General features: G+C 43.5%; 3 protein-coding genes and 1 long non-coding RNA gene across 5 annotated transcripts; 2 read left to right on the forward strand and 2 right to left on the reverse strand.

Moving 5' to 3' along the window:
* Positions 1 to 10,316: 10,316 nt before the first annotated feature.
* LOC117044579 lies at positions 10,317 to 10,720 on the reverse strand. Its single transcript, XR_004426299.1, has 2 exons — positions 10,621 to 10,720; positions 10,317 to 10,467 (listed from the first exon to the last, which is right to left on the reverse strand). It is a non-coding gene; the product is annotated as an uncharacterized LOC117044579 (long non-coding RNA).
* A 1,766-nt stretch (positions 10,721 to 12,486) lies between these two features.
* On the reverse strand, positions 12,487 to 99,952 carry COMMD1 (copper metabolism domain containing 1). The gene is made up of 3 exons (XM_033145630.1): positions 99,732 to 99,952; positions 69,112 to 69,393; positions 12,487 to 12,746 (listed from the first exon to the last, which is right to left on the reverse strand). Exons 1-3 carry the CDS (start codon positions 99,921 to 99,923, stop codon positions 12,639 to 12,641), a joined length of 582 nt encoding a protein of 193 aa, XP_033001521.1. The 5' UTR covers positions 99,924 to 99,952; the 3' UTR covers positions 12,487 to 12,638.
* Positions 99,953 to 103,063: 3,111 nt separating this feature from the next.
* Positions 103,064 to 120,107, forward strand: CCT4 (chaperonin containing TCP1 subunit 4). The gene is made up of 14 exons (XM_033145632.1): positions 103,064 to 103,307; positions 105,612 to 105,664; positions 106,721 to 106,810; positions 108,126 to 108,234; positions 109,301 to 109,443; positions 111,196 to 111,317; positions 111,406 to 111,538; positions 113,035 to 113,174; positions 113,685 to 113,781; positions 114,883 to 114,993; positions 116,818 to 116,948; positions 117,042 to 117,276; positions 119,547 to 119,660; positions 119,948 to 120,107. Exons 1-14 carry the CDS (start codon positions 103,184 to 103,186, stop codon positions 119,960 to 119,962), a joined length of 1,617 nt encoding a protein of 538 aa, XP_033001523.1. The 5' UTR covers positions 103,064 to 103,183; the 3' UTR covers positions 119,963 to 120,107.
* A 7,300-nt stretch (positions 120,108 to 127,407) lies between these two features.
* Positions 127,408 to 141,995, forward strand: LOC117044813 (protein FAM161A-like). Of its 2 annotated transcripts, XM_033145633.1 has the most exons (7): positions 127,408 to 127,551; positions 130,222 to 130,457; positions 132,665 to 133,849; positions 138,646 to 138,813; positions 138,994 to 139,093; positions 139,863 to 140,023; positions 141,727 to 141,995. In XM_033145633.1, exons 1-7 carry the CDS (start codon positions 127,417 to 127,419, stop codon positions 141,962 to 141,964), a joined length of 2,223 nt encoding a protein of 740 aa, XP_033001524.1. In that variant the 5' UTR covers positions 127,408 to 127,416; the 3' UTR covers positions 141,965 to 141,995. The 2 variants fall into 2 exon arrangements, with proteins under 2 accessions (XP_033001524.1, XP_033001525.1); XM_033145634.1 differs by lacking the exon at positions 138,646 to 138,813.
* The last annotated feature ends 2,184 nt before the right edge of the window (positions 141,996 to 144,179 follow it).

The following is a 144,179-nucleotide window of genomic DNA, read 5'->3' on the forward strand; positions in this document are numbered from 1 at the left end:
CAAAAACTTGGGGATACATAACCTCTCAACTACGTAACAAGGGGGATGGGATACACACACACACACACACACACACACACACACATATAATATATATATATATATATATATATATATATATATATATATATATCTGTATATGGCAGTTGACTTTAAAAGGTTATGTCACACTGTGTCAAAACGATATTTCTTTTAAAAACACCAGACTATTCTTGCACGCTGGCTTGGATGTTTAGAGAGCGCAATAGATCAGACACAGGCCATCAACCTGTTAAAGGAGAAACCTTATACGTCCAGTGCTGTGCAATCTCAATACATGCCACTCCTAATAGCATCACCACCATTTCCCAGTTCAGGGAGCAAGGCTGACCAGTAATATCCATATCAGTATTATCTGTAGCAAAGATCTGCTTCTAGAACTGTTTTAACAAAAATACAGCCCTGCATCCAGGGAACCTCTGTCCCCACAACATCATTTGGGGCTGATACAGTTAATTGGGCAGCCATTCCCAAAGCTTTGCTGGATTTTCCTTTAAATGTGTTAGGCATTTTTTTTTGGGGGGGGGGAGTGTGTTCCTGTCACTCAGACATTAGATTCCCTTGTGCCACCTCCAATAGCCGTTATTTTCTCCCACAGCCTTGGGGCCTATTCCTGCTCCCTGCTATCCTTCCAATACACTAATGTTGTTGTTGTTCAGTCGTTCAGTCATGTCCGACTCTTCGTGACCCCATGGACCAGAACACGCCAGGCACGCCTATCCTTCACTGCCTCTCGCAGTTTGGCCAAACTCATATTAGTAGCTTCGAGAACACTGTCCAAGCATCTCATCCTCTGTCTTCCCCTTCTCCTTGTGCCCTCCATCTTTCCCAACATCAGGGTCTTTTCTAGGGAGTCTTCTCTTCTCTTGAGGTGGCCAAAGTACTGGAGCCTCAACTTCAGGATCTGTCCTTCTACTAGTGAGCACTCAGGGCTGATTTCTTTGAGAATGGATAGGTTTGATCTTGCAGTCCATGGGAGTCTCAAGAGTCTCCTCCAGCACCATAATTCAAAAGCATCAATTCTTCGGCGAACAGCCTTCTTTATGGTCCAGCTCTCACTTCCGTACATTACTACTGGGAAAACCATAGCGTTAACTATTTGGACCTTTGTCGGCAAGGTGATGTCTTTGCTTTTTAAGATGCTGTCTAGGTTTGTCATTGCTTTCTCCCAAGAAGCAGGTGTCTTTTAATTTCATGACTGTTGTCACCATCTGCAGTGATCATGGAGCCCAAGAAAGTAAAATCTCTCACTAATACTACTCCCCTTTGCACCCATCTTAATGTAAAAAAAATTTCTCTTCTGCCTTTGACTATTCCCCAACCCAGTCATTCCCTCCTCATTCCCTTCTTTCTGCTATATTCCACTTCTTGTTCTCTTGCACATTTGAATCTTCCATCAATAAGTGTCCCTTCCTGGCAGGCAAATAAATTTCCAAAGGGAAATTCATGGGATAAGACAATGTCATTTAAATACCCAGAGATCTTCCTTTGAGCGTACTTCTTGCTACACCTTTGCTTGCAACAGCACATTTTAAAAGCTGGAGATCCATATATATTTGTTTTAATTGACAGGGCTTCAAAATCTAATACCCAGAAGAGACTGTTATGTGCAAATTACAATTGTATTCAGAGTCTTGAGGACCACTTCAGAGAAGAGATGGTAACTTGATCAACCTTGGCTGATGGAGAAGAGGGTGGGCAAGGCATTGCAAAGAGAATGATCTTCTACTGGAATGAGATTATAACCATTTCCTTTTTAGTGTGTTTTACCTCCATTGTGAAATTTTACCCTTTTCAGCAAACAAAAGCTTTTTCAGCAGTGCAGTATTATGTAACTTGTAAAGGAGCAGCACAATTAGTGATGAGAGATGTTAGACATATGAGAAAGCAGATCTTGAAAAAAGCAGAGCCTCCAGCCAGCACGAGCTAGAAGTGTCATTCTTTATGAATCCCCTTAGAGTCAATCTAGTGTGAAAGCTGCTTGGCAGATTTCTCCATTGCCAGCCAAGCCCTGTTCCCAAAGATGGGAGGATATGGTATTATATATAATGTGTGTGTGTGTGTTGTTATAGAGAGAGAGAGATATGCTAATACATTCAGAATAATGACCAACACTTTTTATTGTTTATTAACTGATGATACCCAGCTCTACCTCTCTTTTAAATCGGAACCAGTGAAGGCAGTGAAGGTCCTGTGTGAGTGCCTGGAGGCGGTTGGAGGATGGATGGCGGCTAACAGATTGAGGTTGAATCCTGACAAGACAGAAGTACTGTTTTGGGGGGACAGGGAGTGGGTGGGTGTGGGGGATTCCCTGGTCCTGAATGGGGTAACTGTGCCCCTGGAGGACCAGGTGCGCAGCCTGGGAGTCATTTTGGACTCACAGCTGTCCATGGAGGCGCAGGTCAATTCTGTATCCAGCGCAGCTGTCTACCAGCTCCATCTGGTACGCAGACTGAGTCCCTACCTGCCTGCGGACTGTCTCGCCAGAGTGGTGCATGCTCTAGTTATCTCCCGCTTGGACTACTGCAATGCGCTCTATGTGGGGGTACCTTTGAAGGTGACCCAGAAACTACAACTAATCCAGAATGTGGCAGCCTACTGGTGACTGGGAGTGGCCGCCGAGACCATATAACACTGGTCCTGAAAGACCTACATTGGCTCCCAGTAGGCTACATTTCCGAGCACATTTCAAAGTGTTGGTGCTGACCTTTTAAGCCCTAAACGGCCTCGGCCCAGTATACCTGAAGGAGCGTCTCCACTCCCATTGTTCTGCCCGGACACTGAGGTCCAGCGCCGAGGGCCTTCTCGTGGTTCCCTCACTGCGAGAAGCAAAGCTACAGGGAACCAGGCAGAGGGCCTTCTCGGTAGTGGCGCCTGCCCTGTGGAACGCCCTCCCATCAGATGTCAAAGAGATAAACAACTACCTGACATTTAGAAGACACCTGAAGGCAGCCCTGTTTAGGGAAGTTTTTAATGTGTGACATTTTAATGTATTTTTAATCTTTGTTGGAAGCCACTCAGAGTGGATGGGGAGACGCAGCCAGATGGGTGGGGTACAAATATATTATTATTATTATTATTAATCATATTTATATCAGTCCGCTATTGGTCTTGTCCACTCAATCCACTGCAGCCTGTCCTTGCATGCAGGGGAAGTCCCTAACTCAACAAGGGTTTGAGACCTATCAGCTACTCTGACCAAGTTTAGACAGCTACTTGAAGCTGTTCCTTGGGGTGTTGCTGCTGTTGCATTCTGACAGTTTCTAGGAGCCATAGGTGAGCACTGAGGGCAGGGTGGGGACCAAGGTGGACAAACTACCACAGAAGGAGCACAACGTGTCCCTAACCAGAGGTTCTGCCCTTCCCCTAACGGCCCATACATATTGCTCTGCTTTCCTTTGGACCACATCAGTGAGGCCGAGGGGGGGGGGGTCTTGTCGTCTGGGCAGCCCAGGACCTACAGACATACTGGCCAGGCATGCACCCTGGGGAGGTCACTTTGGTTCTGCTAATGCAGCGGTTTGACTTCACTTCCAGAGGCACATGCCATTGTCTCTTGAGACAGATGAATGCCAATTATATCGGTCCTCCAAAGAGCTCGAGGTAGAGCCAGTGGGTTTCCCCCACTTTTAATCCAAATAACCCTGTGAAATAAGGTAGAGATAGTAACTGGCTGTGATGGAGCCGGTTTGTCAGCCTCTATGGTGGGTGGCTAAGCTATACCCTCCAGATATTGGACCATCTCTCATCAGCCCCAACCAATATAGTCAGAGGTGAGCCATGCTATTTTTCTAGAAAAATAGGTGCCGGAACTCACCACGAATGCCTTGCTTTGGCAATGGCACCCACCTGAGAGGTGCCAGAACTGTGTTCCAGCTAAAAAAGCCCTGGTGGTCAGACATTAGTCAAGTTGTAGTCCAGGGGTCAGCAAACTTTTTCAGCAGGGGGCCGGTCCACTGTCCCTCAGACCTTCTGAGGGGCCGGACTATATTTTTTTGGGGGAAATGAACAAATTCCTACGCCCCACAAATAACCCAGAGATGCATTTTAAATAAAAGCACACATTCTACTCATGTAAAAACATGCTGATTTCCAGACCGTTCGCCGGCCGCATTTAGAAGGTGATTGGGCCGCATCCAGCCCCCGGGCCTTAGTTTGGGGACCCCTGTTGTAGTCTAACAAAATAAAATAAAATAAGCAACACCTGCTTTATGAAGTGTTCTAAGAATTCAAATAATGATTGTAGAACAGAATAAGATGTTTTTTTAGCAAGCTTATAAGTGAGCTCCACTCCCACAGTCTCTTACCAACCCCAACGGTGGGGAGAATGGATAGAAAACTGCTTTTCTCTCTCTGCCCCCACCCTGACCATGCCACTAGAATTTAGGGTTCCCAAATGAAATTGGTTGGCAGTAAATGCAAGACAGACAAAATGAAGTGCTCTGTTCTAATTAGAGAAATTTAAGGAGAAGTCTACCCATGACTCCTTTTCATGACAGCCAATTGGAACCACCATGTCCAGGAAACAGGTCACAGAACACCAGTTAGTGGAGAGCCGGTCTTGCTTGTGGGCTACCCAGTAGCATCCAAATGGTTAGAGGGGGAAAAAGGATACTGGACCAGACGGACCTAGGCTCTTATGCAACAGGGTTCTTGTGGGAATACGCTTTGGCGTCTCCCGCGCGTGCAGCCGCGCGCAGGAGGAGAAAGAAGATCCAGCCAGGGACATAGAACTGAAGTCGGGATCCCTCCGCTCCAGCAAAAGTGTGCCAGCAAGCCTCCAAGTTAACGGTTATTGAGGCTGTTTCCCGCCCGGAAGGGCTTGTTATACTGAGTTGTTATTGGTTGGTGTTATGCTGATGACGTTGTTGTTGTTCAGTCGTTCAGTCGTGTCCGACTCTTCGTGACCCCATGGACCAGAGCACGCCAGACACCCCTATCCTCCACTGCCTCGCGCAGTTTGGCCAAACTCATGCCAGTCGCTTCGAGAACACTGTCCAACCATCTCATCCTCTGTCGTCCCCTTCTCCTTGTGCCCTCCATCTTTCCCAGCATCAGGGTCTTTTCTAGGGAGTCTATAAATAGCCCCTGCCTCTGTTTGAGGTATCGGAGAGCTCGCTCGCTATCAGTGAGTGCACTACAAGCTTTGACTGCAGTCTCATTTATTTTCGGCCACCTTCTGCTGCTTCGGCTGCCTTTGCTTCTTTCGCTTCTTCAGCCCTGAACCTGCAACTATTCCTCCAAATCCTCATGACCTTCACGACCTGTTGGAGCAGGTTACTCCAACAGGTTCTTATCATAGGTGCCAACTCCCTGGGGCCCTGGGTACCCGAGCACCCACCAAATTCCCCATGAAGGGGCTGGGCACCCACAACCCCAGGCACCCATGGTCATGGGGTCAAACTGGCACTCCTGGTTCTTATGTTCTTACTCCTATGCAAATAAAATGGATAAAAGGACCATTTAGGCATACGGATTTTGAATATGGCAGAGGGATAAAAAGATAGCTCATCTCTGTCACTTGAAGTGATTCTATGCAGCCTGAGCAGGGAGCGGTAATGGCAATGAAGAATGTTTTCCACAAAACTGGCCAGCTTTCCCCCTCTCAATATTGTTTCAGCTTGAACTACTCCCTGTTCGTTGTTTTTACATCCATCTTTGCGAAACAGAGAGCTTGTTGAAACACCCAGGTCTACAGTTTCAAAAGGTAACAATCACAGGAGAAACTTTGTGAAGAATGCTTTAGGGAAGTCTCAGTCAGAAGCCACCACACATAATCAGGTATTACCCTGTCAGATCCTCTAGTTCAGCAACGCTTCCAACTGTGGCCACCCAAATGCCTCCAAGAGCTCACACGTAGAGCACAAAGATGATAGATATTCCCGGTTTGCCCTGACATCTTTTATTTAGAAGTTTATGGCCTCTGATTCATGGCTTCTGCAGGAAAACATCAGTGATATACACACCCTGTTGAAGTCTGTTGAAGTCAGTTGTTTAGAGTTACTGTCATGTTTTCTCTCCTCTGGCATTGCAGAACCATCTCAGAACCATCCACACGACTTCTTAATTATAAACTAAAGCTTGTGAAAGTGAATTAGTTCCCTCAACTGCTGGGAAGGATCACTGAGCCACCCCAGAATCTTCCTGTTTCTCCCATGAAACTATATCCTTAAAAGGCTCTCATTAGAAATGACTGTAACTCCCCTCAGCTAAATTAAGCTACTCTTTCTAAATATTTAAAACACACTAACACAAAAATGCCTGGAAGTGGTTGGGGCAGGCAGGCGGGGAAGCGGAGGAAAGTTCAAGAAATAAACAAGTGTGAACTAGGGGAAATGCATTAGATCCATCAGTCAAAATGATATGCTTTAATGTTTCCTGTTAGAAATCCAAGAGGCATTTAGGATTTATTTTTTATTCAAGTAATAAAAAACCCCTCACAGTCTAAACTGCTTATTAAAGGGAAGCAGTGATAATTGTGTACCAGTGCTTTTAATATATGCATTCAAAAATCCAGAGTTTTAAAGCAACTACATTCCACTAAGAAATAAAACTTTATGCTTCAAAAAACAGTAAATAAAATGCATTAGGCAAACGGGAAGAAAACAGAAAGTCATATTGCGGGCAGAACAGAACATCCTAGAAGACTAAAAGAGTAGGCAGTGAGTTGTATCCAACTCAATTCTACTCAGAGTAGACACAGTGAAAAGAATGGACTTCTCACAGCTGGAAAATTATTCTTGTAACTGTGTTATGCCTGTGAAATCCATTGATAACAAAAGATGGTGCGTATGTCCCCATGACCAAAATCAGCCACAGAACAGCTCAAGATGAAGATGTTCCAGGACCATTTCCATGCCTAATATTGAGGACAAGAAGAGGCATAGTAGCAGTCAACAAAGTGCCATACACTTCTATTTCAGTGTATCTGAAGAAGTGTGCATGCACATGATAGCTCATACAAATAACAAACTTAGTTGGTCTCTAAGGTGCTACTGGAAAGAATTGTTTTAATTTTTGTATGTTGGGTGAATAAACTATGGGATGATTTTAGCTGCGGAAAAGTTTATATATTCAATGAAGAACAAAGTTGAAGATTACAAAGGTTTTGGCTGAAATTTCTAAGCTTCAGACAAACAAATGGGGGGGGGGGGGGGGGAGAGAGAGAGAGAGAGAGAGAGAGAGAGAGAGAAGAATAGAGCCCATAATATTTTAACACACCTTTGCAGTAAAATAAGAGGGTTTCACCCCAACCCCTTGCATTCAACTTTATCTGCATAAATCAGAAGTAAATGATACTGTTCAATACAGCTGTCAACGGAAACAGATTAAAAACAAAGCAGATTATTTTGAACCGCCACAAAAAGCTGGTAGGAGAGAGAAACAAAGGTTACAATCCTGAACACAGTTAAGCTGTTTACAGGATGAAAGCAGCCTAACTGCATGAACTGTTCAGAAAAACAGTTTAAACTGTGAAGATATTCTGTGTTAGTGCTTGGCAAAAACTAGATGCTTATACATATTACATGACATTTAACAGTGTCCAGAAACCCATCTAATTAATATATGCATGTCAAATCACTGTCGTGCATAGTTTCTTTTGCAGGAACTGTAATTTTCTGTAAAGCTAAATTACAGTGTTTATAGCTTTGATTACAGCCTTCATTGAACCCTAGAGCACCACCAGAAGGGAACATATATCAACTGCAGCAAACAAGCAATTTTGGAGGTGGCGTACCTGGCATATTGTATTTTCTTGTGTTATCACAATTGCTAACTTTCTGGAAAGAGGTGCTGAACCCACTATTCAGCTATGAACAATGACAACCAGTGAGTCCTCTCCAGAAGGAAACTGGTTTGAATGCTTAACTGACAGTGTGATGGTGCAGGAGCTAGTTACTGGGCCTGCCTGGTACAAAGGTTGCAGACATCATGTGCCCTGTAGATAGGCTGGTGTGCAACGCAAGGAAAAAGTACAAATAATGTAGCAGTGAGGTATTGGAAGAAAAATGTAGGTTGCTCAAGATGCTGAAGTCCAGTACCTACTTCCGAGGCAGCATTTCAGAAATCTAGACTGGCAGAGCTGAGGGAATTATTACAACAAGTCATACCAATGCAGGAAAGAGGCCTTCACTTGAACTGTAAGGAACCAGACTGTTGGCACTTAATATAAAATCTATTTTGCATTTCCCTTCCTGCTTTGCAGGTGGGGATTTTGGTGATAAGCTGGTATTCAGGCTTGAAACTTAAAATTGTGCGCTGAACAGACATAAGAAATGTCATTCGTATATCTCAATATTTAATTGAGTTTTCACATTAAAAACAAAGGAAACTTACAAACAGAATGCCAAAATGGTTACTCAGGTTGCTAAGTCAGTTACTCCCCTCGCACCCTGCACGGGTATGATGCCTTGGTCAGACCAAACCTGCAGTCCTCTGTCCAGTTCTGGGCATCACAATTTAAGAAGGGTGTTGACAAGCTGGAAACATGTGCAGAAGAGGGCAACCAAGATGATCAAGGGTCTGGAAACCAAATCTTATGAGGAATAATTGAGGGAGTCAAGTATGTTTCGCCTGGAAAGGAGGAGACTGAGAGGATATGATGAAGGTGATGATTTATTTTATTATTTATTAAATTTGTATACTGACCTACACCTGCAGGTCTCAGGGCAGTTCACAGGATGAAATCAAAAAAGAAAACCACAAAATAATAATAATAATAATAATAATAATAATAATAATAATAATAAACCTAATCATCCCCCACAACACCTTTTAAAAGGGCATAGGATGTCAATCGACCAAAGGACTGGTTGAATACTAGTACTCACCCCACCCATCTGACTGGGTTGCCCCAGCCACCATCTTCAAATATAGCCATGTTCAAATTTCTCAAGGGATGTCACTCGGAAGTTGGAGCAAGCTTGCTTTCTCCTGCTCTGGAGGCTAGGACCCAAACCAAGGGCTTCAAGCTACAAGAAAGGAAATTCCAACTAAACTTCAGGGAGAACTTTCTGACAGTAAGAGCTGTTCAACCAGTGGAATGGTCTCCCTCGGAAGGTGGCGGACTCTCCTTCCTTGTAGCTTTTTAAGCAGAGGTTGGATGACCAATTGTCAAGGATGTTTTAGTTGAGATTCCTGCATTGCAGGGGGTTGGACTAGATGACCCTCAGGGTTCCCTCCAACTCTGTGATTCTATGACTTATAGAAATATTTTTCAGTTACTTCAGGATATCATCCATTTCTCCCCCTAAAATGATTCTGGCTTTCCTGCCTCAGCAAACCTCTGGTAAGCTATTTAATATTTAATATAGTTTTGTAGTGTGTAAAATACTACTTCCTGATATCTGCCTTGAGTTTCTTTGCAACTTTCATTTACACCACACTGTTCCATCCGCTGGTTTCACTGAAGAATTTGACATGGTGTAGCTTATTTAAACTGTGTCCTTCAGTTCAAAAAAACAATTCTTGTCCAAATTATATTTGAGCATCCAATATCCTTTACATCCCGGTCATCATCTGATTGATTTACTTCCATCTGGACGTCGCTACAGGACTTCATATACAAAATCGGCCAGGCACAAGAATAGTTTTTTCCCTTGTGCCATTAAATTGTTAAATTCGTAGTTGTATAGCTTAAGGGGAGGTAAAATATGGGTGGGGTTTCTTTACTTCTTTGTATTGTGAGAGGAACAGTGTCTGTATGTTTACATTGCAATGTAGCCGAAACAAATTCCAAGTATGTTGGAAAATGTACTTGGCCAATAATAAATTATTCCTATTCCTATTCCTATTCCTATAATCCACTACAATTCCACGATTCTGTGATGAAAGGTCACAAGTGGCTCAGCAGTTAGATAATGGTTTTAGTGTTCTTGACTTGTTAGGCAAGATCACATATCATTAACCATTAATATTACAAAAAAGTGGCAACAGAAACAAAACATCATTGCATGATAGGAGGCCAGACGTCGTTGTGGTGCTGAAGGGAGAAGTATAATGAGGTGGGGAAGGTGCCTTCAGATACTTGGCCCAGTTGAGGGCTTGGCTTGCAAGGACATCTGCTCACATGGCACCCATGTGGGAACTCTTGGCATATCCCACTGTACTTGTACTATGACGAAGCAGCATGTGCTTTCTAGGGATGCGATTAACAGGTGGGATGTGTGCTGCTTGGTTCCTTATATTCTGTCCGATGTGTATGCTGTGCTATAAGAGGGAGGGAGGACCTTAAATCTTGCCTAATTTGTGCAAATTAAGGAAACCCACGCCATCTATTATGTTGCATTGTTATTTTGCTGGTTATGAGGAAGACCAAGGAGCTATGCCTGAAAACTCAAGTTGCTAGAAATTCTGCTCATCAAGTCATTTAGTTCCTGGGATTCCACAAGGCATTGCTCCACTTCTTGGCCCAATTCAGTTCATCACCTAAATGAAAGAATCTGAAGAAGTGTGCATGCACACGAAAGCTCATACCAAGAACAAACTTAGTTGGTCTCTAAGGTGCTACTGGAAAGAATTTTTTTATTTATTTTGTTTTGACTATGGCAGACCAACACGGCTACCCACCTGTAACTGGACCTAAATGAAAGGTGTAGGATCTCATACCTGGGGGGTTAATCTAAGCTCATCTACCTGGTCTATAATGCCTCTTGCTTGCCTGGAGGTGTGTGTGTGTGTGTGTGTGGTTAGAAACTGCTGACTTTTGCATGGCTGGACTGAAGTCTATCATAAAAGATAAGTCACATCTTTTGACCCACCTTACTTTTAGCTTCTGGACCCACCTACTATTGCCATGCGGCTCCAGTAAGGTTGCTCCCGGTGGATTCCAACCCTCAGGTTTGATAAAGATTCCTCACCCATGATATAAACCAGGGATTAAACTAAGTTGGGTTAGCATGAACTACAGTTCCTGAGCTTGTACATAATGTGGAACTGCAGATTGTTTTCACTCTCTTCCTCTCTTGCGGGCAAAGGAGGACAGTAGACAGTTCCCAATAGTCATCACATCGTGTTCATGACAATGAAACCAGGATCAAACTGTAGTCTGGTATCCAGTAGGAGTCCTTCAGAAAACCAGGTCTTCTGGGAAGAGATGTATTTCCTGCTGCCGCATAAGCAATGTTTTGTTTTTTGTTTAAAATATTATTAAAAATATGGAGGGAAGGGGCAAGAGAACTAGGACCTATCATCAAATTATTTCTCGCACTACTGTCAGAAAAAGCAGGAATGGGGCCACACATGGGGGGTCCTGGGCAAGAACCAGTTCTCCTCTTGAGGCAGATAGCCCCACAGAAAAATGGGAGTAGGCTAATTTGAACCTTGTAAGGAAGCCAATGCCAAGGTGAAACTGAACACTTGACATGCTGAATAAATTAGTTAAAATATTGAAGGATGTTCTCAAAGGGGGGGGGAAATCCCAATCGCAATCCAGTCAAAGGAACCCCCCAACCCCCCCCCCCCACAATCAAATCCATCTGCAGAAAGCAAGCAACAAATATTGTAACCCCTGAGAGGTTTTGGAGTTCATATATGCATGTCACTTTAATATTTTGCCCCACGCTTTACATTTTCAATATGCACTGTAATATACCACAAGGCATTGCTCTAGAGATGTAACAGTTCATGCTGAAAAGTCTTTCTGATGTTAATTTGCTCTCCATCTGAAATTACACCTATTTAGGCTTTTCAAATGACTGGATAATAATTTCCAGCATGGGGTTTTGAACTTTCATACATTGTGCTTGAAGTAGCCAAAATACACTTATGCTTAATTTCCCTGATAGGGTCTGACAGTCTGACAATGGTTTCCAATTATGAACTCTTTGTGTACACAAACAAACTGCTGCTGAATATGAAGGGAAATAAAGGTGCGTATAGGAATTTACTACAGGGATTTTTCTCCTGGGCCTATTGTCACATAGCAGCCACTGCCACAACGCACTGGAGGGAGGACTAGGCCTAGGCTAGACTAGACCCCCCCCCCCCATGGAGGACCATCTGTACAATGGTCTAAGCCGCACAGCTCTTCCCCCTAAAGAAGGGGGAGCTTGAGGGTTTATAGAAATCGAGCCAGAATGCAGACACGAAGGCCTGTTTAGAATACCTGTGCCACATATTACGTGGAGCGACGGGGCATGCACCTGCCCTTTCGCCATGCAAGCTGTGATGCCAACGTAAGATAAATGTCTGAACTGGCCTTCACGTCTGAACCAGGATTTTCTTGTCTTCGTTCCCCAATACCATCTGTTTGTATAACTTTCCATTCTTTTCACATTCGTTCTCATTTGAAGCAAGGGAGCTCTCTTCTGGTCTCAACTGCTGGAGAAAAAAAGTGAATAATAGCAATACCTCCTGTTGTTCTGCAGGGCTCTGCTATTGGCTCTATTTTAATCCAATTACATTATTTTGTTTTAATGGGCGGAATGATCTTTGCAAGCGTCTATGCATGTTTTTCCTGAGTTACTTTTTTGTCATCTTTATTTCAATTCTCACATGACACAAGAATGAACTAAAATATTTCACAACAAGCATGATGACCAAAGGAATTAACAGGAATTAAAACATATTTTGTGCCATACACAGTTTTAACTCAAAAGCTAGTTTGATTGAGTCAGAGAAGTAATGCTGTCTTCAATCTCCGAAAGCTTCCTCATCATTTGATTCAATTTGATCTCATCAAATTCCAAAGTCAAAAATTCAGATTCCTGGAACAAAGAAGGAAGGAAGATGTTAATGTTAGGAAAAAGTGCTGGAAACTTAACAAAGAAAAAAATCCAGGAGCAAGAAAGATTATTTGGATGAGAACATCTGTGGACTGGTTCCAAACTAGACTTTTTCCTTCACAGAAATGCTTTGGAATAATGGAACAGTAAGAACAGAAAACAGTATGATGAAAGGAAATATCCATATTGATTTTTCTTCCAAAAGGAAAGTTATGAGAGTATGTAACAGCAACACAACCCCCACCCCCGAAAGGCGCAGCAGTGGGGGGGGGGAGAAGTCCTTTGGGGCCTCAAAGACAAACCAATTTCTTGCAGAATAAGATTTAATGGTCCCATTGTCTATCACATGCAGGAAGTGGTATAGATTACTGATGCACACAGAGAGTCGCCAAGGATAGAGCTTGTCACATGGTCTATATGATCAATCATACAGTGTGAGCAAGCGACCGTCCTATTTTAAAAGGCAATGTTTTTACATAAAGGTTAGCTTTCAAACTTCCTACATTCAGAAACAGTTTCTGCATCAAATTGTCTGCTGAAGAATGCCTACACATTTGACATAAATCCCTTGGGTGCAGCAGCGGTTTCTGAGAAGTGGTTTCTAGCATACACACACAGCCAGCCTCTTGGGCTTCATTTTTGCTCCAGAAACTGCTGTTAAACCCCAGCAGATACCCCCAGTATGTGGTTGCACTTTGTGTATTTTGCCCACCATTCCCCATCTTTTCATTTAAGAGCCCCTGATAAGCTTCCGAGGAACTCTTCAGAGTTGTGTTGTTTGAAAATCGAAATACCAGGACAGCTGAAACCCAAACCAGACGCCTTGCAAACTGGTTACAGGATATATATTTTATCCGTCCCTGAATGCCAGCTCAAGTCAAGCAACAATACTGCTAATCAGATAATTATTATTTTGGCAGAGGAGCATGTTGGGCATTCCTCAGCACTGAGAGCAAGAAGAGCAAAGAAACTATTTTACATGTCAGAACTACTGATACTTACAAATATGCTGCACTGTAAAATAAAAGGATAAATATGGACTTACATGCATTAACGTTACAGAACCTGCTTTAATGAAAACTGAAAGACGCAGACTGAATGCTATACATATTAATGAGAAATAATATGTTTTAAACTGAGCTGTTTGTGTCTTTGAAGGAAGAGTCTCTTAGTCAAAGTTATAGTGAAGAATTTGCAGCCTTTTCAACAAGTCAAACCAAAATTACTGGTACAGGGATTTAAAACACACACACACACACACCCTTGCTGAGCAATTCTGGCTATGAAGAATGTATAGGCAACAGCACCCCCCTCCTCAAAAAACCAGTCAGGTTTTGCTTAACATACTTTATATAAATAGTCTCTGAACTGATTCATGCTAGCAGTCTTTTTTTTCTAACAGAAAAAATCGAAACCAAAATTGTAAACAACCTTTCTGCCATAAAATTTCACATTAAAAACAGAGAAGAAAAACGAGGTTGAGCACACTGAGAATAGAGGACCAGATACATAACCTAAGATGAGTTTTGTTCCATATCTCTTATGAGGCTGGTTCAGGTGCAGCCATGCTTATTTAGCTGAGAAACTGTCCCAATGTCATGCTCCACATGAGAGGAAAAAGCACAGAGTCATAATAGTCTTAGGGGAGATTTGTTTCAGGATCAGGCTTCAGCAAAACTGATTGGTTGGCAATTGTGGCGACAGGTCCTCCCTGCTCTGGCAAGTGGGTGAGGAAAGAGACTAAAAGTTTTTCTATTGTTTGTGATATATTAGAACAAATTGAAAAGGTTGGAGACGGAAGAAGATGGACCAATCTTCTAGGGCATGGCTTCTTCAAACTCAGCCCTCCAGATGTTTTTGGCCTGCAACTCCCATGATCCCTAGCTAGCAGGAACAGTGGTCAGTGTGGTGTAGTGGTTAAGAGCGGTGGACACATAATCTGGTGAGCCGGGTTCAATTCCCCGCTCCTCCACATGCAGCTGCTGGGTGACCTTGGGCTAGTCACACTTCTTTGGAGTCTCTCAGCCCCACTCACCTCACAGAGTGTTTGTTGTGGGGGAGGAAGGGAAAGGAGAATGTGAGCCGCTTTGAGACTCCTTCAGGTAGTGATAAAGAGGGATATCAAATCCAAACTCAGAGATGATGGGAATTGTAGTCTCAAAACATCTGGAGGGCCGAGTTTGAAGAAGCCTGTTAGGGAAATGCTTACTTGGGTGAAACTCAACTTAAAAGGGGGGGGGGGAGTTGGGGAGTGGATTTGATTCTCTCCTTTGGCCTGAAACCCTCACAGTAAAGAGAGAAACGTTAGAACTGAAAGCAATTTTCCTCAACCTTTCCTCTTGTGGAAGCAAATTCCATAGTTAAGTATTTGGCCGGTCCTGACTCTTCCAACATTCAGATACACAGGATGTCCATGAGTTCTAGAATTCTGGAATTTCTAGAAAACAAAAACTTTTCTCTATCCACTTCCTCTATGCCAGGCATACAGTGGATGCTAGGGTTGCGAACGCAATCCGTGCGGGAGGCACGTTCGCAACCCGCACCACTGCGTGTGCACACGCGCGTGACACAATTTGGCGCTTCTGCGCATGCGCAAAGCACAATTTGGCGCGTCTGCACATGCGTGAGCGCCGAAACACGGAAGTAACCTGTTCCATTACTTCCAGGTTTGGCACGGTGCGCAACCTGAAATCGTGCAACCTGAAGCGGCTGTAACCAGAGGTATGACTGTAATCTATATATATATAAATGTTCCCATTGCGTGCGCGTGCGACACCACCTTGCTCCGTAACCACTGGACCAAATCACATCAAATTTAGGACAAAGCGTAACATGACCATGGGGGAAGGATCTAGCATAATAAAAATTCAAAAAACCACACCTGTCATGCCTAAAATATAGAATAAAGGCAAAAAAAAATTGGCGCACGCATTACGTGTCACCAGCAACAGAACTGAAGACTTTGAACAACAACCAATAGAAAGTGCGCCAACCAAACAGACTGTGCGCCAACCAAAAAACCTCCTTCACCTCAGTCAGCCATTTTCAGACAGCAGGGAAACCCCCCATTAATATCCCTAGACTCAACCTCTGCCAAGGGCCTTACCGCCAAAAAAAACAGTTAAGAGGAAGGCCTAAACTCTTCTTAGTAGTTTCAGCTCCAGGCAGGAAAAGGTTTTTAGGCCCGGGCCATACCATTCCTTATGGCGGGGGGATGTAGGATGAGAAAGCTCAGCAACTATGCTTCGCTCCCTATCCTGTCTCCACACACAATCCTTCCTGCACTGCTGTATCGCTTTACAAACGAAACTCCAGTTATCAGAAGAGGAAAAAGCGCCGCACACAAATGTATAACGACCCTACCAGTTCCCCACCACCCCTCCTTGCATCGTTATGGTCCCTTCTGACCCCAGGCTCAATGCCAGAGCGGACTGTACCATGTATCCGGTTTCCGGGGGAGGGGAGGAAATAGTAAAAGTTCAACGGGAGAAGCTGTGGGGAGGAAGGCAAAAACGGGGGAAAGACAAACAGGAGGCAGGCGGAAGTTCAACGGGAGAAGCTGTGGGGAGGAAGGTGAAAGTGGGGGGGGGACAGAGAGGTGCCAGGCAAGAGTTCAACGGGAGAAGCTGTGGGGAGGAAGGCAAAAACAGGAAATACGGAGAGGAGGCAGGCGGAAGTTCAACGGGAGACGCTGTGGGGTGGAAGGCAAAAACAGGCGAAATATGGAGAGGAGGCAGGCAAGAGTTCAACGGGAGATGCTGTGGGGAGGAAGGCGAAAGTGGGGGGGGGAGGGAAACAGAGAGGTGCCAGGCAAGAGTTCAAGGAGAGAAGCTGTGGGGAGGAAGGCAAAAACGGGGGAAAGACCAACAGGAGGCAGGCAGAAGTTCAACGGGATAAGCTGTGGGGAGGAAGGCGAAAGTGGGGGAAAGACAAGCAGGAGGCAGGCGGAAGTTCAATGGGAGAAGCTGTGGGGAGGCAGGCAAAAACAGGGGAAAGACAAATAGGAGGCAGGCGGAAGTTCAACAGGATAAGCTTTCTCTTTTACATCTTCCTTTTCCATTTCACAAAATGAGTGACAGCAACGCGTGGCCGGGTCAGCTAGTTGTATATACTTCTGTCATGGCACCTCTTATTTCTCTAAAGTATAAAGCCCCAAATGCTGTAACCTTTTTTCACAGGGGAATTTCTCCATCCTCTTGATCATTTTATCTGAACCATTTCCAACTACAATGTCTTTTTTGAGATGAGGCAACCAGAACTGTACACAGTACAGCAAGCCCACAACATATGCAGGGGTTATTTTCCTGGGATCACACCTAAAGCCAAAATTGTGTATAGTCAAAACACACAAGGTTCAATGGTGGGTGGGATTGCAAAAGTCATTTTCTACTTTTTTGCCATGCACCTAAAGCTGAATGCACACAAGTTAAATGTGCATAAATTACGGGCTTACTGTATTCCAAATGCAGTCATACCAGAGATTTGTATAATGATAGCAGCAGTTTCATTTACAGTTACTTTCTGAATGATAGTTAGCATGGAATCTGCCTTTTTCACAGCTCCTGCATGCTGAGTCGACATCTTCATCGACCCCAAGGTCTCACTCTGGTCAGTCACCACCAGTTTAGACTCTATAAGCATGTATGTGAAATTAGGATTTTTTTGCACCAATGTGCATCACTTTACACTTGTTAACACTGAGTAGCATTTGCCATTTTATTGCCCGTTCACTCAGTTTTGAGGGTCCTTTTGGTTCTTGAAGAATTTTAATGCCTGAACAATTTAGGATCATCAACATACTTGGTGTCCTCACTGCCCACCCCTAACTCAGTCGAGATCATTTATGAACAAGTTCCATAATGGACAGGTCCCAAACTGATCCTTGGGGGACTCTACTTTTTATATCCCTCCACTGTCCATTTATTCCTACGCATAGAATCATAGAGTTGGAAGGGACCACGAGGGTCATCTGGTCCCAACTCCTGCAATGCAGGAATCTTCTACCCAATGTGCTCGAACCCACAGCCCTGAGACTAAGAGTCTCATGCTCTACCCACTGAGCTATCCCATATTCCCCACACTCTGCTTCCTGTTACTTAACTAGGTCCTGATCCCCAAGAGAACTTTGCCTCTTATGCAATGACTGATAAGATTCCACAGAAGCCTTTAGTGAGGCACTTTGCCCTAAGGTTTTTTGAAAGTGCAGATGCAACCATAAGCAGGGGATTTTTGGGGGGAAATGTATGCAGCCAATGAAATTCATGATTCACAGTCTAGCCTGTTTCCTAGACAAGGAAATGTGAAAGGCTATTTTTGTCGAGCCTGTCAGTTCTGCTTACCCAGATTGATAAGTGCTATCTGCTTTGCTGCAGTCAAATATGCTTCTTATCAAAGCCTTCAGAATGCATTTTCATTCCCCCTGACATGTTGCCTGGCCTCCCAACATTCTTCCCAGTGACATTTAACAGTACTCTGAAGGGACACAAACATCCTTTGCTAAATCATATTTTAGGGACCCCTGAGTCTGTCCCCATAACTTGAAAGTTCAGTAGGTAATCCATTTTGGACAGGCACTATAATATATTTAGCATATCAGTTAACAAATATAACATGAACAATTTTCAGCTTTGCTTTTCTCGTAGAGTCTTTTCTTTCAACGTGATTGTCTTTCTAAGCCGGCTGGAGGCTGTAGGACGCATGGAAAAGTGGCGGCTGCTTCTGCGCTACTTGTGCATGTCAGCTGCTAGGCAGGGAGGCTGAACAGCCTAAAAAAAGCCCCACTGTGCCTGCAGTCTCTTTGGGGCTTCCTCTGCCCCCCCACTGGCTCTGTGAAGGGTTGTCCTCACAAGCCACAAGGACTTGCCAGCTCTCTCCCACAATTTCCTGGTTTGAATCTATTTACTTCCCAGCACTGTGCGGATACATGGTCAATTGTGAGTTGATCATGCGTAAGTGGGGGGGGGGATGCCTGTATAAACTCATTGGGCTGTATCCAATGCTAGCCCTACTCAGAGTAGACATATTGAGGTTAATGGTCATGACTTCATAGTTAAGATTCCTGCATTGCAGGGGGTGGACTAGATGACCCTAGGGTGTCCCTTCCAACTCTACAATTCTAATTTCAATGAGCCGGCTCTAAGTAGGACTAGCATTGGATACAGCCCATCATTGCAGCAGAGCGGTTTATCTAAGACAGGCATAGGCAAACTTGGCCCTCCAGATGTTTTGGGACTACAATTCTGATCATCCCTGACCATTGGTCCTGTTAGCTAGGGATCATAGGAGTTTTTGTCCCAAAACATCTGGAGGGCTGAGTCTGCCTATGCCTGATCTAAGAGGATTTGTACACATGGTATTGCAGGAAGATGGCTGTTCATATAGATCAGGCATGTCCAACAGGTAGATCGTGATCTACCGGTAGATCACTGGACGTCTGTGGTAGATCACTGGTAGATCAGTGGTGCTCCCCAAAGAAGCTAAAAAACCTTGGCTCCCCTAAAAAAAACTCAACATCTTTGCCCTGCACCCCTAAAATGACCCGAACCACCAAAAACAGGGCTTTCCCTAAAAAAAAGCTCAATGTCGCTTTCCTACTCCCTAAAGAAGCTCAATAACTTTTACGTGAACCCCCAAAAGGGGGTAGATCACTGCCAGTTTTTAACTCTGTGAGTAGATGTCAGTCTCTTGGAAGTTGGCCACCCCTGATATAGATGCTTGCAAGTGAGGGGAAACAGAAGGTAAGAGTATTTCTGTAAAGGCCAAAATGTTCAGGAACTAGTGGTACAGACTATCTATGCCCTCTCTGTACAGGTGTACCACGTGCAGTGGTCTTGCTTTCTTTGGAGAATATAGGCTGCAGTAAGCATCACCTGAAAAAGGTGCTTTTAAATCAATTTGACTATGCCTTTGGAAAATGTGTTCTCTTACCTTGAGAGTGAAAAATTGCTCACCTGAATATGTATGTCTCAAGAGACCTTGTTAGTTGCTGTTCAGTTAAGATTCCTCCCTCAATGGGACTTGCCTAGATGTAGCTACAAAGCCAACGCTGCTAATATAAATGAAAGTAAAAAACCAATATGAAATGTGTGTAGACCCCGAAAAAGACTGTGTGTCTTGCTTTTTGTAGCTGAGTATGACAGCTAAGCACACACAGATCATATATAATGAGTAGCATCAAACAAAGGCAAACAGACATTGCTGATTTTATATGAAAAGAGCAACTTTGGCAATCTCAGAAGAGACAAACTAGTCCATTGTGCAGTCACTGTAGGTAAGGATGTTGTATAAAAATATTTAACATCCTATTGTATCCACTACGACGTGGTGAGCTCCCGTTGCTCAGTCCCTGCTCCTGCCAAACTAGCAGTTCAAAAGCATCAAAGTGCAAGTAGATACATAGGTACTGCTCTGGTGGGAAGGTAAACGGTGTTTCCATGCACTGCTCTGGTTCGCCAGAAGTGGCTTAGTCATGCTGGCCACATGACCCGGAAGCTGTACACCAGCTCCCTCGGCCAATAAGAAGAAAAATAGTTTGGATTTGATATCCCGCTTTATCACTACCCGAAGGAGTCTCAAAGCGGCTCACATTCTCCTTTCCCTTCCTCCTTCCCCCACAACAAACACTCTGTGAGGTGAGTGGGGCTGAGAGACTTCAGAGAAGTGTGACTAGCCCAAGGTCACCCAGCAACTGCATGCGGAGGAGCGGGGAAGCGAACCCGGTTCACCAGATTACGAGTCCACTGCTCTTAACTACTACACCACACTGGAGAGATGAGTGCCGCAACCCCAGAGTCGTCTGCGACTGGACCTAATGGTCAGGGGTCCCTTTACCTTTACCTGCATCCACTACAACTGAATCCAATTGCAGGACTCAAAAAGTTATTTGAACAACCATTCCTATCCTGTTAGGTTCAAACAATGTATGATCACCAAATAAAAGCTGGATAATTTCAAAGTTAATGAGATGCAGTACAATCTTATTGGCCCAGTTGTTTTCATATGCACTACAATCTTGGCAGCAAAAGAAAAGAACAAATCACTATCTATATACTGTATATAAAAATGTTCCCATTGCGTGCGCGGGTGTTACCAACTTGCTCCGTAACCGCTGGACCAAACAGCATCAAATTAGGACACAGCTTTCCATGACCATCAGGAAATAACATGGGATAATTAAATTTCAAAAAAACGACACCTGACAGACCTAAATTAAAGAATAAACGCAAAAAAATTGGTGCGCCTATTAGATGTCACCAGCAACAGCACTGACATCACAACCAGCAACCAATAGAAAGGCGCCACCCAACTCCCGAGGCGACAACTTACAGCCACCGCCTCAAACGGCTGTCCGCCATTTGCGGCCTAACTTTCAGCCGCCGCCTGAAGGGGCCCGACAACGCATAACAAGCAGGCAGCTGTTCACAGAGAGGCGGGGGGAGGTCGGTCGGGGGCGATACAGCTGCCACTACACGACCAAACCTCGAGAGACTAGAGAGAAGCCGGGCTTTGAGGCCAGGTGGCATTGCGAGGCCAGGTTGCTATGGTAATGCGTGGCAAAAAATGGAGGCCACAAAAAATGGAGGTGCGTGTGCGCCTTCCCAGGCCACAGCAATCGACAGCCACTTTCCAGAACGCGAGCTTCATTTGCAATTATACAACAGTTTCATTTGCAATTATACAACTGTAAGAAACAGTTTCGGGCTGACCAGGGAAAGTGCAGGGGAGGGGAAGGTAGCAGTCAGAAACGGGGGAAAGATGGAGAGGAGGCAGGAGGAAATTCAACAGGAGAAGCTGTGTGGAGGCAATCAGAAACGGAGGGAAAGATGGAGAGGAGGCAGGCGGAAATTCAACGGGAAAAGCTGTGTGGAGGCAGTCAGAAACGGAGGGAAATACGGAGAGGAGGCAGGCGGAAATTCAACGGGAAAAGCTGTGTGGAGGCAGTCAGAAACGGGGGAAAGATGGAGAGGAGGCAGGCGGAAATTCAACAGGAGCTGTGTGGAGGCAATCAGAAACGGAGGGAAAGACGGAGAGGAAGCAGGTAGAAATTCAACAGGAGAAGCTGTGTGGAGGGAGGAAGAAACGGGAAGAGACGGAGAGGAGGCAGGCGGAAATTCAACGGGAGAAGCTGTGGACATTGACAGTTTACATTTCTATATATACAGTATAGATCTTCCTTTTCCATTTCACAAAAAAAGCCACCGCAACGCGTGGCCCGGCCAGCTAGTTCATTATAATTTCTCAATACAGTGGTACCTCAGACTACGAACAGCCCTGTTAGTGAACTATTCGGTGAACGAACTCCGCAAAACCGGAAGTAGGTGTTTGGGTTAGCGAACTTTGACCCAGAAGACGAACAGAAGCCGAATGGTGGAAGGGCACCGGCGGTGGGAAGCCTCAGTAGGGAAAGCGTGCCTCGGTTTAAGAATGCTCTGGTTTAAGAACGGACTTCCGGAACGAATTAAGTTCATAAACCAAGGTACCACTGTACAGTGCAAATAAATGCATGTCTACCTCGAGGTCAATTAGATTACTCCCAAGTAAGTGGATACAGAATGGCAGCAACAAAATCTTGAAAGTGAGGCTTGTATCTACGATTCCTTTCCATGGGAGAAGCATTTGATGTGCAGAATTTTGTTTGCTTTCCCATAATTAGTTGGGTATTACTGTACATGATTTAAGAGGCTATGTTATAGGAGGAGGGGGGAAGTTATCTGTCTTTCAAGAGGAATTGTTCTTTAATTCTTCTAATGTAGAATCAATCATATCCTACTGGAGATTAAATTGAAAGGATTGAAGGGACTGGAGCAAGTCCAAGAACAGAAGGAAAGCCTTCCGTTTGCTACAGTGCAGTAAATTTAATTTCACTGCTTTTATGATATTAGGTTTTTTTTTCAATCCATCATTTCTAACCCTTAAATCAAAGGAGGATTATTTACCAGCACTCAAGTTAACCTTTCCAGGCTCAGCTCCAGTCGGTATGTGTGAAGTATTGCATACAAAGAATTTGAAAGATACGTTCTAACCCACCATAAGCAGAATCCACTGGCAATTCTCCCTATACAAGTCCTGCTGGAATGAATGTCGAAGTTAACAAAAGCACATACAATGCCCCTTTGTTTTCATGTGTTTCATAGTAATATAAGCCATGTTGGGTTCTAAGACTGAGAAATACAAATAATAGTATTGGTGTTGCTAGTCGTTAAAAAGAATTGTACACAAGCTTGTGAACTGTCCCCTTCTTCAGGTTTCAATATTCAGAACAAACAAAGTCTTAAGTAGGGTGGTTCCTTATGTGTTACCCAAAAATAAAATACTGTATGTATCGCTGAAGGCGAGAACAAAGGAGGACACAAAAAACCCATTAGTGCAGTATTAGCCTAACATTGTAGACTCTGCTGTTGAATTTCTGCCAGTTGTGCAGCTGTTAAAAATACAAAAGCATTGCTTGCCAAGGGGGACCTTCAAACACTCAGTGAGAGGAATCCATGTGTTCCAAGAGCAAAGGAAGAACGAGATAAGGGCAGCGGAGCGGGAAGAAAGGTCTCCACATTCCTGGGAGGGAAGAATGGAAGCTGCAGTGGGTGAACGGTCAGAAGAGCTGTCACCCTGTCACCTGGCTGCAATTCCTTTTGCAGACAAGGAAAGCAAATCCTCTCAATTTATGGTACAGGGGTACCCACATCACTCTTTCTCATTACAGTGGTGCCTCGCTAGACGAAAATAATTCGTTCTGCGAGTATTTTCGTCTAGCGATTTTTTCGTCTAGCGAAGCACCAATGCAAATCGCGGTTTTCGCTAGACGAAAAAAAAAATCGTCTTGCGAGGCAGCCCCATAGACTTTTTCGTCTTGCGGGGCAGCCTTCCGCTAGACAAATGCCTTCGTCTAGCGAGTTTTTCGTCTAGCGGGGCACCACTGTACTCCCCCTGCCTTGGGAGGGGGTACAGTACAGAAATGATGCTTCAGCCCTTTGGATCAAAGCAGTAAAAGGGTGAAAGAGCCGATTGAAACAATAGAGTCTTGGACAGTGAGAATTGCGAATGGGGATGTTCCTAGGCAAAAGTTGGAGGGGAAGCCTGAAAACTGGGAAAAGATGATTGATATGAAGAAAGTCCAAAAGAACAGGGTAGATTTGGAAGTTTTGAGGTTTAGGCAGAAAACGAGGAGGCCTTGGTGGAGAAAATGAAGCAGAAAGTACAACCTCTGAGACAGAGAAAAGTTTGGAGGGAAGGCAAGTTGGATCTGGAACTTGCCTCAACTGACAGATGTCTTCTGATGAAATTTAAGTATGCCAAAGTTAGGAAAAAGAATGAGAACTAGTCTGGGAAATGGTTATTGTTTATGTGCTAAATTCTGTAGATATTGGTACATTAGCAGGCTTTGATTAAACGCTTGCAATTAGTAGAGATGGGGATAAAATTTGAAGAAAAAATAATAGTTAAGCACAGATGAGGAATGCAGAAAGTTGTTTTAAAGGATACGCTAAATGCTTAAATGACATCTGTGTTAAATAATGGTAAATGATCTGAAACGTTAGTAAGAATGGGTAATTATTAGAAAATTGGGTAAATGGATATAGAAATGTAAGAGAATTTTGTTTATATATAGAACCAGAAGAGGCGATGGAGGGATCTCCGGAGATTCCTGGAATCTCAAAGAAAAGGTTTGGAAAAGATATTGCTATACATGGGGATTGGGGGGGTAAAAAAGTTATTTTTTACTGATGTTAATGTGGAATTAAATTGTGAAAAACAAAACAAAATTTAACGTAGAACTGCTGTCACCTGGCTTGCCTCCCTAATTTCAGTGGGACTGGCTGCAATTCCTTTGCAGACAAGGAAAGCCAATCCTCTCAATTTACGGTACAGGGGTACCCACATCACTCTTTCTCATTACTCCCCCTGCCTTGGGACGGGGGGGGGGGGCTGTGCTGAAATGATGCTTCAGCCCTTTGCAGAAGAGATTACATCCAGGGAGCAGATGCAATCAGGAGAGGAGGGGGAGACTTTGGCTGTGTGCACACTCCAGTTTACTTTGCATGCAGTGCGGTCCCACTACCAGTTTATGAAGTCATGTAAGCATGTTGTTAGCCACATTCCAGACTTTGCTTGTAGTTTCTTGAGAAATGCTGCATTTTGATCTTGTTTCCACTTGTCATGGAAAGTTACCTTTGGCCTGCATGTTTCAAATTTCAAATATGTATTAATTTTTAAGAAGTACACTACAATAGTCATTCAGGAAGGTAACATGAAATGCTGTTTGTTAACATGGCTTTAAGGTTTATACTTTATAGGGAGTAATTCCCTGAGTAGAGATGTGTAGGATTGTGTTATAAGGCAGCTACAAAAAGTCCAGCGCCAGTGAACACCCTCACATTTGTGATTCTCCATCTCATGTTTCTCTACATTATTGAAAAAGGGAGTTTTGTCATAATCCATTGGAATAGCTCCCCTCTCTGCGTTGCTAGGACACAGTTCATCCATAATTGATTTGGATTAGCTAGTTTTTAGAGCTGGATGTTTCAATATAAATAAAACCTGTTAAAATATCCTCTTCAAAAGTTTGCAGCATTAGCAGTGATGATAGGGAAAGACCATGAAGCAGAATCTAAACAGGAGAAAAACGACCACATTCCAGAGCACCATGCCACTTGGTATGTGCACCGAGACTTGAGACCATTATTTCTTAAACATTGGGCACCAAAGGTTTTTTAAACGTAAAGGAGTCAGGGTCATAGGGTGACTATATTTCATGAAATATAGAAGTAAACAAGAAGTAGCCCAGGAAGTACATATGGGTTTGGATTGCATCCAAACACAAAAAAACATAAAGTATCACTGTGGTGATGATATGAACCATAAACAACAAAACCACCACACAATGGCTGAAAATGTAATGAAAGATTTACTGGAACACTCTTCTAAAACGCCAATGTTCCTTCAACTAAGCCACATGATAAACAGAGCCATGTACAGGTCATATAACTGAATACATAATATAAGATAAAATGTTCACGCAACTGAACCATTCAGCAGTAGGTTGGGTATAGCAACAAAATCTTAATGCCACCAAAAAGTTCACAAAGAGTTCACAAAGGCAAACTACAGTACTTAAATACATCAGTGGGCGAATGAAATCAATTAGTGTAGAATTGCTTTCTTAAAGGTACAACGACTCTTCTCTGGAACCATGAAACCTAAACATAACATCCTAAATCAAACTCTGTGTTGAGGCCCTTGGGATGGAGAGTATCAAGTTCAAATATAAATTTGTCCTCTTTCTGTAATGTTGTTGTTGTTCAGTCGTTCAGTCGTGTCCGACTCTTCGTGACCCCATGGACCAGAGCACACCAGGCACGCCTATCCTTCACTGCCTCTCGCAGTTTGGCCAAACTCATGTTAGTAGCTTCGAGAACGCTGTCCAACCATCTCATCCTCTGTCGTCCCCTTCTCCTTCTGCCCTCCATCTTTCCCAACATCAGGGTCTTTTCTAGGGAGTAATAGAAAAATAGCACACTGCATATATCAGTAGTTCTAAAAGGAAGTTTTTTGGGGAGTCCATAAGATGAAAAAACTTAAATCATCCTCAGTATGAGCTGCTAACTGAAAGTGTTGGGACTAAGGGAGCGTCCAAACACGTGCAGTTAGAACCAGGATATCAGAACATAGGTCCAAAATACGGAATAAATGTTTGGTTCCAGAGAAGAGTCGTTGTACCTTTAAGCAAGCAATTCTACACTAATTGATTTTCATTCACCCACTGATGTATTTAAGTACTGTAGTTTGCCTTTTCACTAAGCTGTGCCTGTGGAGTATTTTGCATGTTGTGCTGATCACAATGTTTAACCTGGTAAGGTGTTATATGGTATTACAGTATGTAAACATTTTTGTACTATTTATGTAATATGTTATATTGTACTTTGGGTATTGTTTATATTGTACAGAACTGATGAAGCTATACAGCGAAACCTGTGAGTAATCCGGAGGACAGGTCTTCTTTCTTCCCTTGCCACTTTTGTTGATTTCGTCTGGATGGTGATTTTGCGTGAACATTTTATCTTATATTATGTATTCAGTTATATGACCTATACATGGCTCTGTTTATCATGTGGCTTAGTTGAAGGAACATTGGCGTTTTAGAAGAGTGTTCCAGTAAATCTTTCATTACATTTTCAGCCATTGTGGGGTAGTTTTGTTGTTTTTGGATTGCATCCAAGTCAGAAATGTATGGTGGCAACCCAATCAGAAATTTCTCAATGTGGCATGGAGATATTGCAGTAAAGTTTTTCATCTGTCAGGTTGATCTTGTTTACCCCAAAGCTGTTCAGTACCGGTACTTAGTGTGTGTGCTTTGCATATATTTCAAGTGAGCAAGCAAAAGAACATTTGCAGGGCTCTCACCTCGCATTCCGCATCTCAAGGGGCACACCAAGATTACCTAGGGCAGGAAAAGAGGGACGTGATGGCAAAGGGTCTCCACTTCCTCAGTGGAGAACCCTTTTCTACCAAGGAAAGGACTGGAATGAGTAGTCCCAAGGGGAGTGTGACGCTATTTGCATCAGTTCTTCCACCTCTGTATGAGGTGGCATGAATTGAAGCAGGAAGCACTTTTTGACACCTTGGCAATCTGGCATCAAAAAAAGTTGCAAAAGTAATGTTTCAGAGCTTGCCATAGTTAGGGTCAGGTGACGGGGGCAGGGGAGGGCAAACACTAAAGTGGGCAGTGGGAGGACTTCATTGTGATTGATGCGTTAAACTTGTAATCAGAGGGAATTACTATACCAAGAAGGTAAATCTTTTTTTCCCCTACCCCCAAAATCAACTTTTGAAAGTGTCTAGCACTAAAGTCTGTCCCTATTTATCTGTATTTTGTCAGATTTCTTACTCAGTGTCACCCCTCTCAGGTCTGCACTTTTCAGACCAATTTTCCACAGTGCTAACTTTTTCATTCGAATATAAAACTGTAACATTTGCTCTTGTGGGTTAATTTTCTTGCAGGTAATTTTCTGCAATATGGCAAGATTCATGCCTTCAGAAGGGGTCCCCTGCCTGCTTTGTTTGTTTAGTTGTTTAGTCGTGTCCGACTCTTCATTACCCCATGGACCAGAGCACGCCAGGCACCCCTATCCTCCACAGCCTCCCGCAGTTTGGTCAGACTCATGTTGGTAGCTTCGAGAACACTGTCCAACCATCTCATCCTCTGTCGTCCCCTTCTCCTTGTGCCCTCAATCCTTCCCAACACCAGGGTCTTTTCCAGGGAGTCTTCTCTTCTCATGAAGTGGCCAAAGTCTTGGAGCCTCATCTTCAGGATCTGTCCTTCCAGTGAGCACTCAGGGCTGATTTCCTTCAGAATGGATAGGTTTGATCTTTTTGAAGTCCATGAGACTCTCAAGAGTCTCCTCCAGCACCAGAATTCAAAAGCATCAATTCTTCGGCGATCAGCCTTCTTTATGGTCCAGCTCTCACTTCCGTATATTACTACTGGGAAAATCATAGCTTTAACTATACGGACCTTTGTCGGCAAGGTAATGTCTTTGCTTTTTAAGATGCTGTCTAGGTTTGTCATTGCTTTTCTCCCAAGAAGCAGGCGTCTTTGGGGTTCAAACAAAATCTGGTGGTTGGTGCACACCCCTACTAATTATTTGTATAAAGAAGTCAAAGTAATTAATTGTACCCTTGATGATTGAAAGATTAATAATATAAAGAATGCTGCAGAAGTCCCGAGAAGGAACTTAGCTATGCAATAGTTGAGTGAATATTTGCACAGTGTTCTTTGAAGTAAATGAGGACTAATAAGGCAATTATGCACAATTCAGCTCTGATGACATCCTCTGGCATAGAATCCTAAAACTCAATTATAGTTTGCGTGTTTAGACCTTTTACCTTTCCCCAAAATAAATTCACACAGGAGTCAGATATTTGGTTTGGTTTTTGGTACAAATTTAGGCCACAATTTTGTTGATTACAATCAAGTGAGTGGTTGCATAGGTTCTGGTTTGACTATCTCCCTGCACCCATGCAGGCAGCGCTGTCCCAGAGTTACGTGCATAGGACAGCCATGGATGAACACCAGGGACAGCTGATGGAGGGAACACCAAACAGCCTCCCTGATGTCCCCTGGACTCGGGCGCGGGCCGAACCCCTTCCGGGGAACGCCAAACCAGTGAGTCCCTGGATTCCTTTACCGGAATATCCTATTGCATAGGCGTGGCCACATCACATGCCATGCCTATCACCTGAACCAGAGCCTATCTGCAACCTTGCAAGTTGTGACGATTTGCTACACGGCAGGCGAAACCCAAATGGCACCAGCCAATCAGCCAAGTGGGGGAAATTCCTGCCGTGCCCCTGCCCCAAAAGCAGACGACACACAACGGCACAGCTAGGTCAAGCGCAAGCCTTAAATATAGGGAAAGGTGGGCTGGGCTGGATGAATCCCAAACCGGAATTAAGATTGCTGGAAAAAATATCAACAACCTCAGATATGCTGATGATACAATCTTGATGGCAGAAAGTGAGGAGGAATTAAAGAACCTTTTAATGAGGGTGAAAGAGGAGAGCGCAAAATATGGTCTGAAGCTCAACATCAAAAAAAACTAAGATCATGGCCACTGGTCCCATCACCTCCCGGCAAATAGAAGGGGAAGAAATGGAGGCAGTGAGAGATTTCACTTTCTTGGGTTCCATGATCACTGCAAATGGTGACAGCAGTCACGAAATTAGAATACGCCTGCTTCTTGGGAGAAAAGCAATGACAAACCTAGATAGCATCTTAAAAAGCACCTTGCCGACAAAGGTCCGTATAGTTAAAGCTATGGTTTTCCCAGTAGTGATGTACGGAAGTGAGAGCTGGATCATAAAGAAGGCTGATCGCCGAAGAATTGATGCTTTTGAATTATGGTGCTGGAGGAGACTCTTGAGAGTCCCATGGACTGCAAGAAGATCAAACCTATCCATTCTCAAAGAAATCAGCCCTGAGTACTCACTAGAAGGACAGATCCTGAAGTTGAGGCTCCAGTACTTTGGCCACCTCATGAGAAGAGAAGACTCCCTGGAGAAGACCCTGATGTTGGGAAAGATGGAGGGCACAAGGAGAAGGGGACGACAGAGGATGAGATGGTTGGACAGTGTTCTCGAAGCTACTAACATGAGTTTGGCCAAACTGCGAGAGGCAGTGAAGGATAGGCGTGCCTGGCGTGCTCTGGTCCATGGGGTCACAAAGAGTCGGACACGACTGAACAACAACAGGGCGGGTGTTCCGATGCGAAAGCCCCAAAGAGGAAGCTTGTAAGCCTTGCATGGGTTTATATAGGTCCTGCGCTGCTGCTTCTTGAAGGCACCCCATTGGCCAGATTGCGGGACCCACCTATCAGGGGTTGTGGCTGTTCCAAGATTACCCGCCCACAACACTGGGTCAGGTGGCCAGGTCGCACCGCAACACGTGGCCTCTTTAATGGAGGACCCGATTTATATATAATTACACACTGCTTCCTTTTACCATTCTAAATTAATTACATACCAATGTCACTGATTTTCATTCTTCTCTCTTATATTTGAACCAAGAACGCCTATTATTTCTTGTCTACATATGCCATTGAGCGGTTTCTACACAATGGTGAAGGTAACCTTCTAGGATAGTTTCACTATTTGCACCAAGGAGAGAAAACTCCATTTGCTGCTTCTAGGGTAAAGCTTGCTCTTCTTTTTTCTCTGAAAGGTTCTGCAAGCTCATTGTGTTCTTTAAACAATTAAAAATGTCATTTGTATAGGAAAGGAAAGGGTAAAATGTGGAATCCTTATCAGATTCTAGAAGTGGAAGGAATACCACCAAGCCCATTTATTTAGCTAGATAAAGGCTGTAAAGTGCTTTGCAGTCTGAAAGTATGTGCACCCAAGAACACTTAGATTGAATTACTTGGGCCTTAACCCTCCCCCCCCCACCCCTGTTGTGGATTTTAATGGATGGGACATGGTTTTGAAACTATTAGTAACTGTGAGCACAAAACACAAAGGCTATTAGCTAAGTATTCCAAATGGGCAGCAACAAAATGCAAACTTGTGGGAATATTGGTACTGCATTTATGGAAGATGACGGTAGTAGTTTTTATTTTTGATGTTGTATCTGCCTGAAAAAAGAACTGTCAATTATGGAAAGAATAGCTGATCTTTTATAGCTACATGCCTCAGATAATTTTTGATGAAAAATGAGTTTTGCTGCTAATAATAAGTGCTGCAGAACTTGCAAAGCATTTAATATACTATTATAGTATCACTAGACTAGAGAAAAGGGGTTGGCCCCCGATTTTCTAACAGCCCTTTTCTGACCACATGCCAGCAGTCACTTTTTTTTTTCAAAACTTCATCAAAAATAAAGTTCTCACCTCTTCCAGAAAGAAAAACTTACTGTTTGTGATTTTATCATATGAACATTTAAGTTCTTTTTGCATTGCAGACGTAAGGGGAAAAGCAAATATTACTGATATACTGGTAAAACCAGCAGAATACCCTTCCATATTCTTCACAAGGGAGAAGATTCAGAGAGTTCTGTCAGGTTGCCCACTGAAATGTGTTCAACACAGATAATTTCCCTTGACTGGAGTGGTTGTCAGTAACCTTCCTTATCTTTAAAGCCAAACAGCATGATGGAACATTTTGTGTAGGAATGAATGGAAAGGCAAAAAACTAAAACAAATTCAAAAGAGACCAATTGCAGTCGTTAACAGTCGTCAACAGGTTTTCCACACCTATCAGCCAATCACCCATTCCCACCACCCCTCCCCACTCTCTCACTATATATAAGGGTCTGGTGACTTCTGTTTCAGTGTATCTGAAGAAGTGTGCATGCACACGAAAGCTCATACCAAGAACAAACTTAGTTGGTCTCTAAGGTGCTACTGAAAAGAATTTTTTTTATTTTGTTTCGAATACGGCAGACCAACATGTATGATCTAGTTGAGATTCCTGCACTGCAGGAGGTTGGACATTGCAGGGGGAGGGTCCTCAGGGGTCCTTCCAACTCCCCAATTCTATGATTCGATAATGGACTGCCCTAGCTAAGAAATGCAACACCTGGAAGCTTTCCAATGACAAGAGCCAGAGAAATCAGCAACCACCGCTCCTGAAAAGCCCTTAAGACAGCCTTCTCTTCCTTTTTCATCTCTTTTGAGGTTATTGTTTACATTGTATTACCACTTTTATATTTTCAAACCCTGCTCCAAATTTAATTCCACATATACAAGTTTCTTACTGAGGCAATTTTAAACCATTTTGTATCAGTCACATTGACAGTAGCATCTTATTCTTTTAAAATTGGCTGTCATGTGTAGTTGTTTTAACATTCGTTTGGGAGCCGCGCAGAGTGACTGGGGAAGCTGGGCAGGGTACAAATAATAAATTATTATTATTATTATTATTATTATTATTATTATTATTATTACTACTACTACTATTACTATTACTATTACTATTACTATTACTATTATTATTATAATATTCTATCCCAGTGTGGTGCATATTGTTTAAGGCTTTTGTACCTTAAACGTTGCATTACATACAGCAGATCTATTTGTATTTATTTATTTAAAAGCAGCTGTACAGGAGGCAGTGAGATGTTCCTGAGCCAACAGTTAAATTAGGCACTGTAAGCAAGTAACCCTGCTGGCAATCTACAGAGACAATGCTTTCAAAGCTGAAATAAGCACCTGTAGTGCTACACCCATTTACGGGTAAGTAAACAAACACACATTAGAATTGAATAAAATTATTCTGGCAGACGAGCCACAGCTCAATTTTGTTACTCCATGATGCCTTGGCTTCACTTCCATTTTGTCAAGTGTTTTACTGGAAGCACACACAAAGAGCCCCGCTGTGTCAGCCACCGGGGAGCCAAGGCGGTTTTGCACTTGAAGTCTCTTCACTACAGAATACAAAAGCTGTGTAGATATTGTTGTTTTTGGGGAAGCCATGGGAACCTAACTTCCAGTTTCCTGGCTTTGTGGAGCTTGAGCCAGCACAAGAAAACCTTAACTCTGATTTGTAACCAGGCATTAAAAATGCATTTCCCTGAAACAAAATACTGGAGTTGGTTAAACATAAAAGTTTTGTAAGTATTGATTGTTTAATACAACTGGTAGTTCTCAAGGCTACAAGCATGTTCATTCTCACTCCAAACTCTAAACTGAGCTGCAGCCCATTGTGAAGGGCACACGTAAACAACAGTGTTACTGCTGAATAAAGTTTGGTTCAGATCCTAACAATTTATGTGGAAATTCTTCAGTTTGGTGGTGTGTGTTTAAATGTTTTCTTTACTGTCTGACTACTTGGTTACGGTAGGGACCCAGGTGGCGCTGTGGGTTAAACCAGTGTTTTTCAACCTTTTTTGGGCAAAGGCACACTTGTTTCATGAAAAAAATCACAAGGCACACCACCATTAGAAAATGTTAAAAAAATTAACTCTGTGCCTATATTGACTATATATAAAGTAATTTTTCAATTTTTCCCACGGCACACCAGGCAACATCTCGCGGCACACTAGTGTGCCGCGGAACAGTGGTTGAAAAACACTGGGTTAAACCACAGAGCCTAGGGCTTGCTGATCAGAAGGTCGGCGGTTCGAATCCCTGCCACGGGGTGAGCTCCCGTTGCTCGGTCCCAGCTCCTGCCCACCTAGCAGTTCAAAAGCACGTCAAAGTGCAAGTAGATAAATAGGTACCGCTCCAGCGGGAAGGTAAACAGCGTTTCCGTGCGCTGCTCTGGTTTGCCACATGACCCGGAAGCTGTCTGCGGACAAACGCCGGCTCCCTCGGCCTATAGAGCGAGATGAGCGCCGCAACCCCAGAGTCGGACACGACTGGACCTGATGGTCAGGGGTCCCCTTACCTTTACTTGGTTACGGTGCAGTTATATATATTTTTTCCGTGTTGTAAGCTACCTTGTGCATGGTTTGAACTGTGGACACAGGTGGCATCCAAATAAAACCATGCATGCATGCATGCATGTAACAACAATGCTTATTTTAAACTGCTAACCACATAGCAATTCTTTTTTGAAAGAAAAAGAAAAAGAAAAGGAGTAATTTAAATCCCATTATATTCAGTAGGCTAGCATAGGCAAATCTGGTTTAGATATGGAAGACACCTCCAAAACCTAGGAGTGAGGGGGCTATTATTATTATTATTATTATTATTATTATTATTATTATTATTATTATTATCATCATCATCATCATTCCACCCTTTCCTCTCAGAGGAGCCCAGGGGGGCAGTTATTAATTTTATAGTTGCCACAGTTTAGCCATCAAACGCTTGAGTAAACAGGAATGTTTTTAATAGTGAGGGAGACTGACAAAGCTCACCAGGGCAGGCATTCCACAAACGGAACCACCACAGAGAAGGCCCTGTCACGGGTCAAGCAGGCAGCAGCCAGAGGCAGTGCCACCAACAGGGCTCTTGTGTAGATCGTAATTAATGAAAAGCAACTGTATAGCAAACTCCTCTCTCACACCCTTATAGCACAAGTTCGCTGGTATAACCCCCTGCATGTGACTCTAGAGAAAGAGGAAAAAAGACTCAGTAGGTTATGGGATAATAGAAATATTGACGACCAATACAAGGAAGCCATAACTGGACTGAGGTTTGATATACAGTGGTACCTTGGGTTGCGGACAAGATCCGTTCCGGGGTGCGGACGGTCCGCATCCTGAGCAGCAATATCGTGCTTCTGAGCATGCGTGAACTGCGCAGACTGCTTCTGCGCATGCGGCGAAACCCGGAAGTAAAGACTTCCGGGTTTGCCGCGTTCGCAACCCGCAAAAACGCAACCCGCAGCGGACGCAACCAGAGGTATGACTGTAGATCTCATATAACCCCTATTTTAAAACAGCTGCATTGATTGCCGGTTGGTTTCCAGGCGCCATTCAAGGTGCTCGCATTAGTCTTTAAAGCAAGTTAGACCCCAGATATCTGAAAGACCCTCTCCTCTCTGGTGGCAAGATGCAAAGGAGATCTCTTGGTAGATCTGCCACCCTCAGAAGAGGGCAATCTGTGGCAGCCCCTGACTTGTGGAACTCCTTCCCCACAGACATGAACCCGGCACCTTCACTATGCAGCTTTTACCCTGGCCTTTGCAGCTTGAGATGTGTGCTTTTTAGGACTCATCCTGATGTTGCATTTTAAATTGTTGTAACCCCCTGGGACCTTATGGTGAATGGTGGGACATACATTAAAATGATAATGATAATCCTTTGTATAGCATGAGACTCTTCATCTCAGGACTGTGTGTTTGAGCCTCACACTGGGCAAAAGATTCCAGCATTGCAGGGGGTTGGACTAGATGACCCTGGCGGTCCCTTTCAGCTCTACAATTCTATAATTCTTTAAGCAAAGCAAAGCATGCATATACTTCATATATATTATCCCCAGAGAGGAGACAAAGGCTGTAAAATAGTAGCTTATATACGGACTCCCAGTAACTAGTAAATTAAGAGCTGGATGTACAGCTTTGTTTGTGCAGATGTGAGATTAAAAAATAAAACTAAAATATGATAAAAATCCTCAGCACATTTTGCTGTATGGTAATTAGGCAAAGCACAAGTGAAAATGTTTCAGAGTATCTTTCGTCAGAGTGTATTAAAACCACTGGGGTGTGGGGTTATGAATAAGCTCTGAAACAGGCTAATGAAAAAGCATAATTTAGTCTCAGCCTCTTTCACCTCTGCTTAGAGACCAGCAATGGCAATTATTATTTATTTATTTATTTATACCCTGCCTTTTACCCTGACGAGGCTCAAGGCTGCTTACAGATAAAAGCATCAAAAACTAAAAACATGGATCAATGGTACCAAGTAGTATGGGAAACAGCCCTACAAGAAAAACGAACCAGTTAGCTGAAACTGACATGGGGACAATCAGAAGAAGACGCCTTCACCCCGGTATGGCTCCCCTTCATCACACATACAGCCCAACAAGACAACGACAAAAAGCTACCGGCAGCATACAAATCAATATGGCTAACCTGACCAAAAACACTCATCCACCCCACTCACATGGGAAACCAAAGATCACCACAGCCAACCACAAATGAACATTCACACCCCACGCCAACCCCGACCTCTCTCACCACCAAAGGAGCACAAGTGAACAACAGAGAACCTGCACAAACCACGCTGACACCAAACCCTACGTAGATTAAGTAAAATAGATACATCGTCACCCCACCCCACCCATCTCCCCATCCCACCCACCTCTTCCCCCCTTTTATTCCTAATGTCTCAACAAACGAAACAGATTTGTAAAAACGTTACATGGGAAAAATACGAGAGAGACATCGCACACACCTTTGTAAATCAAGAAAATCTTTAATAAAAATACTTTTTTTAAAAAAAAGCTAAAAACGTATTGGGGGAAATCGTTAAAAAAATTAAGCATTAATAGAATTAAAACCATATACATATTAAAATATGTTTGAAAACATAAAATAATTACAGTAAAAACAGCATGGCACCAGCCCATTCATTAAAAGCGGTCAATTCTAAAAGGCCTGTTGCAACCCACACTTTGGGGCTCCCTATCTACTGGCACCAGGTGGGCACCTTTTCTGAACCCCTTTTGGCACCTGCACGTGCACCTTTTAACAACATTTTTGTTTCGGCAAGCCTATCTAGGTATGTAGAGGTTGGCAGGTATTTTTATCTGTTTATAGCTTAACTGTTGGTTAGAGTTTCTATCTACAGTCAAGCAATATATTTTGTTAAATAAACATATAAAGTAAATGATGGAAAACTGTAATGTATTAAAAATACAGCAACGATACACTGAGCGCATTTTAGTGAAGATTGTCCTCGCTGATATACTCTGTCAACAATGGTATTTCCAAGCTCTCTTTAGAGATAAATATTCTAGAAAAAGAGAAGGTACAGAAAGAACTGTGGAAGCTTCAGTTCTGCAGAGACATCTGTGTGGGCGGACTTTTCTCTTAAACCTGTGCTGAATATCGCAGCAAACAAAAGGCCTAGGAGCCCACCCACACAGATCCTGTTGTCCTTGCTCATGGTCTGTATTTTCATTAAACATATAATTCATAATTTGTTGCACAAGGTAAGATCAGCTAAAATATGGAATCAACATTGTAATACTGTTCTTTCAGTGTCTTAAAGAAACTGAGCCAATAAAACAGGGCACATCAAAACATCTTTTAGCACCAAGATATGGGATTTATGTTTTGTTTATGTAAATTAAGTTAGTTTATGCAATTTTTAAAGTATTTTTGTTTGTGTGTTTTTGAAAATGTTAATTTCGAATTTAAATAAAGTCAATAATTTATTTTTTAAAAAAACATCTTTTAGCACCATATTTGAAAAGCAGCCTTCCCAGAATAAGCTTTTCTACAAACTGCAATATTTCAATTTAGGAAATTAAGACAATGAAGTTTGCCTTCTTCTTTGACACCATTTTTTATTTATTTATCCATTAGACAATGGTCCCATCACCTCCTGGCAAATAGAAGGGGAAGAAATGGAGGCAGTGAGAGATTTCACTTTCTTGGGTTCCATGATCGCTGCAGATGGTGACAGCAGTCACGAAATTAAAAGACGTCTGCTTCTTGGGAGGAAAGCAATGACAAACCTAGACAGCATCTTAAAAAGCAAAGACATCACCTTGCCGACAAAGGTCCGTATAGTTAAAGCTATGGTTTTCCCAGTAGTAATGTATGGAAGTGAGAGCTGGACCATAAAGAAGGCTGATCGCCGAAGAATTGATGCTTTTGAATTATGGTGCTGGAGGAGACTCTTGAGAGTCCCATGGACTGCAAGAAGATCAAACCTATCCATTCTTAAAGAAATCTGCCCTGAGTGCTCACTAGAAGGACAGATCCTGAAGTTGAGGCTCCAGTACTTTGGCCACCTCATGAGAAGAGAAGACTCCCTGGAAAAGACCCTGATGTTGGGAAAGATGGAGGGCACAAGGAGAAGGGGGCGACAGAGGATGAGATGGTTGGGCAGTGTTCTCGAAGCAACTAACATGAGTTTGGCCAGACTGCGAGAGGCAGTGAAGGATAGGCGTGCCTGGCGTGCTCTGGTCCATGGGGTCACGAAGAGTCGGACACGACTGAATGACTGAACAACAACAACAAAGACAATGGAAGAGAACAACAATTTAATTATCCTCTATGCCAGGAAGGAGGTCCTGGCCTGTATTAATAAAACATCTGCTTTTCAAGAGAGACAGCTATGATTGCAAACTAAGGTTTGTGATCAGCTAGGAAACCAGACACAGAAACTGTGATTTGCAATCTGTTGCTTAGCTGAATGTCTAAATTGACCAAGTGATAGTTAAATAACCACAGTTCTGCTTCTAGAAATTTCTCAATCATGGATAAGAAAGTGAACTGAAGTTATGAAACTGTCCCGAGGATGAAAAACACAAACAAGAAAGAAGCTTAAAATCCACGAGTTGCCTATTATATACTTGGAAGCTCAGGCTTTGGCCAGTGCCCAGTTCACATATCACAGTAAAGCATGATTAATGGTTTACAATGAATGTGCCTTTCTGGGTGGTTTTCTCTTCTCAGTTTGCAAACTGCTATTGCATGGATGAAACAAATGACAATCTGTGGCGTAGTGTTACATCTGAAACAAGAATTGTAGCTTATTCTGCTTTGAGCTTGAGGCTCTCGGTTGTTTTAAGACTGATGAAACAGCATCGGGTACAGCGAGAGACTCTTTTGTTCTAGCCACACATGTTGATTGCAGAGCGTTATCCGATAGTAAAGACACAGAAAACTGATAGTCCACCAACAATTGACCAATGGAAGAGGAAGATCTGGGACATAATGACCATTAATAAAGTAATGAGATATAAGCAACTATGGGGTGGAAGGAAGCAGGCAAAATAAAATGTTCAACAAAATTGAACGGAGCTTTTTTGGCATTGGAATCAATATAAAATAGATGAATCTGTTATTTTAGATACGGTATATAAAGTATGGCATACGTAAGTGTATGTATAATATTGTACCTAAATATAAAATAAAAAACTAAATATTAAGCTATTTTTAAAAGGGATACTGGTTTCTTTGAATTTTAGAATTTGGTTAAAAGAGTTCCACTGAGTGCCACTCTGGATCCAACCCTATGATAGGGGGTTAAAAGGTAAAGGGACCCCTGACCATTAGGTCCAGTTGCGGACAACTCTGGGGTTGTGGTGCGTATCTTGCTTTATTGGCCGAGGGAGCCGGCGTACAGCTTCCGAGTCATGTGGCCAGCATGACTAAGCCGCTTCTGGCGAACCAGAGCAGCGCACGGAAACGCCGTTTACCTTCCTGCCGGAGCAGTACCTATTTATCTACTTGCACTTTGACGTGCTTTCGAACTGCTAGGTGGGCAGGAGCTGGGACTGAGCAACGGGAGCTCACTCCGTTGCGGGGATTCGAACCGCCGACCTTCTGATCAGCAAGCCCTAGGCTCTGTGGTTTAACCCACAGCGCCACCCGCGTCCCTTTTGATAGGGGGTTAGGACGCAGCTTATCTGCAATAACATTCATCCTGGGACACACCAGTTAGGATCCCATTGTGACAAAACACTTCATAAATGCAAGATATGAAATGGAGACCTTCTTAATTCCACCTGTGCACTAAGTGCTCTGAAGTGTGATGCTTATTATTTTCAAGTCTGTGAGTGTTCTATTCTTCTAAATCTCTTGCTTAAGTAACAATGGCTATCTCCTGAAAAGAACTTCCTTTTAAAAATCCTTCTATAGTCTTTCTCATGAGTCAACTGAAATTATTATTTCAATACAGTAAAAATCATTTTGAACACTTTGTCCTTCGAGTTACCACGTCTGTTTTCCTCTCTTGTCTTTGTGTTTACTAAGCTATTTTTTGCACAGCTTTTATACCATCTACTAGTGATTGCTTAAGTTCTCTAACAAACCCTCTTCTCAAACCTTTCACTGAACTTTTGAAAATTACATTTCTTGCATACAAATCTCTCATTTCTGCTGCTGCCTGCTGAGGATAGAAACATTGGAAAGTGAAAAATGAAGTGATTTAACATGCCCACATTTCATTGCATGCCTGGACTGGACAACCACCCTCCTTTCTGTTCAGAATAGAGAGGTGCAAATCGTTGTTCTCCCTAGGTAAGTGTTGTGGTGGTTAATATACTGTCAGCCTCTTTCCCTGCTACTGATGGGGGCCAAGTGAGCATGCCCATCCCATTCTGTGGCCCCTTTTTCAAAATTCCAAATGTGTCTACTGGCTCAAAAACATAGGCAACTTCACATTCAATCACTGTGAAAACATAGTTGGCTTTTATACCTTTAGGTTATAAAACTTCAGGTTCAAAGCCATTCCCACCCCCACTAAACATAGTCAAAAGTGGAGAAGAATGCCAACACCAAATGCCGCCATCTATTGTTGCCCCTGATAAAGAGAGATGGATTTACTGTCTTTGTACACAGAGTTTCAATGAGCTATCATGTCTAACAGCTATGGATTTGTTGAATTCTTTTCTGAAGCTAGTGGTCATCAAAGTAACAGCATTCATTAAGTTATTTGTTAGGACTCGGCAGTCTGTTTCCTAAGATCATAGAACACATGTAAAAACTCAGATATATACACGTTTGTTTGGTTTTTTTGTATTTGTTTTCTTCTTCTTCTTCTTCTTCTTCTTCTTCTTCTTCTTCTATTTTGACAAAGTAATAATCATAAATAAATAAGAATAAAAATGTGCACCCCGCCACTGAGACCGTTCCATTGTAACTACCCAACCTCCCAAAATTTCAACACCTCTTGCAATGGTTTGACCCCTTTCCATTTTAACAGTACAAATTCTACAAACACCTTCTATATCTCCTCAAAATCATTTCTCCTGCAGATTCCCCATCTTACCTTAATGGCACGTGTTAATTTATCATTAATAGCTATATCCCACACCTCTTTATACCATTCTTCCATTTTATATTCTGCTTGCCCCTTCCACTTCCTAGCTATTATAATTTGTGCAGCTGTCAATAAATTTGTGAGCAAGTCCTTCACAGCCCGTGAACTTTCCTCCCCATCGTAAATTGATAATAACGCTACCTCTGGACTTTCGGTCAGCTTTAATCCAGTGATTTCTGTTAGCTCCTTAAACAGATATATACACATGATGCAAGTATTTTATTTCGAAAAGAGGCGGATCTTCCCAGTACATACCCCTTACTCATTACAGATATGAGCAACTGCCTAGCGGAAAAACTAACCTCTCCTGATGTAACCCATTGTAGTGGAAACTCGCGGAAGATCTTTGTAATCACGAGGAGTCAGGTTACATGTCCTATTCCCTTTTCCTCCTCTAATTAGCAAAGTAAGGTTGCTTGTGAGGAGGATGCAATTAGTCGAGAACACCTTCAGCTGCCAATGACCTTGGCCAAGCCACACTCAGGTGCCTGATTCCCTGACCATTCGGGAATGGTGCCTGATAGCCAGGTGAAAACAATCAAACTTAAGTCAGCTATATAAGCAAGGGAATGGAGGGGACAGATTGGGGCTTCGCCACAGACTAGGTCTTGGGTGCTGTGGGGTTTCTGGTGTGAGGGATCTCTCCCGCTGCTCTCTTGAAGCCCCGGGCGGCAGAAGAGGAGGAGATTTGTGTTTGGGCGTTGGTCAGGTACGCTACGTTTGTCTGATTGTATCTAGAAAATTAAAGCATACTTTTTTTGTGTTCTTCTTCCATCTGTGTGTTTTATTGGATCCAGATTCAAAAAAAGGAGAACCCTGCCCCTTGGCAGAACATTTGGCGCTGTGAGCAGGATCTGGAGACAATGCCCTGGTGGAAGAAGAAAAGCCCTAGGCAGGAGGATGGCCAGAGCCATATCCCTGGTTGGCCCAGCACTAGTGCTTGGGCACCAGTGGCTCAAATTTTGAACCAGTTGACCCCACCAGTGTCATGGGATGCTGAGATGGCTGGGTTTGGAGGTGCTACCCCTATGGCTGTGTCTAAGTGTTTGCAGCTAATGGGGATAGAGAAAGGTGCGGGGCAGAAGACAGTGGGGGGGCTTGGATGGGTCCTACTCACTGCGCTCCGGAGTGTTTGGGAGCAATTAGAAGCCTCTCAGAGGAAGGTACAGCAGCAATTAGAGGACATCGCTGCTTTAAAGGACCAGCAGGCAATTCTTAAGGAGGTGCTAGAAAGCGCTCGGGGGAGGGAAGAACTGGCTAAGGAGCGGGCTGCCACTATGGCTATTCGCTTCGCTAAAATGAAACACCCAAAGCGGGTAAGAAAGAAGTGTATCCCTAACCCTCGGAAGGTTAGAGCCCTCATTGCTTCCCGGGAATGGGACCCCAAGACATGGAGTGGGGACATTTGGGATTCTAGTGATGAGGAGTCAGAATGGACAGAGGGAGAAGATGAGGGGAATGAAGAGGAATGGGTTGCTGAGGCACGTCCTCTAGTGACCAACAAGAGTAAGGGACCGCCAGGTAACCCACAAGCGGCCCAGGCCACCCGGATAGTACGGGATTACACTCAGCAGGAGTTGGCGGAAATGGCAAAGACAAACAGGCAAAAACCCGGGGAGGGGTTGAGCCAATGGCTGGTTAGGTTGTGGGACCAGGGAACTACCAGTCTTTACTTGACGGGGGAGGAGTTGGTAAAATTGGGGACCCTATCTCGTGATACATTGGTTAATCAGTTTTTGCGCATGCCTAATTTGGGTGCAACAGGTTCCCTATTTCAGTGGTGTGTAGAGGCTGTATACGCCAGATACCCCGCCCCAATGGATTGGGAAGAACAGCCAGGCCCCTGGCAAACCATTGAGGAAGCCATAGAACAGCTGCGTGGCATGGCTTTGCAGGCTGGGATCTATCAGCAAGGGTTCCAGGGACCAGAGAGTCAGCGTCTCACTGCCGGCATGAGGGCGCGGCTGTTAAAGGGCGCACCTTCACATATGCGTGGCCCATTGTTAGCGCTGCTGGGCCCCGCCCAAGGGAGACCTGTTGGTGAAGTTGCTCTCTTGATAGGACAATTAGGGGAGGCAGAGAGAGAAAATGTCGCTAAACCCCGCGCCCGAATAGCACAGGAGAAGGGAAAGTCAGGGACTGATAAGAAGTCCTTCACCAGGACAGATAAAACATCCTCCACCCCTAAGGTGACGAGGAAGCAGATGTTTTTGGAATTATTGGAAGCAGGGGTTCGCAAGGAAGATATAGATGGCATTCCCACTGCAGAAATGTACAACTTGTGGAAGCAAAAATGTGCAGGGAAAATTAAAAAGGAGGGGACTGGCCCCCGGGTCAGGGGCACGGTTACGCCGACTGCCCCACCCCCAGAGTCACTGTACCCCTCTTTGTCAGAACATAGGTGGGAAATACCCCAACCTACTGGATAGGGGTGTGGCAGGGCTCCAGCGGTGAGGCCAATAAAGACGGCTATCCCTGGGGACCCGCGCCCACACATTCCCTTAACCATTCATTGGTCCAAAGCAAATGTGCAGCGAGTGTTAGCTCTCATGGATACTGGAGCTGAGGTCACTCTGATATATGGTAATCCAGCAAAACATAAGGGAGAGATTGTATATATTAACGTGTATGGGGATGGGGAAGAACTCACCACCCGAGTAAGACTGCGTGTGGCTTTGGGGGATTCGCTCCCCTTTTGGGCAAGAGTCTATATATCCCATGTACCAGAGTACATCATTGGGATAGACCTGTTGCAAGGTCGGGAGTTTTATACCCCGCTAGGAAGATACGTTTTTGGGGTCAGAGCAATCACAGTAGGTAGGGCCAAGTGGACCCCACTCAAGATACCACCACCTGCCAAGCCTGTAAATGTTAAACAATATCGGCTTCCAGGTGGCCATGAAGAAATATCTCGTACAATCCAAGGGCTCCTTGAGGTGGGGATATTAAGGCCGGCTGCATCTCCCTTTAACGCCCCCGTGTGGCCAGTGAAAAAGCCTGACGGTACATGGAGGATGACGGTAGATTATCGTCAACTGAACAAACATGCCCCGCCCCTGGCCGTAGCTGTACCTGATATGGTAACTTTGTTAGAACATATTGAGAAGAACGCCGGGGTGTGGCATGCGGTAATTGACTTAGCAAATGCCTTCTTCTCTATCCCAATTGATGCAGAATCGCAAGATCAGTTTGCTTTTACATGGGAGGGAAGACAGTATACTTTCCAAGTCTTACCGCAAGGGTATCTGCATAGTCCCACCTTATGTCATGGGCTAGTGGCTAGGGACCTGCAGCAGATTACACTGAGCCTAGCCCTGTTTTTAGCCCACTACATTGATGATGTCTTTATCTCGGGACCCACGGAAGAAGATGTGCAGCAAGGGTTAATAACAGTGATTGACCATATGCGGTCCCGAGGGTGGGAGATCAACCCCAAGAAAATTCAGGGCCCTGCTCAGCAGGTACAATTCCTAGGGGTGGTGTGGGCTGGACCAGTGAGGCATATCCCTGAAAAAGTTCTGAATGTAATCGCTACCCTCCAGGCTCCTACGTCCAAAACCGAAGCCCAGCGGCTGGTAGGACTGATGGGGTACTGGAGACAGCATATACCACATCTAGCCCAGATACTAAGACCCGTGTATAACGTGACACGAAAGAAGGCTCAGTTTGAATGGGGGGAGCTGCAGGAGAAAGCTCTGTCTGATGCCAAAGCGGCCGTGGCAGCTGCTATGCCTTTAGGTCCTTACCTTAAAGGGCAACCATTTGAGTTACAAGTCTCTGCAAATAAGGAAGTTGCAGTCTGGAGCTTGTGGCAGAAAAGCCTGCAGGGGAAGCGCGTCCCCCTAGGATTTTGGCCTCGTAAATTGCCCACGGTTCAGTACACCCCTTTTGAAAAGCAGCTTTTAGCATGCTATTGGGCCTTGGTTGAAACTGCTAGGCTAACTGGATCCGACCCTGTTGTATTACGACCAGCCATTCCTATCATGGCTTGGGTGAATGATGATTCTACCAGTCCCAGGGTAGGGAGAGCTCAACAATCTTCCCTTATAAAGTGGAAGTGGTATATTGCAGAAAGAGCTAGACCTGGTTCTCATGGGGTGAGCGCACTGCAGGAGCAAGTGTTGGCTGTGACTCCTACAGGGGAAGAAATCCAAGAAATTCCTAGCTTAGAACTTAAAGATCCCCCAGCACAGGAAGCTCCCCCGTATGAGCAGGTTACTCATGACGAAGTCTGGTTCACCGATGGCTCCGCCCGTTACCAGGGAAATGAGCGAGTCTGGCGTGCCGCCGCTTTAAATCCTCGAAAACAAATTACTCTGACCAGAGGAGGAAAAGGGAAGTCCAGCCAATATGCTGAGTTAATGGCTGTATTAATGGTCATGGAACATGCAATTGAGCAAGGAGGGGATGTTGTATATATCTATACTGATTCTTGGGCTGTGTTTAAAGGGCTGACTGTATGGTTTCCAAAGTGGAAACAGGATGGCTTCTGCATCCACAACCGACCATTGTGGGGGCAGGACCTCTGGATAAAACTGGATCAAATGCTCTCAAAAGTACAAATGCACATTGGACATGTAGATGGACATACAACAGGGACACCTGTTGCCCTGTACAATCAGGCTGCTGATCGGTTAGCAAGAGTACGGACAGCTACTCCAGAAGACGAAGACGAAGAGTTATTGGTATTAGCACGCTGGGCGCATGTCAAGGCAGGGCATCTGGGGGCCAAAGCCACCAAAGAATGGGCCATCAAGAGAGGCATTCCATGTTCAGTGAGTGCCGCTGCCACAGTGGTTGCTAATTGTCAAGTGTGCTCCCAGGTGAGACAGATGCCTCTGTCTAAGACACCCATGGGAAAATTACATCGGGGAAGTGGTCCTGGGCAAATATGGCAGATTGATTATATAGGACCCTTACCCAAATGTGGACGTTGGCAGTATGCATTAACCATGGTAGACACCTTTTCAGGGTATCTTTTGACTTACCCCTGCGCACGAGCGAACCAGCAGAACACCATAAAGGGGTTGGAGATGTTAATACGGAGGTATGGAGCGCCCCTTCAGGTACAGAGTGACAATGGGAGTCATTTTGCAGGGGGAGAGGTAAAAGATTGGGCAAATGAATGGAATATCCAGTGGATATATCATATTCCTCACCACCCACAGGCTTCTGGGTTGGTAGAACGGCTAAATGGGTTACTAAAGCAAAAGCTTAAACAGTTGACCCCCACCCATACCCTGAAGGGGTGGGGTAAAGTTCTAGATCAGGCGGAATTTGAACTAAATAGCCGTCCACTATGCGCTGGCCAAACACCATTGCAACGAATGATAAGTTTGCCAGCGCCAGCACCAGTGGAGTACCTAAAGGTCTGGAAACTCCAACCTTATGGCCAGCCACCCCTCCGAGCGACGCCCGATAGTGCTGGGGCTGACCTCATAACCCCTAAGGATGTGGTGGTACCAGCCGGAGGGCAGGTACTAGTACCCTTGGGGATTGGGGTCACCGTTCCCCATGGAACCTATGGGCGCATCGCACCTCGATCCAGCCTAGCCTTAAAAGGCTTGCAGGTTTTAGGAGGGGTGGTGGACGCCGACTACCAAGGAGAAGTAAAGGTGCTCCTCCATAATGTCAGCACTCAAGATGCATCTCTGCTAACAGGACAACGAATAGCGCAACTCATTTGCGAGCGTATCAGTGTACCCGATATTCAGGAAGCACCAGGTCCACCTCCATCTACTGTCAGGAGGAGAGGAGAGTTTGGATCTACAGATACCACTCTCACCTCTGGACAGAAGGTATGGGTGGTATACCCCGATCAGCCAAACAGACCTGGAGAGATTGTTAGTAAGGGACCTGGGGCCACCTACTGGGTGCTTTTGGCAAATGCTACTGCACCCATATGTTTAGATGCAGCCAAGCTGAAGCGGCGAGAATAATGACTCTCCTATTTCTTTGTAATACGCCATAATAATTTTCTTATTATATGCTTCTAGGACACCATGAATTGGTGGTGGTGGGTAATAGTCTGCCTCTGTGCGCACATCTATGATCAATCGAATCCTCCTGAGTTGAACACGACTACGCTGCTGCTGTGTGAACAACCAGCTCTGTCTCAAAGGCGATGGCTCCCCGGCATCCATGGCAGATGTATGAATGTGACTGGACAGGGGACATGGATGATGTCTGGCAAACGACTGTACTTCTCCATCCCATGGACATATGATAATTTTACGCTGTCATGGTCCATCACATGGAATACAACGGATAACGCAGGGGAGTTGGCGGGATAAAGATTCCAGAGGACAGATTGAGGGGGGATCATATAGATAGTCATGAGTATAGTTTTTTCTTTGTAAATTTGATTAGAGGAATGATGTTAAAAATTAAACATGAGGGAGCAGAGTTAGTGCGAGTGATGCGAGATGTTGGGGATCTCACTGTGCATCATTGGTGGGACATATTCTCCGGATGGAGTCCCACCATGACCAATATTTTGAACCTGGCCTTGCATCCGGTTATCATTGTTTTGGTGATTATATGTATTTCCATGATCTTCACTTGTTTTTTGTTTGTTAAAATTAAGCAGCTGTATGCAAAGGTGCAACCTATGTGGGCTATACTCAATCAAATGACACCGAGGATGAAAAGGAAATAGGATATGTTAAGGGGTGGAGTGTAGTGGAAACTCGCGGAAGATCTTTGTAATCACGAGGAGTCAGGTTACATGTCCTATTCCCTTTTCCTCCTCTAATTAGCAAAGTAAGGTTGCTTGTGAGGAGGATGCAATTAGTCGAGAACACCTTCAGCTGCCAATGACCTTGGCCAAGCCACACTCAGGTGCCTGATTCCCTGACCATTCGGGAATGGTGCCTGATAGCCAGGTGAAAACAATCAAACTTAAGTCAGCTATATAAGCAAGGGAATGGAGGGGACAGATTGGGGCTTCGCCACAGACTAGGTCTTGGGTGCTGTGGGGTTTCTGGTGTGAGGGATCTCTCCCGCTGCTCTCTTGAAGCCCCGGGCGGCAGAAGAGGAGGAGATTTGTGTTTGGGCGTTGGTCAGGTACGCTACGTTTGTCTGATTGTATCTAGAAAATTAAAGCATACTTTTTTTGTGTTCTTCTTCCATCTGTGTGTTTTATTGGATCCAGATTCAAAAAAAGGAGAACCCTGCCCCTTGGCAGAACACCCATGATAAATTATCAACGTACATAATGTACCCAATGAAAACATACAACTCCCCAAAGTTTTACAAACATCGCATTTGCAGAGCTTTAAATGGGAGTTACTAGTTGTTTACCAAGCTGCCTAATAGCAGCTTCTGGGGGCCAAAGTGTACCAAAAATGACCAGCTGTGGTCAATTCCCTGTTTTGGTGCCCTGCAGCAGTGCGGGCGCTGATTTTCTTGTGGGTAGTGATGTGCTAGAAAATTCTCCAGAGAATATTCTCCACAAACTGTAAATTCCGTGTCGTCTAAACAGCTGCTTTAAATGTACACACCTCATTAATGGAGAATATTCTCGAGAATATTCACCAAGAGATTATTCTCGAGAATTTAATATCGCCACTCGTGGGTTCATCCCCCAGCACTGCTGTAACATTTAAAGGTCTGACTGTAGGTCCTAACCATACCATGGTTGCTCATGCAGAATCTCATTGCGTATCGAGGACCTCAAGTCACCCCCCCCCAATGAATTGACACAGGAGACATAATTTTTGTTTGGGTATTTGGCAATAATTTAGGCCACAACTTTATTTAAATACAAATTCGGTGAGTGGTTGCGTAGGCATTGGTTCAGACTACTGTCCTACCGGGACAGAGGCTGGCCTAGAACCAGCGATTGGGAAATTGCAACTGAGGAGAGTTAAGGAGCAGGGGATACAACGCTTCCCTCTCCCCATGGTCCCGGGGACTCGGCCACGGCCCTAACCCCTACCGGGGGCTCGGACAAAGCATAAGAGTCGCCGGATTCCTTTAACGGAATTCCCAGTATCATCATGATTCTGGATGGGAACCGCCCAATCCAGCAATCCACACAGGAACCAATGCCTAACCGCCAACCTTACAAGTTGTGACAAGTTGCTACTGCAGTAAGCAAAACCAAATGGCAACAGCCAAACAGCCAAATGGACAAATTCCTACTGGGCCTCTGCCCCAAAGCAGATGACCCCATGACAGGCAGTTGCAAGGTCAAACACAGAGGCCTAAGAAAAGAGGGGGGGCGGGATGGGTGATCAGAAGCCGAAGCCAAGAGAAGGATCACCCTGCGTGCAGAGGAATATATAGGACGCTAAGCTGTCCATCACAAATTGCTACATCTAGCTTTGCCCAGCAACACCTCTCTGCCCTATAGCTGCTAAGGCCAGCTGCTGGCTCCACCCCCACAGGAAGGGATGTGTCTTGCCAGGTCCCGATCGCAACACGTGCTCTTACTCATGGTAGAACCCAATTTAGAGGCAGATGCTGTGTGCCAAGGACTTGTGCAACTGCCCCCCCTCCCCGCATACTGGCAAACCTTTAATCATTACAGCAATCCTACGGAAGCCATCCATTCCAATGCTTCTGCTGAAATGCATATAAAGTGCCTGAAACTGTTCAGATTGTATGATAAACAGCAGGGCCGCCCAGGACATTTTGGCACCTGAGGCAAAAGGCCCCCCCTGCTGCATCCTTGCCTCCGGATAGTATCCTCAAGGGAAAGTCCTTGCAGAACCTTGCCATCAGGAGAGGGCGCGTTGTGGCTCCGCATCCTGAGGTTCCCCCTGCTAAAACCGCTAGCTTTAAACTGCATTGTCATTCAGAAAGAGAGAAGTGAACTACTGTGGATCTCAACTTTCAGCCAAACTAAGGATGTGGTTGCCCTCTTTTTTCCTGTCAGCATGCACAAATGTAACCGGTGAAGATTTTGCTATCATTTCATCTCAACGCGAGGGACAGCTGCTAAATTTTCACCTTATCGGGTAGATGCTAGCCAAAACTAGAGTCCTACCAGAAAATAGGATTTTGTTACTTGGTTGCATAATTAATTGGAAAGAATAATTTTAGAAAACAAATTTCCCTAAAATATAGATTAAATCTTTTATAATGATTAGCAGCCATGTGTTCATACCAGCTGGCAAAAATCCTCTTAATATTTGGCATGGACCATAGAGTACTCTGATCTCTCTCACTTCGTGCGACTACAAAGCATCCTTGATAAGAGCCTACTCACTTTAAACCCTTTAATTACAATCAATCTGTTGAAAGGTAAAGCCCATTTTGATGACACCGTGGAAAGCTTTCACTTCATTAAACTGGCATCGGACAAATTTCCAGTAACTATCTGATCAATTTTTCTGTAACACATGGCAAGCTTAAAGCACACAATTTCAGAAAAGCCTTAAGTTTCCACTACTTTGTATAACATATAGAAGTCAGCCATGTTTTAATGCTCTTTTTAATTTTTGTTTTTATTTATTTTTATATTGCTGTGAGAGTTGCCTTTTTCAATATAGGAAAGGTCTACAGAACAGATCTAATCAACATTCATGCTTCATTTTAAAATTTGAACAAAACTGCAAAATGCTATATGCAATGTAAATGAAACAAGAGATTACAGCTTTCTTACTACAGGGTAACTGCTACCGCAGGATTAAATAAAAATGAAATCAGTGGACCAGAAAGATTCATGGGTATGTTGCTAGGTAGACTGCACAAAAACATATGTGCTTCCTTCCCTATGCCATGAAAAAAGAGGGGGGGGAACTTTCCCACTTTAAAGTTAACATATCTTTGGTTCAAATATGGAAACACTTTGGCTTTCTTTGGCTGTTATGACTGGCTCTCGTGTCAAAGCCATGGCTGACCCCTGGAGCACCCAAATGGCTCAAGCTATTGACACAATCGCCCCTGAACTGCCTCCCACTTTGTGGAGCCCGTTTGGCCCCTAGTATATTTCAGGGCTTACGGTGAGGAAACAAGCTGGGAAATGGCTCAAACATGAGTGGAGGAAAACTCCAGTTGAAAGCATTTGAACACCATACCTAGCGGCAGTGAAGGCAGCAAAGAACACATACTTGGATGGCTCTGTTGCATCTTCATTGTGCTGTGGTCTAAACCACTTGAGCCTCAGAAGGTTGGCGGTTCGAATCTGCAAAACGGGGTGAGCTCCTGTTGCTCTGTCCCAGCTCCTGCCAACCTAGCAGTGTGAAAGCACACCAGTGGAAGTAGATAAATAGGTACCACTGTGGCGGGGAGGTAAACGGTGTTTCCGTGCGCTCTGGTTTCCATTACAGTGTTCCATTGAGCCAGAAGTCGTTTAGTCCTGCTGGCCACATGACCCAGAAAGCTGTCTGTGGACAAACGCCGGCTCCCTCAGCCTGAAAGTGAGATAAGCACTGCAACCCCATAGTCGCCTTTGACTGGACTTAACCGTCCAGGGGTCCTTTACCTTTACCTTTAACTCTGTGCCATCCAGTAGAGCTTTCCTAGGTGGTGCAGGGCCTTTTATGGTGTGGCCTGAAGGAGGTGACAGAACCAGTGGTATCTCACTGTGACTTGATTGCAAAGCACAGGCTGCCAATTGGGTCCAATTCAAAGTGCTGGCTTTGACCTATAAAGCCTTAAACAGCTCAGGACTACACTACCTCGAGGAGTGTCTGTCCCCATATGAACTGGCTCAGAATCTATGGCCTCTTAAACTGTGTGTTTGCAGGGGTACTTGTTTTTGTTTGTTATAGTGATATGTATTTCTGTGTTTTTATACTGTAACTGCCCTGTGATCTTTGGATGAAGTGTGGTATAGAAATTTAATTAACAACAAGAGTAGCAACAAGAACCACAGGCAACTGAAGTGGACAGTGCTCACTTGAAATTAATGTCCTTTAGATCTACCAGAATGATAGTAGCCTATCCACTTGCATAATAAAGCTCTTGAGCTGAACTTCCTCCTAATCATTCATGTTATGGAAGTTCTTATTCCCTAAACGTGAAGAATTAGCTTGCCGGTGTGCATAGGTATATATCCCAAGCATGCATGGCAACAGCAAGCTGCGTCCCACTCTTCCAAATACTCCTGGAAGTCCACAACCAGGCCATGATGACAAATAACCTTTCCACATGTTTGTTGCTGGCCTCTAAAATTTTGAACATGGCAACTCCAGCTAGGCATAATTTGTTTTAGTTTTACTTATTATTTTAAAGGTTCCTATGTTGCCTTTCTGTACAAGCTGTCAGGTGTGTGTGTGTTCAGTCGTGTCTGACTCTTCGTGACCCCATGGACCAGAGCACGCCAGGCACGCCTGTCCTTCACTGCCTCCCGCAGTTTGGCCAAACTCATGCTAGTCGCTTCGAGAACACTGTCCAACCATCTCATCCTCTGTCATCCCCTTCTCCATGTGCCCTCCATCTTTCCCAACATCAGGGTCTTTTCTAGGGAGTCTTCTCCTCTCATGAGGTGGAGCCTCAACTTCAGGATCTGTCCTTCCAGTGAGCACTCAGGACTGATTTCTTTAAGGATGGATAAGTTTGATCTTTTTGCAGTCCATGGGACTCTCAAGAGTCTCCTCCAGCACCATAATTCAAAAGCATAAATTCTTCGGCGATCAGCCTTCTTTATGGTCCAGCTCTCACTTCCATACATTACTACTGGGAAAGCCATAGCTTTAACTATACGGACCTTTGTCGGCAAGGTGATGTCTCTGCTTTTTAAGATGCTGTCTAGGTTAGTCATTGCTTTCCTCCCAAGAAGCAGGCGTCTTTTAATTTCGTGACTGCTGTCACCATCTGCAGTGATCATGGAGCCCAAGAAAGTAAAATCTCTCACTGCCTCCATTTCTTCCCCTTCTATTTGCCAGGAGGTGATGGGACCAGTGGCCATGATCTTAGGGTTTTTTTTAATGTTGAGCTTCAGACCATATTTTGTGCTCGCCTCTTTCACCCTCATTAAAAGGTTCTTTAATTCCTCCTCTGCCATCAAGGTTGTGTCATCAGCATATCTGAGGTTGATATTTCTTCCGGCAATCTTAATTCCGATTTGGGATTCATCCCGTCCAGCCTTTCGCATGATGAATTCTGCATATAAGTTAAATAAGCAGGGAGACAATATACAGCCTTGTCGTACTCCTTTCCCATTTTGAACCAATCAGTTGTTCCATATCCAGTTCTAACTGTACCTTCTTGTCCCACATAGAGATTTCTCAGGAGACAAATGAGGTGATCCGGCACTCCCATTTCTTTAAGAACTTGCCATAGTTTGCTGTGGTCGACACAGTCAAATGCTTTTGTGTAGTCAATGAAACAGAAGTAGATGTTTTTCTGGAACTCTCTAGCTTTCTCCATAATCCAGCGCATGTTCGCAATTTGGTCTCTGGTTCCTCTGCCCCTTTGAAATCCAGCTTGCACTTCTGGGAGTTCTCGGTCCACATACTGCTTAAGCTTCCCTTGTAGAATTTTAAACATAACCTTGCTAGCATGTGAAATGAGCGCAATTGTGCGGTAGTTGGAGCATTCTTTGGCACTGCCCTTCTTTGGGATTGGGATGGAGACTGATCTTCTCCAGTCCTCTGGCCACTGCTGAGTTTTCCAAACTTGCTGGCATATTGAGTGTAGCACCTTAACAGCATCATCCTTTACAATTTTAAATAATTCATCTGGAATATCATCACTTCCACTGGCCTTGTTATTAGCAGTGCTTTCTAAGGCCCATTTGACTTCACTCTGCAGGATGTCTGGCTCAAGGTCAGCAACTACATTACCTGGGGTGTATGAGACCTTCATATCTTTCTGGTATAATTCCTCTGTGTATTCTTGCCACCTCTTCTTGATGTCTTCTGCTTATGTTAGGTCCTTCCCACTTTTGTCCTTTATTATGGTAATCTTTGGACAAAATGTTCCTTTCATATCTCCAGTTTTCTTGAACAGATCTCTGGTTTTCCCCATTCTGTGGTTTTCCTCTATTTCTTTGCATTGCTCGTTTAAGAAGGCCCTCTTGTCTCTCCTTGCTCTTTTTTGGAAATCTGCATTCAGTTTCCTGTATCTTTCACTATCTCCCTCGCATTTTGCTTCCCTTCTCTCCCCCGCTATTTGTAAGGCCTCATTGGACAGCCACTTTGCTTTCTTGCATTTCCTTTTCATTGGGATGGTTTTCGTTGCTGCCTCCTGTATAATGTTACGATCCTCCATCCATAGTTCTTCAGGCACTCTAAGCTGTCAGGTAGTAAGCGCCTATGCCTGCTTGGTCAACGTTTTTAAGACAGACCAGTCTCCAGTATAACATGTACTTGAACTGCGCTTCAGTTCTGATAGCAGCATTTCAGTTCAGCCCATGGACGTAGCTAGGATTTATGTTGGGCAGGGGGAAGAACCAAACTATCTGTGATGCGATTGGTCAGTTAGCTAAGCATTTTTATTTATTTATTTACTTGATGGGGGGCAAGTGCCCCCCCCTGCCAATGCCCATGGTTCAGTCTTAGTATTCCCATTGCTGGTGTGCAGGAATTCCAAACTCAAGTCCTGCTGCCCACCCCCTTGTTTTCCCACACAGACATTAGGCTCCACATTTACATTGAGAAGGAGGCTGGGGTCAGGGGAGCAAAGAGTGGAAAATGTTTGCTATTCTAGGGAAGAAGCTGGGGGATGCCACTAGAATCGTTGATGCCACCGAAATCGGTGTGTGCCATGCTCCATGTATGCTTGGAGGATTTCAGCACTCGCTTGAGGGTGGAACATGAGGTGTGAGAAGGAAAATGGGCCACCCCCAGCCCCATACACACATAGCATTGCTGTGTTTGCACATTTCGGCTTCAGTTCTTTATCAATAAAAACAAGCTTTCATTATGCCAAGCACTGCAAATACACACCCACAGAACTTGGGATGGTAATCATGTGAAAGGTCTCACATCTAAAGACCTCAGAATCAATGTTTTGTCATGTTCCACATTTTTTCTGTGACCCAGCAGACATACAGAAAAGCTAAATGAGTTCTTTGATAATTGTCTGCCATGGTACAAAATGAAATTACTGGTAGTAAAGGAAGAAGCCAACATTTGAAGCAAACCAGCTAGAATTCTCCATGGAGAAATGGGATTTATTGATCTCAGTTAGGAATATTTGTTCTTGCGTTTTCAAGCATTTGTTCAAAAGTATCATTTTCCAACTCAGAAAGAACACAGGAGGCTGCTTTATACAAAGACCACTACATTTAGCTCAGGATCGTCTTATTTATTTTGCATAATTTAAGTTTTACTTTAATTTTATTTCTCTCATACAACCTGATGAAATAAACCCAACAAAAAGTGGATTCCATAATAAAATATTGGTCTTTTAAGAGCTGCAAGGGAGATTGGGTTGGCTGATTTCCTTCCTTCCATTACCTCTCACACTCATGGCACAGGTTATAGCCGATGTTGTCACCCTTACAAAATGTTTAATATATATTGTGTCAAATACACACACATGCACACACACACACAAAATACTGTGATGAATAGATCTATGGAAATAGAGGCGTTTTTCAATTGGGTGATAGCTCAGATAACTCAGGAATAGTGGTTTTTACTAATAATTCTCTTCTCCTCTGCAAAAACCCACCTTGAATTGTAGTTACACTAAGAATTATACCATAGATCAGGTTTCCCACCCTGTTGCCTTCCAGATGTACTCCCAACATTCCTGGATACTGGCAATGCTGATAGGGCAGATGGGAGTCCAACATCTGGAGGGGAAGGCTACCACAGATTGTCAGCTTAAGAACAAGGACTCCTTCTTAATGATTTGTTAGCTGCCCTGGGAGCTATATTTGGGTAGTGTATATTTCCTTTAAGTAAATAAATGAAACTCTAAACACCAAGGAGGTGCTTAGAGAGATGAGATTTCCAATAACATCATTAATTGTGGCAGAATTTAGTGACTCACTTCCTCAAGCACCACTACAAACTCCAGCCACAGCAACCACTTTATCCTCTGTCACATGTTCCATCTGCAGCTGCTTGTTCCACTGTCTCTAGTGTGGAGCTGGCTAGACATCCAAGATGCCTGAAACCAGGAAGCAGTGAATCACTATTAGTGCTGTTTATTTAACACAGTCGGTTTTTCCCAATATTTTCTGTTTATTTGTGAAACATCCAAAAGGCAACACACACAGGAAAAACTTGCAAGCACGTTATTAGAAGAGGTGGTCTCTACTGAAAACCTTTCCGCTTGTAAAATTTCACGTGCGCCCACCCAACCTTTATGTAGAAATGCGTGAAAGCAGAAATACATCTCAATGCAGTAGCTAAGTCTGAGCCAGAAAGAGAGGAACTGAAAGGATAGGGGAACTATAAAAAGGAGTTCCAGAAAAGTCTGTGCTTGTGGTGCGTTTTGTATGGCACAGCTGAGAGTTAAGCATAAGGACTTGGTACAAGTGTGATCCCCTGGAACTGCCACTACTATTGTCTGGGTACTGCTGAGAGGAGCTCTGAGCTAGGGAAGGAGTAAGTTGATGGCACTTCCAAAATGTAGGAAAAGATGTATGGATAATGGGTTTGTTGTTGTTGTTCAGTCGTTCAGTCGTGTCCGACTCTTCGTGACCCCATGGACCAGGGCACGCCAGGCACGCCTATCCTCCACTGCCTCCTGCAGTTTGGCCAAACTCATGCCAGTCACTTCGAGAACACTGTCCAGCCATCTCATCCTCTGTCGTCCCCTTCTCCTTGTGCCCTCCATCTTTCCCAACATCAGGGTCTTTTCCAGGGAGTCTTCTCTTCTCATGAGGTGGCCAAAGTACTGGAGCCTCAACTTCAGGATCTATCCTTCTAGTGAGCACTCAGGGCTGATTTCTTTAAGGATGGATAGGTTTGATCTTCTTGCAGTTCATGGGACTCTCAAGAGTCTCCTCCAGCACCATAATTCAAAAGCATCAATTCTTCAGCGATCAGCCTTCTTGATGGTCCAGCTCTCACTTCCGTACATTACTACTGGGAAAACCATAGCTTTAACTATACGGACCTTTGTCGGCAAGGTGATGTCTTTGCTTTTTTTAAACTTTTGTCCAAACTTGGTATCTGGGTCAGAGCCATTCCGCCCTTCCTTGGTTGTGCATATTTCATACCTTCAGACTATGGGGAAACAACTTCACTCCTTACAGAGCCCTGAAAAGCAACATAATCTTAAAATAGCTAAGGCATGGGCTATTTCAGAAAGGTTTTTTAAAACAACTAAAACAGGGACTACTCTTCACAAGAAAGTGTAACCCATCCAAATATTCAGGCACATAGATGCAGCCACTCCCATGAGCCCAGACTGCAGTTGTAGTACTGAAAAACTTGCAATAATCTGGGAAATATCTGTTGATAAACAGATTGTTTTGAATTACAGTTTATGCAATGAATCCTCACAATGATCCTAACATGGAAAGCAAGGCATTAAAAAACTGCATGTGGGAATTTTACTTGTTCAAGCATCGCACGAAAGATCTAGCTTTCAGCTGACATCCTCCATCAGCACTTCAACATTATCATTCTGTAATTTGCAGGAAAACATTCTTACAACTATGAAGTGCTGCTTACTATTTTTCTTGCTCCACAGAATGAGCATACTAAAACGTTATAGAACACTAGCAGCCCTGCACCAGGCTTTGCTTGCGAATTCTAAGAACCAAATAAAAAAAATCAAATCAGAATAGTTTTGAAAGGCTCAGTCTACCATCTTGATTCAATATGGCACCCAAGTCTAATAAATACAGACCATCTTCTCCTTGTTCTCCGGAACGATTATGCAAACATGGGTTAAAATTTCTGGTGATGCTAGGAATGCTAACAAGAACAACAATTAGAGTAGTTCTGAAAGTAGTGGTTAAAATCAGGACAGTTCTGAAAAGTTCAGTTCACTACCTTGATTAAAAATGGTGTCCAGTTGTATCTAAACACAGATGAAAAACCTACTCCTTGATCTCACAGAATTTGTTTATGGGATCTTAAACGCAAAGCTAACCAATAAACAACTTCCCAAAATAAATAGTAGATGCTTTGCCACTTGAAATTGTAAAATGATGACAACAGGCTCTAGAGGCTCTGTTTTACTGCTTGTAAATTCTTTGTTTGACAAAGGAAATTCAAATCTATACTTAACAAAATTACAGGACTCTGTACAAGTACAAATGCCTAAGAATTAAAAGGCTGACTATTAAAAGCAATACTTTTGTGAGGAACAGAAAATTGACAGGAAGTCATGCAACGAGGAATTGGTGTCACATTCTTAATCTACAATTATAGCTTCTTCAGGAACTTCCATATCCTGCCATAAACCATATGCAGTAGTCATACCACCACAAAATGGAAATTCCTCAATACCCCCCCAAAAGAATTACAACAGAGGTGATCAGCTACAGAACAACCAATAATGGCTTGAACCCAGAGTTCCCATGAGTCAAATTCTGCTCACTGAAAATTCATGCAGAAGGGAGAGGAGAGATTTGCAGGGAGATCTGCAAATCACTTTCCCCAGTATTATTTTTCACCAATAAGAAGAGTTATTACGATCAATATTTTTTTAATTAAATAATTAATGTTTTAATGAAATCTATATAGCTTCTGGCAGGGTGAATCAACATGCGGCCCTCAGCAACATTGATGCTCCCCCTGCCTTTGCGCTGTGTTTCCAAAGCTGGGTAAGCAAGGCACTGGGCTTTGAGGTGGCATGAGAGCTTTGACAGGGTCCTAGAGTCCCGCCTCCTCCTTCCCAAAGCCTAGATAGCACTTACTCAGCTTTAGGGAGAAGGCGGGAGGGCTATAATACCCTGCCAGAGCGCCCCCGACATACAACAAGGCCCACGGGTTCTGTATCAAAGTACTCTTGCCATGAAAAATTTCAGTGTGGTGTAGTGGTTAAGAGCGGTGGACTCATAATCTGGTGAACCAGGTTCGTGTCTCCGCTCCTCCACATGCAGCTGCTGGGTGACATTGGGCTAGTCACACTTCTCTGAAGTCTCTCAGCCCCACTCACCACACTGAGTGTTTGTTGTGGGGGAGGAAGGGAAAGGAGAATGTTAGCCGCTTTGAGACTCCTTCGGGTAGTGAAAAGCGGGATATCAAATCCAAACTCTTCTTCTTCTTCTACTTGATATGAAAAGTCGGGCCACCTTGGCTTAGGGAGTGAGTGCACAGGGATATCTGAGTTTGAATCTGGCCCTTGAACTGAACATGGTTACCCATTCCTGGTGCATATGAAGGGCGAGCAAAGTTCAGACAGGAAGCAAACGGCAAGAGAGCTGGAAAAGGTGGAGAGAGAAGAGAAGGAAGACTGGTCTTTCAGAACCACAGTTCCTGTTAAAAAAAACACACAGGAAACATAATTGTACTCTGTGCCCCCTGTTTGTGTACCTGGTTAGTGTGGGTTGCTTGCTGGCCTGAATTTCTTTTTCACGTGAATGTTTGAGTACTTGGCATTTGAAGGCAGAGGCACCTATACTGCAACTGACGTTTCTTGAAGGATTCGTCATTGTGGTGAAATAGACATCTCCATCAGACACACATTTCTGCATCTACTTATGGATAAAAGTACTACTATGAATCTCACTTTGCTAGGGTAAAAACATACTTTAGTTGGGCTACTAAGAGAGGAGCCGCAGTAAAAGTGCCAATACATATTTTTGCTAAGATGATTTGAGCACCTCTGTAGTATGAAAGCTAGTAACCCTAAGCTACCCCACATGTTTAGAAAGGATGCATGTAGGCTCATTTCTCATGTTATGGCAAACGAAAGTTAATGTGGTTTACTGTGAAGACACGGAGGTGGACTGTTTCTTCCTTTCTACTCAGGCTAGAAAGAAACAAACCACACTCCCTGGCTTAGTTTTATGTCTAAATGAGGGAGCATGGTTTGTTTCACACCAACCAACCATAAGTAGTCTACTCGCAAATCAAATTCATCCAGTTAAGGTATTTGTAGATGCTTTTGACAGTCTCTTCACATCATATCTCAATTTTACAATGCATTTAAGTTCAGACATACATATCAGTATGTTGTAAGAACTTCCAAAGCAATATAATAATATTGATAAAGACTATCAAGGGTTCAGCCTCATTCTTCTTGAACTGTAATCTACATGTCCTGGCAGAAACCCAAGGCAGCAGCTCAATGACAGAGGTTAATTGTGCCACTCAGAACGTGAATCATTCAACCCCTGCTTCTGTTTCACAGCACCCAGGTTAAGGTGATTATTCATGTGAAATGCCAGGTATATACTTTGCAGAATGAGACACCACCCTGTATCAAATACCTATTCCTTGGATAAGGGTGTTAGTTCTCCCTCAGGAGTTGTCAATGAAATGTATGCAAACTGAGAGAGCCAGTGTGGTGTAGTAGTTAAGAGTGGTAGACTCGTAATCTGGGGAACCGGGTTCGTGTCTCCGCTCCTCCACATGCAGCTGCTGGGTGACCTTGGGCTAGTCACACTTCTTTGAAGTCTCTCAGCCCCACTCACCCCACAGAGTGTTTGTTGGGGGGGGGGAAGGGAAAGGAGAATGTGAGCCGCTTTGAGACTCCTTCGGGTAGTGATAAAGCGGGATATCAAATCCAAACTCTTCTCTTCTTCTTCTTATACCAAACTAAGTTTTACTCACAGTAAACCCACTGAAATTAATGGACATAAGTTATTCACGTCTACTAATTTAATTTAAATGGGTGTACTCTGAATATTTTTAACAATGGATACAACCTAGTGACTGTAAGAGACACTAGAATGTCTGACTCAACATAGTCCTTTTACATTTAAGCATCACATCTGGCCACAGTTAAAATAGTGCTATATTTTATTCTGTAATAATAATAATAATAATAATAATAATAATAATAATAATAATAATAATTGCTATGTGCCATGGACTGGCTGGGTGCAGAGGAGTGTGAGGGGGCACCAGCTGGGAAACCCCCAGAAAGAGAAGGCTCAGAGCCAGGGGACTAATGGTAGGGTCATGATGAGTAGTCCAAGGGAGAAAAGGGAGGTGACTGGGAGGAAGAGGTGTCAGAAGCTGAAGAGGCAACAGGGTTTAGTGAGCAGGAAGACGCTGTGGCAGAGGAGGGGGTCCAGGAGACAGAGATGAGGCAGGCTGCTGAAGAAGCCAGGGATTCCCACCCCTCGTGCTGCGACCAGCTCCCCTCCCACCCATGCAGAGAATTGAAAAGAGCAGACCAGAGATTGGTTGTGTGCAGACGCTATTTGTGACTGCTTGGGAAAGGACCCTGGAGAGAAGGAGCCTTAGAGAGTGTTGAGAAGTTGCGGACCTTCAGTCCTTGCAATTGCCTCACTGGAACAAGACCTACTGGGAGGAGTTACTGGGATTACTTTGAATAAAGAGACAACTTCACTGACACCATGTTTGTTGTTGCTGACCTATGCCTGCCACTATGGGCCAAAAATGGCAACTCCTTTTCTTGACCAGATTGAAAGGCATCTAGAAAAATGATCCCATTCAATGGTGTCATAGTTACATCACTAAATCCCTCTTGATCACCTTCCCTCCAAAACAAGGTTTTGGCTTGATAAACATGGTTTATCAAGCAGAATTGGATCCAGGAAGAGCCTCTTTAGGAGTACTTATTAGACTTAATAAAATAAAATAAAAAATTCTTTCCAGTAGCAACTTAGAGACCAAGTAAGTTTGTTCTTGGTATGAGCTTTCCTGTGCATGCACACTTCTTTAGTTTGGTCTCTAAGGTGCTACTGGAAAGAATTTTTTATTTTATTTTGTTTTGACTATGGCAGACCAACACGGCTACCCACCTGTAACTAGACTTAATAAGACAGAGTAGGAGGAGGACATGGGGAACTGAACAAAGGACTGCAGTTGGTGCATAAATCCAGAAATTGGGATGGAAATGTTTGTGGACAGGAAAGATTTACCGGTACATTTTCTTCCTACTGTCCCTCATACAGCAAGACCTTGAATTTTCTTTGGATGCATCATATTTGATTTTTTTCCAGCTGCTAAAGAATGTCTAGCGTACTCCCTGCTTATTTACACCTGGTGCTTAAGTAAATTTACCAACCCACAAGTAAAGCATTCCACTCACATTTGCAGGTTTGAGGCACATACCTTCCCACTATCCTAATAATAAGAATAGTTCCGTTTTCAATATGACATCGGTGTGGGAGAACCAGACTTGAGAACACTATTTTTAAACAAAGCAAACCCAGATCACTGTGGTCCACAAGCTGGAACTAGTTATAAAAAGGCAGCGCAAGAGTTCAGAAAACAATGGGTGAAATTCAGACAGGCAACAACAACTAACCTATGTGACACGGATCTCACGAGTAAAGTGGATTGTGTCCACCAGTGCTGCTCCTTGGTGAGAATGGGAGGGAAACAATTTTTGGTGATTCTCCCTCCCTCCTGTAACCCCACACCCAAAAAATTGCTCTAGGGTGTTGGGGGGATTCTCCAAAACTGATTTAGGATGCCAGGCGATTTGGCAGGTTGGTGGTGGAATTGCTTTCTTCTCCATTCTGCTGACAAAAGTCTTACCGTTAGCTGAGTTGTACCACTGGATACAACCCAAAGTTATTATTTTGTTATTATTCATTTCATTTCTATAACGCTTTATACTTTTAAGAAAAAAAATCTCCCAGCAGTTTACAAACTACATTAAAACATCAAATAAAACAACCCAGAATAAAATATTACAGAAGAAAGCCAACTATAATGTGTACATTCAAAGCAAGATAATTAACAGAAAACTAAAAAAAAAAATCTCAAAGATTTTGGAATAAAATATTACAAAGGACCTCAAGTACAGAATGCACATTTAACAAAGCAAAGCTTTATTTAAAAAAAAAAAACTATCTTAAATGTCTTGTTTCCAACTCTTCGTGTATTTAATGCTATATCTCATTAAGCGGAGAAAGGCCATAGTTCAGTAGCATGCAGAAAGTTCACTAAGTTCTCTAGTTCACTACTAGGCTGAGCGGCTGTTGCTCACACTTTTGTCAAAGGCTATCTCACTCCTCCATGACAAGCCCTTCCTTGCAAAGCAGGCAGCGTTGCTTCTCAACAATGAGAGCGACAGCAGTCCAGTATGAATGGCAAAGCAGCAATGTAAAAGTGTAAAAAGTAGATGAATAAATGAGTAAATTAAGTTAATTTGGAATATGCAGAAAATATATATAAAAAAATTTATGGAACCGCAGAAAGAGGGGGAAGGAAGTCAAGTTTCAAAATGTTAAAATGATTGTAAAATTATCGAAATGTATAAAATTGAAAATCATAAAAAGCAATGTAAAACTGAATAGTACACTAGCACAATCAAAATCACTTGTATTTTAATTACTTAGACTTAGATTGAAAAACACAACAGAAATTCAACTTTGAGTGGTGGTGGTGGTGGTGGTGGGGAAACCGAAATCATTAACACTTGTAAAATGGCTAAGGCTTAAGTAGTTCACACAGTAACTCCACAAACATGGGGGATAAAACCAAACAGTGAGTTTTCAAACAAACCTCAATCCTACCCACAAAAAGCTTGCAGTTTGCAATTGGTTCCTCTTCTAGGGAGCTCTCACCAAGCTAAATGACACATTGGGCAGTGTAGGTGACCCACAGGTATGGTCTGCAAATTCCTTCTGTCACAGACACCCTCCCTCACTGGCAAGCCTAGGAGCCAACTCCTAAGGGGCAAGGTCCCTTTGGTCCCTCCTAATAAAATATTTGAGAGGGCTGGGCCTCCCCAAAGTTGATGGGCATTGCCATTCAAATGGTCCTTGGAATCCCTTGACTCATGGCAGAAGGCACCCCTGTGGGAAAAGACACAATAATAGAAAGAGGAGGAGGTTGGGGTCTTTAGTGATCTTTGGTCCTCTACCAACATCCAGGAGAAACTCACTCATTAGTTTAAGGAAGGTGCCATTTTACCTGGCTCTCCAAAGAAATGTGCCAGCAGAGCTACCATCGCACTGCAAGGAAAAAATGAACGCCTTGAAAACGAAGAACAAGGAAATCATCACTCACAGCAAATGCTCAGGAGTGGAACCCAGGACGATGTCCGTCCACAAGCTGGCAACCACCCTTCTAGGTAGGACAGACGCGACTCCTGGCTACGCTGCGAGGAGTGGCATTGTGTTCCTAACCAGCACCAGTAGAATGGTTCAGACCAACTTGCACAAGGAAACCGGCCTGTCAAGGCAGACTCCTCACCCCATCCTAGGAATCTCAAGGCAGCGACAGGGGCCAACTCTGCAAAGGCACTTCTGTTCCTTGGGCAGTACTCACAGCAGCCTTTCCCAAGGCTTGGACTGAGTGCACGTGGGTACCAACCCAGTGAGCAGCCCAAAGTCAGCCAAAGGAGACAGAAATACCAACAGAAGAGCAGTCTTCAAACACCTCCAACGTCAATGTATACCAAAAGTTACTATTGCCTAAAGAAGCTATAGCAGTGCTCTAGAATGAAGCTTTTGGTGCCCCTCTTTTCTCACAATAGGTTAGAGGCAGAGCCGTCTCATCCATTGGGGCTGGTGGCGCGGCGCGCCAGGGCGCAATGGCCTGGAGGGCGCCTCCGTCCTCCAGCCCCGCTGGCAGCGCCTGCCGGCAGCGCCCTCTGACTCCCGGCAAGGGAGCTGGCCGGCCACGCCACGCCCTCTGGCTGCCCAGCAGAGCACAGGAGCACAGCTCTGCGCGCCCTTCCAGTGCTTCCGGGACGGGAGGCGAGGGCGGCCGGCTCGCGCTCTCGCGCGCAGCCGGGTGGCGTGGCGCAGCCGGGCAGCTCGCGCTCCGCGCGCAGCCGGCCGCCCACCTGATGGAACACAAGCTGCCCAGCCGCGCCGCCCGGCTGCGCCGCGCCATCCGGATGCGCGCGGGAGCGCGAGCCGGCCGCCCTCGCCTCCCGTCCCGGAAGCGCTGGAAGGGCGCGCAGGGCCCCGCGCCGCTCCAGCGCCACGCCCCTCATCCCCCGCTCGCCCACCCCCCTCCCAAGGGGCGGCAAGCGCGGGAGGGAGGCGGCGGAGAGGCGGCATGGCGGGGGCGCCGGAGGGATAGCCACGCCAGGGCGGCAGATCCCCTTAAGACGGCTCTGGTTAGAGGCAAGAACAAGAAGTGAGGCAGGCACTGGAGCAATTGCAACATCTTCTGTTAGCACTCAGTCAGTGCAAGGAGACTGATTAGAAGTTGAAGAAGTGAACAGTGGGACAAAGATCCAGCTGACCTTTGAAGATGCCAGCTACAACATTCACAGCTCTGAGCTCAGAAGCATCCCAGAGCTGGAGCATATTCTGGGTGGGAGCTTCCTTACAAAGCAGAACTTCCCACTTTTTTCCAGTAGCAACCTATTCTTCCTCTTTTTTTCTGCTTGTTTTAGGTGGCGCAGACAAACAAACCGAGGAACCTGAAAAACTGCACTTGCCTTCAGCAACAGTAGAAAAGAAAAGGTGCCACTGACCAATGCGCGGGTTAAGGAACTGGATAAAGAACAGCATACAAACACCGAAAGGAAAATTTCAAGAGCAAAAGGGAGTAACGAAAGATGCACTAAAGCAGGGGTCCCCAAACTTACCTGGCCTCGGGCAGGTTCCTCTGGCGCCGATAGCACAGCGGGCCAAAGGGCAGGGGAGCGCATGCAAATATCCGCGCGCATTTGCTTTTTCCGGCGTGGCGCGGCACCGGAAAAAGCTTGTGTGTGTGTGCGTCATTTCCAGTGCATTTCTGGCGCGGCGCAGCACCGGAAATAGCTTGTGTGCGTGCGCATGGGCCTCCACAGACCTGGAGGTGCACTGGAAATTATGCTTTGCGCATGCGCAAAAGCTATTTCCAGTGCCATGCCGACCCGGAGATGGGCAGCCGCGCCACACCAGTAAGAGCGGGCAGCAGGGGCCAGATAATTGGCTCATGTGGCCCATATCTGGCACACGGGCCTTAGTTTGGGGACCTCTGCACTAAAGTCTCCCCAGCCACGTCTTTCAGAAACAAGGCTCAGGTGCCAGAAGTGGACTCAGAGATGGGTGGGGGTTGGGAGTAAGTGGCAACAGAAAATAATCAAGGTGATCTTGTTCCCAACTGTATCCTGCTAACATACATTTTCTTTTTGTTCAGTGTTTGATGATGTAGTAGAGAAATAATGTAGAGGAAAAATAACCACTGACATCTTGCACAGTGTTTAAACAATGTTCAGCCTAATAAATCTGTTTTACTCCACTTCTCCCTCAGCAGTGTGAACCTTGTCCTTTTATTATTGTTTTGTTTTTGTTTTTCACATTTCACTTTATCCAGTTACATAACTGTTCCAGCTAATACGTATATTTTCAAGGTGAACAAAGCTCAAGCGATTACATTTATCCTGGTCACTAGGGTGACCAATTTCTAACAGTTTTCACTTGGGAGATAGTATATTTTTAATAAATTGCCACTATTACACCTGTCATACAAAAGTAAAGTAAGAAAGACATGTAGCAGTCTGAATTAAAGTTGCAGGAAATGGGAAAACACTACTGCTCCTCTATGTCTGTGCGAAGTCTTTCCACAACTATTATAAAAGACATTTTGCAGACTTTCTCCTGCCTCTTCACACCTCTAGCTTTGCTGCTTCCTTTGCTGAGCTTCCATCTAAAAAGGTAAAGGTAAAGGACCCCTGACAGTTAAGTCCAGTCGCGAACGACTCTGGGGTTGCTGCGCTCATCTCACTTTACTGGCCGAGGGAGCCGCAGACAGTTTGCTGTCCACAGACAGTTTTTCCGGGTCATGTGGCCAGCATGACTAAACCACTTCTGGCAAAACCAGAGCAATGCCCGGAAATGCCATTTACCTTTCCGCCGGAGTGGTACCTATTTATCTACTTGCACTTGACGTGCTTTCGAACTGCTAGCTGGGCAGGAGCTGGGACCGAGCAACGGGAGCTCACCCCGTCGCAGGGATTCAAACCACCAACCTTCTGAGCGGCAAGCCCTAGGCTCTGTGGTGTAGACCACAGCGCCACCCGCGCCCCTTAAAATATATGTAGAATCCAGCATTTCATGTGATCAGTCTATAATGGCAATCAACTCAAACAACACAAATTTGACACAACCACAGTTTTCCAACTTCCTATTTCTTCCCCTTTGAGATAACTGTAAAATTCCTACACATAGCAAAGGATTCTGAGACAGATTCTGAGGGCATTCTCAGGTAATGAAGGGTGCCATCCAGGCCTAACTGCTTCTCCATTAAGTGTGCATTTCAAAATGCACTCAACATTCCCCTGAGATAGTGGCTTTCGCAAAAAGTTGCACAGTTTCTCACAATCTGTTTACTTCGTAGCTTGTCCACCAAGGCCAAGCATCTCTTCAAGGAATCTCTGGTCAGTTTCTGTGGAATGCCAAGTTTCCTAAGAACACAATCTTAAAATGGCTGGCATATGGTAATGATAACAAATGCCAGCACATTCTGAAACAGGGAGGGGAGAGAGAATTATTCAGGCCACTTAAACTATTTGTACAATAAACTATCTGAGATAAAGGTCTTGAGAAAAATTCACAGGATGACGTTATAGTTAGCTTTGACCAGATCAAGGAATATCAGATGAAGGATCTGATTCTAGTTATTTGGGATGAGTGTAAAACTAAAATGAGAAAGTGGCTTTAAGAAAGTAATGCATTTAAGAGATGTAATGCTGTCAGAAACATACATTAAAGCAGTAAATACTTTTATCTTGAGCACAGAGTTAGCCATAGTGCTGCTGCATGACATGCTTCTGTTTAACATTATAGAATCATAGAATCCTAGAGTTGGAAGAGACCCCAAGGGCCATCCAGTCCAACCCCCTGCCAAGCAGGAAACACCATCAAAGCATTCCTGACAGATGGCTGTCAAGCCTCCACTTAAAGACCTCCAAAGAAGGAGACTCCACCACACTCCTTGGCAGCAAATTCCACTCTCGAACAGCTCTCACTGTCAGGAAGTTCTTCCTAATGTTTAGGTGGAATCTTCTTTCTTGTAGTTTGAATCCATTGCTCCGTGTCCGCTTCTCTGGAGCAGCAGAAAACAACCTTTCTCCCTCCTCTAGATGACATCCTTTTATATATTTGAACATGGCTATCATAAAAGCTGGGAACAGATCCCCCACCCCAAAATCTGGTTAAATCCTTATAAATACCTAACTGTTCCTCCAGTGAACTGAGTATAGCATTTGAACTTCACAACAGCTCTGTGAGCTAACTAAAGTTGCGAGAAGAAACTGAAGAAGCGTATCTGAAGATGTGTGCATGCACACGAAAGCTCATACCAAGAACAAACTTAGTTGGTCTCTAAGGTGCTACTGGAAGGAATTTTTTATTTTTTATTTTGTTTTAAGTTGCAAGAGAGTGACTTGCCCAGTGAGCTTCAGAGCCAAGTAGATATCTCAAAATAGGCTTTTGCATGTGCAGTTGTAAAGCTCTCATCACAACACCACCAAGACTCTCAACCAAAGACTCTCTTCTTCACACATGGTGTTTTTCTTACACAGAAGGTAACTGAGAGTTAAATCATGTTCTGCAATAATTACACACGTGTAGAAGCAGGCTCACACGTGTCATTATTGCAGAACAGGATTTGTGTAGAAGCAGGCTCGGGGACACGGGTGGCGCTGTGGTGTAAACCACTGAGCCTAGGGCTTGCCGCTCAGTAGGTTGGTGGTTTGAATGAGCTCCCGTTGCTCGGTCTCTGCTCCTGCCAACCTAGCAGTTTGAAAGCACGTCAAGTGCAAGTAGATAAATAGGTACCACTCTGGCGGGAAGGTAAACAGCGTTTCCATGTGCTGCTCTGGTTCGCCAGAAGCGGCTTAGTCATGCTGGCCACATGACCCAGAAGCTGTCTGCGGACAAACGCCAGCTCCCTCGGCCTATAGAGTGAGATGAGCGCGCAGCCCCAGAGTCGTCCGTGACTGGACCTAATGGTTAGGGTTACCTTTACCTATATTTTCCTGAAAATAAGTTGAAAACAACACTTTTCAACCATATTCACATGTAATGTACATTTGTTTAGGACTGCAGACACCAGTGATCAGCTGATTGGTAGTGCCTGGAAAGCCTATCAATAATCAGCTGATTGTCGGGACTTTGAAAGCCCATGCACAGCACTTTGCAAGTCCTGATAACCAGATGCTTCTTGGGGCTTGCAAAGCATTGTGCCTTTGACTAGATTTCAAACTGTGCATACTGAAGTGCTTCACCTGATAGCATTGTGATGTCACGTGACTGACAAACCTGCCAGTGCTGTTCCACAGAGGACGGGGGAAGATAAGGATCAATCCTATTGGTGAGAACCGGTTCTTCACCCCTGAAGTAAACAATAAACTCTGTACGATTGTATCAGTAGACACCCGCAACTTGACGGAGTGATCTGTGTCTGTCCGGTTTCTCAGTTAAGTCTGACATCGTTGGAAGACTGTGTTGTTGCTGAACCCCATATTTAAGAAACATTTTCGCATTGATAAAACAAGATAAAAATTGCTCACCTGCCCATGCTTCCCCAGTTCCATTTCAACTATTGCCACAGGGTTGTTTAACTGGTCAGCGTGTCTTGACTGAGACTTTAAATCCACTCTCCAGCTGATGTTTTTCAAGCTGTTTTCCCACTTGCTTTGATTTATAAGGCTGTCTCGAATTTTCACTCGGTGGCTTTTCCAAAATTTGGCAATAACTGCAGCTTGCTCAGTTGTGATGCCTCCTGGTTTCTTTGTCTGGGCAGTCAAAAAAGCCTCTAGCTGATTTAAATCCATGTCAGCCGAAGCTATCGACTGAAACAAAAACAAACAATATATAGATTCAGGTAGGTAGGCATGTTGGTCTGATGCATACGAAATAAATTGTCCAGTAGACAGTTTTTTATTTTTTTTTAAATTAAAAATATAGTATGCATTAGTGTACTCTTGGAAAACTGAAGTATGGAATAAAGGTAAAGGTAAAGGGACCCCTGACCATTAGGTCCAGTCGCAGACGACTCTGGGGTTGCAGCACTCATCTCGCTTTACTGGCTGAGGGAGCCGGCGTACAGCTTCCGAGTGATGTGGCCAGCATGACAAAGCTGCTTCTGGCGAACCAGAGCAGCGCATGGAAACCCCGTTTACCTTCCTGCCGGAGCGGTACCTATTTACCTACTTGCACTTTGACGTGCTTTCAAACTGCTAGGTTAGCAGGAGCTGGGACCGAGCAACGGGAGTTCACCCCGTGGCGGGGATTCGAACCACCGACCTTCTGATCAGCAAGCCCTAGGCTCTGTGGTTTAACCCACAGCGCCACCGGCGTCCCTAATAATACTACATTAGTTACTACTAGAAGGAAACCTGGAATGGATTCAGTTAACCAGTTCCCAAAACATAATGCAGTAGTACAGGTGAAACTCGAAAAATTAGAATATCATGGAAAAGTCCATTTATGTAAGCAATTGTTTTCATTAGCTACTGGAGTTTAATATATGAGATAGACTCATGACATGCAAAGCGAGATATGTCAAGCCTTTGTTTGTTACAATTGTGATGATTATGGCGTACAGCTGATGAAAACCCCAAAATTCACAATTTGAACTTTGGGGTTTTCATCAGCTGTACGCCATAATCATCACAATTATAACAAATAAAGGCTTGACATATCTCGCTTTGCATGTCATGAGTCTATCTCATATATTAGTTTCACCTTTTAAGTTGAATTACTGAAAGAAATGAACCTTTCCACGATATTCTAATTTTTCGAGTTTCACCTGTATATAATCAAGGAAGTGCGGACAGTGAACAGAAAAGGCATAAACTCTTCCATAACATACATTATTTGATCCTTAATACACGATAAGCTGCAAGCAATGTTCCACTTCCTGTCAGGTTCTGAGTTCAGAGCTGATTTCCTCCCACCCCCATCCAAGTAAGTTACAGGCCAACTTTCATTTTCCTTTGATTTAACGGCCTCATACAATGGAGAACAGTGAATTCTGTCACCTGGGTGACATACCTCAGCCCCGGATGTACCCCATGAAGTAATTCTTCTTCGACAAGGCGGAACTTTTTCTAGAAGCACAGAGCAGTGAAAGCTGCTTGGCATTAGCCAGCAGGTATGCGGATTTGTGGAACTCTGAATATTTTATATTTAAGAAGGAAAAAGAATCATTAAAGGCTCTTAAAAAGGAAAGGGGGGGGGAAATGTTTGCTAACCTGCCTAGAATAAATCTGTTATGGTTCTATTTGTTCCGAACAGCTGCCTTCTCATATCTCACCCTATAAAATAGTAATACTTTCAAATGTTACTTCCATAATGGAAGAATAATTGATCAACAAGATGGTTTTTATATTAGATCCAAAAGGAAAGCAACCCTACTACACACACAACAGGAAATACAAATATATAATGTTTTCTGAGAAATAGAGTCTGACAAGCATATCACTATTAGTTTCCAGAAACAGGACTTTTCTTGACAACAGCTGTGGCTGTGATCCAGGAATTTGCCAGGCCAAGCCATGGAGGCATTTCGCTTAGCAAACCCTCTAAATTGCAGATTGCTGCCATTCTGTAAGACAATGAAATGAAAGGCTTGGAGAAACAAAGACAATTCAGCTTCATGTACTATTTCATTTTTTGCTCTCTTCATAGTCAGGGAGAAATTCAAAGGAAGGAGCCCCTTTATCACAACTTGAATGATGATTCTACTATTATAGAAGTATTCTTAGAATCATAGAGTTGGAAGAGACCCCAAGGGCCACCCAGTCCAACCCCCTGCCAAGCAGGAAACACCATCAAAGCATTACTGATAGATGGCTGTCAAGCCTCCGCTTAAAGACCTCCAAAGAAGGAGACTGCACCACACTCCTTGGCAGCAAATTCCACTGTCGAACAGCTCTTACTGTCAGGAAGTTCTTCCTAATGTTTAGGTGGAATCTTCTTTCTTGTAGTTTGACTCCATTGCCCCGTGTCCGCTTCTCTGGAGCAGCAGAAAACAACCTTTCTCCCTCCTCTATATGACATCCTTTGATATATTTGAACATGGCTATCATATCACCCCTTAACCTTCTCTTCTCCAGGCTAAACATACCCAGCTCCCTAAGCCGTTCCTCATAAGGCATTGTTTCCAGGCCTTTGACCATTGTGGTTGCCCTCTTCTGGACATGTTCCAGCTTGTCAGTATCCTTCTTGAACTGTGGTGCCCAGAACTGGACACACTATTCCAGGTGAGGTCTGACCAGAGCGGAATATAGTGGTACTATTACTTCCCTTGATCTAGATGCTATACTCCTATTGATGCAGCCCTGACATATTGACATATTCTGACATATTGTAGGCTCTCTCTCTCTCTCTCTCTCTCTCTCTCTCTCTCTCTCTCTCTCTCTGTGTGTGTGTGTGTGTGTGTGCTCTTGATAACCACCTAGCAGAAATGTGGTTGCACGTGCTCCTGCCGCTGCTTGTCCACCAGGTTTTTCTTAAGTACAGCAAGCTAGGTCATGTAGGTGGGGAAGGTGGGATTGCAGTGATTTTTAAGAAGTCCTTGGTTTTCACCAGGCGTCCTATTAGAGACCCAGTTTTCTGAGTGCATGTTTTGGAAGCTGGATAATAGGGGCAGTACAGGATTCCTATTGGTGTACTGACCTGCCAGCTGCACCAAGGATTCCTTGCCCAAGCTGCTTCAGGTTGTGGCGGATGCTCTCCTAGAGCTACCTAGTTTGGTTGTCATAGGGGACTTTAACATCCATGCCAACACGCCCTTACAAGGGGGTCGCTCAGGACTTCATGGAAAGCATGGCCTCCAAGGGGCTGGCCCTGAATAAATCTGGCTATACTCATAGCAGTTGACATGCCTTAGATCTGGTGTTTACCTCTGTGGACATGGGTGATCTGACATTCCAGTGGAACAAAAGAAGTGCCATGGTCTGCTAGACTTCTCTATGACCCTTCCCTCTGCAGGAAGGTGGGACCAATTTGAATGGTCTGCCCCTGCTACTTAATGGATCCAAATGGCTTCCAGAGAGTGGTAGGGGATGTATTATCCCATGCTGATGGCCTTTCAGCTGATTCCCTGGTGGCCTGCTGGAATGCAGAAGAAGAAGAAGAAGAAGAAGAGTTTGGATTTGATATCCCGCTTTTTACTACCCGAAGGAGTCTCAAAGCGGCTAACATTCTCCTTTCCCTTCCTCCCCCACAACAAACACTCTGTGAGGTGAGTGGGGCTGAGAGACTTCAGAGAAGTGTGACTAGCCCAAGGTCACCCAGCAGCTGCATGTGGAGGAGTGCAGACACGAACCCGGTTCCCCAGATTACGAGTCTGCCGCTCTTAACCACTACACCAAACTGGCTCTCAACCAGAGTTAACCAGGGCTATCAACTGTCTGGTTCTGAAGTGCCCTCTCCAACTGCATGGCGCTCTCATGGCCCCATGCTTTCCCCAGGGGCTGAGGGTGATGAAGGTCAAGGTCAAGGACCCCTGGACAGTTAAGTGCAGTCAACGGCGACTATGGGGTGTGGCGCTCATATGATGAAACAATCGCTGAGACAGCTAGAGCACCGGGGTGTGTGTGTGGAAAACTCACTCCAAAATGGACTTAACATGGGTTAGAGCTCAATGTCAAGCACACCAAGAGGCGATAGCAACAGTGAAGTAGGCCCTGTTTGCTGCTTCTATTGCATCTGCGGAAAACAGTTCAAGGAGACTCTTTCAGGTGGTTTGTAGTCTAACAGAACCCCCTTCCGGTAGTGGCGCCCGCCCTGTGGAACACCCTCCCTTCAGATGTCAAAGAGATAAACAACTACCTGACATTTAGAAGACATCTGAAGGCAGCCCTGTTTAGGGAACTTTTTAATGTGTGACATTTTAATGTATTTTTAATCTTTGTTGGGAGATTTAAGCCACAGCACCACCCACGTCCCATTTTCTGCAGATAAAATTGCTCAAATTCAGAGAGAGGTAGACTCCACCATTGTAGCAGGGCTGGGCTAGGGAGTGCCCGTACTCTGTTGTATGGGACCAATTTCAACCTGTTACCTTTGAGGATGTGGACAGGCTGCTTGAACAAGTGAAAATGACCACCTGTCCGCTGTCCACCATCAAGCTTGCTCTCTGACCTCCTTAAGGACTCCTATAAATCTAGATGGTACCAACTCCTAGAAAATAAAATCAGATCGATAGGCATCGAGCTGGAGCCCTTGTACAATTCAAGCGAGCAACATATCTTTCACAATGTCCAAATTAGACTAAAGGATGTTGAGAGACAAAATATTGTGGCAGCAATAAATAAAATTTGCTCTCCCATATTCTATGATTTAAATATCCTAGATAGCAGGGTCAACTATGTTACTAAACTAATAATACCAGCCTAACATAGGGCATTTATGTTGGCTGGACTGAATATCTTTCCCTCGGCATTTGTCAGGGGTAGATATCAGAATATTCCCAGAAACAAGAGATACTGCAAGTGTTCCCTGAATGTCCCGGACACTGAAGAGCATATTCTCTTTTATTGTCCACTACAGAGTACGCTGCGTGAACGTGTGTTGTCCCCCCTTTTGGACGGTTTGGAACCGCAGCATGGTGGAAGTGTTGGATTCTGTCTCTCTGACATTGACCAAGGGGTGACTGCGGGGGGAGCCGAGTTTTTGGCAGCAGTGATTCAAGGAGTACTTTAACAGGACAAAATTCTAGATTTTACTAATACACATATACGATCAGCCTATGAGTTTAATTGTTGTTTCTTTGTGTATATATATTTTAAAGTTCCTGTATGTGATTCTTTCTCTCGTGATTTTACATGTAAATGCCTAATAAAGGTTTGATAAGTGACCACCTGTCTCCTTGCCCCTTGCCCACCTTGGCTCATAAAAGCCAGGCAGGGCTGGGCAATGGGCTCCATGGGGTGGTGAGTCTTCCCAGAACCCCTTAAAGAATCAGTTACTAAACTGTTTCATTTAAAAAAAAAAATCTTTGGACACAGCCATTATGGTCAATTATTTTCCAGTCTCAAATATTCCATTCACGGGCAAGATGATTGAGCAGGTGGTCACTGAACAACTCCAGGCATGCCTGGAGGATGCTGATCATCTTCCAATCGGGTTTCAGGCCCCACCTTGGGACTGGAATCCCCTGGTCGTGCTGGTCAATGATCTCTGGCGGGCTAGGGACAGAAGTAAAAGCTGTTTCCTGGTTCTACTGGATCTCTCTGTGGCTTTTGATACCATCAACCATGGTATCCTTCTGGACCGTCTAGAAGGGTTGGGAGTGGGGGGCCATGCCCAGAAAGTGGTGCAGAGGGATGAGTGAGTCCCTGCGCACTTACTTGTGGGGTGCCTCAGGGTTCCATCCCCCCCCCTTTCAACATCTATATGAAGCTGCTGGGAGAGATCATCAGGGGGTTTGGACTGGGTGTTCACCAGTACAGTATGTGGAAGATACTCAGCTCTACCTCTTGTTTAAATCTGAACTAGTGAAGGCAGTGAATGTCCTGTGTGAGTGTCTGGAGGCAGTTGGAGGATCAGCCATGTCTCAGGGGGGTACTTGCATGGAGGCAGAGTCCATATGCAGAGGGCCTTCTTGGTGGTGGTGCCCACTCTGTGGAATGCTATCCCATCAGATGTCAAAGAGATAAATAACAGTACAATCATTCATAAACATCTGAAAGCAGCCCTGTGTCAGGAAGCTTTCAATGCCTGATGCACCGTGTGTTCTTTTATACTCTGTTGGAAGTCTCAACTCAGTCAGATGGGCAGGGTTCAAGTAACATATTATTATTATTATTATTATTATTATTATTATTATTATTATTAACAACAACAACAACAACCAGGATCTAAAGTGGTACTGCTGAATGCCAGTTGACTCCATCGTAAAGCATCTGTGATATAGATTCAGGTAGGTAGCCATGTTGGTGACACAGTCTCTATACATATATATATATATACATACACACACACACACTGTATATTCTGGCATATAAGACTACTTTTTAATCCAGGAAAATCTTCTCAAAAGTCGGGGGTCATCTTATACGCCAGGTGGAGAATCTGCGGTCGAGTATATCTCAAACTCTGTATTTTAACTGGAAAAGTTGGGGGTCGTCTTATATGCCGGAAAATACGGTGTGTGTGTCTGTGTCTGTGTGTCTGTGTGTGTGTGTGTGTGTGTGTGTGTGTGTGTGTATATATATATATATATATATATATATATATATATATATATATAATGTCCAGTAGCACCTTAGAGACCAACTAAGTTTGTTCTTGGTATGAGCTTTCGTGTGCATGCACACTTCTTCAGATACCAATCTTCGCATCTGAAGAAGTGTGCATGCACACGAAAGCTCATACCAAGAACAAATTTACTTGGTCTCTAAGGTGCTACTGGACAATTTTTTTAAATTTTTATATATATTTCATCTGTGATATAGGATTTGATCCTGGATTAGGAGGTTGACCAGGCTAGCATTACAGAGACAAGTTGAATGAAGAAGGGGAGTTAATTTCTCTGAGTTGTGCCTGCCTCTATCCTCAGTACAGCATCAGCCTAGACCTGGAGGGTAGATGAGGTGTAGCTGTATATATAAATATTTTAAATAAACAACTAAATAAATGTATCCATACCGGGCTCCTTTTAGAAAGCACAAAATGTAATAATAGCAATCTATTTTGGGGGAAAATATCCTTGATTCTATAAGATTAAAAAAAAATACAATTCACAGAGCACATCAGGCAATGCTAGCTTTTATAGTTCATATATTTTAGAATTTCTTAAAGTGTAGGCCTCTCTCTTTCATCTCCTAAAAGTATTTGTGGTTTTAGTCACTCCTTCAATTCTTTCCCAAATGGGTACTAAGGGTAGCGTAACACTTTGTTCTCTATAGAAAACTCGGGCTTTCCAAACAAAGACGTTCTCTTGAAAGCCCTTTGCAAGGTCACAGCCCTTGTGTGAGCTGAAAAGGAGTTTGCTTACACCCACGGATCTTCATAACCAGAAAAATGCAGATCACAGGCAGGAAGTGTGCTGACCCCATTACTTCCTCACTGAACATAGAAACTGCAATGCTGTATCGCTCTGCCCGTGGAAGAAAAAAATCGTTACAAGCTGGAACAGGCGTTCTAGTTATGCTGATGATTTATTTCATTATAAAAGTTGTACTTTGTCAGACATGGCTCCAGGAGGGTAGCCATGTATTCTGTTTCACAGAGCTCAGTCCTTTATTTAAAGGTTTCCTCTAATTGAAGGGCTGCCAGGTCCAAGGCCAATTTTAAGACAAAGAACCGTAAGAAGGCAGAGATGGGGGTTTCGGCAGTTAGCACCTGGAGAGTCGCAGTCTTTCACACAATGGTGAGAGTCGCAGTCTTTCACACAATTGTATGCAAATATACCCCATTTTAGGGATGCGGGTGGCACTGTTGTCTTATCCACAGAGCCTAGGGCTTGCTGATCAGAAGGTCGGTGGTTCGAATCCCCGCCACGGGGTGAGCTCCCGTTGCTCGGTCCCAGCTCCTGCCTACCTAGCAGTTCGAAAGCACGTCAAAAGTGCAAGTAGATAAATAGGTACTGCTCCGGTGGGAAGGTAAACGGCGTTTCCATGCGCTGCTCTGGTTCGCCAGAAGCGGCTTTGTCATGCTGGCCACATGACCCGGAAGCTGTACGCCAGCTCCCTCGCCCAATAACACGAGATGAGCACCGCAACCCCAGAGTCGTCCACGACTGGACCTAATGGTCAGAGGTCCCTTTTGTTGTTGTTCAGTCGTTCAGCCGTGTCCGACTCTTTGTGACCCCATGGACCAGAGCTGGGCCTTCTTTACCAGAGCAGTAGTATTCTCCTGCAGCAACTCCCTCTCCAGACTTCTTTATTGAACAGTGCTTTTCATCCTTAAGAATTAAAATGCTTGTGATTGTTGTTGTTCAGTCGTTCAGTCATGTCCGACTCTTCGTGACCCCATGGACCAGTGTACGCCAGGCACGCCTGTCCTTCACTGCCTCCCGCAGTTTGGCCAAACTCATGTTAGTAGCTTCGAGAACACTGTCCAACCATCTCATCCTCTGTCGTCCCCTTCTCCTTGTGCCCTCCATCTTTCCCAACATCAGGGTCTTTTCCAGGGAGTCTTCTCTTCTCATGAGGTGGCCAAAGTACTGGAGCCTCAACTTCAGGATCTGCCCTTCCAGTGAGCACTCAGGGCTGATTTCTTTAAGAATAGATAGGTTTGATCTTCTTGCAGTCCATGGGACTCTCAAGAGTCTCCTCCAGCACCATAATTCAAAAGCATCAATTCTTCGGCGATCAGCCTTCTTTATGGTCCAGCTCTCACTTCTGTACATCACTACTGGGAAAACCATAGCTTTAACTATATGGACCTTTGTCGGCAAGGTGATGTCTTTGCTTTTTAAGATGCTGTCTAGGTTTGTCATTGCTTTTCTCCCAAGAAGCAGGCGTCTTCTAATTTTGTGACTGCTGTCACCATCTGCATTGATCATGAAGCCCAAGAAAGTGAAATCTCTCACTGCCTCCATTTCTTCCCCTTCTATTTGCCAGGAGGTGATGGGACCAGTGGCCCTTTACCTTTACCTTTATACCCCATTTTACCCACTATTCGTTGGTGTCCTTTTGACAGTACATTAACGTGCCACATCTAGGAGCCCTCGCCGGGGCACACTGGTCTTTCAAATTTCAACAGCGCAAGACCAAAACTTGGCGCCTCCTTCCACTTCTTGCCTCCTGTTCTGCTCAGTTCACCACATCACAGTTGCAGCCCCCTGCAGTGCCCCCTAGGCTCAGCGCTCAGTGTGGTGGTACCGGTTGCGCTGCCCTAAACCTGCCTCTGGCCCTCAGCTCAGCTGACACCATACAGTATTGCTTCGTATAAAACCAGCGCCATTTATCCTCATCATAAAAACCATACCACAGAGCAAAACAGAATAACCTGCCGAGCAGATTCAACCAAATACCAGCGTCATGTCATGCAGCTGAATTAGATCCCTCTACAGTGGTACCTCAGGTTACAGAGGCTTCAGGTTACAGACTCCGCTAACCCAGAAATAGTACCTCGGGTTAAGAACTTTGCTTCAGGATGAGAACAGAAATCGCATGGCGGCGGCAGCGGGAGGCCCCATTAGCTAAAGTGGTACCTCAGGTTAGAAACAGTTTCAGGTTAAGAACGGACCTCCGGAACGAATTAAGTTCTTAACCCGAGGTACCACTGTTTGTGGTCTAAACCACTGAGCCTCTTGGGCTTGCCGATCAAGGTCGGTGGTTCGAATCCCTGCGAATCCAGCGTTTCCGTGCGCTGCTCTGGTTCACCAAAGCGGCTTAGTCATGCTGGCCACATGACCTGGAAGCTGTCTGCGGACAAACGCCGGCTCCCTCGGCCTATAGAGCGAGATGAGCGCCGCAACCGTGACTGGACTTAACTGTCAGGGGTCCTTTACCTTTACCTTTATGTAAGAATTAACAGTCCCAGATAGGACATATTCCTTAAGGCAGATTCTTTTTTAACAGATAAAGAACTGCATTAAATGGAGCCTATTTGGTCTGTTGTCTGAAAGGCAACTATTTCAAGGGAACCAAATGGGGCAGAAGGGGGGGGTGTTGAACCTATGGGAAATGGACGAACAGCAATAGAACTTTTAAATGACCTTCATTGCCCTGGATAGGTCATGTGAATTACTTTCCTTCCTTAACCTTTCCATTAAAAAAAAATCACGAGTTCCTATTTATTACATTTCTTCAAGCATTCTGGGAAACCAGCTTGCTGCTTTGGAGCGCTCCTCAACGTCTCATCTTGTTTCACTTAGAAAGCTAAAAATAGAAGACGGGTCAGCTCATGTTTGGAAGACACGAGGGACAAAAAGTTGCAGTTCTCTCTGGCTAAATTTAGCATAGCAGCACTCACTCAAGGCTACTGTAGGCAATTACTGCACATTTTATTTTTTCTGCACACCACAGTAATGAACAAAGATGTGCACTGCTGCACAGGGCAGTGGAAATGCTGTATGATTTCATAGACAGTTAAGAAAGGAATACATCTTTACGCTTGAGAGCTTCCACTTATTTGATTTCCAATTATGATACACCTAATTGTAATCAGAAGTCAGCTCAAAGCTTGTGTAAATAATACTATAAAGCAAGGTGGATTTGATTTAAACCACTAGCCAGTAAGACTTGATTTAAATCATTTTTTTACAGAAAGGTTCAGCCTTGCTGGCATCCTCTTAATATTGACAACCAAATGAAGGTTTCGTTTTTGGAATAATAAATTTTCAGAGTAGTTTTTACAGTTATATCAAAAATTACTGATTTGGTTATACTATTAGAAACACACAGACAGATAATTATGAAATTATTGTGAGGTTTAATAAGTTAACTGTTTATGTTCGGACAACATTTCTGCTGTACTTTGTTGGAAGGAGAAAAAAATAATCATTTCCGTAATAACTATTTAAAAAATTTATTTAACTAAAGCAATAACATTATAGCATATGTATCCATGTTTGTTAACTGATGTGGTTAAACGTTTTTTTTTAAACAACATCAACAACAAAAACTCATACTGAGTTTTAGTACACATGAAAAACTTAAAACAAATACTTATTTCTTGATGAATAGCCTTTGGACTATAATGTAACTTAAATAGAAAACTATGTTTAGAAAGGTTTTTCCTCCAAAAGCATTTTATTTTAAAAATCCAATTTAAATTTTAAAAAATCGGATTTTTTGATATATTTTTTTAATCATTGATTTTTATCCACCCTGCTCTAAAGTTTTAGATATAATAAATGTGTGGACATGGTGCTTCAACATTACACTTGAGACAGAGCCCAAAAAAGGCCATGAGGTGCACAATCCTGATATTTACTCCCCCTTCATATTTGTTTAATAATATTTAAATCCTGGTATTTATTCCCTCTTAAGCCCCTAAGAACTAGACATAAGTAGTAACAGGCTCTGCAGCCATGCATATCTACCAATTAATAGTTTGCAATGTCACAATAAGACTACAGCCTGGGAGCTTCGGTTGTTGCACTGGCCCTGTAGTCCTGCAGTAGCCAGGGGCCACCTGGTTGGTAGGAGAAGCTTGGCTCTCTTCTTTAATTTCATTTGTTTCCACGAAGAAAACAAGCAGTTAATGTCAAAGGCCATTGCTTTGTGGGCAGAGCGTTGGACTAAGGGAAATCCAGGGAAGATGTGGCTATGAAGCTCCGTAGACAGTGTTGCATCTGTCTGGCAGTGGCCTGTTGCTGCCACCAGGGTTTTCTGAGCTGCAATGTGTCACACTTCCCCCTCCAAGTACCGCATTTTTCGCTCCATAGGGTGCACCGGACCATAGGGCGCACCTCGTTTTTAGAGGAAGAAACAAGAAATCTTTTTTTTCCCCTGGTTTTCCTCCTCTAAAAGCCCTGTGTTTTTGAGGGTCAGTTAAAAGTTTTGCAGCTTTTTTGCAAAGGGAAAAGCCCTGTTTTTTTGAGGATCAGCTAAAAGTTTTGCAGCTTTTTTTGCAAAGGGGGAAAAGCAAAGAGGAAAAGCAAAGAGGAAAAGCCCCTTTTTATGGGGTTTAACTCACATTTCTGCAGCTTCTGAAGGAAAGGGAGCCATTTCTACAGTTTCCAGACAGATAATCTAATCAGCCAGTCACATGTCGCTGGGGAAACAAACAACCTCCCTCTGCAGCACATTCAACAATGGAGGGCGGGGCTGAAAGGGAGCCAGGACTCTTATCTCTCTCCCAATCTCTTGCTGATCAGCTGCTGAGTGGGGTCCTTTCAACACCCCTTTTTCTCTTTGTAAAATAAAAAGCATGATCCTCTTTTGGCCCCTGGGCAATTCGGCTCCAGGGACCACCATTCGCTCCATAAGACGCACAGATATTTCCCTTTACTGTTTAGGAAGAAAAAAGTGCATCTTATGGAGCGAAAAATATGGTAAGTGCTACACTGAATTCCTCCCAAAATGAAAACATCTAATTTTCACAAGGAAAATTAAATGCAAAGCTCCCCACCCCAAACACACACACATACACAGCTCACAGCAGAGAGCCCTGCAACTTCATCCATCAGAGGTTTCCACCCATGGGCTGGTGCCTCCTGTTGTCTCTCTGGCATGTGCTTCCAACACCATCTTCTAATGTATTTTAATATTTGTTGGAAGCCGCCCAGAATGGCCGGGGAGACCCAGCCAGATGGGCGAGGTACAAATAATAAATTGTTGTTGTTGTTGTTGTTGTTGTTGTTGTTGTTGCAGCAATGCTTGTGTCACCTAAGAGGTGGTCTTCAGACAGCCTTGCAGCTGAGACATCTAGCCGGGCCCTCAGAACAGCAACCAAGGCTAAACAGTTCTGGTACCGGAGGAGAGGGAAGATTCCCCCCTCCTCTGTTCATGCTCAGCCACTGTAAGAAATGACTGAGGAGGCCTGCATCCAAATGCTGCCCTCATCCTGGACTTACTGCATAGGTTAGACCATATTTTTTTTTACCACCTCAGATCCTAATTTCCCCTTACTTTTTAGGAGGAAAAAGGTGTGTCTTATGGAGCGAAAAATACAGTAAGTGATGACATTCAGTGTTGGGAAGGCAGGGGGGTAACACACACACACACACACACACACACACACACACCCCACCAACTGTGGCTGCATTTGTCACCCGCTCTTACCATAAACTACCCCCAGGGCTGTAGCAATTATAATATTCGAAGGGAATTATGCATGCCAGCCTGAAATCCTTGGGGGAAGGGGAGAATAAAAATTTAATAAAATTGCTTTTGCTTTATAATTAACAACCATCAATCAACATTTGCTGAGTACAAAAAGTACAAAACTTGTTGATTAACTTCTTGTGTTTGTTTGTTTGTTTGTTTGTCTTACAAAAATTATCGCTTGTTATTTGGCTGGTCAATTGAACAACATCTACTGTCCACGCTACGTAGGTTTACCGTGTTGAATACCGAAACTGATTTCGTAGTTTAAATACAGCTACTTCAAGAAAAATGGAGTGGTTGGGGAAATCAGGGGCTACCACAAGTTGTTTTGCACTGCTCCAAGACAGAACAAATTGCTCCCACTGAAACCTTAACAAAAAGGAAAAAGGCAGAAATCATACACATAGCCACCATGGCTGCCATGTTCTGGACTTGATTGGCCTTAGCATCTCCTTTGCCTGACGACCATGTTGCTTTTCTTTAACTTATCCGGTATATGAGACAGTTGCCTGTTCTTTCTCTACAACTAAGAGCCCACATTCTCTTAGTATCATGGAGAGTTGTGCCCATTTTCACTGCACAAATGTGCAACTGCAGTTTCAGCCAGATGGAAATGCAATATGGCCCAATTTAATAAACAAAACATGCAGACAAGCTGGCCTATCTATATAAAACTGAAAAGTAATTGGGAGTACAGAGTAGATTTAAGACACTCACAAAATTTAAGGCCGCTGCCATGCAGTGCTATGCGTGTCTACTGACACCTGGGTTTAAGCTTGTATAGGATTGTCACCTCAAGAGCTAGAATGTGTTTCAAGCAAACCCCATGGCGGCAGCGGGCGATGCTCCTCCCACAGCTCCTGCACCACGCTGACCTCCCCATGCGTGGCTCCTCCCCAATTGGTAAGTAGCGGCAACCCTGCACTGCCCGGTGCGGCGGTGCGGAGGCACCCCCTTGGGAGCGGGGCACGATGCGTGCGTCGTGATGTCACAACGCACGTGGATACGGCATGGAGGTGAGGGGTGGGCCAGCAAGGAGGGGGCGTCACACTTGTCGCTGGCACGACGACCCCTCCTCGCTGGCCCGCCCCTCGCCTCCATGCCGCAGCTCCGCCCAGGAAGCCCAGCGCCGAAAAAGGTGCCGGCCGAGCGAGGGTTTGGAGGCGCCAATTGCGGGGGTGAGGCTCTGCCCCGGAGTGTCACCCCCCGGTGGTACTCGGGGCGGCCTGCCCCCTACGCCCCCCTTGCTACGCCCCTGGTCCCAGCTCCTTCCAACCTAGCAGCTCGAAAGCACAAAGTGCAAGTAGATAAATAGGTACCACTCCGGCGGGAAGGTAAACAGTGTTTCTGTGTGCTGCTCTGGTTTCGCCAGAAGCGGTTTAGTCATGCTGGCAACATGACCCGGAAAAACTGTCTGCGGGCAAACGCCGGCTCCCTCGGCAAGTAACGCAAGATGAGTGCCGCAACCCCAGTGTCGTTCGCAACTGCACTTAGCTGCCAAGGGTCCTTTACCTTTTTGATACAGCAATTGTGCAAATGGGCTGCGTATCATCCAGAGAACTGATTTAGGTGATCTCAGACACCAGTACATTTTTCTCTTTCCCTACCTTTTAAAATCCCACAAACTGCTTTTAACTCTCCCTGCTTTCAAAAGCAGTTTTCCATACAGCACAAGGGTCACTACTGAAAAACAAAGTTTAAAGCCCTCCTAGACCACAAGGAACTAGTTTCAGGGTCTCTTTGATCCTTGTAATCATATTTAAGTATAAAATAATTCAGCTAAGGAGATTATTTTTTGGGGGGCGGGGAAGTCACACACACAATGAAAGGGGAATAGTTATAATGTTTTAAACATTCTGTCCAACTCTGGAGGTGGTTCTTTATTCTGTAGGGTTGTGAACTACATTAAGAAAGGTTTTATGGAATTTCAGGGACGCTGACCTTTAAATAGAATACAGTTGGATGAGCCTGTTCATGCTAAAGCTTAGAAGACTGAAAGAGAAATCACAAAATCCTCTTGCCTCTAAAAGGAAAGGAAAAGGAAAGTGCACTCAGAAAAGTATTTAATGAGCTCTTCCAAATGGCAAACAGCTAAGCTCTTGCCTTTGCGAGAAAGAGAGCTGTAATGCTTTGTACTTCAGAGGTCAAGAAAGAAGATCTTCAGCAGAAGAGCCTGGGGTGGGAAAAAGGCAGCCTACCTCCAATCAATAATCCCTGTGGTGCGCTAGAGGACACAAGCTCAGTCTTTATTGATTTATGAAACTCCTGGATGTAGAGGTGGTGCTTTAGAATCTAATAAGACATTCGAGGTTTGCTACATTCTGTAACCTGATTCAGAAATATGAGGAAACTGCAGGGTGTATTCTGCAGGACTGCTTCATGTGCAAGGAAGTGTTGGAATACTATACCACCAAAGCTTTGTGAAGATGTAAGCATGTTGTTGTTGTTCAGTCGTTGAGTCGTGTCCGACTCTTCGTGACCCCATGGACCAGAGCACACCAGGCACGCCTATCTTTCGCTGCCTCCCGTAGTTTGGCCAAACTCATGTTAGTAGCTTTGAGAACACTGTCCAACCATCTCATCCTCTGTCGTCCCCTTCTCCTTGTGCCCTCCATCTTTCCCAACATCAGGGTCTTTTCCAGGGAGTCTTCTCTTCTCATGAGGTGGCTCAACTTCAGGATCTGTCCTTCTAGTGAGCACTCAGGGCCGATTTCCTTGAGAATGGATAGGTTTGATCTTCTTGCAGTTCATGGGACTCTCAAGAGTCTCCTCCAGCACCATAATTCAAAAGCATCAATTCTTCAGCGATCAGCCTTCTTGATGGTCCAAGCTCTCACTTTCATACATCACTACTGGGGAAACCATAGCTTTAACTATACGGACCTTTGTTGGCAAGGTGATGTCTCTGCTTTTTAAGATGCTGTCTAGGTTTGTCATTGCTTTCCTCCCAAGAAGCAGGCGTCTTTTAATTTTGTGACTGCTGTCACCATCTGCAGTGAGCATGGAGCCCAAGAAAGTAAAATCTCTCACTGCCTCCATTTCTTCCCCTTAATAGAGGTGATGGGACCAGTGGCCAGGAGGTGATGGGACCAGTGGCCATGATCTTAGCTTTTTTGATGTTGAGCTTCAGGCCACATTTTGCGCTCTCCTCTTTCACCCTCATTAAAAGGTTCTTTAATTCCTCCTCACTTTCTGCCATCAAGGTTGTGTCATCAGCATATCTGAGGTTGTTGATATTTCTTCCGGCAATCTTAATTCCAGCTTGGGACACCCTGGAACTTTAGGTTGACCCTCAAGACCTGGCAATCCGATTTAAGTCAAAACATGAGAGAGGGACAATTCTGAGAAAATGTGTGATACTGTTAACTGAATTCAACCTCATCTTCCAAAAATGGGTAGCTAGACAACAGATCTTTAAATTTCTGACTCACAAATGTATGTCTTATTTTCAAAGTGTTCTCAAAGTGCGCACACTTTATCATTTTAGTTGTGCCAAGTTACAGGGTAGTTACAGTTCATGTTTTAAAACAGAATTTCTGTCTTTAGTAGCAATGAATCTAAATTTGTGGATGAAAACACAGGAGAATGGTACATTAATGATGGCAACACATAATTACCCAATTAAAAGTGTGTGAAAGAAACCTGGTCAGTCCAAATACCTAGTGCTTAAGCCCCTACCATTAAAAACAATACAATAGCATGCTTAACTTTGGCTATATTGTTCTTTTTAATTCATTCCAAAAAGCCAGACACATTTTTTTTATCACAAAGTTAAACCAAAGTTACACATTTTAAAATAATCTACACATTGTAAACATTGTGATCTACCTGTTTCAGGTTTAGTCAATGTCAGTTACGGTTGACTAAGATTAACAGTGATGTGAAATGAGCAAAATAATAATTTGAACCCCTTATTTCATCTGGCAGCATCAACTATTCAGAAGTTTCCTGTTTTCTTTTTTGCTATTTAGTTTATACAGCGGCGTTCAACAGAGATTTTAAGTAGGGAAAGAAAAGAAGGCAACCAGAATCTGAATTGTGAAAACTGGAGAAAAACTGAAGGGTTTTCGAAACCTTTATTCTCTAATTATATGATTAAGTAGAAATAAGCAATGTGTGTAACAGTTCTGATACTTCCATATCAAGAATACATTAAGCAGGAGAAAGGGCGGAGAAAAGCAATAATAATGGAGTTGGAATATCTTCCCTACATATAAAGAATTACGACAAGGACTATAATAACAAAAAAGAAAAGACTGGGGGTACATTGAAGACGATGGTTCATTCAATAAGACTGGAATAGGTTTAGGACAAAGAAGAATATGCCGTCCGTGAGCTTTCGGAGAAGGTGAACCTTTGGTATGATTCAGCAAAACAACTGCTATATTCTTATAGGCTCTTTCTTACATCAACAAGATACAATGAAGTGCACTTTTGTGCTGTTCTCATTTCTTTGCTTGGCCAAGAGGCATCAATAAATTAGACAGCGAACTGGCACAGTACATACTGTACAAGCCCACAAATTAAATGAGGCACTACAGCAGTAGAAATAAAACATTTTCAATTAAAGTAAGGAACACAGCACCTTGGCATAGTCACAGACCCCATGGGTGGTATCACATGTTCATCATACTCAGAGTAGACCCACTGAAATCAATGGCTTTAAGTGATTTATTTCCTGTCTTCTGGTGTGTGTGTGTGTGTGTGTGTGTGGGGCAGTTGAAAATGGAAATCCATTCTGTGCCGACTTTATTAAAAGGTAGTGAATGTAGAAGACAACAAATGTTCTTTCAAATAATGAAGTCTTCAGGGCATAAAATTATTTATTTATTTGTGTATTTATAACCTGCACTGTTCTAAAAATATTTCAAGGTGCAGTACATTAGAAGGAGTGTCACAAAGTGACAGCAAAACCAAAGGACTGCTTCTGAGCCAGAGGCTTCCCATCACCTCTGCCAGTCAGCTCCTTCGGTTTTAAGCTTCTCTTTGCCCCACACTCGGACTGGGCAAGCTAGTTTGGGCAGCCCATTCAAAGGCCAGGGTGAACGGCAGCATCGTTTGCTCATTAACTAGCATTAATTGTAACCAAGGCATGCCAAAGCTAAAGGAAGTCTTTGAACAACAGGACTGCATAGTTCACCGTATTAAATATTTTGGCTGATCCCCAAATCGTCTCTTCCTGTGAAACAAGCGATGTCGGCTCAAATGCCGGTTATACCATCACTACTTTTCCTGCATAATGCTTTACTTACAGACTAGTCTGAAAACAAAGCCAGTTAAGAAAAGCAACACGTTATTTATTCCTTGCAGCAACAGCCCTGTGTAATGCTTCTCCTTTCATCTTATTTTATTTATTACATTTCTTTCCCCTTTCTTCCACCATTGAAACTCAATTCAGGGTACATACAGGGAGGAATTCCATGCGGTGCTATTATGATCAGTGCAAGCGTTTCCAGGGGCGTAGCAAGGTAAATTGGTACCCGGGGGCAAAAAAAAGTTTGTCACCCCCCCTCCCAGCCATGGAAAGGTCAGGTGGTACCCGGTGTGGAAAATTTCTTGTCAACCCCCCCCATTGATTCCCCCCCCCCCCCCGCAAAAATGGTTTGAAGTTATTTCATATTTTCTTACAAAGGAATAATAACAAGTAATAAAAAAAACCTTTTATTTATATCCCACCCTCCCCGGCCGAAGTCGGGCTCAGGGTGGCTAACATCAGATACATAACATTGGTATAAAATCAAACAATAATTAAATTACCTCCTAAAAACATCTCAGAATCAAATTAAAGTCTAATTAGATGGCTTTCCACAGGGTTAGGGTTGGGAACAGTAAATGTTCTCTGAACTGCAATTTCAGCCTTCACGACATAGGAAAACAGCCACGTGAACAGCTATTTTGGTGGAGGAGGGTCAAGATATTAACCGATATGCATGAAATTTCATATATAGCTATATAATCCCTAGTATAGTAAGATAAGACCTTCGGAGCAGGCATTTTCAAAAATAATAATAATAATAATAAAAATTCAAAAAAAAATTCCCTTGATAATTTGTCACCCCCTCCATTATGGAACCCAGGGCAGCCTGCCCCCCCAGCCCCCCTTGCTACACCCCTGCCTGTTTCCAGCCACCCAATTCAATGTGTGGTTTTCAGTCCTAATGTAATTCCTAGATCTCAGTTGACCTGACCACTTCCTGCTTCTCCTCCAGTCTCCCTCCCTCTCTGGTGACTTATGGCTGTGTGCTGGCATGGACTTTCGGAGCAGGCATTTTTTTTCACAATCCCCCCCCCAAAATTGTTCCTTGGTAATTTGTCACCCCCTCCATTATGGAACTCGGGGCGGCCCGCCCCCCGCCCCCCTTGCTACGCCCCTGAGCGTTTCTACTTGCTAGATAGAACAATCTCCTCCTTTCTCTCCCCACCGATTGTTCTGGGGTTCTCCCCCCAGAGATGATTGGGTGATTGTGCAGGCGGAGCCTGGAAGTGGGGGGGGGGGGAGAGCCTTGTTGTGCTGCTTCCATCTAGCACAACTATTTAGTTGAATCTGGTCCATAGTTCCCAAGTGGTCTCCCACCCAGCCTGAGTCCAGATCTGAAGCAAAGTTGCCGGACCATTTGCCTTCAGACTATGATCCAGCGCTGCTGTGGTCTAAATTTCCATACTTAGTACTGTAAATTGGGAAAGCCATGTGGGTTTCAACAGGAAAGATGCTAATGATTCAATCACACTGCTTTGCCTTTGGCAATTCTTTATTATGCCCTGCACCGATTTTTCCATCTATGTATTAATCCCATCCAGACCTGAATAGGTACAGATTAATATGCAGCCCCCGAGACACACACAAGTGCTAACTCATATACAGAGCTTTATTGAGGTCTCTGATATAAAAAATACAGCTTCAGAATGAGAAATTCTTAAATTGTTTAGAAACACGTTCTGAATTGAAGGAACTTGAAAAACAAATCATCACATGAGCTGACTATAACCCTCTTCTCCCCAAAGTGCAGTTGCAAACTCACGCTTCCAGCTGCAATGCAATCCTAACTCCCGTGGTTTCTCTGTCAGACAGCTGCAGCATTCTGGTAACTGCTGTTCAATAATTAGCAGAGGTCAATCACAAGCATAAGTGAGAGCTGGACCATAAAGAAGGCTGATCGCCGAAGAATTGATGCTTTTGAATTATGGTGCTGGAGGAGACTCTTGAGAGTCCCATGGACTGCAAGAAGATCAGACCTATCCATTCTTAAAGAAATCAGCCCTGAGTGCTCACTGGAAGGACAGATCCTGAGGTTGAGGCTCCAGTACTTTGGCCACCTCATGAGAAGAGAAGACTCCCTAGAAAAGATGTTGGGAAAGATGGAGGGCACAAGGAGAAGGGGACGACAGAGGATGAGATGGTTGGACAGTGTTCTTGAAGCGACTAGCATGAGTTTGGCCAAACTGCGGGAGGCAGTGAAGGATAGGCGTGCCTGGCGTGCTCTGGTCCATGGGGTCACGAAGAGTCGGACACGACTGAACGACTGAACAACAACAATCACAAGCATTTTAATTCTTAAGGATGAAAAGCACTGTTCAAAAAAGAAGTCTGAAGAGGAAGTTGCTGCAGGAGAATACTACTGCTCTGGTAAAGAAGGCCCAGCAGAGAATTTATTTCCTCAGACTTTTAAAGAAGAACAATCTGAATGAGAGACTGCTGGTGTCCTTCTACCGAGGCTCCATAGAGAGCATTCTTACATACTGTATACCGGTATGTGCTTGGTTTTCCAGCAGCACAGCCAGGAAGAAGCAGGTACTACAGAAGGTCATAACCACAGCCCGAAAAATTACTGGTCATCCTCTCCCACCTTTGGAATAACTATACTGCTCCCATTGCCTTAAAAATATTTTACAGGATCCATCTCATCCGGGATATACGGTAGTCTTTTTGCACCACTGCCTTCAGGCAAGAGATATAGAACAATTAGATCAAGAACAAATAGATTGAATAGTTTCTACCCAAGAGCTATAACCATCTTAAATATGATAATATGACCTTGGAGAGTTGTGATGGGTGTGTACGTATGTGCATGTGTGGCTGACAATGTGTTTTTTGTTTGTTTTTTTGTGCTGTTTTTATGGGATGGCATCCAATTTCGTTGCACTTGTACAACGTTGTACTTGTAGAATGACAATAAAGAAATCTTATCTTGTCTTATCTCTGTTGTGCTGGCTCCCTCTAGCACAACTACTTAGTTGAATCCGGCCCATAGGGACCATAAAAGACAGATCACGAGTCTGTCCCACTTCCTCACAAAAAAGCCTTACCAGTTCAACATACCATTGGACCCATTCAGACATGCAACAGTGCCACTGACACATGAAGATCCTTAGGCCTTTGTGCTCATGAAGGAAGAAACATGTAAGCTGGGAAAGTGATTTTGTGCAGGACAAGGCTATGAGCGGCTACTAGTCATTTAGGTCTTTGTTCTATTTCTACTGTAAGAGGCAGTGCCAGTCTTTGAATGCCAGTTGTTGGGAAATGCATGTGGGCAGGTACTGTTCTGCTCACATCCTACTTGAAAGCTTCCCCCAGGTCTGTGGTTGGCCACAGTGGCGTAGGAACGGCGTGGCCTAGGGGGCGCTCCGTAGGGGAGGGGGGTGACACTTGCCGGCCCCTTTCTGCCACTCCCTGCTGCCCAGCACCCTGTCCGGCGGCCCGTCTGGTCGTGACAGGAGCAGCAGTGCCGGGTCGATGGACTGTGCATGCGTTGCATTTCCATGCATGCGCAGCCCGTCCCAACGTGCGCCGAGATGTTGCGATGCCCCGACCCCAGCCACTGGTGGGCCACTGTGAGAACAGTGATCCAGCATGCTCTGCTAACATTCTTATTTGTGTCTTCCCTATTCCTATTGCATCATTTGACTTGCTCAAAGGGCAGAAGCTGTATTGTTTACTAGAGTCCTATGCTGCGTGGGACATGTAACACCAATTGGTTCCATCTTTTTGGCTAACTATTTGCATCCAGGATTAATTCAAAATGCTGATTAAAACTGTAAAGGTTGTAAACAATGAAATTAATTCAACAGGGACAAATGTAAAGCTCTACACTTGTGCAGAAAGAACCAGCTGCACAAATGTAAGATGGGGGATACCTGGCTTGCCAGTAAAGGTAAAGGGTAAAGGGACCCCTGACCATTAGGTCCAGTCGCAGACGACTCTGGGGTTGCAGCGCTCATCTCGCTTTACTGGCCGAGAGAGCCAGAGTACAGCTTCTGGGTCATGTGGCCAGCATGACTGAGCCGCTTCTGGCAAACCAGGGCAGCACACGGAAACGCCGTTTACCTTTCCACCGGAGTGGTACCTATTTATCTACTTGCACTTTAATGTGCTTTCAAACTGCTAGGTTGGCAGGAGCAGGGACCGAGCAATGGGAGCTCACCCCATCGCGGGGATTCAAACTGCCGACCTTCTGATCGGCAAGCCCTAGACTCTGTGGTTTAACCCACAGCACCACCCTAGCTTGCCAGTAGTATATGTGAAAAGGGCATAGGGGTCTTAGTAGACCACAAGCTTATTAACATGAGTCAACAGTGTGGTAGAGCAGCAATAAAAGCTAATGCTATTCTAGGCTGGATCAACAGAAGTATAGTTCAGATCAAGGAAAGTAATAATACCACTCTATTCTGCCTTGGTCATACCGCATCTGGAATACTGTGTCCAATTCTGGGCACCACAGTTTAAGAAGGATGTTGACAAGCTGGAACGTGTGCAGAGGAGGGCAACAAAGATGATCAAGGGTCTGGAAATCAAGCCTTATGAGGAACAGTTGAAGGAGCTGGAGATAATGATAGCCATCTTCAAGCATCTTAAGGGCTGTCACATGGAAGATGGAGCAAGCTTGTTTCCTCCTACTCGAGAGGGTAGGACTCAAACCAATGAAACCAAACCCACTGGTTTCAAGTTACAAGAAAGGAGATTCTGACTAAATACCAGGAAGAACTTTCCGACGGCAAAAACTGTAGAATGGACTCCCTCAAAAGGTTATGGACTCTCCTTCCTTGGAGGATGGGTGGATTTTTAAGCAGAGGGTGGATGGTCATATGGCATGGATGCTTTAGCTGAGATTCCTGCATTGCAGGGGATTGGACTAGATGACCCTCAAGGTTCCTTCCAACTCTGCAATTCTATGATTTAGCTATCTGAAGGACTGCCTCCACCCAGAGGAGCCTGCCTGCCTTGAGACTATTCTACGTCCCACCATCCAAGTTAGAAGTGGGCGCAAGGGATACGGCCCTCTCAGTTTCAGCATCTAGATTGTGGAATGCTCTCCTGAACGATGGCCACTGGGTGCTTTGCCCATCACATTTACAGACTGAAGCCCCCTTATTATTTCTGTGGGCTTTCGGCAATGCACGAACTCTATGGTTTTAATATGTTAAAAACTGTTGTTTTTAACAATTAACTTTGTTTCCTTGTAGCCTGCCTTGCAGTTCTCATGATCGAAAGGCAGGCTAAAAAAGCATTTAATAAAATATACAATGATATTGCATAATTGTTATAGCTTCAGTAAAGGTAATGGGTAAAGGGACCCCTGACCGTTAGGTCCAGTTGTGGACGACTCTGGGGTTGCGGCGCTCATCTCGCGTCACTGGCTGAGGGAGCCGGCGTACAGCTTCTGGGTCATGTGGCCAGCATGACTAAGCCGTTTCTGACAAACCAGAGCAGCGCATGGAAACACCGTTTACCTTCCCACCGGAGTGGTACCTATTTATCTACTTGTACTTTGATGTGCTTTCGAACTGCTAGGTGGGCAGGAGCTGGGAAAGAACAACGGAAGCTCACCCCGTGGCGGGGATTCAAACCGCCGACCTTCTGATCGGCAAGCCCTAGGCTCTGTGGTTTGGCCCACAGCGCCACCCACGTCCCCTTATAGCTTAAGTACGACTACCATATTAATTATGCAACTTGTTTAACATTCAACCAGAGAAATAACAAAATGCTGTAGAAGTCAACATAATATATTTTGTATGTTCTGACTAAGAAACAATACATATTCATGAATTTTAAATACTGAATTTTAAAACAAGAACTATGACCCACCCACCAACATTTGTATCGAAGCTGATATTGTATTGCCACCTAGAGGCAGAAAGTGAAGTGGCCTCTGCTTAAATTATTTCAGTAAGAAGGATGGTATACTTTGGATAACAAGTGGAATAATTTCAACTTTCAAGACTAGACTATACATCCATAGTTTTTGCAGATGAATGTGAAGTTTCAGTCTGAAATATAGGAGATGTTACTGCTTGACAACCAACTATTCCAGTTACAATTTCTATGGTAAACAGACCGGTCAATGAGATGGCCAGCATCTGAAGTGGAAAGAGAATGCAACCGCCCAATACTGGTGGGGTTTGCACGTCACTCTACACCATAATTAAAATGAACTATGGTTTAATGTAAGGTTTAATGTGAATAGGCAGCATGCTGCTCCAAAGTCCACACTTCACTTTGCCCTGTTGGAGAGGAAACAAGCCAGAGTCTGGCTTGTCAGTACATTCAAGCCTAGGCTCGTGGTCAGTTTGTCTCCAAACACATTGCAAGCAGAAGCCCAAGTGTGTTTCTTGCCTTACCACTTGTCATTTGTTTGGGGGGAAACAAACCATGAGCCCAGCTTCACAGGCAATAACAAGGCAGATTCTAGCTAGTTTCTTCCCTGGTGTGGTAGGAACAAGAGCAGAGGAGAAGAGAAGCGCGGCCCTCGGAATGGCAAGCACCAGCATGCTGCCCATCCTTTGTAATAAAGTGCAAGTGTCTCCGCATCCAGTCACTGAGTCCGTGGGATTGCGCTACTGCGCATGTGCCCCACAGACCGCCATTGGGACTTGGAGCGCAGAGACTTCGGGCGGCCGGGCGAAACTGTTGAAGCGGCGTGCGTGCGCGGGCACACGGCGGGTGCGCGCTCGCGTGGACGTACTTCTAAGCGGCAGCAGCCGTTACAAGTGGCGGCGGGCGAGCGATGTCAAGCGAGAGCTGCTCAGTCAGCTCTGCGCGTGTTCCCGATGTTGCTAGGGCAACAGGGACGCTATGCGCAGAGCTGGCTACGTCATGCGGCTCTCGCGTTGTTAGAAAAAAAATGAGATAAGCGAGAGCCGCTCAGTCAGATCTGCGCATGTCCCTGACGTTGCTAGGGCAACAGGGACGCAGAGCTGACAAAGTTTCTATAACTAACATTGAGGCAGAGTCGCCTCTGAAATTCTGTAGGACAAACTTTTTTTTTTGAAAAACAAAACAAAACCACTGGTGTGATCTGTACCATAAACAAACATTGCCCAAACTCTGTTTTTAAAAATGATTGACCGCATATGTTCTAGCGCCCGTTAATTTAACGGGTTTAATGTCTAGTTCACATTAAAACACAGTTTAATTTAATCAGGGTTTAATGTAATCTGCAAATCAGACCACTATGTGAGCAAATCCAGTACCTTCATGAAAAAGGTATATTCCTCTGAAATACCAATTGCTACAGATCACAGCGGGAAGAGGCTTATTTTGCTGGTGCTCTGCCTTGGGGGCTTCCCTGAGGCCTCTGACTAGCCACCGTGAGAGCCGAGTGCTGAACTTGGTGGGTCTTTAGGGCACTTCTTACATGCTTTTGAAAATGTTTCCAAAAAGGTGTTTTGCAGGCCTAAAATGCAGTATTACCATTGTCTTCTTGCAAGAGGAGTACTAAATCTTTTTGCTCCAAGACATTCCTACATCACAAAACTTTTTCCAGCATCATTATATTTTAATCGTTTTCTGTCAGGCACGCCACACAAAAAGAAAAGGATTAAGTGAGCAACATGTGGGGAGACGGAGAAGATCCAGACCCAAGAAAAAATTATTGCCACATATTAAACTGGAAACATGCAGAGGGACAGACAGAAAGATAAACAGAAAATGCTGCAGAAAATATAATGTGTGCAGACATGTAAACTGAAATAAATTACATAAATGGGAAGAAATCAGAAGGCCCCTACCATTTGGCAATGTCAGAAGAGAATGCAAAATCACTCGCAACATATTTAACAATGTTAATTTCTATCCACCCATCAGAGGTAGAATGTCCTAGTTGCGTCCTTCACATAGCCTGAAGCACACTTAGCAAAATAAATTATTTTAAACAATTGTCCTGCCTCCCCAACAGTGATGTGGGTTTTCTGGAGGGGGGCAGGGTGGAATGAATTAAAAGTATTTTGCATTGGGAAAAGTTTGCTAGAGAGTGAGCTAATGTTACATGTCGATTGTGCTTGTGTTGAGTAAACAAAGCTAAACACTACCAAGTCTGCCTGATATTTATTTGCAGTTGGCATGCATTCATTGCTACTAATGAACTTTACGAAACAGTGTTTTTTTTTTACCTCGTGGAAAGTTTTTGCTCTGCAGCACTGCTTCACCATAAGCATAGCTCAGGATGGGTGAAGACCCTCAGCCACAGGGGCCGCCTGTGGCCTTCCACCCTCTCCGCCCAAGTCCACACCTTGAGGAATCACCACCTTCCGGCACCCAGGGGCCCCTCCCTACCCTAAGTGCCACCACAGGGGCTTCTGCAGAACCCCTTTGCCCTGAAGGGAGCGTGAAAAAGCAGCAAGAACTTTTTCTAAACAAAGAAGTTGCGTTTTTCATTCAGCTGTAACTTTTTTTTTAAAAAAAAAGCAATGCTTACTGTTATAATAACCTTACATAAACCAATTTGTGAGGTCCACCTGAAACAAACAAATAAATAAATCTTGCTTGCTCGGATGGAGGTTAGAGAAGCATGTGTGAGTGTGTGTTAAAACTACCCTACTGTACAAAGTCTCCCTGCTTATTTAAGTTATATGCAGAATTCATCATGCGAAAGGCTGGACTGGATGAATCCCAAGCCGGAATTAAGATTGCCGGAAGAAATATCAAAAACCTTAGATATGCTGATGATACAACCTTGATGGCAGAAAGTGAGGAGGAATTGAAGAACCTTTTAATGAGGGTGAAAGAGGAGAGTGCAAAATATGGTCTGAAGCTCAACATCAAAAAACTAACATCATGGCCACTGGTCCCCTCACCTCCTGGCAAATAGAAGGGGAAGAAATGGAGGCAGTGAGAGATTTCACTTTCTTGGTTTCCATGATCACTGCAGATGGTGACAGCAGTCACGAAATTAGAAGACGCCTGCTTCTTGGGAGAAAAGCAATGACAAACCTAGACAGCATCTTAAAAAGCAAAGACATCACCTTGCCGACAAAGGTCCGTATAGTTAAAGCTATGGTTTTCCCAGTAGTGATGTATGGAAGTGAGAGCTGGACCATAAAGAAAGCTGATCGCCGATGAATTGATGCTTTTGAATTATGGTGCTGGAGGAGACTCTTGAGAGTCCCATGGACTGCAAGAAGATCAAACCTATCCATTCTCAAAGAAATCAGCCCTGTGCTCACTAGAAGGACAGATCCTGAAGTTGAGGCTCCAGTACTTTGGCCACCTCATGAGAAGAGAAGACTCCCTGGAAAAGACCCTGATGTTGGGAAAGATGGAGGGCACAAGGAGAAGGGGACGACAGAGGATGAGATGGTTGGACAGTGTCCTCGAAGCGACTAGCATGAGTTTGGCCAAACTGCGGGAGGCAGTGAAGGATAGGGGTGCCTGGCGTGCTCTGGTCCATGGGGTCACGAAGAGTCGGACACGACTGAACGACTGAACAACAACAACAACTGTACAAAGGTAAAATTCACATTTGTTGCATCACATACATTTGCAGTATCCTCCCTGCCTTAGCACATGGCCCCACAGGGATTGCCTGGAAGGGAATGTGGCCCTCTGCATGAAAAAGGTCCCTGCTTTTGAATGAAGTATGGGGGTCTCAACAGAAATGCCCTCAGCTACAGCGGTAGGGGCTCATTCTCTGAAGTACCGGTAATATGGACCATTGCTTCTGCACAAATGAACAAAGGGATACAAATCTGGCATTCAAAATAACAATAGAAATCTCACGTTAAAAAAAAATCACATTAAGAAACAAGTGGTAAAACATTTCAGTCTCTCAGGATATTTTGTGGATGACCTAAAAGAAAAAGCTTTTCAAACTAAAGAATTTCAAAGGTAAACTGCAACTTTATATTGCTGGGATGACTTCCAACCATCGTGGGAAAAGGAGATTATAAATGAAGTACAGGCTTGTGGATTGTCGCATCTTTACCTGGAATCTATGACATTCAGTCAAGCTAGAGCTGTGATCTCTCAAAGATTGAGGGACATTGCAAGACAAGAGGACACTGCTCTTGTGAAACCTGGGGTGTTTCTGGGGGACCAGATATTTCAGATTTCACCAGCCCCTTATCTGGTGGAAATCCACTACATGGAGTACTGTAGGCTTTTCACAGCTGCCAGGTTAAATGTGCTGGAATCGGCGGTTTTGTTGGGAAGGTACAGGGGAGTCCCATATGCCCAGAGATTTTGTCCCTGTGCCTTGGGAGTGGTTGAGTCAACTGAGCATATTCTTCTGATCTGCCCATTTTATGTAGACCTTATACAAAAATTTATAGCTCCACTGCTATCCCAACCTAGTCCTGTAGACAGAGAAAAACAGGTTTTGTTTTTGCTGAATAACTTTACTGGACCAACAGCATCCTTGGTGGCCAAATTCCTTTTTTTGGCCCTTAAGTGCCGTAAGGTTAAAATTGACAGCATTGACATGGGTCCAAATGTATTTTAAATACTTTTATTTCTGGCTTAAGTGTCATGTTCCTTTAGATGCTTAGTCGTTTTAATTTTTGTATGGATAAATCCTTGTTTTCTGACTGACGGACGAATACAATTTTGATGATGACATTATATTGCTGATCAAAAAATTGTCAGCATCTTTAATTCTAGTTTAGGGCTCAGTCAGTACCAGGGATCTCTGTCCCAATAGAGATGCTGAAACTAGTTTAGAAAAAACTCTTGCCAATTGCTCCTGTTGAGAATGATCACTGTGCTTCTATTTGCATATATATGGGCATAGGCCTGCATTTCATGGTCTTTGGGGCCCGCTGTTCACAAAAAATCTCCTAGTCTGTACCCATATAATAGATTTTATATATGTAGTTGTAATCCTATTAATATTTAATTGTTTTTTAAATATTCTTTGCCTCCCCACCCCGTTTTCAGCTGCTCTTATTTTATCTGTAAGCCACCTTGGGTCCTTGTCAGGGGAAAAGGCAGGATGTAAATATAATAAATAATAATAATAATAATAATAATAATAATAATGTGTGTCTACGTTCTGTGCCACCCAGACTGAGGTGAGCCTTGGTCCCTCCTTGCCCAGGTTTTCAGCCCGTCTCTCTCCTGGCAGCCGGTGGGAAGGCCTGTGCTTATCTGAAGAAGTCTGCATGCACACAAAAGCTCATACCAAGAACAAACCTAGTTGGTCCTCTAAGGCAGTGTTTTTCAACCACTGTTCCGCGGCACACTAGTGTGCCGTGAGATGTTGCCTGGTGTGCCGTGGGAAAAATTGTGTTTATTTGATTCCTATTCAAGAGAATTACTTTATATATAGTTAATATAGGCACAGAGTTAAATTTTCTAACATTTTCTAATGGTGGTGTGCCTCGTGATTTTTTTCATAAAACAAGTGTGCCCTTGCCCAAAAAAGGTTGAAAAACACTGCTCTAAGGTGCTACCGGAAGGATTTTTTTTATTTTTTATTTTGTTTTGGAGAACAATGGTTAGTGTGTTGGACTATGACCTAGGAGACCAGGGTTCAAATTCACACCTGGCCACAAAGCTCACTGGCTGACCTTGGGCCAGGCACCATCTCTCAGTGCAAGCCTACCTCACGGGGTTGTTGTGAGGATTAAATGGGGAGAGGAGAAGCATGTACACCACCTTGAGTTCCCTGAAAGAAAAATGTGAAATATAAAGGTAATAAATAAATAAATGCTGCCAGGGGCTACCCCATAACCTGGAACCGCCCCCCCCAGGTTGGTTTTTTTTAATATGGCCCTTGCTTTATGAGCAATGCTTTTCACTTAAAAGGCAACTAGAAAGATTTCCCCCCAACTCCGGCTTTTGAATCACGTTAGCGTTGGGCGAGCAAAGTTGTTGAGCTTTTTTGGCAATTTTTTTCCCCAGCACCATAATTCAAAAGCATCAATTCTTTGCCGATCAGTCTTCTTTATGGTCCAGCTCTCACTTCCATACATCACTACTGGGAAAACCATAGCTTTAAATATCAGCAACTGATATCCAGAAGCATTGCTGCTTCCTACGGTTGAGGCAGAGCGCAGCCACAGGCCCGGTCCTGGTCTAACGCTCTAACCATTATGCCACACAGCCTGATTTGTCTAATCCTCTTTCGAAGCTATTGGCTGTTCAGCCGCGCCGCGCCGCCTTTCGCCCGCCCTGACTCCCCAAACGGGCCGCTTCATTGGCTGTCCGGCAGTTCTCAATCGCCCGCTGGCCCCGCCCCCGTTACCTTGACGACCCCCGTCGTCTTGGCCAGCAAGGCTCGGAATTCCTGCGGCGCCGTTTCCGGGTAGAGCTGGTCCCGCAGCAGCTCCTCCGTGATCTCCGCGTTGCCGTAGTAGGTGGCTTGGGCGATGCCGTTCAGGAGCCCCAGCAAAGGCTTGGCGGCCTCCGCGGGAGGACGTTCCGCTGCGGCCGCCATCTTTCCCGAGGGGGCTAGGCCAGAGCCAGGAAGATTTGTTCGGACGGCGGCCGGGCGGGGACAAACCAAGCCGTAAGCGGGGCGATCCTACCCAGCTCGGTGGCGACCCCTGCTGGTCGCGGTAGTAATAACAATGGTAACAAAACAATAATAAACTACGTTGTTCGTTAACATCGGAAATATTCTTGTTTTTTTCACGATTGAGCCTGCAGGGTTTTTTTAATGGTTTTTTCTTTTTACAGTGAAGCGCTGCATTCATTTTATGAAATAAATAAAAAGCACTGGAATAAACGCATGTTTCCCATTGACATGGCAGTGGGGCGTCGTGGGTGAAACCACCATCTACACACAATGGCCCTTCATGCATGTCTGGAAGTTTAAACACAGACCAACCACGCAGTGCATGGGAACGGGGAGTGCTTCGGTGTAATGTGCAAAAGGCCACAAGTAGCAGGAGGAAGTCTCTGTGATGCGCTCTAGGGTCACATGGGAAACACCATTTCCATCTTAATCAAAGAAGCCTGTGCCCCTCAGGTCTTTGCTCTCTTCCTCATATTTGCACATTGTAACTGTGATCCCATTTTAATAGTTGTTACAATCAGTGCTTTTTTCCTAAAGAAAATATTTAGGGGTACAGGGACCCTCTGGATATGGATTTAATTCATTCTGAGAGTCCGTGCGCACCCCGAAAAATCCATAACCAGAGGTGCCGCTTCTGCGCATAGCGCGATAGAGCGCTTCTGTGCATGTGCGCGGCACACGGAGCACTTCTGCACATGCGCAAGCGGCGAAACCCGGAAAAATACGTATTATGTATCCAGAGAGGTACCTAACCCAAGGGTCCACTGTAGTCTCATTGTCCTACTCATTGAAATACTGTTCCTCAATGAGGCCAAACTTAGATTCACAAAGTATTTAGGGGTATGCATACCCCTGTGTCCCCCCAGAAAAAAGCACTGGTTACAGTAACTTTCTTGCTAGGTGCTGAGCTGGTCTCCCTATAAGACCAGATAGGCAACCTTCTTAAACAGGCCTACGCTGGAGAGGGCATATTTTATTGATCCCCCTATCTGAAAAACAGTATAGAACACATTTCCTTTTGAACTAATCTTATTGACTCATGGATGAAGAGACATAGGCAACATTCTTTATAAATGTGAGAAGAGGTGTGCTACTAACACACATCTATTTCCATTCAAAATATATTTGTGAGGAATAGACAACTCATAACCATGTAAACTTACATGAATCTCTCTCTACATTGTTGAAGTATCTCTGTGGACCCATATTTAAAGGAAATTGCCTCCTTTTCACTGATAAGTTGTTTTTGTTGTTACTGTATCCCTGAAAATACTGGTGCTCTCTCTTGTCACATTTAATTTATATATCTAGCCTATTATTCAGTGTACAGCATTAGCAAATCAGATATGGACACATGCTACTCTTCTTGCATTGTGGTAGTAACTTGCCTTTTTGTCCCATGACCAGTCAACAGTGTGTACTAGCATGAAACAGTGGAACAATGTGTTGTCGCCTGCCAAAACTACCTAGAGAAAATGTTTTATTGGTAACATATGCTGCTTTTGAAATGTTTTGTCTGCACTTGATTAGTTGGAATTTTAACAGCCCAGTCCTGTGAATGTTTACCCAGAAATCCCACCAATTTCAGTGGGGCCTACAGAGTATGTTCCAAGTAAATCTGCATTTGACAAAGTCTTATCTCATATTTGTGTCAACCTGCTCCAATCTGCAGAGTTTGACCTTAACTACTTTATCTAAGCACAGTTTCGTATGCTATGTTGCAAAGTAGTAAGTCTACAGATTGTAAATTCATTGGGGTCAGGGAGCTGTAGTCTCATGCATTGTGAAGCTTACGGTAATATATGTTTGTTTGTTTATTTGATTAAATTTATATACTGCCCTTCATCTGAGGATCACAGGGTGGCAATATCAATATTTGTTTTATTTAAAACACTTATATCTACCTTTTTCACAAAGTGAGTTCAAAGTGATAAAAACAGATCCAGTATAAAAATATGGAGTAGTGGTCGGATCCGGGAGATAAGGGTTGAAATCCCTGTTCAACCTGGAAGATCCCTGGATGACCATGGGCCAGCTGCTGTCTCTAACCTACCTCAATGGGTTGTTGGGAAAATAAAACTGCTTATGCCACCTTGAGTTCCTGGGAGTTACAGGTGGCATATAAATATAATAATAAAAATTAAAAAATGACAACAAATAAACACCAAATAAACATCAGTAACAGAGGTAGCGTCAGTAGCACCTTAGAGACCAACTAAGTTAGTTCTTGGTATGAGCTTTCGTGTGCATGCACACTTCTTCAGAGACACTGAAACAGAAGTCACCAGACCCTTATATATAGTGACAGAGTGGGGAGGGGTATTTCTCAGAAGGGTGGTGGGAATGGGTGTTCAGCTGATAGGTGTGGAAAACCTGTTGACGACTGATAACGACTGCAATTGGTCTTACAGGAAAAGGCAAGGGGTGAGGTAAAACCAAGCGAGCAATAATTAGGGTTGCCAGGTGTCCACTATTTGAGTGGACAGTCCACTTTTTCACATTATGTGCACCATTTTTTTTCACAAAATAGTGGACATTTTTTAATTCAAAAGCTTTATGGTGAAATGGTATTTTAATACGTGTTAAAATCTGTGTAAGAAAATATATAATTTAATTTAATTTACCCCCCCCCCCGCTTGTCCACTATTTTTTGGAAGCAGACCTGGCAACCCTAGCAATAATTAAAAGCCTTCTGGAACAGCAAAATCTTTGTCAGACTGTTAAAAGGTAAAAAAAGTTGATGAATAAATAAACGATATTACATTTTGCACTCTTAAGATCAGAATTCAGAACAGCGCTGCCTGGAGGTGCCTATCACACTCGCCAGTTCCTATTCGTCCCCGTTTGTAAATGTTTTTGGCTTCTGTCAGGTGTCTCTTCTTACGTGCTCGTGCTTCTCTTCTCCAGAGGTATACCACAGCAAAACATTTAAAAAATAATAATAATTTATTTTTGGTGCGGAGGAAAGGCATTTGCGATAGACAGCCTTTGTGAATGACGTCATTCTCGGCGACTGCGGGAAAGGCCCCTTTCTTTCCCGGCTGCTCCTCGGCGCCTTCTGGAACTTTCGTGTCGGCGAGGAAGCATCGGTTGGGGCCGGCGCCGGAGCTTGGCGGGCGGGGGGAGGCAGCGCAATCCATCTCCATCGGGGGCTCCAGAGGGGCATCCGGGGGTCAGTCATGCCGGAGAATGCAGGCACGAAGGGCAGCCTTATGAGCCGCAGCTCCGGCGGGAGCCGCGGCTCCTACCAGGACAGGGACAAGCCCACCCAGATCCGCTTCAGCAACATCTCTGCGGGGAAAGGTAATGTCGCGGGCCCAGGCCGGGGAAGCGCCCATTGTCCCCAGGCCGCGGGGGGGGGGAAAGAAGAGTGAGCGGAAGGCGCCATTGTCTCCTGATAGGCGGCCGGGGGGGGGGGGTTATAGGCCGCGCCACGCCCTTCGTCGCCCCTCCACCCCTCGGGAAAAGGGGCCTGTTGGCACGTTCGCGGACCGGCCAACGTTGCCCGGCGCTGCGGACGCGGCTCCCCCTTCGCTCCTTCGCAGGTGGTGCCGTGTATGGTATTGGCGCTGTGCGGAATCCATTGGAACATGCTTGGGAACATACATGGGGGGTTATTGCTTTGTTTCGTTTTTCTTTTATTAAGTGCTTTGTATTCTGTATTTTTATGGTGGGAGCCGCCCTGAGATTTTAGGAGGCAAGACGGTATACAAATTTAATTAATAGTAATAACGATAGCAGTAGTAGGATAATGACCAAGCATGCTAGACATTGATTGTGCAGAAGTACGTTGATGCAAGTTACTTATTTTTCAGATACAAATGTACCACTTGTACTGATTAAATATTGTGCTGTGAAACTTTGGATGAAGGGTGGTATATACATTTAATAAATAATAATAATAATATAATATGAGCCTCGCTGGATCAATAATCTAGCATCCTATTCTCACAGTTACCAAACAGATCAGTATTTTGGGAATGATTCATGTTCTGCATTGTTTCATACTTTCTGGGTGTCTCATGCTCCTTCTGTATTATAAAGGGGTTGTGTTCTATGTTATAAATCAAGCATTGATAGCAGTTGGTTCTTTTTGTTTCCAATTAATTTATTATCAATAAAAAAAACTTGATGTGGCATGAGCAAATTTTTATTCTAAAAGTGTGACCCAGAGGAAAGTTTGAGAATTACTAAGTTATGGTGTTAGGATCAGCACAAAGGTAACCATGCTGAAGATTGCTGAAGTCAGTCTTTTGCTGTGTGAGGGGAAAGGAAAGGGGGCATCTCCTCTGCAAAGCCAGAAGATCTCCAAAGATGAAACAGTATTAATAGTGCAAACACAGCTTGCTGAATAAAAAGCTATTGGGGGGACAGGACACTTTCCATGTTGCTCATTCGTGTTGCATACCTACTCAGAAATCAGGCTCTTGTTCCACAACTGATGTGCATAGAATTGTGGCCTTGCATTTAGTGCCTTTCTGATTGAGACTGCATGTGCCATGTACTGTACATAGATAATGCTGTAACGATCATAATGAATAATTTGGAGATATGCATCTTGGTCATCAGAGCAAAGTAAATCTAATTGAACATATTGGTGGACTGTGGTGCCCCCAAATACTAATATAGAATTACAGTGATCTGAAATAAGCTTCACCTTTTATGAAAGGCATTCCTGTATTTTGTGCAAGAGAGTTTTCATTGTAACATAGTAACAGCCCAGAGAACTGAGGAAGGCTTTCGTGGACACCATGGTGCCTTCACGCATTGGGCTGGAGATGACAGGGTTAACTTGTATTGAAAACATCTAAGCAGTGTACAGCAAACATAAAATCAGGATAAATGTAAGAAGACTAAAAGCAGAAAGAATGTAAAAAAATTCACCAATCACAAAGTCATAAAGAACTGGCCAATCTCATAAAATGTGCATGCATTCCTGGAAAGGCCTGTTGACATCTGGAAGACTTCAAAAGGCACCTAAAAATAAGTGAAGAAAAGAAATTTAGGGGGCATCATAAGGTTGTAAGGGAACCTGACATGCCTCAGGATGTCAGCAAATACAGTTATACCTCCGTTTACGTAACCCTCTGGTTATGTAAACTTTGGGGTGTGCGTGTGGCAAACCTGGAAGTATTTTACCGGGTTTCGCCACATGCACAGAAGCGGTCCTCGGGTTGCGGAAATCTCAGGGTCCGACCGGACCTCCAGAATGGATCCCGTCCGCAACTGGAGGAACCACTGTACATTTTTAGTGCTGCAGGAAACAGCTCCTCATACCTGTGTTTTCCCCAGAGAGAAGGGAAATTCCCATAGGTGGTGGTCAGTCCCATCGTCCATCACCTTCCAGGTCTAGGCTGAGTTTGGCTCCAGACAGGGATAGATTTATAATGGGATCAGAGCTCAAGGAATGCATGGGGTAGCATTTCTACTAGCTCCATCTCATCAGTTGGTGGTGTCCATGGCTAGGCTTTCCTGTGCAGCCAGCAGAACCAACTTAGAATAATTAGATGAGCATCAGAGCTTCAGGGATCTGCCATGTGTGGTTGCTGCCTGGTTCATTCCAATGTCTGCTGGAAAATAAAAATTACATTTTCACTTTTATTTTAGCGGTCGCAGATGCTGTTAGGACAAGCCTTGGACCAAAGGGAATGGATAAAATGGTACGTCTTGAGCGTATGCCTATCATATTGTGCAAATTTTTAAATGTTGCTTATGAATTCTACATAATCCATTTTCTAAGCTGCTGTGAAGTTATTGTTCATAAAAAAATTCAGTTGTGTGGGGAAAAGGCTTTATGATTAAATTGTCATGGAGCAGGTTCCATGTTGAGTGGAATGGATTATTTTGGTTAGCACTAACTATACAGGCAGACAAACATAAAGAGATTGTGCTGAGAATGCAAACGAAGTGAGATGGTTGAGTGGCAAGATGCTTCAGGATTTTGAATAGTGCAAAGGGAGGGCATGTCCTTTGGGTTGAAGAATAAAGAGGACCTGGAAAAGAGTAAGGTGGGATTAAATTTTGTTCTTGACCTTACAGCAAAGAGGGTACCTAATGCTTCTTGCGGCAGTTGTAATTGGTGCAAATATTTCAGGTTTTTCCACCATAAACATGTGAAATGTAAATGACAGATTTACGTCTTTAAACATGTTTGGGGAGTGATAGCCTAATCAGGGCTCCAAGGTAGGTGTGCTTAGATGTTGAAGTGCATGTATCTGTCACATTTGATGGACCAGCTTTGCCCTTTACAAACAGACCAGGTCACTGTTATCATCTGGAGAAGCCCTCCTCACTGTCCCAGTTTTCACACATTTAGCTTCAGCACAAGCCAGAGGTGCCGGCTCATAGGGGCTGATAATTTTTGGGCCCCCTCAGTATTTTCAGGGAGGGGGCCCAGCCACCCCAATGTATGGGGTGCTCTGGTGTGGTGCCTGGCCTCCCGACTGCGGGGTGCCCAGCAGCACCTGGCCTTCTCATGACGTCATAAGCACACGCCACATGTTGCACATGTAACATCACAAGCATGCCTTGTGTACAGGTAGGATCAGGCCCCCTCAATCTTCGCTGCCAGATGGCACTGTTGGTACAAGCCAGGGCTTTTAGCGTAGTAATTTGGAACATCGCGCCTTTCAAAATCAGGCAGCCTAGCATGCACTCTCGGTTTTGCTTTTCTCTTTCTTGAGTTGGTCTACATTACAACACTTGTGTTTTTTCAGATCCAAGATGGCAAAGGAGATGTAACAATCACAAATGATGGTGCAACAATTCTGAAGCAGATGCAGGTCCTTCACCCTGCAGCCAAAATGGTAACTCATATTTAAATTAAATTTCCTGTCAGTCCCCAAGGTGGCATCAAATCATGCACATACAATCCTCCAAATTTTTAGCTTTTGTATGTAGAAAACAACATTGGGCCTAGAATTTTATGCAGCTATATGTGGAGCTCTTCCTTCTAATGGCATCTGTCCAAAAATTAAATATAAAGGGCTGTTACGATGAATCAGTACACATGTTGATCCTTTTGCAGAATCTGGGACATTGCACAGCCCCTCCCGAAAAAAAACAACTGGCAAAAGTGTCACAGAAAATCACTAATTGTAAAATGCTTATGATCCACATAAGCCTGATAAACATTTTGTTGTTGTTGTTTTAAACCTGAATTAGGGTTATTGGTGTACCATTCCAAGTAACAATAGACAAATGGCCATTGCCAGAACATTCTAGGTAAAATTTAATGTTCACTGTGACAGATTGTTACAATGGATTTTCAGGCTGAGTGGCATGAATTAAATTATTATAGTATTTGACCAGAGTGCCCCTTGGCAAGAAGAGCATATAATTGATGAGTGACAGCTAAATCAAACCCAGTTGCGTCTACTCTTGAGTATGACATTGGATATCACCCATAACCAATATTTAAAAACATTTCTTCAAGTGGTGCAGTTAGGTAATCTTATGTTCTGCACTTAATGGTTTAACATAGGGTTGAGAGCGGTGTTCGAAACTCCCATTGTTCTAGGTGCATTTTGTGACGGAATTTCATTAGCGCAAGCAGTTTCTGAGTTCTGGCACAGTATTGCACCTAAGATTTCAGATTAAAACTGCAGAGTGGAAGAAAAGGAGGACCTTTTTCTGCCTCCCCACTTTCAGCTACTCTCTGAAGACTGTAGAAGAGACCCTCTTAATAATATTAGGGGTTAGGCAGGGGAAGGACTAGACCATGTGGAAAATGAGCACAATATTTTAGCTGCAGTTCATTTTCAACTTTGTATTCTTGTTGTAAAAACAGTGCCTAGACATTCCGTTGTTGCACCCATAACCTAGTTTTATGGTGCCATTTAGCTCCTAGCTTTCATATCTCAGTTTCTAGCACTGGTTGAGAGATTTCATTAGATGCTAATATGTATTAACTTCAATTTCCTCAAAATGTGGTAAGCTAGATCTGCTGCGTTCGGGGGCAGCACTGATGTCAACTGGATTAATACTTCCCCAGAGTTACTGCAGTGAGGTTTTGCAGCATATTCAGTATACTGTTAATCACAGAATATTATTTTTTGTTATTGCATTTTTTCTTGCAATTTAGGATAAATAATTTTTTTTTTAACATTTGGCAACACACAGCTGGTGGAGTTATCCAAAGCGCAAGACATTGAAGCTGGGGATGGCACTACTTCTGTTGTTGTCATTGCCGGAGCTCTGTTAGATGCTTGTTCCAGACTCCTTCAGAAAGGTAGGTTTCACTTTTTTAAAAAAAATACATAGGTCATTTTGGCATATGAAATAAATGGAGACTCAAAAGGATGAAATTGAAAGATAAAACTGAAGATATAAACACCTGTGTGGTCCTAAGTATAGCATACATGTTTTCTTTTCCCTAGTGTGTGTACTAGTTGGGAGGGAAGGGGGCAGGTGGTTGTCTATTTTGGACTTTCTGTTTTTTGGATACGTTGATATATCATCAAAAGCCAGTTTGAAGTCCATATCGTGATATCAGCTTCACAGTTTTTGACATGGCAATATATTGTGAATCATTGTGTGTATGTGTGTGTGTGCGTGCCATGTAAAAATAACAATATGGGGGGGGGGGGAGTGAAGCCAGCCAATGCCTGTACATGGCTCCATCCTTATTTCTGACATCATGATATATCAGTGTATCACAATGTTTAGCTGGTGATATATCGCCATGTTGAAAATCAAATACTGCCCAGCCCTACTCCTGACATCATACGACTATTGGATGTATCTAAATTTTTGTATTGGCACTATTACTTACCTGTGGTAATTGTAACATATCTCCCCCTGAATGGATTTTTGTGTATATGTTCAGTGATACAAAGTTTTTGGAGGTTAGTAATAATAATGATGATGATGATGATGATGATAGATCAGGATATGACGAAGGAAAATATTCTAGCAAACTTTATTATAATTTTATTAGGTTTTTTTTTTTAAAGGAATTGGATCTTAATTAGAAAAAGAAACAATCACTTTTATGATGGGCCTAAAGTGTGGTTTCATGCATTGTGTTTTCTCTAAAATAATGGGCGTGGGGTCCAGCTAAAATGGATGATTAGTGTTTTCTTTTAGTCAAGGCAGTGGAAGGTTTGGAATTCTATTGCTAAAGTTCATTTGTCAACCAGTTTAATATTCAGGATTAAGGGCAATGAGTGGATGTGAGCTATATTAATGTGCAATATTGCAAAGCATATTTTGTATGCTAATTCATCTGGAAACTTCACCCCCAATGACTTGTTTTTAAGTGTTGTTAAATAAACTTAAATCAAACTGTTTACTAGGAATTCACCCCACAATCATCTCTGAGTCATTCCAGAAGGCATTGGATAAAGGTACTGAGATCTTGACCAGCATGGGGCAGCCTGTTGAGCTGAGTGACAGAGAAACCCTACTTAACAATGCAGCTACTGCTCTGAACTCAAAGGTGGGTAACTTGTGTCGTATGTGGTTACAGCATGTCTAGCTCGTGCTTTAAATATAAGTTGCATGCAACTGTATTAACTAATAAGTGAGACCAAAGCTTGTACCATCCTTACAGTAATATTGGGAATAATAATAATAATAATTAGTAGTAGTAGTAGTACCACGCCCATCTGGCTGGATTTCCCAGCCACTCTGGGCGGCTTCCAACAAAAATCAAATACATTAAAACAGTGTTTTTCAACCTTTTTTGGGCAAAGGCACACTTGTTTCATGAAAAAAATCACGAGGCACACCACCATTAGAAAATGTTAAAAAAAAAAAAAACTCTGTGCCTATATTGACTATATATAAAGTAATTTTTCAATTTTTCCCACGGCACACCAGGCAACATTTCGCGGCACACTAGTGTGCCACGGAACAGTGGTTGAAAAACACTGCATTAAAATATCACATATTAAAAGCTTCCGTAACAGGGCTGCGTTCAGATGTCCTCTAAATTGTCTATCTCTTTGACATCTGAAGGGAGGGAGTTCCACAGGGCGGGCGCCACTACCGAGAAGGCCCTCTGCCTGGTTCTGCTTTGCTTCTCGCAGTGAGGGAACTGCCAGAAGGCCCTCGGCACTGGATCTCAGTGTCCAGGCTGAATGATGGGGGTGGAGACGCTCCTTCAGGTATACAGGACCGAGGCCGTTTAGGGCTTTAAAGGTCAGCACCAACACTTTGAATTGTGCTCGGAAACGTACTGGGAGCCAATGTAGATCTCTCAGGAGCGGTGTTATGTGGTCCCGGCGGCCACTCCCAGTCACCAGTCTAGCTGCCGCATTCTGAATTAATTGCAGTTTCTGGGTCACCTTCAAAAGTAGCCCCACATAGAGCGCATTGCAGTAGTCCAAGCGGGAGATAATCAAAGCATGCACCACTCTGGTGAGACAGTCTGCAGGCAGGTAGGGTCTCAGCCTGCGTACCAGATGGAGCTGGTAGACAGCTGCCCTGGACTCGGAATTTACCTGCGCCTCCATGGACAGCTGTGAGTCCAAAATGACTCCCAGGCTGCGCACCTGGTCCTTCAGGGGCACAGTTACCCCATTCAGGACCAGGGAGTCCTCCACACCTGCCCTCCTCCTGTCCCCTAAAAACAGTACTTCTGTCTTGTCAGGATTCAACCTCAATCTGTTAGCTGCCATCCATCCTCCAACCGCTTCAATTACTTAGAATTGAATGCTTCAATTACTTAGAAGTGCCTGGCATTTCTTGAGAGGAATGTTTTATGGTGGTGCCCTGACCCTGCTTGCTAGCATTTAAAGAGAGGTGTTCCCTCTGCAGGGTCCTTTGAATGCTTGTGGCATCATTATTTACTTGCAATGTTGCCGTTTAATAGTGAAAATTCCAGCTGCACTGGCCAGAAAAGAGTATTCTTTCCACTTAGATCTTGCCCTGCTGCTCTTTACCTTCACCACTAAAATTGTGTTGCTGAGTCAGAGATTTATTTAGAGATTCAGAATGGGAATTGCAACCTCCATACTGCTCTCTGGTTCTGCTTAGATAAGAAAAGAAAAATTAAGAAAACAACATGACAATTACTTACTGTTATAAGTCCTACAAAGAAACAATGTAAACTGTTGATCTCTGTTTAATTTAATGTAACTGTTAGGTAGATTGAAATTCAGATCAGTTGGTGGAAGTTCTTATGGAAATGTGCAAAACCAATGAAAACATCCAAAGTAAAATGTGGGTCTTCGCTAAATCCCTGCAGGTTGTATCACAGTATTCTAGTTTGCTTTCTCCAATGAGTGTGGACGCTGTGATGAAGGTGATAGATCCAAATACAGCTAGCGGTGTGGATCTTAGAGACATCAAAATTGTTAAAAAGCTCGGGTAAGTTGTAACCTCAAAATACAAATTCTGTAACCTATTTATTTTAATTATTATTGTGCTAGCTTACTCTTTCAATACTTCTTTCTAGAGGAACAATTGATGACTGTGAATTGGTTGAAGGGCTGGTCCTCACCCAGAAAGTGTCCAATGGTGGTATAACCAGAGTTGAAAAAGCTAAGATAGGTCTCATTCAATTTTGCTTGTCAGCTCCAAAAACAGATGTAAGTTGCTTTGTTTAATTTGTTACGTCTACATCATTATGAGCTATCTTTACATGTTGATTGCAACTTTTTAAAAATTCTAAGTATGCTAACAGTATGTTGTTTTATTTTACATTATGAATAGAATTACATGTCAAAAACTTAAAATAGGGGTGGGCTGACTTGTATGATCGGTTGCTGACATAGATTTTATGTGATCCAACAGCATATCAGATCTTAAGCACTCTTGCTTTTAACAGTCAAATCTTTGTTAAGGTTTCCTTTTTTAAAAAATAAATTTTTATTAAGTTTTTCAACAATAAAACACAAACATTACAAACAAACACTACACACTATAACAAAAATTATACAAAATACAAAGACCAAAAAGGATACAAAAACAAAAAACATCTATAATAGCTATAATCATTCTATTCCTTAACATTGTTATTTGACTTCCTCACGTCCTCTCCTTCTGCGTTCACTGTATAACATCGTTAGTAAATGCTTAACATTATATAATCATCAATTACACCTAATCTTATTCTAAATCTATTTTCCGTATCAAACTTCTATCTTACTTAGTCTTATCTATTTTCCATATTTGTAGCCTATCAATTCTTCTAGTTCAATTCTTAAATACTAATCTTAGCATGGTTTTTCAAATATTCTTTAAATTTCTTCCAATCTTTCTGTACCGCTTCGTCCCTCTGGTCTCGTAGTTTCCTGGTCAGTTCTGCGAGTTCCATATAGTCGATCATTTTCATTTGCCAATCTTCCACCTTAGGTTTCTCTTCAGTTTTCCAGTTTTTAGCTAGTAAAATCCTTGCAGCTGTTGTGGCATACATAAAGACTGTCCTATCCTCTTTTGGGATTTCATGATTTACCATGCCCAGTAAGAAGGCCTCTGGTTTCTTACTAAATGTGTTTTTCAACACTTTTTTCAATTCATTATATATTTTCTCCCAGAAGTCTCCTACTTTTGGGCATGTCCACCACATATGAAAGAAGGTACCTTCTATTTGCTTGCATTTCCAACATTTGTTACATGAACCATGATATATTTTTGCTAACTTTACTGGTGTTAAATACCAGTTAAGGTTAAGGTTTCCTGTTAAGAACACAAGAGGCTCCAAACTAGGGCCTTGTTGGCTAGCGTTCTTTGCAAGAATACCAGCAATCAGCAAGGAACTAATGGCCCACTATATCTCTTCAGTTTAAGCCTGAAAAAGAGGTCTTAGCATAAAAGAAATAGTCATTAGTGGCATATTCTTCTATAAACTAAGCTTAAGAGGGCATCTTACTGCTTAGCTTGCAACTGAATGCTTTGATTGTAGACATAAAGAAATTTTGATTAAGGGTAGCCAGCATGCTTCCTCCAATATGTCACTGGGTTCCAACTGCCATCAGTCCCAGGCAACATGGCCAATAGTAAGGAATGGTGGGAGTTGTATCACAATGCCTTATCTCTGATTTAGATGCTTAGTTAAGCTTTATTATGCTTCTTCTCCTGTTAGATGGATAACCAAATTGTTGTTTCTGACTACACTCAAATGGACAGAGTCTTGCGTGAAGAGAGAGCTTACATTCTCAATTTAGTTAAGCAAATTAAGAAGACAGGATGCAATGTGCTGCTCATTCAGAAATCTATTCTGCGGTATGTTTATTCCACCAATGTGCTTGCTGTTGAAGAATGAATGATATTTGGGATTAAAATTGTTCATGGTGTGATAAAGTTTAAGAGCAAGCTCTGAAATGTATTCCTTTAACCAGGGGCAGGCAACTGAATCTGGCTGGTGGACCAGACATTCAGCCACATGTGTGGCTCTGACCAGCTGTCAGATTTCACCCACACATGTGTTGAATGTCTGGTCCAACTACCTATTATGTCAGGTGATGGGAAGAACACACTCTAGTCCGCTGCTGAAGCAGCAATTTGAGTAAAGTGGGAAGTAGAGAGGGAGAGGGCTTGTAGGCCTTTTGGAGAGATTTAGGAAAAGCTTCAAACCAATGATGCACTTCATGACATCCAGTTGGGCTCAGGATAAATAAAGGTATGCTATGGGTCTTGGGAAATTCTGAGTCTGACCAGAGCAGCTTGCCCATCACTAATAACGCTGCTGTGATTCTGGTTGATTTTCTAGCTCATTCACTGTGTTGATTTCAGGGATGCTCTGAGTGATCTGGCACTACATTTCTTGAACAAAATGAAGATAATGGTGATTAAGGATATTGAAAGAGAAGACATTGAGTTTATATGTAAGGTAAGGAGGAGCTGTTAACTAGTTTTGCTGTAGGTGAATATTTGATGGGGGAAAAAAACTTTGGTGAACCTGGGGGTGGAGTTTAAGAAGTCCACAGAGGTAAGGTCTATTTGTGATGAAGGGATATGTAGAAGGGCACATAGGTGTTCTTTTGCCAAGTTCTGATTAGTCCATCTTGGGACCCCAGGGACCCCGTTATATATAGTTAAGCATATCCTGTCCGGTAGAAGTAGGAGTGATTATTTGCCAGGCGGACTTGGGGGGGAGTATCCACTTTCATTTGGCCGTTTTAGCTGGCTTTGGAGGTCCTTTGGCGGCTCACCATGCAAATGGTGGAACTGGTGTGAATTAGGCAGGTCAGTCAGGATAGGTAGACGGGTAGAAAGTGCTTGTAGGAGCTTGTCTATCTGGGTAGTTAGGCCATTAATGCTTTTAAAAATGCAGTGTAAAGTTCGGGTTATTGTTCAAGTTGATGTAGACCCAAGCCATCATCTAAACCTGTCTCTGCCTCTGTTGGCCCCCCAATTTCGCTGGACTTCTGTGGCAGGGTGGACGGCTCTGAAGGAGCATTTTGAGCTGAGGAGGTGGGTAAACCCAGCCAAGGGGAGGAAGCTCGTTCTCCACTGGAGGGACTCTTCTCTTTGCCTGTAGCCCCTACATTTACCTCTTCGCCGGAATGATTAATTAGTGGAGAAAACCGATTTGAGGTTTTCACTGTATAAGAGGTCACCTCTTTTTTGATATGATGAAAAAAGTAATTGAAATTGGTCATAATACTGATTGGCGCTGCTTTGGAATTAGTTACACACTTTATATGTAGGCTGTGGGAGGAAATAATACGTGAAAGAATTAGTAGGCTCTATTTGCCTCCCTTCTTCCCAAAGAAATAGTAATGTGTCATCTTGCTTATAAAGATGCAGCTGTAAACTGTCTTACTTTAAGCTTATACATGAGTAGTCGGAAGTAAGTCCCACCAAATTTAATGGTACTTCTTCCCGGGTAAATGGATATAGGATTGCCGCCTGAGTGTAAAGTATAGCATACTGAACTATATCATACCTTTTTAATCTATGGTCCCTGTGTTGATTTATTTTTTAAAAGACCATTGGAACTAAGCCAGTTGCTCATATTGATCAGTTTACTGGGGATATGCTGGGATCTGCTGAACTGGCAGAAGAGGTCAATTTAAATGGATCTGGAAAGCTAGTAAAGGTAAGCAGAACTCCTATTTAGCTTGCTTCTTTATGACACTTGAGGAAGTAATTTTCATTTCATTTTCATAAAATGTATACATCGCTTGATTGTAAAAAAAACCCTTAAAACGGTTTACAAAAAGATAAAACCATAAAATCAAGATTTTAAAAAAATACAATACATCAGAACAAGGAGGTCCAACTTTTCATACTCTAGGTCCCTGTCAGCCCTCATGCCTCCTTCCCAAAGCCTTGCTTACCCAGCTTTGGGAAAGTGGGACGGAGAGGGGGTCAAATGTTGCAGGGAGCCGCCAGAAAGGCCTCAAGGGTGGCAGACGGCCCCTGGGCTGTGTGTTGGACCACCTGCATTAAAACATCCAAGAAGTTAAAAAGACTAAGCTTAAAATTCATATCATTCCCAAGCATTTGGTTAGGCTTGTATAAACAAGAATGTCTTTAATTGAGCCCAAAACAAATACAGTCGTACCTTGGATCCCGAACACCTTGGAACTCGGGTGTTTTGGCTCCTGAATGCTGCAAACCCAGAAGTGATTGTTCCTGTTTGCAACCATTTTTAAAAAAAAACCAAACGTCTTGACAGGGCTTCCGTGGCTTCCTGCAGCCACTCAGAAGCTGCGATTTGGTTTTCAAACGTTTTGTAACTCGAATGGACTTAGGAACAGATTCTGTTCGACTTCCAAGGTACAACTGTACAGTGAAAGTGTATCTATTGTTTGATATAAATAGGCAGGGAGTTCCACACTAAACTATTGTGTTATTAAAAATGTGGAAGGGGTATTATGTGGCACCTGTAGTAGTGCCAGTTCCACTGATGGAAGTTGTCAAGTGGGCACATGTTTGGTAAGGCAATCTCGTAGGTAAACTGGTCCCAAGTTACAGTTGTACCTTAGACGCCGAACGCCTTGTGAGTTGAACGTTTTGGCTCCTGAATGCCGCAAACCTGGAAGTTATTGTTCCAGTTTGCGAATGTTCTTTGGAACCCGAAAGTCTGACGTGGGTTCCGCTGCTTCCGATTGGCTGCAAGACCTTCCTGCAGCCAATCAGAAGCTGTGCCTTGGTTTCTGAACGATTTGGAAGTCTAACGGACTTCTGGAATGGATTCTGTTCAACTTCTGAGGTACGACTGTATCAAGTACTTTGTATACTAATAGTAACACTAATAGTAATGTGTGAAACACAACCTTCCACACAGAATGAAACCTCACCACCTTAGAGTTAATGATCCCTCTATCACAGTGCTTATTCCCAAAAGAAATTATGCTGAAGCTTTACTGTGGGGTATTTTCATAACTTTTGGACTACTGTGAACATTCCTCATTGAGGCTCTCATCTTCACTTGGCAAAAAGATAGTCCACCCTTTATTGGTACCAGGAGATTGTATCAGGACTCGCGGAAGACAGACACCTCTAATTTGTGATGGGCCAAGCCACTTATACATAGTTAGCCTGTACAACACACCATTAATGGAACACTGGGGGAATATGCTTCTGCTGATACAGCCCTATAGGGGAGTAGACTGCTACATTTCTCAATGGTTGAAGCTTCCAACAATCTGAAGAGCAGCCCCAAGCAGGCATCACAGTATTTTAGGTGGTCTGATGGACATGCATGATTGTCATCCTCTTCCCATCTGATCAAGAACTTTATTCATCTCCATTGGGATTGTCCGGACATTGGAGTCAATTCTTTCTGCTCAATAGGATCTAGAATGGCCTTTGGGGGTGCTTTATTCACCCTCTTGGGGTGGGGTGGGGTGGGGTCCATAGGAGCAGTGCTGCTAATTCTCTAAATATTGCAGTGAACGCTGTTTTTGTCCTGCAGATTACAGGTTGTGCTAGCCCTGGAAAAACGGTAACAATTGTGGTCCGTGGCTCCAACAAACTAGTAATTGAAGAAGCTGAACGTTCAATTCATGATGCTTTATGTGTCATACGCTGTTTGGTAAAGAAAAGGTAATGTATAAGATTTATAGACCAGTAAAGTCACCATTCAACTTTACAAGTGCCTTTTGTTAACATTTTCAAACTGCAAAATTGTAATTTCAGAGCCCTGATTGCAGGTGGTGGAGCACCAGAAATAGAGTTGGCCTTACGCTTGGATGAATATTCTCGCACCTTGAGTGGCATGGAGTCTTATTGTGTACGTGCTTATGGAGAGGCATTGGAAATAATTCCATCCACCCTGGCTGAAAATGCAGGCCTTAATCCTATTTCTACTGTGACTGAGTTGAGAAACAGACATGCACAAGGAGAGAGAACTGCAGGAATTAATGTCAGAAAGGTAAGATGCAAAGTGGTGAGACAAAGCAAATACATATTATTGTATATTATTCAATAGAATTTAGTTTTTATATTGGAGTTCATTATGTAGTTTATTGTATGCTGCTAACTGCATTATGCATAACTCAAAGGAACAGTCAAAATATCATATATTTGTTTTCTCTATTTCTGGTGTTACACCTGTGAGTGTAATTTTACATGTAGCCAAAATGGTACCATCTGTGCAGAACAGAGAGATATCAAAATGTTTTTTGTGGATCGCTGAGGTACAGGATATAATTAAAGGCAAAAGAATCTGGGGGGGGGGCTCCCTAGAAACAGCCTGATTATGATTGAACTTGATTAGTGGCCACAAAATGCTGACTGGTGGTTGGGGTGGTTTGGCTGGTTGAATAGAAAACCAGGTTTGAAATAGGGTAGCTGGACTCATGAACAGCAGGTGCCTGCACTGCCAACAGTGGCTGGGGCAACCCAGTCAGGTGCGCAGAGTACTACTACTAAGTGTAATTTCAATAATAATTGGCAGCCTCTGCAAAGAAATACAATAGAGGAATCTCTTGGGTTGCATTCCATTTACATGGTATTGATTCATCAGAAGTCAGAGATGAAATGTTGACCCCAGTTAATATACCCAGTTTCATAAAAACAGCATTGACATAAAATCCACTTGCATTCTCAAGCCTACCGTATTTTTCGCTCCATAAGACACACTTTTTTCCTCCTAAAAAGTAAGGGGAAATACCTGTGCGTCTTATGGAGCGAATGGTGGTCCCTGGAGCTGAATTGCCCAGGGGCCAAAAGCAGATTGTTTTTTATTTTACAAAGAGAAAAGGGAGTGTTGAAAGGACCCGCTCAGCAGCTGATCAGCAAGAGATTGGGAGAGAGATAAGAGTCCCAGCTCCCTTTCAGCCCCGCCCTCCATTGTTGAATGTGCTGCAGCAGAGGGAGGCTGTTGGTTTCCCCAGGACATGTGACTGGCTGATTAGATTATCTGTCTGGAAACAGTAGAAATGGCTCCCTTTCCTTTAGCAGCTGCAGAAATGTGAGTTAAACCCCATAAAAATGGGGCTTTTCCTCTTTGCTTTTCCCCCTTTGCAAAAAAAGCTGCAAAACCTTTAGCTGATCCTCAAAAACAAAACAAAAAAAAACCCAGGGCTTTTCCCTTTGCAAAAAAGCTGCAAAACTTTTAGCTGATCCTCAAAAATACCAAAAAAACCAGGGCTTTTAGAGGAGGAAAACCAGAAAAATATTTTTTTCTTGTTTCCTCCTCTAAAAATGAGGTGCGCCCTATGGTCCGGTGTGTCCTATGGAGCGAAAAATACGGTATTTTGCTCTTCAGCTGTGACAGTTGCTAAATGTATTTTTATTTTGTTTATTTCTGAGTTGTTTAATATTTTTTAAAATTCTAAGTGGTGTACAAGCAATACAAATCAACATAAAATGGTATCATAAAAACAAATCTAGTGATACAGGGTCCAGTTGGAACTTAAACATAGACTCAGATAGATTCATTCAACATGGATCTTGGTCCAGTTGGTTCCAAAATATAAAACTTTATCTTAAATGCAAGAGCTACTCATTGGAACTTCGCTTTACTTACGGTATGTTTGAAAAATGTCAGTGTGGTTTTTGAAGCTTGATAGTGGAATGTACCTAGAGATAATTGATCATTGCGGGTTACTGAAGCAAGGAACCAAGAATTAAATATTTGGCTCTGTTTGTAGATCCATCAAAAGTGACCTTTTATTGCCCAGATTTAAGCAACAGAAAAAGTGGCTTGCTTTTATTTTCATGTTGTGAAATTTAATCTTTGATGGAAACCTACTATGTAACAACTGAGAAGTCTGTTGTTTTTTTATTATGACATTTTACTGGTGTCACAAAAATAATTATATATATATATAACTTGATTGCACAGTTTATTGCAGTTTTAGTAAAAATGGTAAAGATTAACATAGTACTATAAAATATTTGATTATTTTGAGACTAGTTCAACTAGAATTAGTATAATTAAATATATTCCTTGGCTTCATGCCATAAGAGCCTCATATACTTCACAAGAATATTTGTTCCTTCCTACAAGCTGAGATCATGTACAGCATGCTCAAAAACACTTGTAAACTTGGATGTGAGTATGATTAAGTGAGTTGATTGGCCACCTGGTGAGGCAGAAGTGCATTTCTCCAGAATGAAAATGTTGAGATACATAATTTCATGTAATTTATGCTGGTAATTCGTTTATAAACTGAGGTTTCCATTTTTAATTTGTAGGGTGGAATTTCCAATATTCTGGAAGAATTGGTGGTCCAACCTCTGTTGGTTTCCATCAGTGCTCTGACCCTAGCGACAGAAACAGTCCGCAGTATTCTTAAGATTGATGATGTGGTAAGTTACACTTAATGGCTAACATTCTCACAAATGGATATTTCATAGCTGTTAGCAAATGTTAAATGACAATTCCTATTATATCATAATGTGAATCTGCAAGTTAACATGCTGCATTTGTAACTAAATGATGAAAGTTGCTGTTCAGATTTAAAGAGACAAATAACTTAGTGAAAGTGTAGATTAATGCTGGATAAAAAACAACGATACAAAATAATGTTGGTGATGCAGAGACGTATGAAGGTAATGAAAAGTATCATTCCATACCATTCTGTTTCTCTTTGCAGGTGAATACTCGATGAGATGACTAAAGAAACAGACAGTGCAGCTCAGCACAGTGTCGCAAGTTTGGAATGCAGCTCCTTCACTGGACATCTGCATAACTCCCAGTTACATTTCATTTATACTTGTCAACTTAAATTAATAAAACCTTAAATTCTCAAGGCATATCTTGTTTACATTGTCTTTATAGCTAAACACAGCACCCCTCCCCCGGGGCAGTTTACAACAATTGATACTGTTAGAGTTAAAACTGGAGAGTGTTAAGACAGAATAAAAACAAATTATTTTTCACATTTGGGGATTTCTTCACGTTCTGGAATATTTGCTACATTGGTAGCTTTCACACCATAAGGAGTGCTGGGGGTTCTCAAAATTATGGGTTTCCACAGGAAAAGATTAGTAACAGTGGACCTGGCTCTTCCCCTGCAGGTACAATAGAATAGAGGGCATTTTGTGCATACACACTACGGGTGGTATCTTGCTGTAATTGGCATGCCCTGTGGGAATGTTTATATAATTTTAAAGGTAAAGGGACCCCTGGCCATTAGGTCCAGTCGCAGACGACTCTGGGGTTGCAGTGCTCATCTCGCTTTACTGGCCGAGGGAGCCGGCGTACAGCTTCCGGGTCATGTGGCCAGAGCAGCACACGGAAACACGGTTTACCTTCCCACCGGAGCAGTACCTATTTATCTACTTGCACTTTGACATGCTTTTGAACTGCAGAGTTTAAACGATCCCGTGTTTTGAGTTTATGCAGTGACAAACAGGTTGCTAACTCGTTTGAGTCCTATCAATAATTATACCTTCCTGGTTGATAATCCCTTTCTGTCCCTCTTAAAGAAAACACACATGAATCTGAATCATACTAACATAAACTACTTTACTATCAGATTCATTCAGGTTTACAAAGTTGTTCCCGAAGGCAGGCTTTGGTTACATAACTGATAAACTATATACTAGATAGTAGTGAGTCATGAGAAGACTGCATCCGAGCTAACACTCCTTGCAGCAACCGACCAACCAACCAACTGACAAAACTGCCTGCCACATAGAGGCAGTTAGTCCTCACGGGATGTTGGACTTGACTGACAGCTTTATATCCCACATGTCCCATAATCTCTTTGCAATTTGCAAGGATTCCTTGATTGGCATGCAGAGATTTCTCAGACAAAGAGATGTGTAAGAAGTTGCCCAATGGTAAGATTACCAGTATTTAAAAACATTTGCTCATAAAAACATGTTCATCAGGTTTGGGAAAGCTGCGGCTCTCCAGATGTATATTTGTTAGTTATTCATTGGTTGGTTAAATTTCTAAACCACCCTTCATCCCAAGGGCAGTGTATAGGATCCAATCATCTCATACCAATTTCAAAGTCTAGAGTATTACAGTGAACAAAGCTGATCTCTGCCCACCCCTGCTCAGATATTGAATGGAAGAAAAGACATTTCCACTTGGCAATGAAATGCTGGTAATGAAGGGGGCATACATACTAGTACTGAAGTGGGGCGGGAATGAGTTTCTGCAAGTGGTGTGCCACAACAAAGAAGGCTGTGTATAATGTCCCACAATTGTAGATAAGCATATGTAGAGTCTCCCAGATTTTAAGACTTGGACTGACCAGGGTCCTTTTCCAAGTACTTTGGTCCAGGCCATACAGGGTGTACATACAGGTGGGTAGCCGTGTTGGTCTGCCATAGTTGAAACAAAATAGAAAATTCTTTTAAGTAGCACCTTAGAGACCAACTGTGTTTTTTCTTGGTATGAGCTTTCGTGTGCATGCACACTTATCTGAAGAAGTGTGCATGCACACGAAAGCTCATACCAAGAACAAACACAGTTGGTCTCTAAGGTGCTACTTAAAAGAATTTTCTAGGGTGTACATATTGGAGTCAAAATCTGAAATTGGGCCCAGTAAGTAAATACGCTTCCATTAGTGAGATATGATCCCACTTTACAGTATTGCTCAGAAGCCTGGTGGATGCATTCTATACCACCAGCTTTCAGATAGTCTTCAAGGGCAGCCCCACAGAGTGCATTGCAGTAGTCTGCAGCTGTTGAATTCCCAACTTCCATCAGCCAGGAGGGCTGCCACTCCCTCATCCCTCATGTAGAATCTACAGAAGCCAGTATTGCCACAGAAACCAAAGTTGCCACTCTTGATTTCCACTGATCAGTCACTTAAAAATGTTAATAGTTATGCTAGGCAGTAAGCCATGGTAGCTTCAAACTCAAAGTCAAAACTTAACAGAAGACAAGCCAAAGGGTTTTCTGGATAAGGATGGAAGTAATGTGTGTTTCTCGCCTGTCAGTAATTCCACATAATATGCTTCAGCTGAGACGACGTGTTTTCATTTCAGCTTTAATTAAACGTCTAAAACGAATGGCGTCAGAACTTGCATCAGTTCATGCTGCTGGTGACATGAGCTCTTGTACCATAAATCTAGGTCAGTCTTCTAAGGTGCCGCAAGACTTTGTAACAACAGAACCTACAACAACTAATACAATTGCCTCTACAATTTGTCCTGAGCAAGTCTGCCTACACTTGCTGTCTGTTGCCATTGAAAAAAGCCAGTGTAATTTAGTGGTTAGAGTGTTGGGTGTGGGAGAGCAGCATTGCCACTCTGCCATGAAGCTTACTGGATGGCCTTGGGCCTGTCACTCTTTCAGCCTAACTGACCTTGCAGAGTTGGGAGGGGAAGAACCATGTAAACCATGCTGAGCTAGGAAAGGTGGGGTATAAATGTCATAATCTGAATTAATAAAAACAGCTTTTATATTCTTAATGAAATCTGTTACACATCTATTCGGAAGTAAGCCACTATGAGTATAATTAAGCTTACTCCCAAGTGTGTACATGATTGCACAATAGTGTAATGTGCAGGGATAGAAAGAAAACTAGAGAAACACCCAAATTCCTGTTTCATTTGGGACCTCTGCATACAAATCAATAGGGCAGAATGCACATGCGTTAATTCGGTGCCGCCATTGGCCACTATTAAATCATACTTGTACAATAAGCTGAGGTGCATATTTTCTGAAAGGTCTCTTGCAGTATTGTCCATTTTCAATGCAATTGCTACTTTTCAGCAAAGGAGACATGGTTAGCTAACTCAGTTCAAGGGCAGAGTAACCATAAATCTTCTCTATCACCCAGGGCTCTCTTCAACTTGGGTAAACAATATAGCTGTACAGCATAGAATGAGTGGAGATCTACCCCTGATAATGTATTTCATCAATAGAAACCAAATAAGGCAATAGCTCTTTTAAGTTTATAGAGAGCTGTTGTAAAAAGTTTATTTGGCTATGTCTGAAGTAAGAGTAAGAACAAGCAAGTGGTAGGTCCTCTGCGTAGGGAACATGGAGAAATTCTATTGGGTGACAGAGAAATGGCGGAACTACTCGACACTTAATTTGCCTCTGTCTTCACCCAAAAGAAAAGTGATGCCCAACCTGGTGATGACAGAATAAATGATGTAAGGAGGGAGCTGCAGTTCAAGATAGGAAAAGAGGCAGTGACTACTTTAAATGACTTCAAATCTCCAGGGCCTGATGAGCTGCATCCAAGGGTACTAAAGGAGCTTGTGGATGTAATTTCAGAGCCTTTGTCTATTGAGAATTCTTGGAGAACAGGTGAGGTCCCTACACACTGGAGGTGGGCAAATGTCCCCATCTTCAAAAAGGGGGGAAAGGAAGACCCAGGTAATTACTGACCGGTGAACTTGACATTGATACCAGGGAAGGTCATAGAACAGATAATTCAACAGTCAGCCTGTGAGCTTTTGGAAAAGGATGCTGTGATTACTAAAACCCAGAATAGGTTTCTCAAAAATAAGTCATGCCAGACCAATCTCATTTCTTTATTTGATGGAATTACAAACTTGGTGGATCAGGAGAATGCTGTGGACACAGTATATCTTGATTTTAGTAAGGCTTTTGACAAAGTTCCCCATAATAGTCTCGCAAGGAACCTGGTAAAATGTGGGTTGAATGAGGTAACTGTTAGGTGGATTTGCAGTTGGTAGACCCAAAGAGTACTATGGTTCCTTGTCATCCTGGAGAAAGTCACAAGTGGGGTGGCGCAGGGTTCTGTCCTGGGCCTGTTGTTCAATGTGTTTATAAATGACTTGGATTAAGGAATTGGGATGCTCATCAAATTTTCAGATGACACCAAACTGGGAGGGGTAGCCAATGGCGCAGAAGACAAAATCAAATTCAAAAATGACCATAACAGATTGGAGAACGGGACTCAAGCTAACAAAATGAATTTCAATAGGGACAAATGTCAGGTTCTGCACTTAGGCAGGAAGAACCAGATGCACAAATACAGGATGGGGGACACCTGACTTACTAGCAGTATACGTCAAAAGGATCTAGGGGTCTTGGTGGACCAAAAGCTTAAGATGAGTCAACAGTGATGCAGTAGCAAAAAAAGTGAATGCTATTCTAGGCTGGATCAACAGAAGTATAGTGTTCAGATCAAGGGAAGTAAGAGTACCACTCTATTCTGCCTTAGTCAGACCACACTTGGAATACTGTGTCCAATTCTGGGCACCACAATTTAAGAAGCATGTTGACAAGCTGGAACATGTGCAGATGAAGGCAATCAAGATGATCAAGGGTCTGGAAATCAAGCCTTATGAGGAGTGTTTGAAGGAGCTGGGTATATTTAGCCTGGAAAAGAGGAGACTGAGAGGAGATATGATAGCCATCTTCAAATATCTTAAGAGCTGTCACATGGAGGAGGGAGCATGCTTGTTTGCTCCTGCTCTGGAGGGGAGGACTCGAACCCATGGCTTCAAGTTGCAAGAAAGGAGATTCCTACTAAACATTCGGAAAACTTTCTGACAGTAAGAGCTGTTCAGCCGTGGAACAGACTCCCACAAGAGGTGGTGGACTCTCCTTCTTTGGAGGTTTCTAAACAGAGGTTGGATGGCCATCTGTCATGGATGCTTTAGCTGAGATTCCTGCATTGCAGGGGGTTGGACTAGATGACTCTTGGGGTCCCTTCCAACTCTAAGATTATATGATTCTATTCTGCTATTCATGATTTTTGGCTCCTTTGTGAAAGAACGAAAATAATAATACACAAACTGACTAATCTACAAAAGAGATATATGAACAGTGGGCTACATCATAGTATAGTTCATACCGGTAGTTTACATACAATGCAAGAGTGGTGTTTCTAGGACTAAGGTGAAACTATGAAGCTCCCTTGTTATTTTTGCTACTGAATGCTTCTATCTTACTATATAGTATTGGAATTTGATTTTTTTGTAAGGTATTATTTTTGATATGGTTTTGCTATGTTATGAAATTGCTTTAGTGTTTGAAATGTATTCCTGTTTTCTTTGTTGTAAGCTGCTTTGAGCATGATTATCTTTTTGGGTGTGGAAAAAACTGCATACAAGTAAAGTGAACAAATACTTATTTGCCCCTGCCCCTGAAATTATGATAGGTGTACATGATACACTGTTTTGCTTTGCTATTAATTATGTATTTTGTGTTCTTTATGCTGTAAACTGCCCTGCCTGTGATGATCTTCATTGAAGGGTGGTATATATATGTAAATTAAAATAAATAATAATTATAGTAATAATATCCCTCACACAACCTGCTGCTGTCACTTGCGCACATCACAGGTGTGTGTGTGTGCTGATGTGTGCACCCCTATGCTGCAGAGTGGAACTTGGGGGGGGGGCGGTGACGGTGGTGGCTCCTCCATTAAAAATTTGTGGGAGCCCAGGCACAAATCAGTGCCTATGCTCACTACAATGTGGGGGGAAATAATAGTGGCCAAATTTCTTTTATTTTTTAAATTCACTTTTACTCCTCCCATTGTCATAGAACTGTGGTGGGTATGTGATAAGGTAAAAATATTTTGGGAGGCAATATATAATGAAATGAAAAAAATATTTCAATACACATTCCCAAAAAGACCTGAAGCTTTTTTGCTCGGTGAAAGATACTCGGAGTCCAGTGTGATGTTCATGCTCTTTATTCAGCTCATATTAGTGAGGAATGCAGTTCCCCCAAAATGTTTGCTTTATATACACTATTTACACAATGGGCCCCACGTGATTGGCTAATTCCGGGATACTCCTGTATGCCAATCGGAATGCGGATTCACTTCCACCTGGAGCTGGATTGGGTGGCTCCTGCAGACCAATCAGACTGCTGCAATCTCAATCCTATTGTTCTGGGACCAGTCAGACTGCTGCAATCTCAATCCTATTGTTCTGGGACCAGTCAGACTGCTGCAATCTCAATCCTATTGTTCTGGGACCAGTCAGACTGCTGCAATCTCAATCCTATTGTTCTGGGACCAGTCAGACTGCTGCAATCTCAATCCTATTGTTCTGGGACCAGTCAGACTGCTGCAATCTCAATCCTATTGTTCTAGGACCAATCAGACTGGTGCATTTTGGATCCTATTCAGCTCAGTACATAACACCCGGACTGGTGGGGGACGAGATTGAGAGGCGAGATCAAAGATTTTTCTTATATGCCACCACAGCAGCGAGAATTTTGCTAGCCCCAAACTGGAAAACGATGAATGTACCAACGGTAGCAGATTGGAGAAAGAAACTTTTAGAACATTCGGAATTGGCAAGATTAACTGGCAGAATAAGAAACCAAAGAGATCAGCAGTTCCAATTAGATTGGAGTAAATTTTTGGAATATTTAAAAGATGGTAAAAATGTGTAAACACTTACAGGTGTGGTGAAATACTTACAAAGCAACAGAGAGAATAAAGGATTGAGGGTGGTAATATTAGGATATGAACAATTAGATAAAATTGAGAGAAAGCGGAAGAATGATGTAACCTAGAAAACTAATGCAGGGATGGAAGGAAGTCGGAAAACTCGGCGGAGTTTAAACTATAATGTAAAGTGTGTAAATGTGACAAAAGTGTATTTATTTTTCTTTTTTTTCTTTTGTTTTTATGGTGCAAAATAAAAATATATTAAAAAAAAAAGAACTGCAGAGTTGGAAGGGGTTCCGAGGGTGACCCTCGTCCAATCCCCTGCAGTGCAGGAATCTCAGCTAAAGCAACCAGGACAGGTTGCCTCATATAGATTGCGTTGGCACGCGTCTGTCTCGGGAGACAATGGAGGAGTCCGTCTTTATATTAGGGTCAGTGCGCCTGAATGATAACCAGAAAGTTGGTGGTTCGAGCCCAGCCAAGGACAACGGTGGGCAGGATGCGGTGGGCATGGCAGGGAGTTGGACTAGATGACCCCTGGGGTCCCTTCCAACTCTACAATGCAAGAGATAAGAGAAAGGAAGAGAAGGGCATCTTGGCCTCGGAGCCCCGCCTCTCCAGGAAAGCGCCTTTCTTGAACAGCCGGGGCTCCAGAGCGTGCGTTCGCCAGCAGGCGAGGGCTTTCTGTCCCGTGGGAGCCGCCGTAGCGCCGTCGCCTTGGCAACCGAGCCGGGCAAAGCGGCCTTCTGCTGCCCCGCTCGAAGAGAGCCATGGACTCGGCCCACCGAGCCGCCCTGCTCGCGGCCTCCTGCCTCCACACGCCGGTAGACCCGCGCACCAGGGCACCGGTCGCGCTTTACGAGAGGGAGACCGGAAGGGCCGCGCCGGGGGGCGGCGAGCGGCAGGTAGGTTGAAAGTGGGGGGGAGGCCGCTGCCGCCTCAGTCACCGGATTGCTGCCCCCTGGTGGCCGCGGGAGGGAACGGCAGGAGGAGCCTTTACCCTGGCCTTCGCTTTTCTTTCCAGGAAAAGTGCTATGTACTTGCTACAAGTCTTGAGGCAAAAGAGCGGAGCGCATTGCTTTTATTTATTTTTTATTATTATTAAATAAACTTTATAGTCCCTTGTCGCCTGAAGGTCTATTATACACACATGCAATAACCATAAAATAAGAATGAAAAATGCTCCGACCCGTAATTAGCAGGTAAACAACTATTTTGCCAAAGAGCAGGGATGGGGTTTAGGCTAGGTGGAAGTTAAATCTTCTTATTGTTTTTGTTCATTTGTTCATTTCGTAAAATTTATACACCGCTTGAGTGTTAAAAACCTCGGAGCTTTTTAGAAAAAGATAAAACCATAAAGTCGAGAAAAAATCCACAACCATAGTTTGAAACATGCAGAAGTTAAAATACTGAAACAGATTAAAATTACCCCAACTTTCCAATCACCTGGGTAGGCTTGTCTAAACAAAAATGTTTCTCTTATTTTTTAAGCTTTACTAGTCGCTTTTTAACAAGAAGATCTCAAAGTGACTTACAGTCACGGACACAATGCCATAAGAGAAGGGAAAATATTGGGGCATGGGGAATCATACATCAATACATCGTCTAACGTAACATGTATGAAAAGCAACACAACCACCTTGTAAATAATAACAAAACAACATTTAACTGTACTCAAATAATAAAGAATGCTCCCACCCACTAATTAGCAGATAAACAACTGTCCCCTCCCTTTAACCTCACCTCCCTACAGAAAAGTCTTGGATTCGGTTTATGTCAACTCAGAAGTAACTCCTATTGGGTTAAGTGGTACTTACTCCCAGGGAGGTTTGGTTAGAGTTGTTGCCTTGTTTCTGCATAAGTGCTTTGCTAGGAAGCAAAGCAGATTGTGTCCTTCTTGAGATGTGTCTCCTCTCTTCCCTCTACCCCATTAATTTGTGAATATATATAATATATATATATATAATCAAGACGGCTTTGGGATAGACTGTCCAGAGAACACAGTATAGCTCCATCTAACTAGATTAATTAACACTGAAATAGTATTAACAAAATAAAAAATAAAAAAGCCTTCCAGTAGCACCTTAGAGACCAACTAAGTTTGTTCTTGGTATGAGCTTTTGTGTGCATGCACACTTCTTCAGATACCATGCATACCAAGAACAAACTTAGTTGGTCTCTAAGGTGCTACTGGAAGGAATTTTTTTTATTTTTTATTTTGTTTTGACTATGGCAGACCAACATGGCTACCTACCTGTAACTGAAATAGTATTATTGTATCTTCCCCATCCCCACAACCTGGACTCTTTAAGTCTTTATCAGCAGGACAATGACTGGGAGAAATCAGCAACTAAAGCTTTTCCAGCTGTGATCACAAATGCTAGCAGCTAAGAAAAAGAGTTGTTAAACCAAATACACTTTATAAGAAAGAGAAACACAGAAAGGTTGACAACTCCTCTCAAAATCACCCATGCTTGTGCCTTGAATGACTGCCAGATTGGCACACATTTAACCAGCAGTCTTTTTATTAGCACAATGAAAACTCTGCTAGTGAAACATGTGCCTCTTGTGCACTTTTGCTTTAAACAGAGGTGGCAGTTCTTTCTGATGTTGGGAGTAACCATGACATTTTTTTATATCCTGGGCTCAAAATGTTGACAATCGGATATTGCTGTAGGTCCAGTTTTGTTCTGTATGAGTGGAAGTTGTACCTTGCCAGGCCGTGCTAAGGTTTGGCTTTCCTCTCTGGCATGAAGGGGAGTGTATATTGTAAAGTCTGTGTGTCTTTGTGTATGTTGGATTAGGCTCTATGACACATGGGTCGTCTTCCTGCCTCCCCTCTTTTCTGCTGCCAATCATGTCACTGTGCTGTCACTTAGAACAAGAAAGGTGGCAGACTGAAAACCTGTTTATTGAGTAGTAGTGTTCTAAGAATAAAAGCTTGCACTTTTAAATTTGTCAACTGCAAAGGTAATAACACTGCAAGTTTTGAAGCATTCTAAATTCTGTAACTTGCATGCTTTTTTTTACAATCAAGTGGTATATACGGTAAATTGTATTAAATAAAGGAAAACCTATGGAATCAATTCTAAATGGTTTTGCTTCTCTTATTGCATTTTGATTGAAGACATTAGCATAGGTAATGTTTCTGAGAATTTGTAAGTCACAGACACTGCTGTTTAGACAGTGTTGGCTTATATAGGAACCAGATGGTATTTGTATACCAAGCCTACACAAATCTCTTAATGAGCTTTACATCAAAGGAGTCGAAATGAGTTTACATGCAGCTAACCAGAAAGGTACATAGTGTTGTAGTATATCTGTTGATGAAATGCAATTATTCATTTGAAATTGGAAATAAAAATGGATTTAAATGTTTATTACAGTTGAGCAACTTTGGCTATAGGATGATGTCATGCAGATTGGACCCTACTTTAACCATGTCTCAGCAATTTTCAATGCTGAGAAGTGCTGAGTACCACAGTTTGTGGCACCTACCACTTGACCAAATTACTAGCATCTTATACTTATTTCTCCAACGGGAATGAAAACATTATAATAATATTCTGTTTTAGGATAGTTTGAGTCCTGAGAGACAGCAGCGTTCTACTGGGCATGCCGATTGCAGAGACTGGATAGACCTCTCCAAAATGTACCTTTCAAATCAAGAATATTATTTAAAGCTGGAAGAGCTTAAGTACGCTCACCTGGAGACCATGGCAAAATTGGAAAACATGTATCGGAATAAACTGTATCTAAAAGATGTTCAACCTTTAACAAATGAGGATGTGACCCATAGTATGAATGACAGGTATGGTTTATAATCTATTTTTGTAGTATTATGTGTCTGAAGGTGTTAAATATTGTAGTTACAGGCAGCAGCAACCCTTTTAGGGGTTGACATATAATTGCCGACGCGCAGGTCTTTTGGACCCGGAAGAGGGCAGAATGGGTGGGGTGGGGGGACAGAACAGAACAGGGCATAATGGGGTGGGGTGTGCTTATGTGTGCTCTGCTGACACATGCAGGGGCTGGAAATGGAGCCCCTGCACGAAATAGTCGCCTGTATATTATGGAGGAATCTGCATGCTGATAATCTCACCAAAACAGTGTTTTATATACTACTAGCTGAATGCAGCCCGTTAAATTAACGGGCGCTAGAAAATATATTGCTTTCTCGGGGTGGGCGCCGCCCCCCCCCTGCGCAGCCTCCTCCTCCCTGGCACTCGAAGTTGCCCGGGTTGGAGAAGTAATCCCTCAGCCAGGGGAGCTCCCGGCCGCTCTCCAGTAGCTCCGTCTGCAGCTCCAGCGCCGTCAGCACGAACTGGTCGCGCAGCAGCTGAGCCGCCAGGGCGTCCACTGGGACCCAAGGCGGCTCCTCGGCCTGCAGGGAGGAGGGAGGCGGCAAGAGCAGATGCTGCTGCTGCTGCTGGAGGACGGGTGGGGGCGGCGGTGGCGGCGAAGAGTGTGAGTGTGTGTGTGTTTCTTGCCTTGATTTGTTTGAAAATATCCTTAATTGTAGGATAAACTCCTTAAACCTACTGAAAATATCAGAATTGGTTCAACTATTTTGGTGTACAATAGGTTATATATAGATATAGATATAGATGTCAGAAATTTAACTTTCAGAGTTACAGAGTGTGTAACACTGCTAGTTGCTTAACTATGCTTAAGCAATTGGGAGTGCAGGGTTGCAGCCACTTTCTTCCCCACTTGATCCTTTTGTACTGGAGTGTAAATTCTTCCTAGGTATTTAGCACCAATTAACTATTACATCGGATGGTGGTATTAGCTGATGCTAAGACTAACCAGGCTTCCTGCTTACACCAGAATCTGAAGCCATGGTTTAGGACAGAAATACTGAAATGGGACTGAAATGAAATTTCGGGAACATTTGTTGTTGTTCAGTCGTTCAGTTGTGTCCGACTCTTCATGACCCCATGGACCAGAGCACGCCAGGCACCCCTATCCTCCACTGGCCAAACTCATGCCAGTCGCTTCGAGAACACTGTCCAACCATCTCGTCCTCTGTCGTCCCCTTCTCCTTGTGCCCTCCATCTTTCCCAACATCAGGGTCTTTTCCAGGGGGTCTTCTCTTCTCATGAGGTGGCCAAAGTATTGCAGCCTCAACTTCAGGATCTGTCCTTCTAGTGAGCACTCAGGGCTGATTTCTTTAAGAATTGATAGGTTTGATCTTTTTGCAGTTCGGGAACATAGGTAAAGGGACCCCTGACCATTCAAACTGCTAGGTTGGCAGGAGCTGGGACTGAGCAACGGGAGCTCACCACGTCGCGGGGATTCGAACCGCCGACCTTCTGATTGGCAAGTCCTAGGCTCTGTGGTTTAACCCACAGCGCCACCTGCATCCTTCAGGAACATAGTATGCTGCTTTAATACCAAGTCAGTCCATTTATTCATCTAGCCCCTGGGAGCAGCTCTCCAGAATTTCCACTTTCTCTCCCAGCAGCACCTGAAAATTCCAAGGATTGAAGCTGGGACATTCTGCATGCAAAGCAGATGCTCTGCTAATGAGCTATGGCCTCTCTCCCTATTCATAGTAACAAATTACTTTTGCTTAGGGTTTTCCAAAGGTTTTAGAACACACCGCAGATATTCCTTAGGGAGCGTCTTCTAAAATTAATTTTCAGTTTTGCTAATAGGAATATTTGTTATTTTTACTTCTATTCTCTGTCTTACAGGAGACCAGTGATGTGACTTCTGATCACAGACATCCAGCCTACGGTTGCTTGGTCCTAACACAAATGTTTCACTAAACTGTACATTTTATCATAAGGAACAAATGCAGTTTAAGTTGCTTTTGATCACCCAGTTTGGGGAGAGCTATTTTTCAGGCTTCTGGTAACAAAGGCAATGAGCTCAGACACATAGGCCCAACCTGCTATACTGGTGGGATTCTTTAGACTTGAAATGCTCCTCCATTCTGTTATTCATCAAAGCAGTCTGGTTATATTTTGCCGCTTGCAGAAAACTAACCTTCACATTTTTATTTCCTTTCAGATCTTGGGAGCCAAGCCCTTTTCAACCTCAGAATATGTGTAAATCATTTTCCGAGTCTGATTTGAACAATTCTTTTCATTCAGATTTATCTCATATATCTGATAAAGCATTAGAGTTAGAAGAAAATGACATTGAAGACAGATCACTAACATTTGGTAAGGAGCAAGCTGAAAATTCATGGGATGGGTCGTCTTTGGAGGACTATTCTCACTGCAACCAAAGTATTTTATCCAAATTACAGACTTTGAGGAAGAGCAGGAGGAAGAAAAAAAAGTGGTCCCCAAAGATCACAATACCTGAGCCTTTTCAGATGACTATCAGAGAAGCCAAGATAAAACAACTGAACATAAAGTCAAAGTCACTGATTGAACTGGAAAATAACTTGCTGAAGAAAGAATTGGAGGAGGAAGCAGAATGTCAAAAGAAATTCCGAGCCAATCCAGTGCCTGCTTATGTCTTTGTCCCTCTCTATCATGATATTATGCAGCAAAATGAAGAACGTAGAAAGTCACTAAGAGAGAGGAGGCAAGCGGTCCTTCTAGCTACACAAAAGCCATTTCAGTTTATTGAGCGGGAAGCACAAAAGAAAGAAATGAAGAAAATGCAGTTGAAGGACGTTTCTTCACCAGAAAAGAAAGCAAAAGTATTCAAAGCAAAGCCAGTTCCTAAATTTGTTTATAGTTCAGAAATTAATGAGAAGCTAAAGGAAGAAGAGCTTTATAGAGATATTAGAATTCAGATGAGATCAGAAGAGCTTCTGCGCAATTCGTCTCTCCCTAACAGCAGGTTAGGAAACAGAGGCATTAATAAGAATGGGCAGCAAAATCATCTTGAGCTTACTAAAGAAGTGGAACACAAACCAAAGACAAAAGCCAAGGTCCCAGATTTTGAAATTTTACATCAAAAATTCCTGAAGCGGCTTCAGAGACAGAAGAATGTGAAACACATTACAGCCTGCGAACCCTTCAACCTCTGTACACCAAATATAGCATCCAACAAAGAGAAAATTCTTGAGGACATTCAAATGGATGAAGAACAATTAAAGGAAACACGCTGGCCCTATGCTTCTTCAAGAGCCAAGCCTCAAATGAGGTCTTTGAATGCAAATTCATCTCCTTCAGGCTGTGAAGAATCTGTATCTCCAAGAATTACAGAATCTACAAGACGACGACTACAAGCAGTCAGGTGAGCTGTTCACAGGCCTGGACTGATGTAATTGTCGTTAGTTTAATTTCAAGTTGCCTGTGGAAAATAAAACCATGTTGATGCAATAAGGTACTAAATACTTGTTTTAGTTATCACTGCATATCTTAAGTGAAGTTAAAACTATGATCCACATGGAATTAATAAAACTATTATTCTCTGTTTATAATGGTTTTACTAATTGCATGTGGATTTTTTTTATATAAGTAATTTTTATTGGTTTTCGTATCTGTTTAACAACATATAAGTAGACAACTAAACATAATCATGTTAATCATGTTAATTTTGTTTTTGTTTTTTGATAACAAAATATGAAGATTATCTTTGAATGTGTGAAATTCATGCTATTTTGGGGAGGAATTCAGTGTTGCACTAAGGCAATCATTTCATCAGAGCAAGCGTTTCAGATGAAATGAACCCCCCTATCCTTCCTCCATGTGCTGTTCTGGGGCTTTCAGGGAATGGGTGTGGAAGTCCTTTTCCTCCCCATAATTGTTTTAAGACACACACCATTGTCAGCAGCTGATTTTGCATCCCCTCTTCCCAGATCTTGTGTCTGGTGTTGGGGCACCAGTCACTTTGCCCTAGTTACACAACTGACAAGACCAAGGGGGCCAACAATTTCCTGAGTTCAGTGTTCTTGATGTAGTGGTTGTAGCAATGGATGTCTCCAGAGAACTGGATGGATGGTTGGCTATGCTCCCTTTTAGGGTAAGGAAACCATTTTTGATTAGTCTCACAGTGGAGTATTATAGGAAGTACATTGTTACATTGCATGTATGTCTGAACTCACATGCATGTCCCACACTCATGTGTATTCATACACACACTACTGAGAGGTTTAGGATCCTTTGATAGAGTTATGATGGGCGTCCGTTATGAATAGGCCTTTACCTTATGCCCACAAGAACTTCCTACACCAGAGGAATAAAGAAATCTCGGTGTATTATATGAAATGAAAGTGACAGAATAGATAAATGTTGCTTCAGAGGGCAAAATTACAATTTAAGCAGGCAAAGAGTGAGTGAAAGAATCCCTAACTATTCTCAAAAGCCTATAGAAAATGAGCATGGCAATTTCACCACAGAACCCACACTAATAGCAAGTCAAGAAATGGAGCGGGGGAAGGTATACTTGTCCTTGTGTTGTTTCCTTTGGAGTGCTAAGTAATAATTCTTTCTTGGAGCGTGGAGAGCTAACTAACTATTGAAAATCTAGGGTTTTTGTACTACCGTATTTTTTGCTCCATAAGACGCACTTTTTTCCTCCTAAAAAGTAAGGGGAAATATCTGTGCGTCTTATGGAGTGAATGGTGGTCCCTGGAGCTGAATTTCCCAGGGGCCAAAAGAGGATCATGCTTTTTATTTTACAAAGAGAAAAGGGGGTGTTGAAAGGACCCCGCTTAGCAGCTGATCAGCAAGAGATCGGGAGAGAGATAAGAGTCCTGGCTCCCTTTCAGCCCCGCCCTCTTGCCCAGGCCTCCTTTGTTGAATGTGCTGCAGAGGGAGATTGTTTGTTTCCCCAGCAACATGTGACTGGCTGATTAGATTATCTGTCTGGAAACTGTAGAATAGGCTCCCTTTCCTTTAGAAGCTGCAGAAATGTGAGTTGAACCCCATAAAAACAGGGCTTTTAGAGGAGGAAAACCAGAAAAAATATTTTTTATCTTGTTTCCTCCTCTAAAACGAGGTGCGCCCTATGAAGCGAAAATACGGTAATTTCAGCCAATTCATTCTAATGGAGAAGGAAGGGATCTTTGAGATGAGCAATTCCTATAATTTCAGTATTTCTATTCTGTTGTTTCTTCCAAGAGTTTTCTGCCTATTTCCCATTTTGTTTATTTTGCTTAATAAAAAGTTGAAAGGATCTAGTGAGCAGTGACTGAACTGTTTATCCTTGTTTACTTCCTGTCTTAAAGTTACCTTACTATTATCATGATGGCGTCCATTCAGGTGTTGATTAGATGTTATTAGTCGCTAGATTAGTCGCTGATATTTACACAAGGTATTTGACGCTCAGGATGTCTCTTCAGTGCCTTCCAGGAAATGTTTTTGAGACACGGCTGGTACCAGCATCAAGAAAGTTCATAATGGGGATCTCCTGTTATATTACAGTGAGGGGGGGAAGTATTTGATCCCCTGCTAAATTTGCCCATTTGCCCTCTGACGAAGAAATGACCAGTCCATAATTTTAATGGTACTGGTAGGTTTATTGTAGCTGCGAGAGACAGAATAACAACAGGAAAACCCCCAGAAACCCAGAAGACAAAAGTCAGAGATTGATGTGTATTATAATGAGTGAAATAAGTATTTGATCCCTTTGCAAAAGATGACTTAATACTTGGTGGCAAAACCCTTGTTGGCAATTACAGAGGTCAGGCGTTTCTGGTAGGTGGCCACCAGGTTTGCACACATCTCAGGAGGTATTTTGTCCCACTCCTCTTTGCAGATCCTCTCCAAGTCAGTAAGAGTTCGAGGCTGATGTGTAGCTACTTGAACCTTCAGCTCCCTCCACAGATTTTCGATGGGATTAAGGTCTGGAGACTGGCTAGGCCACTCCAGGACCTTAATGTGCTTCTTCTTGAGCCACTCCTTTGTTGCCTTGGCCGTGTGTTTTGGGTCATTGTCATGCTGGAATACCCATCCTCAACCCATTTTCAATGCCCTGGCTGAGGGAAGGAGGTGCTCACTCAAGATTTGACGATACATGGTCCCGTCCATCGTCCCTTTGATGCGGTGAAGGTGTCCTGTCCCCTTAGCAGAAAAACACCCCCAAAGCATAATATATCCCCCTCCATGTTTGACGGTGGGGATGGTGTTCTTGGGGTCGTAGGCAGCATTCCTCCTCCTCCAAACACAACGAGTTGAGTTGATGCCAAAGAGCGTGATTTTGGTCTCATCTTGCCACAACACTTTCACCCAGTTCTCCTCTGGGTCATTCAGATGTGCACTGGCAAACTGCAGACGGGCCTGTACATGTGCTGTCTTGAGCAAGGGGACCTTGCAGGCTCTGCAGGATCTCAGTCCTTCACGGCGTAGTGTGTTACCAACTGTTTTCATGGTGACTATGGTCCCAGCTGCCTTGAGATCATTGACAAGTTCCCCCCATGTAGTTCTGGGCTGCTTCATCACTGTTCTCCTGATCATCACAACTCCACGAGATGAGATCTTGCATGGAACCCCAGACCGAGGGAGGTTGACAGTTATTTTGTGAATCCATTTGCGAATTATTGCACCAACTGTTGTCACCTTCTCACCAACCTGTTTGGCAATAGTCTTGTAGCCCAGTCCAGCCTTGTGCAGGTCTACAGTCTTGTCCCTGACATCCTTGGACAGCTCTTTGGTCTTGGTCATGGTGGCTACTTTGGAATCTGCTGGATTGAATGCTTCTGTCGACAGGTGTCTTTTGTACAGGTATTGTAATGAGCTGGGATTACAGGTAAAACCTCTCCCTTACAGCAGGTGCTTCTAATCTCAGCTCGTTACATACAGTGAAGATACCAGGTAGCCTGACATCTGCATAGCTGTCAACCCTTCCTGCTGTTCCCCACTGTTATATATATATAGCTTTCAACCCTCCCTGCTGTTCCCAATGCTATAATAAGGGAATTTCCCGCAAAAAAGGGAAATGTTGACAGCTATGCTGGCTGGTTGATAGGGGATCAAATACTTATTTCACTCGTTATAATGCACATCAATCTCTGACTTTTGTCTTCCGGTTTGCCTGCAGAGGGAAATGGTGGCGCGGAACAGATCGTTCGTTTAGGAGATGACTGGTACTGGACTATTTCGGACCTTAGGGGAAATGCTGGGGCTAAGCACCCCCCTGAAAAAGCCCCACGGACGTGTGGGGTCTCGAGGGGACCAGCCGAGCGCCAAGAAACTTGCCGTGCTCATGGAGTGGGGGGTGGGGGTGAGAAAGCGGCTAGAGTTCGCTCACAGCTAAATTGCAGTCCGATAGCTGAAGCCATGACCCGCCACCTGAAGCAGCAGACTTTCCAAACGTGGACTGGTCATTTCTTTATCTGAGGGCAAATGGGCAAATTTAGCAGGGGATCAAATACTTTCCCCCCTCACTAACCTTCTTACTCATGCCATGATCTACAGCAGGCATGTCCAACAGGTACATTGTGATCTACTGGTAGATCACTGGACGTCTGTGGTAGATCACCGGTAGATCAGTGGCTCCCCTAAAAAAAGCTCAACAAATACTTTGGCTCCCCTAAAAAAAAGCTCAACATCTTTGCCCTGCACCTCTAAAATGACCTGAACCACCAAAAACAGGGCTTTCCTTCCTAGCTCAATGTTGCTTTCCTCCTCCCTAAAGAAGCTCAACAACTTTGACCCGAACTGCCAGTTTTTAAACTCTGCGAGTAGATCGCAGTCTCTTGGAAGTCGGCCACCCCTGATCTACAGTAATAAGTCATAGAAAAAGTTCAGATTGACACACATCCATTCACATCATTTTTTATTAAATGTAGCACAAGACTAACAAAATATTCCAGCAATTCAAAAGAAAGAAAGAAAAAAATTGAGCACAATCATGTATAAGGGTAAAGAGAGAAAACATATTTTTAAATAATAATAAATGTACAAAAGAGGCAACATGGCAGTATTCCAAGACAAGACACAGGCACCAGATGAAATAATATTTGGGTGGGATTTGCCATCTGTGAAGTACATTACTTCTTGATCTGTGTAAGTATATCCTTGAGAAATTCTTTAAAAAGCCTTTTCTCGATTTAAATTTATTTAGTTCTACTTTATTTTGTTATTCAGGGAGTCAGCTGAGGAAAAAAGGAAGGTAGAAGAAGAGAAGAAGAAAAATAGAACAAAACAAAAAGAAAGAGCAAGAAAGCTACAGAGACTTATATACACCCGGGCTGAGGCAAATGATCCCCATCAAAGTCTAGCTCAGATGCATAAATCGAAGTTTAAAATACTCAGGTATTCTGCTAATGTATCCCTCAAATCCTGACCCAATAGGTGCAAGACCATTAGTTCAGTAGCAGGCCCTCAAAGCGTGCATAACATAGTTTAGTCTTGCTGCTTCTATTTTTATTTTGCTGTGAAAGTTCATGATTAAATTCCATACCATTTCCATGTCATGGTGTATTAAAAAAACAGGAAACATGAAAAGCAGAGAATGAAAGAATATCTCCAGGAGCTGGAAGAAATGGAAGAAAGGGTGAAAAAGAGGCCACTGTTGTTGGAACAAGCTACACAGGTTATTGACATCTCTCATATATATCGGGGTGCGAGCTTTTTTTTAATCTGATGATCAAGAACTGTCCTTGAGGCGATGCAAGTTATGCCACGTTCCCAGTCTCCTGCCTCCCATTGCATCACTTCTGTATGCCTCATTTCATTTGTCAGTGCTTTCTCAACCAGCAACGATTGCTGCCTTCCTGGTTATAATTGTGTACAGTAACGTCCCAAATAAGCTTTCTTATTTTATACTCTGTGTTCCTAATCCACCCATCACAGTATGAAGAGTAGAGGAGATGCCACTTAATTTAACTGTGATTATTTACACTTGTCTTGTTTGCTCGCTTGATTTCCAGTCTGCCTTTTGATCCAGAAGGATCCCAAGCGGCTTACTTAAAATAATGCAACCACATTAGGTCTGGTTCTTTCATTTCTGGCATATGGTATTGCTCTGAACTAGGATGTCTTCCCTTCTACCTAGGGCTACAACTCAAGGGCAGAGATGAATGAACCAGCCGCAGCTGAGCAGATATGTAATCTAAACATTTAATATTTTGAACATGTAATTTTAACATTTAATATATTTGCCGGCGCAGAGATGTACCAAATTTAAAAATGCCACTGTCTAAAGCTTTGTGTTTGTGTTCCACAACATTTTCATGCTCTGAGATCATAGATGTTTGGCAACCAATGTACACATCCACAGCCGTATATATTCTTTAAATTTAAGAGTATCTTAGTAATGTATTTTGTTGTTATTCTTTTACTCTACCTTTCCTAAAATATAGAAAAATGCACGCATAGCAGCCGAGAAGCATTACTCTGATATTCTCCGAGAGATGGGACTATGTGAAGAGTTTGTTTCAAAGAAAGGTGAAACAGCTACAGAGATGCTTTTGCAGGACCATTCCAGTGGAGGCTCTGACATTTTGACAGCAGACGGCGAAAGGTAAGTACTGCCAGTGGTTGCCGTAGATCAGGATGGGCAACTTGTGGCCTTCCAGATGTTGTTGGACTCCAACTGCCAGCATCTGCCCAGCCAATGTGGCCAAGGATGAAGGGTGATGGAAGCCGTGCTCCAACAAAATTGGGAGGGATGCAGATTCCCCATCCCTGCCCTAGATGTTTTAAGAAGGAGACTGACAACTTTAATCTCAAACTGCCCCTTTTGCTGTAGCTTATTCTAATAGCACAGAACTCTAAAATCCAAAGCCTCATGTGCATCTGGTATGTCTGCGCCTCCTCTCTGGAGAGAGACTTGAATCTCCATTGGGTGACAGCATCAACTTCCCCTTCCTCTTTGTTCCCCTGCTGGCTCCTATGCTATCCCAGCCTTGTCTGGTGGGTTCCCCAACTCTTCAGAGCACATTTGGGGGCCATGCAGGGGACTGCATGGGAGATGGTGGGGGATCTGTCCTCCCAGCTGTGGTCATTCTACTGGCAGATGGACACTGTTGGATTTCACCCATTGAAAAGAATGTGAAAATATTCACAGCCCTTATACCTGCAGTTGATTGGTGGATTGAAGAATTGATGGTAAAAGTACTCAAAGTAAAGCAAACTGCCAAAACCTAAAAGTCCATGGATGCTTCCTCTAGCAGCTGGGATTATGCTGAGCGTGCATTTCCTTTTTTACTCAGTTATTAGGTTATTACATCAGAATTGCAAAAACTGGAATGGGCAAGGTAATCAAGCAGCCAAGAGGTTTTATTTTCAGCTTTAGGAAGATCAACAGCAGACTTGGAGTTCCCTAGTGGACATGACAATAGCTGCCCTTATTTTTCAAGAGTGTTCCCTAGAATGGAGGGGCTGTGAAGGCCACCCCCTGAACCACCCCATATATACTAATCGTGCTGGAACATTAGTAATTTTAGCTTGATATCTTCTAATTGAGCTGGCCTAGCTGGGCTTGTGGCTGATTATTCTATGGATACTGACTGGCACTTATAGCCAGAGCTAGGTCCATGAGTATGAGGACCAACCACATGCATGGCTCCAAGATTGGAGTGCTGATTTTAAAAACAAGGCTATTCTGTGTACTGCTAACACAGAAAGCAGGCTGTTTGGAGACTTGCTTCAGGATGTCCTCAAGAAAGGTCACAGTGATGGTTTTATCACTGACTTCTTACAGTCGAGATGGAGAAGGGCAGGCATTTAGAGTTTGCATGCTGCTCCAGGGATTCTTGTTCTTGTGGGCTTTTGATCCATTTCATCTGGGGGACAGTGATCTTCTGTACAGTGATCTTCTTTGAATACATGTGCATGGTAGCCTGATGACTTCTTTTTTCATGAGGCATTCCAAGATTGATGGCTTTGTCTCTGCAGATACCTCCTTTGAGGTATCTGGGAGGGTGCAGGGCACATGGGGGGAGGGAGGAAAAGCGGAGAGGACCTCCTGCACAAAGCATAAATCCTTGCACTGATGGACCTGTGACTTAGTGCTGCATTGGATGCAAGCCATAATGCTACACAAGCTGAAACTAAATTTTACAATGCAATAACATTGTCACCAGTGCAATAACACGAAATCACGCCAGTTGACCAATTTGAGACTAGCTCCTTGTGGCTGTGATCTGATTGGGTCATAATATGTATTCAGCTGTTCTTCAGAGGATGGCAATGGGCAGTGTTTTTCTTCTGTTTCTCCTGTAGTGATCATGAAAATGAAGCGGGAGATAGAGAATCTGAGAGAGAATGGGAGAGGTCACAACTCCATTCTGCCCAGTCCTGTGGAGAGGAGGAGGAGGATGATGAGGAGAATGTGGAAGCCTCTGAAGAGGAGGTGGACATGGAGACTCAGCCAGATCACGATGGCCAGGATGCTCCTGAGTATGACAGTGAAAACAATGAACAAAGTGCCACAGAAAAATCCAGTGATGATGAAGGCTAATTGAAATACATGGCTGCTTCCATGTTGCGTGGGTTTTGAATTTATTCTGTTGCTCCAAATAATATAAGAGAGGGGTCAAATGGGGCAACTGGTGCAAATAGAGTTTTGAAGCATTTTTAATGTGCTGATCAGCTGTGAGTTTTCAACTGACATATTTAATTTTATTTATTAAATTTGTAGACTGCCCTATATCTGCAAGTCTCAGGGTGGTTCCCAGGATAAAATTAATATAAAACCACAAAATTCATAATCAAAACAAAAACAACCCAGTAATCCTTCCCCTACATTTTAAAAAGGCATAGGATGTCAATCAACCAAGGTAAAGGGACCCCTGACCATTAGGTCCAGTTGCGGATGACTCTGGGGTTGCGGCACTCATCTCGCTTTACTGGCTGAGGGAGCCAGCGTACAGCTTCCGGGTCATGTGGCCAGCATGACAGAGCCGCTTCTGGAGAACCAGAGCAGTGCACGGAAACGCCGTTTACCTTCCCACCGGAGTGGTACCTATTTATCTACTTGCACTTTGACATGCTTTCGAACTGCTAGGGCTGGCAGGAGCAGGGACCCAGCAACGGGAGTTCACCCTGTCGCAGGGATTCGAACCGCCAACCTTCTGATCAGCAAGCCCTAGGCTCTGTGGTTTAACCCACATTGCCATGTGCGTCCCGTTGTCAATCTACCAAAGGCCTGGTTAAAGAGGAATGTTTTTGCCTGGCACCTAAAGGTGTATAATGAAGGCCCCAGGCAAACTTCCCTGGGGAGAGCAATCCACAGGTGGGGAGCCATTGCAGAAAAAAGCCTGTTCTCATGTTCCCACCCCCTGGATCTCTTGGAGGAGGCACACGAAGAAGGGCATCAGATCTCAGGGTCTGGGTAGGTTCATATGGAAAGAGGTGGATCTTTGAGGTATTGTTGTCCTGAGCCATTTAAGGCTTTATAGGGTAAAACCAGCACTTCTAATTGGGCCCGGAAACTAATTGGTAGCCAGAGGAGTTGGACCAGGATTGGGGTAATATGCTCAAACTGTCTTGCCCCAGTGAGCAACCTGGCCGCTGAATTCTGCACTAGCTGAAGTTTCCGAACCGTCTTCAGAGGCAGCCCTACATATGATGCATTGCAGTAATCCAGCCTAGAGGTTACCAGGGCATAGGCAACAGTAGTTAGGCTATCCCTGTCCAGATAGGGTCATGGCTGGGCCACCAGCTAAAGCTGATGGAAGGCACTCCAGGCCACTGAGGGTACCTTTCATTTACTCCTTTTATTATAAAAAGCAAAGGCAGCGTGTTGGTCCCTAAGGGGAAAACCCCCTCCAAAATCTACAGTTCGCAATACCATATTAGGACAAATCAAAATATCACAAAGCAGTGGCAAGCATTTGTGTTTTCCAAAATTCTTAATCGGGCAAGATATTACATAGAGCAAGGGCAGCAGGGGAATGAGGAAAAATAAGCAAGTATAAAGTATATAGATTTTAGTAGAGGTGTGCATCAGCTGTGTGTAGAGGCTGAATAACGAATTAGGCTGATTTGAGGTATATCTCTGTTTCTCTAGGTCCATGAGCTTTGTAAAACACGAGTTTGTTAAAAATGTTGCTTGTAGAGCACTGAAGAGATTTGGATTGATTTTTGTTAAAGCACAGCAGCGGAAGATACTTTTTAAAAGATAAAATTTACCGGTACATCCTTTTCATAAATTCTTTGCTGCCCTGCTTTAATCAAACCAAAAGAAAGCGCTCCAGGCCATTTCCTAGAGAGCCTCATATTGTGAGGCCTGTATCAGACATCTTGGAGGACACAAACAGCCACAGGAAAAAAAATTTAAAATGTAGAAGCAAGAACACATGGACCTTCTATTTATTGTTTTAAGGTAAGAAAGAGCAAGAGACAGTCCCCTTTGAAAATATGCAACTGCTATGGATTTTGGAGTTTTAGTTGGCCTACTGAAGTTATTGCCCTTATATAGATTATGAAGGAAAGTTACAGCACAAACCCCAACTGGACAGGCTTTGTCTGCAATTTGACAGCCTTAATCCACTCTGGAGAAGGCCAGTTATGCGCCTCTATTTCGTCCACTTTGGCCAAAGTGGTGGTGGGGGGTGGGGCAAGCCCTAGGTATTTTTTGCTTCTACACTATAGAGCTCTGTTTTATATAATGCAGCTTGGAATCCAAAACACAGATTGAAGTGATGAACAGAGAGAAATTGCATATAGATTCA

The sequence above is a fragment of the Lacerta agilis genome, chromosome 3 (assembly GCF_009819535.1).
Source record: "Lacerta agilis isolate rLacAgi1 chromosome 3, rLacAgi1.pri, whole genome shotgun sequence".
NCBI classification, from domain to species: Eukaryota; Metazoa; Chordata; class Lepidosauria; order Squamata; family Lacertidae; genus Lacerta; species Lacerta agilis.

Bases quoted from the DNA above. Each gene is read 5' to 3' on its own strand.
- LOC117044813 (XM_033145633.1), top strand. From the start codon at position 127,417: ATGGACTCGGCCCACCGAGCCGCCCTGCTCGCGGCCTCCTGCCTCCAC. The intron at 130,458-132,664 runs GTATGGTTTATA...ATTTCCTTTCAG, and splicing joins ACCCATAGTATGAATGACAG to ATCTTGGGAGCCAAGCCCTT. The intron at 133,850-138,645 runs GTGAGCTGTTCA...TTTGTTATTCAG, and splicing joins CGACGACTACAAGCAGTCAG to GGAGTCAGCTGAGGAAAAAA.
- COMMD1 (XM_033145630.1), bottom strand. From the start codon at position 99,923: ATGGCGGCCGCAGCGGAACGTCCTCCCGCGGAGGCCGCCAAGCCTTTG. The intron at 69,394-99,731 runs GTAACGGGGGCG...TTTTTGTTTCAG, and splicing joins AGACGACGGGGGTCGTCAAG to TCGATAGCTTCGGCTGACAT. The intron at 12,747-69,111 runs GTGAGCAATTTT...TCTTTGTTCCAG, and splicing joins AACTGGGGAAGCATGGGCAG to GAATCTGAATTTTTGACTTT.
- CCT4 (XM_033145632.1), top strand. From the start codon at position 103,184: ATGCCGGAGAATGCAGGCACGAAGGGCAGCCTTATGAGCCGCAGCTCC. The intron at 106,811-108,125 runs GTAACTCATATT...GGCAACACACAG, and splicing joins TTCACCCTGCAGCCAAAATG to CTGGTGGAGTTATCCAAAGC. The intron at 111,318-111,405 runs GTAAGTTGTAAC...ACTTCTTTCTAG, and splicing joins AAAATTGTTAAAAAGCTCGG to AGGAACAATTGATGACTGTG.